At 39.5% G+C, this 118035-nt stretch overlaps 2 protein-coding genes across 2 annotated transcripts; both read left to right on the forward strand.

Moving 5' to 3' along the window:
• The first annotated feature begins 6180 nt into the window (after positions 1-6180).
• LOC115042108 (glypican-1-like) lies at positions 6181-40348 on the forward strand. Its single transcript, XM_029500145.1, has 10 exons — positions 6181-6869; positions 31514-31672; positions 33487-33704; positions 34125-34298; positions 35354-35519; positions 36099-36229; positions 37002-37145; positions 37640-37770; positions 39527-39702; positions 39976-40348. The coding sequence occupies exons 1-10, from the start codon at positions 6719-6721 to the stop codon at positions 40155-40157; spliced, it is 1632 nt and encodes a 543-aa protein (XP_029356005.1). The 5' UTR covers positions 6181-6718; the 3' UTR covers positions 40158-40348.
• Positions 40349-44937: 4589 nt separating this feature from the next.
• On the forward strand, positions 44938-117557 carry LOC115042140 (ephrin type-B receptor 1-like). The gene is made up of 20 exons (XM_029500190.1): positions 44938-45031; positions 69723-69841; positions 70526-70816; positions 71505-71723; positions 71843-72023; positions 79077-79232; positions 84373-84635; positions 86736-86811; positions 88143-88267; positions 98167-98332; positions 98696-98801; positions 99942-100003; positions 100113-100310; positions 104547-104794; positions 108038-108105; positions 108586-108733; positions 110908-111057; positions 115697-115893; positions 116011-116169; positions 117446-117557. Exons 1-20 carry the CDS (start codon positions 44938-44940, stop codon positions 117555-117557), a joined length of 3138 nt encoding a protein of 1045 aa, XP_029356050.1.
• The last annotated feature ends 478 nt before the right edge of the window (positions 117558-118035 follow it).

Below are 118035 nucleotides of genomic sequence, written 5' to 3' on the forward strand. Positions count from 1 at the left end.
GGTGAGATCCCATCACTGCCTGATCACCGAGCACTGCCCTGCCTGTACATTCTCCGTCAGCTTCATCCAGCTTTTGATTGACACTACAGGATGTTTGCACTGGTGGCTTTACTTAACACAGGGCACTTCCTGTCATTCAATCAGATTTAAATATTTTAATACTTTTTATCCACAAAATTTCAATTCATACTTGGTGCCTGTGGAAACTTTATCTTAAAAACATGTTTCTCTTTCTCACTTTACTTATCTGGCAGTGAAGCCACCACATCAGGATGTCGGAACCATCAGAGCTTAATGCACTGTATATATTATATGGGAACGCAGCCGCAGCTCTTTGGCCTCTGGCTCTAGTGAGAGATTACTGTGATTGGATTGGCATGGCCAGGAAGTTGGCACAGATTGCATGGTTGGCACGGGAAACTGCCAGGGGGATGATGGGAAATAAAGACATCATTGAATGCAAATTACCACAGAGGGAGGGAGAGACAGCACAAAGGAGGAGCGTTCCCACCCCTCATCCTGATGTTGCCACTATCAGAATCCATCCATACGCTCTGCTCCCAACAGGCAAATGTTGCATCTTGTAGCGCACAAAGGGATGTTAAATTGCGCAGAAAAATAAGAAAGCGGGAGGCAGGAATGGTGAGAGGTTAAAGAAGCTGCACTACTGTTCATAACTAAGAGAAAGAGCAAGAGAAGCTGGTTAGATTTCCTGCCAGCACTGATGAAATCAGAGCTCTGATTATTTAAACGCTGTCTGAGTGTTATGATTGATGTTTGTGCTGTTTAAATCACGTTTGTGTTCTGATCCTCACCAGTATTTGCAACCTTCAGGACAGATATTATGTCAATTTACTGACGCCACATGATTTTATAGCTGTTTGGGCTGTAGAAATATGAACAGAGGCTTTCCGGATATTTAGAGCAGAGCTTCCACCCAGAGGCACATCTGCCTAACTTAGAGACACAAACCACACAACTGGATTGAAAATTGAATGGCTACGTCATTCAACTGAGAAACCGAGATCAACCGAGAAATGCATGGACAGTTCATTTTTTGTTTTTTGTTTTTTTTGTTTTTTTTTATCCAAGCACGTCTAGTGCTTCACCTATACCAAAGAACAGCAACCGAAGAGTGAAAAACAAGCTCCTCTCCTACACATCAAAATGTGTATCTTTTACCTCTGTCGTCCTTCAGTTGTTTCATCTGCTAATGTGAAGAAAAGTCCAGAATCTCACAGCTCCTTAACCGCTGATGGAAATCTGTACAGCAGTAGCGTGGCACTATTCTAAATTTGGCTCGGGTGTTTGGGAGTCATTTGTCCCTGAAAGCTGATCAACTTCACGGTGGCTGGCAGCCTCCTTATATCTAAAGTCTATAATGCCAAGATAGAGCAGCTCTTCTCTGAAACAATTAGGGATTAAGTATCTCGCTGAAGGGCACTTTAACATCAGTTTCTGTGTGAAAGAAGCGGGCTGAGAGATCTAACTCACCTTCACAAATTCATATTATCGTTCCCAACCATGCCTATATTATTAAGCCACTAGCTGTTCCCTGTATTATTATGTTATCAGCTCTGTGAGGACATATATGGGCAGACATGTTTATAAAAGTCTAATATTCACAATGTTAATATAGCATCAAATATTAGTGTGATAATTAGCACAAAATACATTTTAGGCTGATGGGACCCAGTCTTGTATTTTCCTGTTATCAGAAATCATCTTCATGCCTGGCTTCATGCATATCAACAACACACAGACATCAGAATACTCAATACAATTATGATTTATTTTCAAACTGTTGCATTCAATTCACTTCAAAGGTCTGTAATCCCCTTTAATCTACAATCTGTAATTGGACACAAAAAAGTCACAGGATTTGCCACCTTTGTGTTGAAACTTTTTCCCGTGAGCCTGAAATACCACTTGTCCTTATCTCCGTCAGAAGCAAACTTTACCCTGATCCCAAACGCTGCTCAGCCAAATTATTACTGGAATCGGGTCCTAACCTCAACCAAAGACATTATCATAATGAGGACACGCTATCTGGGGATGAAACATTTCCAACACAGAATCATCTTGACTGCCATTCAACAAGTGTGATGCAGACTACACGATTAGCACCCTGGGTATAGCCACCTAATCCCAAACCTTAGATGCTAATGCCACCCATTAACATTAAAAAGTTCAGTTTTTCTTCTTTTGTGGCCTTTTTGTTCTTTAAATAAGCTTTTAATTGGCACTGTGAACCACAAGCGCTCTGCTAAAAGCTGATGATTCATTCATTGACAAAGGTAATTTCAAATCAGCAGTTCACCTGGAAGGTGGCGTGTTTGAGATTTGTCCGTACATGTAGTCGTGAGGGATGAGTCACGACCAAAGATGGACAAGCAGACAAGACTGCTGACTTCGCCCTTCATCATGAACTATTCCCTGTTTTCAAGTTGACTATTTGATTTGGATGCCGTCCAGTCATTCACTCCCATGCAATTATGTCAATGTTTATTGGGTAGAGCTGTATAATCTTATCTTGGTTGACAGCTAGCTTCGAAGAAATGTGTCGGGTAAGCTATTAAAGGTTTACCATCTGCATGATTTACTGTCAGCAGATCACTAATTAATGGAGGTTTTTTTTTTTTCCTTCTTTTTTCTAATTTCTTGGTTAAGTTGTGTTAACACTGTAAATACCATTACCAAGAGTGACTGACGTGGAAGTCAAGAGTGTCATTGGCTTCAAATGTGCTGAGATGGAAATAAGTGTCATTCTCATTGACACACATGAAAGGAGGCAGAGTAGCACCAAAAAATACTTCACTGCAGCTCAGACTCTCTCGCTACACACACACACACACGTTGCTAAATGCAGGTCGTAGCAGGCTAAGCTGCTTTGTCTTTCATTATTTTTCTCTCTGACATCTTCATGCTCTGGCGCACTACAGGCATGAACTTGGAAATACAGAGTGCTATGAAGTATGATATATATATATAATAGGAGGCTTCATGTGTGAGAGTAAGGTGTAAAGGACGGCAAATAGGGAATAGATACAAAAATGTCTTCAAACTTTCTTCCCAAGAGTGTGTGAGTTTACTTAAGGGCAGATACAAGAGGTGTGGAAGTTCAGATGGGGAGAAAAATGAAGAAGAAATTGAATTTAAATCAGTTCAGGACTGAAACAGGTTTGGTCTTGTGGTTAATTCCAATGTATCTATTTGACCTGGCTTGACAGGCCTCATATCAGCCAGTCAGAGGGCTTTTGGAGAAAATGTTCTTGATTGTCTGAGTAACACAAGAATGGTCTACGGTTTTAAACAGACTGAATAGTTTTTTTGTTAAACCTAAATGAGAACATTTAGACATCACTGCCGCAGTGACCTGAGCCAACACTGAAATCTGGTACAAAGGTGGTGCCAAAAGGAAAGCAGAGATGACACTTGCACTCATCCAGAGACAGTACCGACATTGTTGCATTGTTGGATTGCTGCGTGGACGACCTAATTATTTGTATGATATCAGTTTAAACCTGTTTTCTATGTTGGTTCAATCTGACATCTGATATATTGTTTCACACAGAACATGGACACCTGACTCAGCGCTAGATGGCTCTACATACGTCGTACTTTTATACTACCATTTTTCCAGGTTTTCAACAAATTCTCATCTTCTGGACCTGAGGACAGATACAGTAATGAGAACTGGATAAAAAAAAAAAAAAGAAAGACATTTTACGTATTACCCATAACTCAGTTTTTATTTATTGGTACAAATGACACCTTTCTCCCGAGAGCGAAAATAGCTGTTACGAGACAGTATCTTTCACCACATTATTCCTAACGTCAGTTATCTTGCCAAGTTAATAAATCACCAGCTGGGTTAACACTTACGCTGATGTTACACAAGGCTTATGCAGAACTGAGCATGTGTATTTGGGATTAGGCCTGTGCAGAGTTGTGTGGTGGGCTGTTTCCTTTGAATGAGGTGGCCTATAGGGGTATATCAGATAGAAGCTGAGGCCAAACCTGTGCTTTGCTCTCAAACAAGACAGACCTTCCCAGAAGAATTAATGTTTCCGTCATCAACAAAGCAAAACACATCAGTCAATTATTTTGCAATATCCAGCTTTATTGTAAAAGAGGGTATTGTGATGTTTACCTTGATAGACAAGGTTAGCGATGAGCAGTGTCACATTTTTCTCCATTTGTTTCTCAGCAAGGATCTGCCCTTCAAAATGGGTATAATTCATACCAACGACTTATAGGACGTCGCCTGAATCAAACACAACGTATGTACATGTCCACATATACAGTTCCTAATTTGACAAGATGATTACGATCAACTGAGTGCACAGGAGATTTTGTAAGAAAAGCATTGGTCTAAATAATGAGGTTATGGTTGAATTTCATCTGGCTGCTTCAGTTTCTGGGACCTGGTACTCTCTGGCTTGCTGCCACATTCTCATGACTGACTGCCACCCTTGAATCTAATATGAAACACTAATATTAATAACACCTATGCTTTTCCCAGAGTCACCAGAGGACTGCCGTGCCCTCAAGAGGAAACATTTCTTCCTTTTTTTTTTTTGGTTTTACTTCTAAGTCAACAATAATCAGACAACAGGAAATAAAGAGAGAAAAGATGAGAACAGATACGCAGACCGCTAAGATCCAGCCAGAGGTGGCTAAACACCTAATCCCCAGGCTCTTTGCACACCTTATAAAAGACCTATGTGTAATTTGCTGAACATCTATTGTGACTCTAAAACCATGGGTGATAAAATTCTCTGCTCCAATTCAGCCACAAGGGCATTATTGAGGTCTCGGAGATATTCCAATTCATCTTAGATGTCTGATGTGGTTTTGTTGAGGACACTGGGAGAAAGCAGTTAAGCGATTTTGCGGCAAAATTGTACAACTATTTCATTTTGATAGAAGCAGCATTTTGCGATTGGGCATTGTGATGGTGAAAGAGGAAAAAATGTCCGTAATAGGAACCATGGCCAAACTAAAGGAGTAGTGCACTGTTGTAAAGTATAAGAACTGGGGGAGACTCTGCTTTTAATATTTTTAGAATCTAATTTATAATGTATGCCATGCATTATATTAATTAACCTGCACCAAGTCGGTCCCACTTGTGTGGTGTTAACATCTCTCACTCAATAACACGTATTTCCCCTTTACAGTCCTCTGACAAATCAATTGCTCGAGCAATTAGAGCAGATATAAATCCCTTGTGTTTGTGTCAATTTCACCTCAAGATTACTTTTAATTTTAGCTCTGCCTCTGAGGTGAGGGTCTGCCAGTGACCTTTCCTGGCCAGACAGTGGACTCATTGGGCCTGACTGTTTCTGGAGAGGATGCGGGGTGTGAAGACAGCTCATCAGTCACGTCCGCCAGCCCTGCCACACTGAGCCTGCACCTTCTCTGCAGGGAGGCCAGCACCATTTCATGAGTCACCATTGTGTGCATAAGTTCTTCTAATTTGCATCAAGCACTTTGTTTCGTGCATTTGCTCAGAGAGGAAAATCTATCTTTGAACTTAAAATCCCGACCTGAGCATCAATTTTTAAGTGGTTGTGCTGGGAGAGTGGACTGATGTTTCAGCGCTAGGATATTTCCATCAGGGCCTTTCAGCTTTGAACTCTCAGTATCAGAAGATTCACTTCGATCTTTTGAGTGATTTCTCTAAATTTATTTTATAAACAACACTCTTTTATTACCCCACGTGAGTATTCAGGACAGAACAATTACACACTTGCTTGTTCTTACAATTATTCAAGTGGCCAATTAGGTCGGCTGAGTGTTTGCCGTACTGAGGGCATCCCCATTTGAAGGCAATTTTATGCGATTTTTTTAATGCATGTTTAATTTTTAATTTGTCGTTTTTATTATGATTTATCTTATTGGGGCCTGAGTAGGTTTTATGAATCCAGTGCACTCGCTCAATGTCCACGCTGTTATTTTTCATTAATGAGAATAAATACTGTACTGTAGCCTGTACCTTGTTGGAGTGGGATCCTTGCAAGATCCGCTCCTCCCCATGTTAGTGGGGCCTCCAGGGGTCGCTGTTTGGCCCCTGGCTCCTTGCAGCAGATATCATACAGTCATTCACATTGCCGGAGAGGGACTGTTTAAGAGAGAGAGAGAGAGAGAGAGCAGCAGCTCTGCATCGCACACTCCCACCATCACACATTTCATTGTCCCAAAGCCGCGGGAAGAGGAGAGTCACCGGACACTTCTTCTCCTTCCTGAAACATCGTTTCAAATGACGGATCTTCTTCTCTTGTTGCCTTTAAAATTGATTTCCATAAGCACTGCCCGGTAGACTGAACCCGGATCCGCACCGGCTTTAACTGAGGGACACCTGCCAACACACACACACACACACACACACACACACACACTCTCCCCGTCCCCTTTGGCTCTCTATTGTCTGAGGCATCTCTGCAGCTCAGCCAGCAGGGCCGAGGAGGAGGAGGAGGAGCGGGCTGTACCTGACACCCTCAGCCGCCACTCGCCGCCGGTGCAGCGGGCTCTGTGTGCGCTTTCAGAGGGGCACTGTGCTCCTGCTGACCGGCTCTAAACTCTGAAACATCACCAGCACTGACGACGAGGGAGCCTCTCCGGAAGGTCCGGTCTCCAGAGCTTCGGGGTTTTGTTTTGTTTTGTTTCTCACTGTTTGAAAAAGAGAAAACAACAACAAAGGACTACAGCTGAGAAGATGCGTCTCCCGCTGCTCCTGTGTGTGTCCGTGTGTCTGTGCGCGGCCCCGGGATCTGGGGCCGGGGCGGATCAGAGCTGCACCGACCTGCGGCAGTTCTACACCGGGAAGGGCTTCACTCTGGCTGGGGTACCTCAGAGCGAGATCTCCGGTGAGTTGTATGGGGAATTTGCATATGCAGAAAAAAAAAAAAATAAATAAATGCATGCACCTCTCAGAACTAATGGAGTCAGTTCTGATAACTATAAACGGAAACATGAATTAATTTGCTTGTATTGTTTCTTCTCCTCTATAATGCATTACTCATTCTCAAGGAATGACTCTAATAGGCCAGTGCAGGGTATCTGCTTTGCATGTTGGTACCATTCATGTGAGTGAAACCCACACCTAAATCTTGTGTAGCCAAGTTTGCATGAAGTTCTTTAATCGTGCTAATGCCAGGCTGTTTCTCAGTTCACTTATCCCACTGTGCAGTTGTGCTGCCTCTGCACTCTCCCATTTGTCTAAGCAATGCAGCGATGTTAACTGAAGTGTTTCCCAGCACTGTCCTGCACACCTCTATTATTGTCCCTTTCTGGGGCATTTTCATTGTCTGCTGAAGGCAGAGTTGCAGGTGGGTGTAAGCCATGTGTCTTGTGGAGCTATTATGTTCTATTCAGGGCATTTTCAATTGTTTGCTGGTGTTTGCACTGCAGGTGAAAATATAGATTTGGTGTCCATTGTCGTTCACTAATATGTTTTTTTTTTTTTTGGACATTGTTCATTGTCTGTTCTGAATTGCAGGTGTGGCTTGGTTTGTGTGATGGTGTGTTGGTGTGTGTGTGTCACTGTATCTCAGTAGATGCTGAAGTGTCCTGTTGTTCCATTTGCATAAACTAATAATTTAGGCTAGCCTGGGGCAATATTCAATAACAACTAAAGCTCAGCATGCTCACAGCCAAAATTGCTGTAAAAAAAGTGCAGCTTAACACGAGAACGGATCTGAGACGGTTTATATTTATTCATATTTATGTTCTCGTTTCATCCTAGTACCCTTTCACATCACACAATCAGCCATCCAACCCACTGGTTGAATCAATCAGTCAATTACTCATCCAGTCAAATAGTCAATCAGCCGGTGATTGACACGTTAGCCAGCCAGAAATCGCACATCAAAATCTCTGTATCTCATCTCTCTGCTCACTACTCTTCACAAATGCTGATTTAAGTGTGTTGGCCTTGAGAAATATGCAGATGGGAATTGTAAAATTGAGTTGTTTTCCTCTTATAGGCAATCACTGTCACTCTTTGCCTCCTCTTTTAAAGATGGCCAGAAAGCTGCAAAGGTTTAGAAGAAAGAGAGGCGAGCTTGAAGTGTGTGGATAGTGTATGATTTGAAGGTCATCCAATGAAGTGTCACTTCAAGAAACTGCCTCGTATGGCCGGATGAGTTATTAATATTGGATTGTGTGTATGTTTGTGGGTACGTTACTGACATTGAGACGAACAAACAGATAAGAGTTAGGGAATGGAAGGTGGAGATAGAAACACGCAGAAAAAAAAGACAAATCACATACAGAGAGGCAGGTTAGAGACAGTGACAGTGACTCATTATGGACAACCGTGAAAGAGATCCAACGCAACACTTTCCCTCCCTTTCCATTACAAACTCATCTTTTATTGACGGATGAAAAATACTGTGCTTCAGTCACTTGGACCCTGATCTGCTGTAGTTATTTGAGCAAGACTTCTCCCTTCCCAGAACTCATTAAAACTGACAAACAGATAGGAACAGAAATATGGCGACAGACAGCACAATTCCCCAGAACAGGGTCTCTTCAATCTTTTCCATCTGAGGGACGAGTGGTAGGTAAATTTAGCTTTTCTGCTCAGGAAGGGACAGACTCCTGTGGATTCCTGTCTCAGACTCACTCAGGAAGGTCGACCTTGGTGAGAGTCTTGATAAAAACGAAAGTGTGTACCCGATTTTACATTTGGAGACCTGAAGACCTGAACGACGCTGATGTTTCATTCAGTAATTAATATTTCTTTCTGATGACCTTTCGGAGAAGTCATCATGTCATCCAAAAATTGTTTGGATGACATGATGATAGAATAATATTGCAATGTGTATGTCTTTTGTATGTAACCAAGATTTGGATCCTGACGTATTAAAAGTTAACACATTTCCCACAGTTGACTGGAGAGAAATTTGTGGCAAACCAGCAAAACCTCCTCTTTAGAAAAAAAGACGTTCCAAACTATATCCAGGCTTGCTTGAATCTATTATCATTCAATGTAGTAAACACAGCACAGATGTTTCAGCCCTGTGGCCTTCCTGTGCACGCAGATACACATTTAGAGAAATAAACATTATCTTAATGATTCGGGCCAAGACCCAGTTGTTACCAGTCATGACCAGTTTGGGATTTGTATTATCTGCAGAGCACATCAGTGTTAGAAAAGGTTATATCAGTTTACTCAGTGACAAATCTCTCAGTATAAAGGATATTTATTTATTCTTTAAATCAATAAATTCTTGGATATTCAGTTAATTTATTTTAAGCTTTGATTGGAACACACAAACACCAACACGTGTCAGCAGCTTAGTTGGAAACTTTGGATAAAAACATGCAGAAGACTAACATGTTTCATCAATCTGCAAAATCGAATCTACAGTAAAGGACAAGCCGGAAAATCTGAAGACTAAAGGCATGTTGTTGACAAGACTAAACAGGGGGTCAGACTTGTATTTGTTAGCCGACATGATTAATATATTAATGCCAGAGTTAACAGTGTTGAATATAACAATCAGATACTCCGAATTCCTTCTGACTGTTAAAAAAAACCCCATTCTTCTCAATTCCTGCTCGCATCTTTTGTCCCATAGGTCTAACACCATGTGAATGGAAGTTGTCTCTCTCTTGTCTGCCAGTCAGTCTTTGTGCCTGTGAGCGTTTTTACACACCCACACACTATAGGTCGAGCTGGTCTTTAACTATTGACCAGGTAAAGGGTACAATGCATGTATGCGTGTGTGTGTGTGTGTGTGTGTGTGTGTGTGTGTGTGTGTGTGTGTGCATGTAAAAGTCTCGTGCTTTGAAAAGTCAGTGAAAGCCAACACCTTCTTCAGGGAAGACACTTAGTTTCATTCACATGAGCATTGTCTGTGCAGAGCAGCACACACCCATGTGATCGTGTAACACAGACAGGAGGTGACCACATAACCTGCACACTTCATACTCTGCGTTGGAGTTTCTCTCTGCCTGTGTGTGTTTGCTGGTGTGTCACGTAGGCTGCATTATTGAAACACTGTGTTTTAGATCAGATTACCTGCAGATGAGGATAAATTACATCTTTGGTTACGAGTCAATAATTCTTTAAAAAGCCTGAGCCAACTCGGGAGCCTCCGTTAATTAGCTTTCATGATTTAAATACCCGCTCTATAAATGTAGGAATAATCCAGCATCATCATTCATCAATCAAGCTTCAAGTCATATTTAGGACTAACCGTACCAGATTTTCAGAAAATGTGCAACAGATAATGTGTATTAGGTTCTTTTGAGCGACAGCCCCTATGAGTCAGTGGAACTGGTTCACAGAGATAAACAGCTGGTGGCGCTAATAAGCATAAGCATTTTCCTAAAAGGTGTCCATTAGAAAAGGGACTGCTACAACTGGAAAACAAGCAAGGTCACTTATTACTCGTGGCGTTGGGAATTTTAATGCATGAAGGCTTTATGCTCATAAAATATTCCCAGAGAGGAGAAAAATTATTTTTATCTGCATAAAATTTTTAAAGTCTACCGACTGAAAAGGAGCATGGAGTGCAGCCGGTGGGAGAAACCATAATGCACATGTGCAACAGGGAGCAAATTGCAGGCGTTAGAGAACTTTTTTGTTTGTTTGTTTGTTTTGGCCTATGCACTTGCCATTTACAATTTTCATTCATTGAAGCGGATGCTGTCTATGAGTGCTGTGTCCAGTCCCTCTCATGCATGGAGGACAATGCGGACAACAGAAGAAGCGAAGATTGTATTTATTTAAAGAATCGTTACAGTCTCCTCATCTCTTCACATAGATCTGATCTGATGTTTTCATCTCTCCAGCACAGCGGAAACTGTGCCGCACGCTTCAAAGGAAAATCTCTGCAGTATGTTTTTTAAATGTGACTGATGAAGCTGCATTTGCAAGCTGAAATATGTACCTCCAAAGAGTAATAAAAAGCCAAAAACAGTGGAACTATTGTCACTCTGATCAGCTTCTCAACCAAATGCCTGCTGAGGTGTAACATCTGTCCCTGCTCTGCCTAAGAACACTGAACTATGACATTTCTTTCAATACTTGATACAACCGCAGTACCTCCAAAATAAAAAAATATGTTTCCTACAGTGAGCATCAATATTTAACAGTGTACTTTCCAGTTATAATGCGCACAGTATTTATGAAATTGTTGTGTGTGTGTGTGTGCGCGTGAGTTCTTACATATATGTGTGAGAGAGGAAATTGATACTGTCCGTCATCCGTCACACATCACACGATCACTCAGGCGCTCACAACACATGCCACCAAGTAAAACGCTGGATAGGCAGTCCACACACACACACACACACGCACACACACGCACACATAGCTAAATGGTCTGTGGATATTCTTCGGTAACGTTTGGACTCCTCCCTCATCCTTTCCCTTGTTGGCTGTCTTTTTCCTGTCACTGTCCCTGCATTGTTTTTCTAGACATGGCTTAGATCTATGAGTGCAGGATTGCCTGTGTGTGTGAGAGAGAGAGGGGTTGGAGGGAGATCTGTTAAAAGCAGAGCTGTGAATCTTTCATGATGTCTGATGCAGTGACATGGGAGACAGAGAGAGATAGAGGTGAGGCCGAGGAGAGAAGTCGGGAGGAGGTTTTGTTGTTGTTGCCTTTCCTTATCTCCTCCCCATCCTCCCTTCATAGACGGGGGATGAGTACTGCTACGAGCTTTGATACTGTTATTGGCTTATTTCCTGATGCCCTGTTTATTGAATGCTTACTGAGTCGAATAAATACCACTTGAAGTGTTATTTTCTAATCAGGTATATGTTGAGGTTTGGAGTTCTTCATGGCGAGCTGGTTTTGAAGGTAGTGGGTTTCTTTTTTCCTACACAGTGCCTTTTGGTTCTATCTGCGAGAACATCACCTACTGACTGTATATAAAGATGGATATAGTGTCTGATTTCATCTATGGGTTTCTGAAAAGCAGGCTGGTTGATGACTATCTGTGGCTGATCAAAAAACGGGCAGAGGTAGGACATGTGTTCACCTGAGCCGAACTGTGGGAACCCTTCTACTCCTTTTAGCATCTAGCTGGAGGTCCAACATGAAGTTCAACCCAGAGCTAATTTATTTTCTGCCAAATTGGCTAAGTAATATGCTCAGCTAACATGACAGCATGGACACAGTACTTGCTAACCAGCCAACACTCATTTTCATTAGTACTTCATTTGATCAGCTAATTCTCTTGCGATGTTAAAAATGAAAGAGTTGGCAAGCCAACAGTGTCTTGTTAGAGTGCAATAACAATTTCATCTTCAATTTGATGTTGTTGCGGTAGCACGGTGGCATAACTGTCAGTGCTGTTGCCCCACAACAAGGTACCTGGGCCTGGGGACTTTCTCTGCAGAGTTTCCATGTTCTCCCCATGTCTGCGTGGGTTTCCTCCCACCGTCCAAAGACATCATGTTTGGGTTAACTGGTGACTCTAAACTGTCCGTAGGTCTGAGTGTGAGTGGTTGTTGGTCTCTGTCTGTCTCTGTGTGTTGGCCCTGTGATGGACTGGCGACCTGCCCAGGGTGTACCCCACCCTCACCCAGTGTGAGCTGGGATTGGCAGTAGTTTGATATCATTGCTCCCAGTTTTTTTTTAATTTCTGTGCTCTACTGTGGCCATCAGCTTTGGTCTCAGCCCTTGCGCACAATATCAACAGGAAAAAAAAAATCTGGTCAGAGCTTTCACTTTTATAAGGGGCATGGATGGTTTTACATTGAAACTGCAGAAATAAATGCAATTTTATGGCTGTTTCATCAATATGGCTACATCTATGCAATTGACATCCCTTTAGAGCTCCAGTTTGGGCATCAGTGGTACTACTGGACGAACAGACTGATAGCTGTGTAGGGAAAAAGTGTTATGATGTTCTGCCCATAATTTTTTTAGAAATTGGGGGGAGGGATGTGATTCTGTTTTCATGTGTGATTTGATCCATCATCTCCAAAGGCATGAATTTTTCCCCGTTTATCCGGGCTCATCTTTCATATTATCAGGCATTATATCTAATATGTGCTGTATTCATGCAAGTGAAAGCAACAGATATAATAACCAGAATGAGTCTATTGCAGGCTAGCAGTATTACAACACTGAATTTTTTGTTTCATACAAACGTTGTGCGTTTAATTTTAACCCCTGCTGCCAGCTGATGGTTATTTTTCTTTACTATCAGAGCTTTCTTTGAATATAGCCTTATTTAGCATTATGACTGCAAGCTGCAGTTTCAAACCGGAATATGTAAAAACAGGAAAGCATGTTCTTCAGAGCTGTGAGTCACATTCAAATTCAGCAGTAAAAAGTAATTTCTTCAGTTTCCAACAGGCGTCTTCTGCCCCAGTGCTGTTGTTACATCTTTGGCTTTTAATAGATGGAAATCCACTTAAAGTAGACTGAAAACTCCCAGTTGTTACCTAAAATTGCTTTTAGTTCTTTCTGTTTCAAAACAAAGACCATCTGTTTGAAGAATTAATCAGGATTTTGAGTGGTATCTGGCATTTTAAATCACTTATGTGCTGTGCAATTAGCATATTTCTTTTTTTGGTAAAATAGCTAAAAATATAAGTTTGCATCACGGGAATCTTCCTTTTTCGTGTTAAGCCTTGATGATATCCAGTATGTAATGCAGCCATTTACATTCTACATTTGAAACCTTAGGTATCATCCAGAGGCAGTGAGAAGGTAAAGGCACAGGAAGATTAAATGCATTCCTCCATTGCCAGCATATAATGCAAACAAGTGAAACTGATGAATGCAAAGGTCAGAGCAAAACAACCCCCCCCACACCCCCTACATCCCAGTGATCAATGATCATCGTGCATCGTAGGAGTGGTGCGTGGAGGGAAAAAAAAGAGCCGAGGAGCAAAAGCGCAAACCGTTCGATGCCTTAACATCAATCTTTGCACTTAAAATCAATGCAGTACAAAACCTGTAGCGTTTCTTAATAACCCATCTTCCTCTATGTTTTTCCCAGCCTCCCCCAGTTCACACCTCCTCTTCTTGTTCTCTCCCCTCCCTTCAATGTTTGTTTCCTCTATCTTATCACACGCTATTTTTACTTTCTCCTCCTCCTCCCAGCCTCCCTCTCATCTTCCCCACCTCTCTGGAAGTCAAGCGTCCATCTGTTTTCCAGATGAAAAGATGAGTTGCTTGTCTGATGTGGCGGACTTGGTAGATGCTCGGCTGCTTTGAGTCAACACTCATACATGCTGTATGCTTCATGGAGCCCTACACTGTGTCTGTGACTGAAGGGATGGCGACTTATTGGTATTTGTGTCACTTTGATAACAAGCATTTCCATAAAGTGAACTGCTGGACAGCTGGTTGCAGTTTCTGAGCAGATTCTCCTCTTCTGCTTTGAGATATAAGTCGGCAACACAGTTTTATTAGTTGAAATTGATGAATCATTTCTAAAGCTGAGGACTGCAATTAGTTATTTTCATTCTTAATTAATCAGAGTATTATTCTCTAAGATATATTCTCTAAGAATCATTGTCTATAAAAGAAAATGATCCATCTCATATCATCCTCTATCTGTCCAAATCATAAAGCTTAATGTTGAGTTTTTTATAAAGTGGAACCAAGAAGCAGCGTGTAACTAACACTGGAATCGGTAATTCATTCATCACTATTAAATTACATCCACTAATTCCTTTGGTGAGCAATTGCTGCTGCTTTAAAACTGATCTGAACAAAATAAGCTGTTTGAATACGTCAATCTCTTTCTAGGTTTAAGGAATTTAACACTTTTTGCAGTTCCAGGTTTTATTGACTACTTGCAGAGAAAATTGCTGGCGCATTGATTGATAATGAAAAGAATCTTTCTCCAACCCCTCATTACTGATGCACATGTTCAGCATAGATTGGACACCAGATTTTATTTCATTTCCTCATGTAATAAAATACAACACGTAAAGTAACTTACCATGAGTTTACAGCCCTCACGCTACGTTTCAACAGAAGCATTAAGGCAGTTTGAAGAACTTCTCATGATAGTGAAACAGTGAATAGAGACGACAGCAGTGGATAGTGTAGCAGGTTCGCCCTGCATTTTAGCTTGCAGCTCTGTATAGTAACTGTCATGCATTTTGGTTTGTAATTTCAGGGAAGGACGCGCACAGGCTCACTGGCTTATCTTACAGACAGACATGCTGGAGAATGTATAGCGAGGCTTTACCCTGCTTTCCATTTCTCTAGCCTTTAGCAGTCCAACACACCAGCGTAGATCTGCTTCCTCTGAAGACCTTGTGCCTATTATTTGGTTATTATAAGGATTAATTGTTGCAATTCAAGTCCTTTCTGCAAAATATGGTACAACTAAACAAGCCTCATTACGTCCGTGATTTCTCATAGACTACCAAGTACTTTTCTCTTTTGAAAAGGCTCTACAGAATTCAAGAAAATGCTTAACTAGGTTTACAAGATAACATATAATGATTAAGACTGTCCAATGAGGTAGAAAACATAAGTTTACAAATCCACAGAGACCAACAGAAACCAACAGGAACAATTTGTTACTTTAAATGTGTTCTTGCTGATGGATGTCAAAGGATTTTAGACAGCAAAAGGATCAATTTAATAACATATCATTGATGGGTCAAGCTCCAGAGATAGATATGATGTGTTTAGTTTGTGGTAGCATCAAAAAGTGAAGAGGCAAGAGAGGGAAAATGCTGCCGTATGGAAAAACAGGGAATGACTGTCGTCATCAGGGGAGACATTGCAATATTACTGCTAAAATTGTGAGTATTTTTTTCAGACCTCAGCAGGAACTTCATTGGACTTTAAAGCTTGAATGCTGAATGAATATGAAGTCCATCAGTGCTTTTGTATGTTTTGTATGTTACTGTTGTTGATCTTAGTGTCCTAACTGAGAGGTCACAACCATACACACCACATGCACACCTTAAGCACTGATTGGATCACGGATGAAAGTATTATGAAAGGCTGATCTCTTTAGTCAACGGGGTTTCCACAACAGGTGGATTTGCCTCTACATGTGAAAACAAGCAAACTTGGGTCCTATTTTCAAAAGCTACTGAGGGTGGTCATCATCTTTGATGCATTACATGTTGGAGGAGTGAAAGGTGATTGATTTTATATCCGAGGAGCTGATATGAAAGGTCAAAGCAATGGGCTCAGCCTGCAGCTCTTCAGAAATGTTTCATGGAAAGAGCAAGTTGGTGACTTGTCAAAGTGTCAACACGCAGTATGTAGCACAGTCACAACTGCTTGTCAGCCCTGTAGAATATATAAAGTGAATTGTGGTTGGTTAACAGAGAACCTGATACCAACCTGAGAACCTGTCAGCGCGTGTGTATGTGAGCATTCAAGTATTTCTTTGAAAGCGAGAATCAGTTAGACGTCTATAATTAGATATGTTGCTATGAAAACCCAAACTCAAATCCACACCTGTTATGTTTGTGTTTCTATGAGCCTTACTTTGCTCCAAAACGGCTACTCCCCTTTTTAACCTCCTGTGTGTTAGCTCAAAGGCTATTTCGTGTTGCTTTTATTGTTATATTTATGGCTTTTCCGCTTTATTAGATAGTGTGCAATTGGGAGAGACAGAGAAGTTTATTTGATAGGGGTGGCGAACTGCATAAAAGTGGCTCCTTGGCTCATAACATTTTGAAGACACTGTGTGCGTCATGTCCTGACAATACACCAGGGTACCCATACATATTTTTTTTTTTTCTGCAGCAGCTTCAGAACAGTACTTATGGGGCCTTTCCCAAAAGCAACATGGCTGAGGTAATAATGAATTTAAAAATAGCTAAAATAGCTGCTTTGCCTTTCTCTCACTTTTTCTCTCCTCATTTTGATCTTGTCAAGCATAGTCTTGTTGTGTGTGCAGAAGGTGTGCTAATGCCATCACCTGCTGAATATTTTTATTCTTCCCTGGCGCTGAAAAACAAGCGCTTTGAGTTTTTGGTTTACTCCTCAGTCAAACAGACTTCATTACCTTAGCAATGTCATCATTCATAAGTGACTGATTTGGAGTATTGCTGGCTCTCTACTTTGGCATAAACACCACATTTACGAGCATAAATGGGATTCAGTTGGACTCAGGATCGGCTTGGATATTGTGATGTTACTGCTTAGTATTTCCTGTAATTGTATCAGACAAACATTCAATCAGTGATCAATCATGAAAAAAAATTGGGAGAATGATGAGGAAAGAAATTGACAATTTCAGGTTCACTTTGATATTTTTCTTAACTCAGAAACTGTTCATAATCAGAAGACCGAGGCAGTTTGAATGTATGTGAAAAACTCTTTGATGTGGTCGGTGATTCGGGGGTCTGGAACCAGAGTAAAGAAAACCAGTTACATGCTGTAACGACTTTAATCATTTTAATGCTTTGGTAGAAGACCATGAAAGTGCAGAAAGCTTTGGTGAAACTTACAGCTTGCAGCCCGTAAGACCACATATGGCTGTTCTCCCAGCAGCTCTGATAGGATGGTCTTTTGACACATTCATTCAATTTCTCCACAATTCTGACCTGGAAATGCCCGACCTCAAACTCTGACCCACTGTTCCTGCAACCACAGAGCTTTGATGCCTCCCACTGAGAAAGTGCTCTGATGGAGGACCCGCCCCTGTAACACCCCCACCTTCCAATCCCCTTCCAAAACACGCACACACCCATTCATATATCCCCACCTCTCATTCACCACCATCCTATCACCACCGCAACTGGGCTGTTGGATTAGGGATTGATGTCTAATCTCCTGCTAATCCTGGCCTGTTAATCTATGTGTTAGCAGTTTTTAGCACGCAGCATGACAGCTACTGTAATGCACTGACCTTGCCATAGATGGAACAGCAAACTCTCATTTTCGTTTATTTTTTTTTTTCTTACTCTTGTCCCCTATCAACATGTCTTTAATTAAAGAGACTGTCATTATTTTCAGCTTGATCCGTCAGAAGGCAAAAGAATCTTCTGTTTACAGACAACTGTAAATAAGGTCTAATCCCAGCAGTCAAAGATAGCTGATGTGACCTTTGCCTCCATCAGAATGATCCACGTACTTGCACAGGCGTGACCGCTCAGACGCTGACTCTCCCCCCGCGTGGCACACACACCAGCTGGCACGTGTTGCAACTTTCTATTTTTTTTTTTTTTTTTTTCACAGAGTGAGGGAAGGGGAGTAAAAGTAGTAGTTAGTTTAAGAGCCTTTAACTACTCCCAGAAATGACATAGAATTATGGTATTATACGGTGAAGCTGGTGCCATGTGAACTCACACACACACACACACATTCACTGGGCAGCAGACAGGGCTGGACTGTAGGGTGGTGGGGTATTTTTAGTACAATAACAGTATAAAATAAGGAAGGGTTCCCCCTAAACACTGTGTGACTACACACACGTCCTTTTTTTTTTTTTTTTTTTTTTTTTTTAATCGAGTCGGTTTTATCTCACATTCTCTCAATTTTTATTTTCTTCTTATCTGATCCTAAAATAACAGTTATCACCTTAGGTTATATGATGTGAGGTTGTGTGAGGTAGCCTATATAGTATAGTCCCTAGATTACCTACAGTAGATTTGAAGAAGGGGCAGCAGGAGCACCGGCATAGGAGCTCTAAAAATAATGTAGCACTGATGCACAACCCTGCACCAAATAACCTGAACTATCACTTTAAGTGCCTCGCATCAGCATTTAGATTTGTCATTCTTCAGTGTTGTCTGCTTGCTTTTGCCCGATAAATCTAGGATACACGATTGGTTGAGCAAGAGGTGACTCTAATGCTGTGTCTCAGTTTGTGTATTTCAACATTCACACTAGTAATTTTCAGTGCAACGGTTTCTTTACATCTAAAAGTCTGGCAGTACGCTCATCATGCAAAGCTGAATGGTGCACCCATTGAGGGTGGGTGACCAAAAAAGGGACAACTGATGAACAGGCCAGAGGAGATGTCAGTGGCTTCCATGGGGCCCTGGTGAGAGATAAGCATGGTCAGCCAGTGAACTTGTCATTTCTGATTAGTGCAGCGTTTGATTTATAAATGTGTTGCGTATTGTAACTGCATGCTGACTGAGACACTGCATCAGTCTTGTTAAATGTGCAGCTGATGATTATGATTATGATTGATTCATCTGACAGATGATTTCTTGATGAACTGATAAATTGTTTAGCCTATAAAGATGAAAAATGATCACCATGTTTTCATCAGACAGCAATTCATTCCTTATTTGGATAGCACTCTTCATGCGGCCCCACAAACACACTCAGAAACACACAGATAGACTCCAATTATGCACCAAGTAAAAAAAAAAACAAAACAAAACAGGAGGTTATTATCATGAAGTTTCTCAGAAGTGTACCCAACCTGTGCAACACTGAGCAGGACCTAAGCAACACACCACCACCAGATTCTATTAGCATCTGCATGTGATATATGGAGCCTTTGTGTTTAGTCGTGGGTAAACCATTATTTTAGTAGTGTTCAGCAGCCCAGCTTAAAATCATTGGAGTGAAAAAAATATAGACATATAATGCCATGTCAGGCATCATTTATGTGTGTAGTGCAGTGAAGGTGAGGTACGGCGTGGCCTGTGTAGAAGCAAATCTGCTCCATGAAGCATCTCCGGAGTAGGTAAATCCTCAGATGGCATTTTCATAAAAAGACATCAATAATGTTAATTAGGTATGCAAACATTTCCAGGAATGTGTAAATAAACCAGAAATCCTCTAAATCACAGAATCATATGGAAACAGCACAGATTAATTAGACACTGAGAGACAGATTGCAGTTTTTTAATTGACTCCCCATTTCCCCATTTTCCCCCATTTGTTTTCTCCTTGCTTCCGTTCCCTCCCTCCAACCTCACCCCCCCCCCTTTTTCCTTTTTCATTTTACTGCCTTCCATCTCTCTGTCGCTTCTCTTTCATCAGGTCTGTGGCTCTCTCCCCCCTTTCCTTGCCGCGGTATTTCAGTGGATAGTAAAAAGGTAAAAGTGTACTTTGGTAGGAAGGCCATGTGGAATGTTAAATCACACACAGGTGCCCTTAAATGCTGAAGAGAGTGTGAGATGGAAAGGCACACACAAACACACACACACATGCGCACATGCATGCACAGAGACGCACCATCAGTCCCTCATTTAGGGAGCAGTAATTTGCCGCAGTAAGTGACAGGGTTATTGTAAGACGCTCATTAAGAAAGGGAAGCAGCGAATAAACAACTGACTGAAGGGAATAAATTCAAACCACTGCGCCACTTTTACTGCCCAGCAATAAGCTGCTTTGATGTGGTGTGTGATGGCAGAGCCAGGGCATTCTCCGGGCATGTGAATTTGCGTGTGTGTCTTATTACACTTGAATTACATTGTATTGGTAATGTGATCACAGTGTAATTTTTGTCTTAACTTAATCATTTCTGTTCTGCACATCACGCATATGTGCACCGTACCGTGCCGCGTGTAAGTGCCCGTCCTTATGACTCCTTGGGTCAAAGGTTGGATCTGTTACAATGAGACAGACTGTTACTGCAATAGCACGGAGCAAGGTCACTTCCTATGAGAAGCTTTCATCTCAGCAGGAGAGGAGGAAGGAAAAGGAGAAGGAGGGATGGATGGGTGAGAGGAATGAGGGAGTGGTGGATGATAATGCTGCGCATGGCAGCCCATTTATTCAAAACTGCAGAAAAGTGTATTCAGTAGATATTCCAGCGCACGCAGGGAAAGATCGTCTTCAGATCATTTATAAATAGTTGTACGTGGTTTCATGGGGGCTTCCTCAGGCTCCCTGACTACATGATCCATAGCAGGTGTGTCATCTGAAAATCCCATGACACACATATACACCTTTCAGACTGTTTCTGGCAATGGCACAGTCTGTGTTTCCATTTATCACTTCCTCTATGGGTTAGTTCTGTTCTTAGTTCATGGTCACATTTTGTTTGGCCTACATATAAAAGCCCACATGGGCATTTAAACACTGAGACTTAGACAAGACGAGCCTTTAGTGTTACCACAGCCTTAATTATGAGGTAGATCGTGCTCATAAAAGATACAGAGGATCCAAATGGGAGGAAATATAAGAAAGGAAAAAGTACTGAGGATTGCAGGTAGTAGAGTTATTTACTGAAGGGCTGACTGAGGCAAGATTATATAGATGAAGAAATGAGACCTGGCAGAGAATAAAATGATGGGTAGTGCAAAAGTGCCTTGGTGATGGGGGAGTTGAAATCTGTTATATGGGATATGGTGAATGACACTGATCTTGAATGACAGAGGACTCATTCCATCACACAAGCCAATATTATCTCACCGTTTTTCTAAGGAGTATGTCAATTGATCCCCTGCATTGGTCCACACTGAAATGTGTTAGCAGCTTTTAGACTACCATGGCATTCAAAACATGAAACTTTTATTAATAATCAGGGCCAATATAATTTTACATAAAGTGTTTATGACATGAGATTTTTTTATGTTTATTTTATGGCTTTGGTTGTATCTTGGTGCTTTGGTCATCATTTCTGCTGGTTATGAGAAAATAGGCCCAAAATAGAACCGCAATCATTTCCGAGATTTGAGACCAACATGGCAAGAAAGTGGTTGTAAACAAGCCAGAACAACCAGATATTCTATAATAATCCCTCCCATTATTGTGCATATTGTTGGCCCAGGGTGAACCAGGAAGTTGTTCCACAAAGTGTGGTGGATACAGATAGTTGGGTGAATGCTCTCTTGGTTGGTCTGTGTTTCACAACGTTTTCACTTAAATGAACTCAATGGTCACATTGTTAAGATTCCTTTTCAAAATGATTGGCCATCATCATCAAGTCCTGATATTTCAATAAACATAAATTATCATTTGAATTTCAAGGAGGTGATTATAAAGTGCCTTAACAGCAAAAAATAACAGGCTACTTTCAGCGAGACTGTTTCATTCCTTTAAATTAACAACTGTGATGCTCCACCACATAGGAGAGCTGTTTGTCAAACTCCAATTTTCTTCCTTTGTCAGCAGCTAAAACAAGTTGAGCAATGGTTTAACACCTGGAAACTAGTCATTTGAGAGCCTTAAGTTGTCCTTTACAGTGTGCTGATTCAGCTTCAGCAGTTACTGCCTGACCTGTGAGAAAGATTAGTCTGCAGTGTTGGTGCAGGTTAGATGTGTGATGGGGCACTTCTACTGTGGCTGAGAGTGTAATTGGATTTACACGACTCATTTCACTCACTAGATGCCTCAATAATCTCAGATATTGGAAACATAACTGGAGTTCCTCAAGTAAAAGTAAATTGAGCTTGTATTTTCCTTGTACATATATTGCCTTCAATTACTTCCAATCAAACAAAACAACTTTCCGTAAGGTCAGCACAGTTCAGCCATTTAAAGACTTAATTATCACAAAAGTTGTAATTATAGATTTCCGCCATTTTGGACTTTGTGTCTTTTTTTCTCATGTGGGGTGTGTGTTTTTAAACTGCAATTTTGCACACTTATTCAAAAACTGAGCTGCCACTGCATGTTTCATGTATTATGTCATTGCAACTAGAGTAACACTGGCATACGTGCGGTTAGGAAGACATGAGATTAGCCTGTGTGTTCTTTCCATTTGGCATAACATATAGCCTTGGGGTGTGATGTCCATTTAACTAACATGAAATGTCTACCTTGGTCTGCAGTATGAGTGTTGAGTGTGTGTGTTATTTCAGTGTGTAGTGTGTAAATGGATAAGAGCCTATAATGGTGCTCATTCTGGTGCTTATAACTGGCATGTGTATTGTGAAATGCAATGAGCTGATCTCCTTAGTTGTTTGTCTGGTGACCCCGATCCCCCAATCAAGGTCAAAAGTGTGTGTGTGTGTGTGGAATAGAAAATGTGCTCTCTCAATTAAGAGATATTAATCTGACTATGTAGATTATACTCTATTGTTACATATAGTGGTTTATGAATCAATTATGAAATGACCTGGCGTCACTCAACCACTGTCAGATATTGACAGCAAAACCTAAATGGCATTGAATTAATTGGAAAACGCGTGTCCCGATGTAAAAAAAAAAAGAAAAAAGTCTTAAATCATTTTATGTAGCAGAAATGAACAGCCATGCATTTTACCTGAAGGGAAATACTGATTATCTATCTGTAGCCAGAAGCCAAACTGAGAAATATATTCCATAATATACAAGCCACATAAACACACACACACACACACACACAGGCACTAAAACCAATCAGAAGAAATTGGTGAATGCTGCTGTTGAGTGTTGAAATAAATCGCTGTATAAACAGTGTCCTGTCTTTGATTAAATCTGGGTGTTGACACAAGCAGAATATTGGGCTTCGCTCCATGAGTGTTTGGTTTTATGAGAGTTTAATTAGAGCCTCAGTTCAGCTCTATTGCAGTTAAGGGTAGCAGCATATAGCTTCAGAGCCGACAGCAGGCAGCAAAGCTCGTCATCTGTGAAGTGTCTGACACACCACACTTTCTGTCCCTGAGTGGTTCTGATGCAATGTGGCGCTGCTCTGCCTGGTGGCTTCCTGACGACCTCCAGAACAGGTTACCTGTTCGGCTGCTTGGCACACTGAGGTTTGTGCTGAGGTTTTCTCACTTGTTGAGACGGGCTCAGGTATGTCGGGACTGCCACAAGGAATGTAGGAGAAGAAAGAGAACAGGAGGGTGTGACAGAGAGAAAAAAGTGGGAACCAGATGCTTTTAATGGGAAAAGGAACTGAATGGCTAAACAGGGTTGTCTTGTAATGGTCTCCTTGGCAACCATCATAAGCAGTTATACATTTGCAAAACCAAAAACAAGTTCAAGGAATAATATGCAGCATTAAATGAATTTTTCCCCATAAATGTATATCAGATGATTCCACATAATCTATACTTGTGAATTCAGCTCATTGCGATTTATGCCAGACTTATAACTCTTCATATCACAAAAACCAGGCTGTGGCCCTAAAGTTGTGGAGAAAGTGAGTAAGTCCTGGCCAGAAATGAGGGTTGTGATTAAACTAAGGAGCACTCAGGGCTGTGATGGTGATTGAAGTAGGATACAACTGGAGTGATGATGGAGATTTTAGTTGCATACATCAATGAGCAATGTTTATACAAAAGGTTTAGTCCTTTATGCTTTATGAGCGCATTGTAGTCAATAGTTAAATTTATGTCAGTGAAGGTGGAGATATTATGCTTTCAAACTGCTGTCAGTGTCAGCTTGAAAATCCAGCCTCATTCAGGCTGTTTTCCTGTTGATTAGATCTCCTGTAAAACTCTTTCCACCGAGGCTGCAGATGTTAAACTCTTTATATTCAGAAACTGATATTCCTTCTTTTCCATCTATGACTTTTGATGCTGACATTTAAGGGTGATGTGCATATTTAATGAAATGGGGGCTCCTCTAAGCTGTTCATCACTTTGAGTGGCTGACAAATACAAGCGGGGGCAGCAGCTGGGTCAAGAACATCACCTTTCTCCCCTTCTGCTCTTCACAACTTCTCACTTGAGATTCCTGAATAAAAACAACAAAACAACATATTTCATAGAAAAGGCCTGTTCTAATGCTCCCAGTTGACAGCTCAGAGAGAATCTATCTTAATTGTTGTTTATCTCAGCCTTTCAGGTCAGAATCAGACTTAGAGTAAACTTTGTGTAGGGAAGCGGAAGAGGTCTGCTACATAACCTTTCCGTCTAAATGGATCCCCACGCAAAGGAGATAGCTAAGTGCAGCTTTCTCACACAGCTTTCTTACGGGCAGTGTTGGGGAGTAACGAGTTACAAGTAACGGGGTTACGTCATTTAATTACCTAAAGCAATGTTTGCTTTTTCGCATGGTTTTCTTCCAGTATCAAACATTTGATACTATCACTGTGGTGACAATGTCAGGTAAAAACACATTCCAGACCCGGAACTATAAAAAAAACCAAAACAAAACATTATGTGCAGGTGTCAAATAAGGGCGCCAATACAGTTGTGCTATATTGTGTAACAAATGTTTGCCCGCTGTCAAGATGCTGTCGACCTCAAGACACACCTGAAGGTACGTAACAGCTAGCTCACAGTAACTGCAAGCGGTCACTTAAGACAACGACGGGAATATTAATGTGCTTACTTTCTAAATAAAAGCACATCATACTTCTAAAGTGTATCGATGATGTAATTTAGTATTTTGATTCGTGGGTATGCAGGAGTTGTTTAGGCTTAATTAGCTTAGCAATGCTAGCTAGCTGGCTAGCTAGTAAGCAATAGACGCTCTGCTTTCGTCTAGCTAGCAAAACCACACTTCTAACTCATGAAGCCTTTGACGGAAATGTGCAATTTACTTACAAGGCTGCCTGTCAGAGGAGGCTTAGGGTAGGCTACTATGTGGAGTCTGACATTAGCAGTCCCTATTTGCAATGTCACACATTATTGAAATTTTACTTGCTAAGACTTGGGCAATGCAAGTCGAATAGAAACATCCAAGGATTCTGTTGGTGCAAGACGAATCACATCTCATGAGAAGGAGGAAACCCATGCAGGCACAGGGAAAGCATGCACAATAATACAAAGGAAGTACTTGCTGGACACTCAAACTGCACTTGAAACTTAGATTGGGGTTTTATAAACTTCTAAAACCAAAAATATAGACAAGGTACAGTTAGCCATATCGTGTCAAATATGGCTAATTGCTCTTTGCTCCAAAGATAATGTCAAATCAGACAGATTTTTCATCAAGACTACTGTCTATGTGTATTTTGTTCATAAAACTACTTCTCCCAACAGCTACAACAACAGAAATTCCTGATCGGAGAAATAATCCAAACATTTTCTCATTATTGTAGTATTGTTGATTTGACGCTCTTGGTTTTATGTATGATGCCTTTGAGAATGGCAATTAAGAACGGCCATAAACGCTCACCTTCACATGTAATTAGTTGGCACTTGGTTCAAACTAGTTAATTTCAAGGCAAGGCAAGTTTTTTTATAGAGCACAATTCATACACCAGGTAATTCAAAGTGCTTTACAGATACAAAAAATTACAAGGCAGATAAAATCATTACATAGAAAATGAAGTAATCATTGAATAAATTAAAAGCAAAAAAAGCACAGACAGAATACTTCCAGTTGTCATATGTATACCTAAATAGCCTGGATTTAAACATCCTCAGAGATGAGGCCTGTCTCACATCTTCTGAAAGACCGTTCCAGATTTTAGCAGTATAATGTTGAGTCCTGACTCTGGGTACCACCAGGAGACCACTCCCTGAGGTTTCTCAGAGCCCCACAGGGTTCATGTCAGAGATGTACGTTGGTGCTAGACCATGAGACTTCTACACAAGCAGAGATGTTTTAAAGTCTATTACGGGAAGCCAGCGCGGAGAGCTGAGCTCTGGACTAATATGGTCGTATTTCCTGGTTCTAGTCAGGACTCGAGCAGCAGCAGTCTGGATGCACTGCAGCTGTCTTACAGCTCGTTTAGAGAGTCCCATGAGCAGGCCGTCACAGTAGCCTAACCTGCTGGAGACAAACACATGGATTAGTCTCTACAAGTCTGGGTTGGTATCTGACCACATGGCCAAACATAGTTCCAAACAGCTTTTCTCTTGCAGGTGGTGACAATTTCTTTCGCTCCTGACTCCTATGCGCTCTCTCCCCCATTTGAAATTCTCAGAGCATCTTGGTTTTCTCACATCGGTGAGGTGCGGCAATACAAGGAATGAATTATGTCAATGTGGATACCCACAAGTGTATTACAAAACTTAGTGTTTGCCCTGCAGGATATGGACGGGGCTAAATGTAGGCTGAAGCTAGAGGGTAAAAACACAGTGGCAGAAAGACCTACAGAGACTTATAATTTGATCCAAAGTGCAACTCTCCCCTCCTTCCCTTTCCTTTTCTGTTTACATCTCTTCTCCTGGAAGCACTTAAAAGCTCAGTTTTGCTTCAAGGCCTTACTGAAAAGGACTTTTCTCTGTTTTGATAACCTGCATAACTTTGTGAAGATAATTTCCGAAAAGGCTCCCTATTTCACATCACGAAACCTTGAAACTCTTCTAGGGAGAATGGGCTCTCTATGTTGGACCTTCTGGACTTGTCCCCCTCTGTAATTAATCTCTGCTTGCATGTGTTAACATGTTTGCAAGCTTGCTTTTTGTACACGTGTTGGTGCGTCACCACTCTGCTCATTTCTGTCTTTTAAGTAAATTAAGTTTTTATAGCAGGATGCCAGCTGCCTCCATTACCCAGCAACCCAGGAATGCACCAAAGCATATGTGTCTGTGGTAAACACCCTGTGTCGTCTTGGTTGGTAAGAAAACCAAGAACAAAATGCTAACATTAACTGTAGCACACGAGCACCCAAAGGTGAGGTCGCTATGATAAGCAATATTTATGGCATCGTTTTCTAATGTGTGTATGGATGAAACAATCTTTTTTTTCTCTCTCTTTAGCGGAGTAAAGTGATATTTGCTGAAAAAACAACTAATGTAGGTTTACTGCAATTTTGTCTGCGTCCAGGCAACATACTTATCAGTAAACCACAGTTATTATACTGAAAGATTACTTCAATTAAGTCTCCATGGACAGATGGAAGCATTTATAAGTCAGAGCTGTCACTTTATGACTGATTATAAATCTAATAAAAAACTCTCATGCCTATGAAATGACATTTGGTTTGGTGTCTCATCTTCTTCGCATTTTTTTTTTTGTTTAATTATTATTATAGCAAATGATACACAGCAATAGCTCCTATGACTGATTGATTGCGTTTTGGCGTCACATTTTGTTGGGCGGAGGGAACCACCCAAATGGTAGAATAAGTACTGGAAATTATTACAGACCAACCAAAATCATTTTCACCGACCCAGTGGTAACTCAAAATCATACCCTGTCAGCAATGTTGAAAACCGTAACAAATTCAAAAAAATGATACAACCATAAATCGCTTGAAAAAGCGGTCATATGGCGGAAGGCATAACAGACTTTGGTTGTCACGGTTACAATGATAAGCACACCGACAGTAGTGTACCGGACTTTATCACCAGTGTTACAAAAGCAAACAGCCTTGGCTTTATAAGGTTTACACTGAAGAACCAAACAGTTAGTTTTTAAGGAAGATCTTGGTTTTGGTTAAAAACAGGACTTTCCTAAGATTAGATTAACTTGGTTGTGTTTGTTACAATAATAACAAACAATCACATGGAACACCAGGGATGTGTGATACTCCTGTGTTTTATTGACTATGAGTCTGCTAATGCTCGAGGTCTCTTAAGATGTTTTTTTTTTTTTTTAATTATTATTATTCCTTCCTTGTTGCTCTTGTAGTGTAAAATGTTGCAAAATATTGGGTCTCAATAAAGAGAAGCTTTTGACCTGCTCTATTTGGAAAGCGCATTGAGCCTTGTTGTGAATTGGCATAATACAAACAAAAATGACTTAATTTGACTTGACTTGACCCATTTAGGGCCAACCTCCCATAATCCTATACGTTGTCATTCTGCATGAACAAATTTCTTCCTTCGCTCATCGTAACCTCCCACACAGAAGAACCAATGGCCTTGTTTTTACAGTTCCCGCTGTTGTACTTAACTATAGGATGTGCTGCTTCAAGTTTTCATAAGCAAACGAGAATTTCTTGACTTGAGTAGTTGCAGAGAAACACAGAGAGGTCATGCAGTAGTTATATCTGACAACCACATTGAAGGAACTGTGGGAGTTTTGTGAAAATTCACACCTAAAGTGTGAGGATGCATTTTTAAGCCTTTTACAACTTTGAATGATCGGCATCACAGTCCAGGACAGCAGGTGTGATTAGGGAGGGGGGGATTTTGTTTGATGGGGTTTGGGTTGGCAGGAGCGAGGCATTTCATCTCAGACTGGCTGACCCGCACTTGACGCTTGAGGAAGAGATGAGAATATTAAAAATGTCTTCACTGATTTTTGAGATAAGTGTGTGTATGTGCTGAACTGCAGCGTCTAGATGTGTAATCTGTGTTTATTTGTATTTGTATTGTAAAATAACAATATTTTGAAAAGTAAGGTGGTGCAGGAGGTATTATTTCTTGTAGTGCAGCTGCCAGTCTCCCTCTCTCTCTATCTCTCTCTCTCATATACACACTTTACACTCATACCAGCCTGTCCCAATGAAAGATTCATATATCAGTGATGATGAAGGCGTCTCCTCTTCTGCTCCACTTACCATGGTGGGGAAATGCTGCTCCCAAACCTCACCCATGCACACACAAGCACCTAAATACACACAGCCCCAGACACACACCAATCAAGGACCTGTTAAGGAAGGAAGAGAGCACTGATGCACACAGCTGTGGGGGACTCACTCACCCTTAACCTTTCCAGACGGGGGCATATAGACACATGCACACGTACATGAACACACACTAATCCTGAGGCATCTAGCGCGCCAAGAGACTGATGGTGCAGACTACTTTCTTGGCTGTCTGTCAGGCTGTTTGCACAAGGATGTGTGTGAGAAATATCTTTATTTTTAATTTACCTCACCAACCTGTGTGTCCCCTCAAAGAGCAGAAAAAATGTTGAAGACGAGTCATTTCTAGCATTCTATCTGTATTTTTATTTCTCTATGGGAAAGGGTTTTTTTTTTTTTTTTTCCTATCTCAGATCAAGGCACAGATTCAGACTGAGTGTGTCGTGCTCAGGGTTTAGATACTGGCTACGGGGAAGGAGGAGTCAAAGCCCAAACCTATTGTTTTATGCTCAGCATTCATCCTGCAGAATGTCTGTGTTGTACTTCAGGCCAAGCAGTTTGTCCAGTGAGCTGATACCTAACTACACATTCACAGAATAAAATGGCCGCTTTACCTTCTGGCTGTTGTAAGTTTTTGTTTTATTTTTATTTTTATTTTTATTTTTTTTTATTTTATTTTTTTGGTGGGGGTTTTTTGAGCTATTTTGGTGTATTTTTTATTTTCTATTTTCTCTGTATGTTACTTAATCATTCTAATCCTCTTCTCACCGGAAAATGTTTCATTCTGAATCTCATTTTAAATACACATTAAATTATGAATTTGCATATGTACAAAGTTAGTTTATTTGAAACATTATTATAGAAAAACTTCCTAACAGAAATGAGGCTTTTTTAATCTTATAGCTACCTATATTTGATGGCTCGTATATGCAAAACCCTTGATGGTGCTGTTGCATGAATATGTTTACTTTTGATGGTATAAGTAAAGTTTTCTAACAGTACTTTTACTGATCCACTTTTACTTGTTACTTGTGTTTTATGGTGTGCCTCTGGTAAATATTATTATTTATCTATCCATCTGTATTTCCTCCCACGATGGGGAGGAAGGAAATGGGGGAATGATGAGCACAAGAGATCCCTGGCCGGATCTGAACAGGCTTTAATTGTAGAACGAAAATTAAGTTTATTAATTCAATGGATTTCAATCTGGCCGTCGGTCTCTCTGTGTACCCACAAGCTGTCAGAAAAATAAACATACAACAATAGACACACAAATATACCACAGGAGAGAAGTGGGCGTTGAAAAAAAGAAGAAAAATAATTAAAAGAAAGTGTACCATATGGATGCATGCAGATATGAAGTTCTTTTCTGGCTGAAATCCACATGAAATGATTCCAAGAGAGCAATCAATACTAATGCAATGGTTTAAAGGGAACTTCATTCTGTACTAATGAAAATTTAGCAGGACGATGATGGAGAAAAGACCTCCTGCAGTCAAAATTCTAAATTAAGTGATAGTTAACAAGAATGATCAGTACTATTCACATAAAAGCAAAGAAGAATAAATCTTCTCAATGTTACATTATTGATGTGTTAACATGTCATTCAATGAATCAAAGACGCGGACTTTGACTTTGGGAAATTTGTTGCTTCCATGGCAAGTTAAGAGTTCCACAGTCTCATACATGACAGGGAAATCAGTCTGTATGGTCTTTTTGATAGCTGATGGATAGCTGCAAATTTAAAGAGAGACAGGAGGTATATAAATGCCCCTTGGTCCTAGATTTCCAAAGCAGCTCAAAATGTTTTGGAACTTATACATGTGATCAATAAGCATAATTCGCAGTTTATATGAATAAATGACCACTAAAACAACAGTAACGGTCATACAGTTTTCCGCAGTCGTACGTCACACCTAGCCAACACAAACGTGCCAGTTAGCACTGATACAGTACAAGGTGGCCTGAGGCTAATGACAGTGTCAATAATTTAACTGCTACTTAGTCATAAAACAACATATTTTTTACAATTCATCCTGAGGGGGACGTGAATGTCTTAATGAGATTATATGCAAGTCCTGAAATATAATAATATATTCACTGGTAAACGTGTCACCCACCCAGGTGGTGCTGGCCAAGAAGTCAGGGAAGGATCCTTTTACTAAGAAAAATAAAGCTCTGTGAATAATCCATTTCATAGAGGTTCATATAATTCAGTCTTCATTTCGGTGTGAAGACTGAAATACACACACAAACACACATTTTCAATTACTAATTAATGAAAATCACTTAAATAATGCATGATTAAATGAATTAATGACTGCTTGTCTTTTCGCCACTGTGCCAGGTGAACACCTGAGGATGTGTTCTCAGGGACCAACCTGCTGCACCAGCACCATGGAAGAGAATCTGGCTGGTTTGACCACACGAGAGACAGAGGGACTGATCAGAGAGGCTGGCAGGTCACTGCAAGCTGCCTTCAACGCGCTCCACAGGAGCTTCGACAGTAAGTAGTGTGTGTTTTTGTGTTTGTTGATATGTGTGTTCATTTGCAATACTCATTACTGCCTGAGCTCAATAGCAAAGCTTCAGCAGCAAGCCCAGGGGTGTGTGACATTTGTATATCGTGTGTACGTGTTTGTGATTGGTACAAGATCAGGCTGTGAGGTTCAAAGCTCAGTGCTGCACTACTGAGGTAGTGCTGATGTGTGTGTGTGTGTGTGTGTGTATGTGTGGGTGGATGTGTATATGTCCTGTGTGTCAAGGGGACCCCTGACTGGGTGTTATAATGAGAGCGGAGTCGGCCAGACACAATGAAATGTGATAAGCCGATCCCCTGATGGCAAAGGGGTATACACACACACACACACACACACACACACATGCTTGTATCCGTTCACGCGCATACACACGCAAAGAGAGGGGGTGTCCCCGTGGGGCAGTGGCTGGTTCAGCTAATGAGCAGTTGACCCACTGAGGAGCCAAGTCGCCAGATCAGTGTACATCAGAGAAAGAGAGGGATGGAGGATGGAAGAAAAGAAGCACAGACTGAGAAGTGCCACTGCTAACAATAGGGAGACAGACCAATGCAAGTGAGAAATGTGTCATTAGCAGGGAGAAGAAACAGTGAACCAAAATATTAGATAAATAACAAAGAGAAGCAGAGAACAGCAGGAGGAGGACCAGTAAGTGGAGGAGGAGGAGGTGGAAGACAGTATTATTAGTCTGAAGGCAGCAGGCCACCTCAGTAGCAAAATTCTGGCACTCCATCTGGTTATGGTTAGCGCAGGCTGGCAATGGTCCACAGCCTTTGAAGAAGGAGGGAAAAGCCCAGACCAATATACTGCAGACAGCTTGCTGACTCCCTTACTCTCTCTGTCTGACCTCTCTATCTCTCTTTGAATCCATCTGGCAGCCGAGAAAATTACAAAGAAACCTTAAAAAATATGAATTAATGTCGTGAGTGAACGAGAATCATGACGGAAATAAATCCACCAAAGAGAATCTTTCAGGAATTTAAGTTTATAAAAATAAGCAAAATGTCAATTCCATTTTGTCTGGGCCACAAATAAATTCACAAAGCTTTTTTTAAAAAAGGCTCGCAACAACTCACAACTCAGTTTCAGTCCATCCAGAGCCATTTTCTGTTGACACTATATGGTTGCCCTGAGTAACAGGCTAATTTATTATCCATTCTATATTTACATTATCTATAATACTTGTTTATATTGTTTATACTGTACATTATCTATTGTCTAATTCTATTTCTTCTTTTTTACTGATGCTGCTGTAATACTGTAAATTTCCCCACTGTGGGGTGAATAAAACGATATATACATTTCAAGAAATATTTATCGCCATTTATCAGATAATCTTTCTACAAAATAAAATTACAGTACACTTAGGGCCACATGAGGTGACAGGTAGATTATGAAAGGGGTTGTGCTCTATAGTGATATATGAACGATCACTGTGCAGGTCATTTCAGCTCAGTTTGATCAGTGCCATTTACAGGAATAGCTGTTTTCAGTGAATCACACTGAACAACTACCAAGTAACTGCAGAAAGCAGTGAAAATTTTATAAATTGAAGAGCCAGATCTTTTTCTTACAGGTAGGAGGGGACCAAAACAGAGCTCAAAGTGGAGGGAGTATTGGAGTTAGATTAGTTATATTGCCAGAAACAACACTCTGAGGCGAAACCCAACACAATTTTGATACCACCAACTTCCCCCGGCTCAAATTTTTCTAATTGTCAACACTTCTTGAGCCATCTTTCTTTTGCCATCCTTCTATTTTTTTTTCTCCTCTCCTCCTCCAGCCTACTTCACTGAGCTGCATAGTCAGTCTGAGCGCTCCCTGCAGGACGCGCTGTCTCCTCTCGGCCCTCTGTACTCCCAGAACACCCGTCTCTACGGAGACCTCTATGCCGACCTGCGACAGTACTATCGTGGCTCTGCACTCAACCTGGATGAGACGCTGTCTGAGTTCTGGTCACGCCTTTTGGAGCGCACATTTAAAACCTCCACCCCTGCAGAAGTGAGTACGGACATGTACGCAGAGCAACAGTTGTTGTAGCTGTAGTAAAAAGCTAATCGCATCAACTAGTATGAGTGGGTAGAGGAGGGTTTATGTCACAAAATGATAGCTATAGTCTTTTTTGATTGTTGAATAAAACATTCATAATAGTCCATTTACAGTGAGTCACATCAAATTGCTCAAATCAAAATGACTATGCTTGAAATCTCAATGGATGCCTCCCTGCAGCCCCTGGTTCTCTTCTGACTGATCAAAAATACTTACACAATGTACAAATTGATACATGTTTTATTTTTAGATGCATCACTTGCATGTTTTTGATCTATTTTTAAAGACGCTGATTTGCATTTATTTGAGAGGTATTTTCAAGCAGCATACTTCTCATACATCATGTCTACCACTCTCACCTCTGTCTGGCAGGTCAGCCTATCAGAGGACTACCTTGAATGCGTTGCTAAGCAACAGGAGACGCTACGGCCATTTGGAGACATACCTCGGGACATGAAATCAAAGGTTATCCGGGCTTTTGTCACAGCCCGGTCATTTGTCCAGGGGCTAATAGTCAGTGGAGAGGTGGTCAAGAAGGTTTCTCAGGTAGGCGTGCATGTGTGTGTGTTACTTGGAAAAAATAAGTGGTGTAGTGCGGTAGTGAGACAAAAACAGGGTGTGGCAGTACGAGAGGAACTGAATTTAAGATTCAATGTTTGTGTTTTTGTGTGAGCATCATCTCTGTGTGTGTGTGAAAGAGACTCGGCACACCCTAAATGTCAGGGAAAGTGTCTCCACCCAAAAATTAAAAACAAAGATCATCAAAAATCAAGTGTCAGACTGCGCCCTCAGAACAAAGTTTGTATTTGGAGGGTAGACAATGCTATTGTCAAATTACGGGTGTGATTGTGGTTTTCAGCTCCTGGTGCAATTTTTAACACTTTGTGTATTCTGTGTGACTCTGTGTTTGTTTTCTTCTGCATGACTTGTCAGTCTAAGCTTATGTGGTCTCAACAACACGTTTTCACAGCTAACAGTTTTGCACATAATATTGTGATATTTTCAAATTGTGAATGTAATTTTGCAGTTCCTGGCTTGCATGATCATCCATTCATACCAAGCTATTGAAAAAATAAAGACCACAATCTTAAATTAATAAATCTGCACATTACCAAACAAAAATAACACAAAGGCAACAGACAAAATAATGCAGTTTTGATGTTGACACGGATGGATTGCACATAGGGTGGTACAACAATGTCCTACCTTGAAAACAGTCAACAAATAGTTTTTTAAAAGTTGCACGCTTGGTGTAATGGTCCTTAACTCCTTCCCTACTTCATGCCTTCAGTTTGTCTATCCCTCCATCGATGAGGAATGAGATCTGTGACATCTCTCTTCTGGCTTGAATACATAACCAAAAGCTGAAGGTGGAACAGAAACCTGTAAAAAGAATATGAAGGGGGCCTACTGCTGCCCTCTTGTTCAGGCTGTGTCCTTAATGTTACAATAGCTTAACAGCCACTTTTATAGAACCAACATTGAAAGGATCACACTACATACATATACATCACATATATACATGCATATTATCAGCATTTTCCTTCTTCACTCCTGGTCCTGAGTAATCTGATGCCAGTTCTGTGGTCCACCTACACCAGGTTTCCCTTAGTCTAGAGTGTACGAAGGCCCTAATGAAGCTGATTTACTGCCCTCACTGTCGTGGCATGGCCTCCGTCAAACCCTGTTCCAACTATTGCTCCAATGTCATGAAGGGCTGCCTGGCCAACCAAGCTGACCTGGACCCTGAGTGGCAAAACCTTATAGGTAAGATTTTAAAAAAGAAGCATGTAATTAGAGTCTTCGCGATTCCAGGGGCGAAAGCATAATAGATTCAGAGTACTATAACAACTTCATCATTATTAATTTAAAGTGATCTAACCAAACATAATTCTAAAATAAATATTTTGTTCACCATATAATCTTCATGGCTTGTGAAGTTACTGAGAGTTTATTTAGAGCTTTTGATTTTTATTAGTTGTAGTAGGAGGAAAATTGTTCCACTGCCCTCATGGTCTTTATGCGCACCTAGCAGCACAAGATCCTATCTAATAGCTCCAATATTTCTTAAATTTGGCCGAGACAATTTCAAAGTGTGATAAGTGTGAGAAATATATGTACCAACTTCATCTACTGTGCAGCGCATTCACTTCAACTGATGCTATCAGTTTTGTTTATTATAGTAATTATAAAGACCAGAGATGATTTAGACTGTTCTGTGATCATGTATTGAGCTTTATTCATTTGATTTTGTTGCCAAAATCAAGTTTTGTTCTCAGAAAAATTTGTCAAGTTGGATTCAAGTTAAAGATTCATCTGCTCATCTCCCTTCCTTCCATTGTTTAGACACCATGATCCAGGTGGTGTCTAGTTTCAGCACGGAACCCAGTCTTGATGTGGTTCTCTCCTCCATCCCTGCTCGAATCTATGAGGCTGTTCACTACCAACAGCAAAACACGGACACGTTCACAGCTAAAGTAAGACGCCTCAGTTTGTCTCACTTATTCTGATTGTGTACATACCCCGGAGCAAATTTCACTAGAGGCACTGAATCTCTAGTAAGATGCCAGCTTATGGTTATGTATGCGGTTCTGCATCTGCTGAATTATTTGTCAGGCTAAAAACCTCTCAGCCAGTTTGCTGGCTGAATTTGATTCCAAGGTCAAAGATCAATACGGAGTAAGCAAACTTGTATCTGATGCAGAATTATTATGTTGAAGGAGTGCTTGCCTAGGGGATACCTGAAAAGAGCTCAAGTACATTAAATGTTGATGTCCATTCCTGCACAGGTAGTGAGTGTAGCCATAAACAATCTCAGCCTTGTTTGCTGATAATACACTTTGTAAAGTCTAGGTTATTTTCAATCTCTGTCAATTATACTCAAAATCAAGTTGCAAACAAAATATGAACTTTCCATCCTGAGATGTATGTGTGTGTGAATCAAAGGCACTCTTTAGACTCAAACAAGGAAACATGCAAGATGTATTCCAGCATCCAGTTATTCTGAAACACTTGCCTATGGTGACATCTAGTGTCTACTGGCTGCATTTTACATTGAGAAGTCAGAGGTTGGCCCTGTGATGTATCCCGCCCTCGCCCAATGTGAGCTGGGATTGGCTCCAGCAACACCTGCAACCCAGAAACGGATGATGATGATTGGATGAATGAATGAAGTTTGAGACTTTAAAACCTATGGAAAATGAATTCATAGACACACTGTGTCTGTGCATCTCTTTGCTGTACTTATAGGTGTACCAGATGTGTGGAACTCCTGGAACTGGTGAACCAGGGACAGGAAGCCCTGTCGTTCATGAACAGAGGAGAAAGAGTAGCTCCCTGACTGCCTTGGAATACAAACCCTCCCCAACAGCTGGGCTCCGGCTAGAGATGCAGGTGTGTATGTATGCATCTGCGATTACAATACCTCTGCAAAGGGTTATAAAAAGAGGTAAGTGGGAAAAAGTTCAATGAAATTCATTGAGGATGGACCAGAGAAACATCCCGAGTATAATGACAGAGTCAGGTTTACCAGCTAGGTCTGTCAGGGTTAGTCCCCCTGGGAATTGGATTTTTCCCGTCACCTTAATATAGGTATATACAAATGTACAGGAAGATACACAAAGTACACAACAAACAAGGACATTTAGTCAGTGCATGTGGTACCTGTGAAGGCTATCCATGTCTTCCATTGATATGTTTTGAAAAAGCTACTCATAATTTACTTAGATAAAAAAATTTCTGCAGTTGCTTAAAAAATATTGAATGTCATTAAACACATAAGGCCTTGTTTTTCATTCTAAATGGGATTTCAGATATGATTTGAGACCACCAGTGATTCACCAGTGAATTACAAAACATGGATGTTCCAACTTTTTTATGCTTTCCAGGTATCAGACCTCTCCAGTAAGCTAAGGGAGATGCGGCAATACTGGACCCAGCTTCCGATGGCACTTTGCAGCAAATTGGCTGCAGGAGGTGCCAATCAAGACAAATGCTGGAACGGCATCACCAAAGCCAGGTGAGGAAGACACCAGGACAACAGCCAGACAGCGACTGCACAACAGTGATGTGCCAGTACCTTTAAAAAATGACCTCAAATGTTCACAGCCAGTTGAAACTAAGCCAATTCACCTCGTATTTACCCAGTGTTCAGATATCATCACAGACTTCATCCACAACATTCAAATATTTTTGGTTTTAATTTGCTCTCCCTTATCGGAACGCATATAATTCCTTACACCTAAAGGCTAGTCGCAATGGAGGAAGGGAAAAAGGAGAATATACAATAATCTTCCGATAAAGTTGCCATGAAGCAGGTCAGTTCTCTTCTTGCTGAAGGCTGTTTGCGTCCTTTGTGCCATTACAATGAGTCAACAGGCTGTTTCATCAAAGGCATGCTGAGAATAGAGGTGTAAGGCAAGCAACACAAGCATTCATGGCCACACAAACGCACACGTCTGTGGTTTATAGAACAATCTGATGTCTTGTTGATATATGTACATGTCTGCACTCATGCCTCACATCCTCTCAAGTGTTTGGATTGCAGTGAAGTGAAATATGATCGTCAAAGGGAATGTATATGTATATATGTGTGTATGTATACAAACACACACACACACACACACACACACACACACATGCGTGTGTGGAGAGAAATATGAAAGAGGCTGTAAAATATGGATGAATCCCTGACTGTGTGTGACAGATGAAGGAAATATAAAATCTGAGTGGCAGAAGGTGAATAATTATGGTGATGAACTGTTTGAAAGCCCTACAGCGACATCTACTGGCTCTCAAGAGAGCTCAATAAATGTCACATAAAATTACAACTCCAATAAATTGTTCTTGAGTGGAATATGGAATACACGCTTGGAATATGGACTTTAAATGGGGCTATTTAACATTTTAAATACTTTCAGGAACATAAATTAAATCACACCTCTAAGCAAATAGTTTGTGTTTGTGTGTGTGTGTGTGTGTCTGTGTGTGTCCGTGACCAGTGTCAGTTCTTGTACCTCTGTATTACTGACGACCAAGAGTTTCAAACCCTGGGAGTGCTCACATTTTCAGACATGAATAGGAATTAAAATGTGGTTTTAGGGTTAATGTAGTAGTGGATGAGTTTATAGTTTTTGGTATTCCTTTTCAAGTGCAGCTGCCTGATATGATGACAATATGACGATGTCACGTTTTATTATTATCAATTTTATAAAATTATACTCTGTTGTCAAAATAAATCATTTGAAACTAAATAAAGCACATTGAAGTGTCTTGCTATCTCATCAAACTGTCAGTGAAATAAAACAGGCCAACAAAATAATGGAAACAGATGTCAGCATAAAAGCTGCAGCCTAAAAAATGGCTGAACACATTGAGGCCCCACAGCATAAAACAACTTCACCACAAGATTGTAACTCAGACTGTAATAGGCTGCTACCCAAATGTACAGTGGTGATGGCTCAGGTTAGGTCAGGTTAAATGTTGGACATAGGAGAAGTATTTTGTCCATGAGGTTTCAGAGTAACATTACAATACAGCTGCGTGTGTGTGTGTGTGTGTGTTTGTCTGCCGTATGTGAGGATGCCTGCTCACCATCCGCTGTCAGCACAAAATGCCACATTAGCTTTACGTAACTGGGCGCTGCTGCTCAGATGTACTGACTGAGTTCATGCACATACGTAAATGAATATTTAAATAGAGCCTTGCCTAAAAAGAACTGCTCTCCCATACACCCATGCTGATGCTCTCCTCCATGCCGTCTCTCCTACACACAGATATCTTCCAGAGGTGATGGGCGACGGCTTGGCCAATCAGATCAACAACCCTGAAGTGGAGCTTGACATCACAAAGCCGGACATGACGATTCGGCAGCAAATCATGCAACTCAAAATTATGAGCAACAGACTGAAAAACGCACTGGATGGCAACGATGTGGACTTCCAGGACACGAGTGGGCTATTTTTGATTATTTATGTTTAAAGTGCTTGTGTTAACATCTTATGAATTTGGCACTTTGTTCATCTGCATGATGCTATTTAACGGTCTGACTCTGTTAAACTGGAGTTGGGAACCGAAACAGAAATAATTACCATTTAGAAAGTGAAAAGTGGGAGCCTTTTAGGGGCACTTGAACACAATCTCTTTTTTTTTCTAAGAAGTACATTTTTAAAAATAAAACAAACAAAAATTTCCCTTTTTTTTTTCCATCTCATGATCTCCTCAGGTGATGACATCAGTGGCTCAGGAAGCGGGATGTGTGTAGGTGGACAGTGTAGTCGGAGCAGACCGGGATTGTATGCCTACTCACCAGACAACAACAGAGTCAGAGGAGCAGCCACATCTCAAAGCCACGTCTGTAGCCTCACTTTCCTGTTTCCACTGGTCATCCTGCTGCTTCAGCGATGATGGACCGCCGCTGCCTCCTGTCAGACTCTGAAGTCTGCAGCCGGGCCGAACCATGGGACAGACAAGAAGGATATTCGGTGTGGGGAAGATTGGAAAGGAACTTTGCCAAAAAAAAAAAAAAAAAAAGAAAGAAAAAAGACATTTTGGGGAATAAATGGACAAGATTTTCTTTGACCAAGAGGAGCAAAAAATTGACAGGGACAATACTTATTTTGTTTTGCTCAGTCTTACTTTGTCTTAGTTTGATTCTGTTTGTTTGTGGTGGTTTCAAAGGATTCTTGGGATGAGGATTATAAGAGAAGAATATGAAGAACAAAACAAAGAAGAGAATGAAAACTTTACAGTGATGAAGATAATAATGGGGATATTGATTGATTCATTCGCTGACTTTCTGTCAGGTCCATTTAGCTCCAGTGTCCAGTCATCTGGTAGCACAGCTCAGTGAAAAAATATTCAGTGCCCAAAGATGCGGTGCATTCAACCCTTTTTTATTTTACTTTATTTTTTAACTCGAGATTGTCTACCTTAACAAACATTGTGTACGCTGTAAATGTTTGTGTACATTAGCTAAAAGACTGGCACCATATACAGCCATGAATGTACAGTATAATACAATATTGGCAATGAAACCCCCATAATCTTTGATGTAGTTGTCCAGATGTTTTGGTGTGTGTTGGCATAAAGGGATACACGCAGCACAATTAGTTTGAAATACTATTGCAGATGAATTCCCACACTTCTGAAGCATATGAGATGTTGTGATTGCAAGATATTACCTCACTTTTACTGTATACCTACCCATTTCAAAAGAGAAAGGAAATGACCACTTTTTTTAAACTAAACCCATCACCTTTGTAAAGAAATAAGCCATCTCAACAAAATCCCTATGAACAAGTCCAGCAGTTTCAGTTTCCTTAAAACCTGTAAAAGTACACTGGACATTTGTGACATCATGCCCACCAGCTTTTGTAACTGTGTAATGTTAAAAAAGGCACTATAAAACAAAAAAAAAAACAACAACAACAACAAGGTTTTCACTTTTACAGTACATTTGCAAAATATTGACAATGTGTATGTTAACTTGGTGGATATACTGAATCTCTAAATCAGCATGCCTCCTCCTCAAGCCACACTGCTATACTGTTCAATATGGGACTCCTTCACCAAATTTGCGGATGTCTTGCACACATATTTACGCACACACTTGGGGTTGTATATTAAGCTGATTTGTATTCATGAGTGTATTGAATTTCACATTTCATTCATTAAACTCTGGTTGAGTGTTGCAGTGGATTTTGCTATGGACAGTTTGATTTGATGGCTATTCCTTTTTTGCGTCTATCAAAAGAACCAGTTCCACATACAGCGCCAGTCAAAAGTGAAAAGTGTCTTCACACTTTCGACTGATAGTGCACAGTTGTATTTGCCAAGCGGTACTTAAGACACTCATCTGTTTGCCATACAGTGAGTTAGTGTAGCTTAATATAATAGCTGGAAACAACCACCTTTGTTAAAATGTACCAAATTCCACCCCTGATGCTCAGTAATAAACACATTTTATGTGGAAACAAAAAACTATTTAAACAGATAAAAGCTGATCATGACTTGGCTAGATAAATATCATATTTATCTGATAAATGTGAAGGGTCATCTCAGTCATCTTGTCTGACAGTCAGCAAGAAAGCAAATAAGCATATTTCCCAAATGGTCAAACGATTGCTTTAATAATAGACTATGTCTCCTTTAAAAGCCTTTTTTCTTACTCTCAGCTTGAATTCATCTGATGCACGTACAGGCTGTTATCTATAAAGTACCAACTGTTCTCTTTACAATGTCTGTGATTGATGCTCCTTTGTGACCGGATTTAGTCATGACTCACTCTCTGGCTCCGTTTCCGCTGCAGGACCAAGACTATCCCCCCCGCCGTGACACACCCACTCCCAGCTTTTGCTCCTTTCCAAGTGAGAACATTGAATCTACACTGTGAACATTTTCTCCTGAAAGACTTAACTTGGCAAATGCACAATGAACCATAAATGTGCTTATAGTTTTGTAACAAGCTGTGGAAAAATGAGGCCATACATTGTGTGGGGATGACAATCTGGCACCAGTCAGGGGATCTGAAGTTAATGAATGATTTATTGATGCTGGTGTTTAAAATCGGATACAACAGAATGAAATTGAGTAGGTGCAACACACACACACACACACACACACACACACACAGCCCAGGAGCAGTTCACTCTATTTCTATTTTTTCTGTTTTTGAAAGGTCTTAAGCATTTTGGTGTACAGGGATTGCATTTTATTTATCATCAACTGGCTGTCACCTGAACGCCTGTTTTTCTATGTCTTGTGTCTTTCCTGAATTATATCCCGTTCTGTGAAGGATGTCTGAGTAAACCAAAATCTAAAATTTGAACTGAATTTTATTGATAATAAGGAGGGCACAGTTGAATTTGACTTGTCTCCATTCACACAGTAGGATATGTATTTGTGCATGTTCAAAGTTGCTCATCATTATATTCCTCAAATGAAAGAAGCAATTAAACAACAAACAACACGAAGAAAAAAAACCCTCCATAAATCTTCTTGAACAAACTGAAGAGACTCTCTGGAGACAGTTTAAACATAATTGTTCTGCTTATGTCGCAACCAGCAGGCCTGTAATTGATTTCTGGGTCTCCATCTGTGGTTTATTTTCTTAGAACACTTACATATTTCTGATTGCTTGTTTGAAGATAAGACACTGGCCATTGTGTCCTGATCGGAGTAGCCACTGAATAAAGGTAATTGCACATGATGAAGTGTCATAACGCATTCGACAAGTGCGGTGTCTGCATTGAAAATGCAATGTCAATGTAATGATCTGTAATTTTTGTAGTTGTACAGACAATGTAGGAGACAAAAGCTTCAAGAAAAAAATTGACCTGAGGCCATTTGTGACCAAAACGTACTGAAGGTTCATTTTTCAGCAACAGGGCGATGTCTTCAGTTTTAATGCTGCATTACGTCATCAGCAAAAAAGCTTTTCAGCCATTGTTCCATATTTATTATTGTGCATCTACATTAACCAAGAAAGAGAGAGATTCAACATCACACGTTGTGAACTTCTGACCAAGTGCTGAGGAACAACCGGAACAATGCAGAGCTCTTGCTGCCTGCGAGTAATAGGTGAAAAAATACAAAGAAGATACATCTCTGTATTGATTAAAAATCAGCAGGGTAATTGGTTCAGTGTAGACACTGGATGTACATTTTCTGAAGCGATTTGATTAAAAGTGCTGCACAGCCCATTGCAAGTGTCTGCACTGGGTGGTAAGCCCTCTGCTCAGGTTGAAAATGGGTTGAGCTGAGCTCAAAATTACGCAAGGTCAACCTAATAAGTTGAGACAAGTGAAAAAGTGTTGCTTAAATTGCTGAAGTGTAGCTTCATTGTCATTGTTCAGTGTGGGAAACCGATGTGATCTTAACGGTCTGAACTGTGCATGTGGCTGTGTTCATGTCCCAGATTAAGGAGAACAGGCCCATCACTCACTACCAGGTGACAGACACAGCTCAAGGACAATTTAACCTATTTCTCATCATACTCAGAACTTAGACTGTTTAATACGTACTTGGCACATTTAGGTTTCTAGGCGGCCCCTGTTCTCTGGTCTGAGTTGTGGATTCTGATTTGTGTCTCTGACTTTGAGGAGCCTTTCCTTTAAAACGTCATACAAGGGAGGATTGTGTACTTAAGGCCACTTATTTTCACAGGCCAGTTTGTGTCTTCTTTTCCTTGATAAATTCATATTACAAGACAGAATTGTTTCTCACTATAGAGAGGTAGAAATGACCGTTTACACTGTATATTATATTCAGGAAATGCCACACACCTTATCTGAAAACTTGTCGTGCCTCCTGCCGCTCTCAGAAAAGCCACAGGTTCTTTGTGCCACGGGCTACACAAAACGTTGGAAACTGTCCTTTGACCTTCTGCCCCGTGTTCACTCGACCACGTCACATAATGCAGGCAGATTTGTCAGCTGCGCCTCATCCTGAAGCTGTTACAGACATATTGTGCCATCTGCTCACCTGATATCAAGATGAGCACATCCTTTCCATCAGATGGATGATTTTTGTTTTTCACAGTGTTCTCCGTAATCTCTGGGTGGTGACTCTTTTTGTAATTTCATTATAACTAAGGTAAATCACACAACCTTCCCCCACTTACCATGTGCTGTGGTCTGATCTATGTTTTTTTCTCCTCATGAAAACAGTTTGACGGATTTGGTTAAATTTTTTTTTTGTTTTGTTTTGTTTTATGTCAGGCAGATTGCAAAGACGCAAAACTTAATAGAGCGATGAGAGGAGTGACCTGACGTCTTGAAAATCAGGGGAAAAAATGGGAGCAGCCTATTCCTTCATCAGGATCAGTCCTGACAGGCGGTGCTCCTCTGAGGCCACTGGGTGTCGCTGTCCCGCCACAGAGCCGGGGCGGGTGAGCCCTGACCATTGGGCACAAAGCTCGGGGTCAGGTAGGATAGAACGGGTGATTGGTTTACGAGCCGCCATCCTCTCTCCTGATTGGATAGGAAGGTGTGTGTGTGAGAGAGCTAGAGAGAGAGAGAGAGAGATCCACCGGCAGTCTATCTGCTTCAGTCCCCGCTGACTGTGCCGGTGCAGCAGAAACACACACACACACACACACACACACTCAAACACCCAGAGGACTGAGATGTGACCGACAACCGGAGGAATCCGCGTCTCTGTTGGGATTTTCTCTGTCAGCCGGATAATGGGAGCAGACAGGCGGGGAGTCTCTGTGGCCACGCCGGCCACTTTGGCTGCGGTGCTCCTGTGCGTGATCAGTCCGGTGTATGCGGTGGAAGGTAGGTGGGCTGAGGGAGAGAGGTTTGGGGGTGGGGGGGCAGTTCATACGGTGCAGGGTGAAGCCTTGCTTTCATTCATTCACGCACGAACTGAGGTGCGTCCGAGCTGCTGTTTTGTGGTTGTTGTTGTTGTTTGTTTGCTTAAAGACTCTCAGATAAACTTAGTGCAGAAAACTTAGGGAGTAAACTGTGTGACCTCCCTCGGCTGTCTGTGTTGGAGGGGTCTTTATGAGGGCTGATGCCTTTCAGAGGAATTCACGCTGCTGTGCTGCACTGGAGGTTTAAGGACGCTGTCACTTACAGCTGTGCTCATAAGGAAAAGGCAAACTAATTATATATATATATATATATATATATATATATATATATATATATATATATATATATATATATATATATATAACTTATCAAAATCAACAAAATCAAATGTAATGTTCATTATATTTTAGTAACATTTTTAAATCACAGCCTGAGGCAAGTTGCTCAGCCACAAGCCTAATGTGATTTTGTTATGATTGCACTGTGTAATATTTTGTAAGTATGAATCCTGACTGTGCTTCTCCCTTGGTGCACTGTTGTGGCTCTATTGTGCTCAGCTGGAACAGAAAATGGAATCATAATTAAAGCTCGCAGGTGCTCAGCGGCTCTGTGTAGGTCTTAGCACCTCGTCTGCTGCTGTCCCCTCCTGCTCTCCACAAAGGCATCGCCTTTCCCTGCTCTGCTGCTTTCTGTAAGCATGTCCTCCTCCCACTTCCACCTATCCACACCTCACCTGCTCCTCATGCAAAACCTTTTCCTGCTGCTCCTGGGTGTCCCTTGCTGCTTTTTCTGGCTCTCGCTGCTCCTTCACATGCCTCACCTCACATGTTGCTCATCTTCCTTCTCCTCAAAGCAATACCTGCTGCTCGTGCTGTTACTGCTCCTCAAGCTGCTCCTCTCCCAGCGTCAGAATTTACTCCCGCTGCCCCTTCGTCCTTCATTTGCTCTTATTCCTGCCCTGCTCCATCCAAAGCATGCTCTGTACTGCTATTTGCTTCTCTCCAGGTATCTGTCCTGTTCTTCTCTCAACATCACCCCGTACTTCTTTTTCTGCACCTTCTGTTACACTTTCCCAAGCATGATCTAGTAGCGGTCCTGCTGCCTTCTCACACAGCATGATCCCCTGTTGCTGCTGCTGCCCAAAACAAAAAAAATCACCATTTTCTCCAAGACTTTTTTTTCCCCCTTGTGAGCATCACTTTGTGTTGCTGATGCCACTTCTCCTCCATCACCTCTCCTTCATCCTGTTGCATCTCTAAACATTTCATTCAGCCGCTGCACTTCTCCAAGCATCTAATTCTATCCCCCGCTGCGCTCCCTGAAGGTTCACCTGCTCCTCCGCACTGCATCCTGCTTCTTCTTCCACTACTCTGGGAGTAGTGGAAGAAGAAGAGTAGTAGAGTAGTGGAAGGCCTCTACCTCCTTTTTCCTCCTTCTTCTCCTGCGCTTCCTCAAGATTGCTTCATTCTGTCTCTGTCACATTCCCCACAACTCATGCCACATCTCCTGTCTTCACATTTCTCTGCCTATCCCTCTCGCACCGACTGACACGCCTCCATTTTCCTCTCTTCTCCCATCATCCTCCACGCTGTGTCCTCTGTCGCTTAGCCTCCTCCTGCGGCCGCTACTGTTGTCCCTTATGGAAGAGCTAGATTAGTCCACTGCCGTGTTTTAATGGTGCGTGTAATGACATGCTCTGTAGCGAGTCTCCCCCATTATAAGACATGTAAATGCATTGAATGGCAGGTCTATTTTGATTTGACAGAATGCTGTGCTTTGAAAGGAGAGAGAGAGAAGAAGGTAGACAGCTGAGGTAGAGAGGATAGATAAATAGGTACAGTGTGGGCTGTGGGTTGTTTGGTGGTCATGGTGGCCTTTTCATGCTAAGTAGGTGCTTAATGAACTGATGGATAAGCTGATCTGAGTCTGTTGGTGTAAAATACACTCACTGCTGACACAGCCGCTGTTATCTCTGCTCTGTATACTCTTGTCCTCAACAAAATTTCAGACTGTTTTATAGAGCCCAAACAGATGCATCAGCTGTCCAAAAAAAAAAAAAAAAAAAAAAAAATCTTTTTTTTGTTGGCAAGCTGAATTGTAAAGGAAACTGGTGGAACTATCTGGGAGTCTACAAGACATATTTTTTTGTGTTTTGAACTGACAGTCTGACAAGGCAGAACAGAATATCGAGCTGAAACCTAATTTACTGGGAAAAACTTTTGCTATCTTCTGATTTATAAAAAAAAATGATGAATGGTTGAACGGTTGAATGGTGAGAACGATCAACAGGCTATTTGATACTGATGAGACTCTTAAATTGCAGCTCTTGCAATGTCCCTCTCAGTTATCCCAATCCCAGCTGATATTGTGTGACAGCACTTTAGACATATCGCCAGTCTATCACAGGATTGACATCCAGAGACAAACAACCATTCATGATCCCATTTACTCCTGATGGCAATTTAGAGTTACAAATCCACCTAATTTGCATGTCTTAGGACAGCAGGAGTGCCCGGAGGAAACCTGTATGGACACAAGGAGAATATGTACACGTCACACAGAAAAGGCCTCTGCCTGCCGGGAGGTTAAAACCTTCATCCTTCGTACTGTGAGGGAGCAGTCATTTCACCACCGTGCATGGCCTATTAATCATTATAAATGTGTTCATGTCAATCACAGCATCTGCTTCAAAAATCCGTTGGTCAGGCTGTATTTTTGCCTTTCCCTGTGTTTTTTTCTTCATCTTATTGTTTCTTCTCTTTCACCGCCCTTTATTGTTGTGTATGAAATGCTAGATTTGAAATGACTTTGCCTTGATCATATCTGGTGTCTTCAAAACGTGTCAGATGTAAGTTTTGAAAGTGTGAAGTCATGCAACTTCTGCAGATTTGAAGAGGAGGAGCAGGCATGTAGGAAAAAGGCCAAAATACCTGAGAAGTTTCCCAAAAGTATAGTGGCTACGTCATTCCGGCGATAGCTGTTAGCTGTCTTGGATATCGTCTGAAACATTGCGATTGTTCAGTGACCTTCGCCTTCCTCCAGGATTTGGACCTAGTCAGAGCAGTAATCTTGCATTTGACCCTGCCATTTTGAAAGTCAATTCAAATCCTGACCCAGCGGATATTGTTGAGTGTGAGTGCTACATTTCCCACAAACCAGCCAAAGTCATCTGTGTCTGAAACAAATGCTCAGTCAGCAGCAGGCTGTGTCACTGACATTGCTGATTTGCGACAGTGTTCAGTGTCAACGGGTCGAGGAGTTAATTTATTTCGACTTTCTCCACTGGAGCTGCTAGTTGAAGCCTAGTTTAGCAATCCTGAATGAATTTGTAGCCGGTGTTCCGCAACCGTGGAAGCACATCTCTGCTCCTACATGTAAACTGTTTCAGTCCTTTTTCCGTGGAGTACATACATGCTGTTCCCCATCTGCCATCATGTGGGAATGATAAAGGTTAAACATTGCAAATTCAGTTTTAGATGCCGTTGTGAACGTGACAAGCTGTAATTTGTGACTTTGTTTAGTGTGAGCATGTGTTTGTGTTCAGCAAATGATGAACAAATGATCTCCTTGGGGAAACCTATCATCCATTTATTGCGAAGAGATATGGAGATGACACACATCACGTAGAGCACTGTTGCCACACACACACACACACACACACACACACACACATGCACGCATACATACTGTACCCTTCACCATGCTTAGCCAGCTCATGTTTTAAAGATGTGGTTTCTATATTCATCTGCTGACAGGTTATCAATGTGACTGGCAGATAGTTGAACTGGGAGAAAGTAGGGGCTTGGAAAAAGATCCTTTGCACCAGTCCTGAGGCTTTTACCCCAGTGGATCCCGGTCTATTTTTCCTCAGGGGCTCCCATCAGTATTAAATATTTGTTCCCACGCAGTATTGAGATGGTTTCAGAATAAATTTGGTTTTTCTTATTCTATGAAGTATTTGGAACCTGGGGGAATATTTACCTTTCGCTGTGAGACTCGGAGTCCTGGGTGTTGGTGCTCCATTTCCTGTGGCGTTTTGGGCATCAAGAGACCAGTTCAGATCAGTCAGTCCGTTATTAGACACTATGCTTCTCTCTGCCCAGATGCTGTCAGACTTGACTATCAGTTTCCAGTCGAACAGGAAATAATTCCTGACAAAACACACCCAACGATTATTAAGATGTGATTCATAAGTTATATCAGTGTGAAAATATATCTTTAACTAAGAATCTTCACACCCTGGCTGTGAATTTTCACACAATTCAACAATCCCACTCTCATAATCAAGGAAGAACTTGTTGGTCCACTTTATCAGTCTTAAATGAGTCATGTCAATCGCTGAAGAAAAGGAAAAATATCTGTCTTTAATACATACTTTTGGCAGCATTTGCATGTCAAGCGTTTGGGTCACAATGTTCACCTCATTCTAGTGATTGCAGATGCAGTCTGTACAACATGTTCTGAGACTGTTTAAAGTCTAGACGTGGCTATTGGCACTGTGGTTTTCATGTCGTTTAAGGGAAATTCCAAGCTTCATTAAAAAATTGCAGGTCAGGATCCAAACATCTGAACATTGCCCCTCAAAGTGAAACAGCATTTTTAAATTTTTTCTGTGTTAATTGATGTTTAATATTGAATTTCATTCTCGATCTTGATACTGAGGATAACGACTTGTGACAAAACATTTTCCAGTAATAGGACTGTTAACTGAAAAGCTGTTTGACATTTTCCGGTATTTGGATCTTGTTTTATTGAGATTTTCTTCTTGACAGTTTACTCCAGCTCCTGATAGGTGTCAAGTGTCAAAGTCCACCTTGACGTTATAGGAATCATAGTTGGACTGTATCTCAGGTTTTTGAGTGCAGTACACTGCACAGCTTCTTTTGTCTGAGTGAGAATGGGAAGACATGCAAGCAATGACAATAGCTTGACTCAGAACAGGAAAGTTTCCATCGTTTGCACCAACTAGTCCTGAAACAATCAGTTCATTAATTGATAAATCAACCAATACACTGGATTCAGCTTTTCCAATGTGAAAATATGCTTTTCAGTCCTGTATCATAAATCAAACATGAAGTAAATAGACTGTTAAAATCTATCTGACTCTTTAGGCCAAAGGAATGTGAATCTTACATGAATGTCTGACGTTGCATGGACTGAAATAGATAGATAGATAGATAGATAGATAGATAGATAGATAGATAGATACTTTATTTATCCCATAAAATGTGAACCGTTTAATTATTAAATGAACAAAGAATGTACAAATTTTAATCCCAAAGCTTAATATGGAAAAATGACCAAATCCCTGCGGGTGACGTGCCACTGCCGAGAAAAGTACTGCAAGCTGTAAGCCGTGTTCTGTGAATGAGCATATAAGATGCCCATACCATTTATATCAATAAGAACAGTCAGCATCTAAACCGCCTTCATTACGGACAACATTTAACAACAATCACTTTTTCGCCTCCACAGCTGCCATTGCTAACATGTTTTAAAAAGCATAAATTGGTTTTGCACCAGAGAAAAGCAGAAGGCTTGCACATTAGAAAGCATTTCACCACCCAAACTCCTCGGGATATTTGCATAACAAGCCATTCTAAATAGATTATATTTCCTGATATGAAACCATAATTGATACTGTTAAGAGCACAGAGGAATGGTGGACACAAAGGGAAAGAAGAATCCTTTGTCTTTGCCTAAATTCTCCTTTTCCTTTCACTCGGGTCCTTATACAGTCACTTCAACTAATTTGCAGCTCAAAGAATTACATCAATACGCCGGTATGTTACACAGACAGCAATGACATGCTCTTTGAGTTGCTCTGTCTTCTGTATTGATTATCTTTTTCGACATGCAAGGTAAGCGATAGCATCAATTACCCTTTTGTTTCAGGCAAAGGCAGGATCATTTCAATCCCCTCGCAGTAGACCTCACCAATAAAAAACTCCTTCACTCCTTCCCTCTCTCACTGAGTCCTCAACACACCGACCGAAGAGGAAGAAAAACAGGAAGAATGGGAGATTCTGAAATATGCATTTACTGCTTCAAAATGCAAATGAGGCATCAGGGGGAAGAAGGGACTGCACCAGTGTTAGATCCATATTCTTGACCAACCTCTGCATGCAACATACACAATATTGGCATGACACATATCGTAACAATAGTAACACATACTAAGAAGGACCACTGTGTTGAAGGGGGAATGGGGTTAATGGAAAAGGATGTTTGGTGATTAGATATGGTTAAAATCTCTTTATTTATATATATATATATCAATTGTTTGTTGGAAACTACTGGTAATATTATCTGACTACGACTGATCCAACACTGACTAATATTATGCAAAGTGCTCATTAGAAGACAGTGGTTAGGTCACATGTTTCCGAATCCCAGAAAGACTGAAATTATAGTGATTACAAAATTCCCCCAAAAAACGGAAAAAGAGCAGCAAATAAGTCTTCATAGTAAAGGTAAAGAATAGTCATAGTCAAACTCAGACTGTCAGTTACTAATTAATTGAGAATTCCATTCTCATCCATTCTTACTGCCTTGTGCTGCATACAGTACTGCTGCTGTGAGCTATAGACCTTTATAGTGCAGCATGATTGAACATAATGGCCCATTATTTATTTGCTGGTTGAGAGTGGGCTCTTTGCCAGCCTCTTCAGGGTTCCTGCTGTGGACATATGGTTTTGCAGATAGCCATGCTGGATATTAAGGACTGTGTCATTGTTGGAGCAACAGAAAAGAAGGGATCGGACATTAAAGGTGAGACAATGTATATCACAGAAATATTTATTTTTTTATTCACCTTGAAAACGTTGTAGCGGTAAAAGCACTTCTTAAGTTCAATTTTCAAATTTCAATAAGTTTTTAAAATTAATGTTGCGCTAATTTCAAAAGTGATATAGGATTTATGTGTAAACAACTCAGGGCTTACAATGACTTCTTATTACTGATTGATCTGTCAATTAACTGATTCAATTTAATTTGTAAATCTCTTGCCTATATCAAACATGGGGACTAAATGTCATCAAAGCCCAGGATTTTATCGTATAATGACTTCTTTCATCCACCCAACAGTCAAATATTCAAAGATAATGTAGTAATTTATTTCTTTTATATAAAACCAGAAATATTTCCGATTATTAATCTTGGAAAATAGTAAGAGGCTGTCATGCCAAACGAAGATTATAAAAATTTAAACATATCTGCTTAACGTGCTTAACCTTAATTCCAAAGTCCGGTGACTTGATATGCAGAGCAGCTGATTGCAGAAACTGACAGCAGCAACAAAAATGGCCCAGTGGATTGTTTTCATCATCAGATTTTTGTTGTTTCCATTATCCTGATGGTTTGACAACGTTATATTTATCCAATGTTGAAGTTTTTTTATTGTAAATAACCTTTCTGCCTAAATCTAACAGTCGAGACAATTATTGTAGTAACTATGGTGACAAGTTACCATGGTGAAAATAAAATGATGCTGCTCTCAATACAGAAGATGGCTTCCCATTATAGAAAACATTACGTATATGGTTGTTCTGTTTTGACTGGCTGATGATTAACGTGGCATGTTATTTTCTTGATTACTGTATAGATTTTTTTTTTTTTTTGTTTGTTTTGTTTTGAAAATGGCAGAACATTTACAGAAACAATAAATACATTAAGAATAACTGTTGAAGACTGTTGTAGTCAACCAGCACTTTAAAACTCAAGAATATTGAGCTCGCTATGTTTGAGAAGAAGCATCGAAAATGTCAGAAATAATCAGGCTTTTTGACAAGAGCAAGAAAGGTTTCTCTGTATTAGAGGAACTTGCTTGTTACAGAAATTGTGTTCCTTTGTGGTTATATTTTCCTCCCTTCATAGCTGTACCAAACTTTAAACTCACTTGGATTCATCCACACCTGCCATTTTCAGCCACAGGCTAAAGCTCTGTTGACCGCTAAGCTTCTTTGCTGGAATTGATGATTGTGATTAGAAATTCAGGAGCTCAGTAATAGATGGAAGCTGACCACACAGGAAACAGAGATATTGTTCAGGTTTGACAAGTGTCACCTTTTGTCTGGTTAAAATGTCACACACATGAACTGAGCATGTGTCATGAGCCCACAGATCAGACTTTTTATTTTTTTTTTTTTTTCGTGCTCATATAGTTTCGCATTGTTCTCTTTTACTACATTTCCAACGCAATAGGAGCAAAGCAAAAACAAGGAGAGAGCAGATAAACTGGGATGTGACATGGGCAATTTTACTTTGACAGTTTTACTCTGTGTGACAGTAGTAATGATAGAAAATCTCCTGAGAGGTGGTGTGAACAAAAGAGGGATGGAGAGGGTTAGAAATTGAGTTAAAGCAAGGGGGGGGGCACGAAGAGAGAGACAATGAACCCAGTGGTTAGCCCTCTAGTTTGATATATGAAGCCGTGAGCCAATAAGTGTCAGGTCCCTCCCACCATGAGCCATTTTAACAAGCTCTTACTATTTCAGTGGCTTTTAGTTGACTGGCAATCCAGCTGGGCAGTTTCTGACTGCTGTGGAATTTAAATGATAAATGTGAAGACGTTTGTAGCTCTACACGGGTTAAGATAAAATCGCAAACTCTCCTCCTGAATTTTAATTTGTTCTGTCTCTTGGTTTAACCTCAAAAATAGATACTATTCTTCAAGGTATTGTTTTTAAATCATCTAAAAAAGATAGTGTTCTTTAAACCCATGGTCCACCTGGACACTTTTAAGCAGGAATACTTCTTTCTTTTTTTTTTTTTTTTTTTTACTCAAAATAAGAAAAATGAATTTTTTAATTTGGATATCCAGCCTGAACTCCTATTGTATAGTCTCCGCTGCACACAAACACACACACGTACAGTAAATCCACCACCAACCTCTCTGGCATATTTGACAAGCACATGTGTTTTTGAGCAGAGTGTACCCATTTAGATATTCCTTTTTGGGAACGTGTTTTTATTGTCTTTCTTTTTGAGCCACTTGATGAGCAGCAGAAAAAAAAAAGTTTTGTACATTCATTCATTAACTCATCTTTGACTGTTTATCCATTTCTGGGTCGCGGGGGTATTCTAGACAGTTTTGCACATATTCAATTATATGTTTACCATAATGGGCAATACATAGTATATTGACCAACATTACAGATTTTCCATAGTGTACATGTTTCTTAAAGAGACACTTGGAGAATGTTGAACACCGCATATTAAAGACAGTGTGGGCCACTTTTCATTTGGTGCGTTCCTCTTGATTAGAAATTTCAAGCAGTTCTGCTTTTGTGTTCATTTCATGTTTTCAAGTGTGTGTTTTAGTTCATCAAGAACAATCTTGAGCCATCTCATTTGTCAGTATAACTTCTGACAAGACTTGCAGCAGTGAAACAACTAAGACAAACTTTGTTGGCCATGTCTAAGGCAGAGGAAAAATGGTGCTAATGGTTTTGATTTGTTAAAAACCAAATGGCCATATGGTAAAGACTGGTGACGTGTATCAAAACCGGACTACAGCTGTCAAGGCAAACCTGTGTAATTCCCAATTTGTCAGCGTACTTTGGTTTTTCTAAAGCATTTATAGGACTTGGCTGCATTTATTGAATTGATTTGATGCTCAAGAGTTTAAACACATAAAAACTATTCCAAGTCACTCAGAACGTAAAAGACAGCAGTGAGAGAGGCAGCGGGCTGAGAGGGGTCAAGGGGGGAATTACAGCTGAAAGGTACACTTTGATGTAGCTGCTGTGTTGCAGTCCTCAGGTTCAATCCAGGAGGGAACACGGTCACTCCTCTGTGACAGCAGGTCAAACTCTGTGTGTGTTTGAATGCAGTCGAGCGAAGCAATGCGGTTGACTGGACATCATCACTTGACTTCGAGGGACTTTGCACACCTCACACAAACATAGCATCTTCAAGGCACGGATGCCCATCAAAGTGACAGGCACAACACTGCGGGTAGTTGAACCAAAATCAGAGGGAGGAAGGACGTCAAAATGAACTCTGCATCGTTTCTGAAGCAGCGAGCGAATTAATTTCTCTCTTTTTGTGTCTTTCATTTTAAGTGACCTCAATTTTCACCCCTGAATCTCTCCTTCCTCAACCCCTTCTTCAGCGAAACCTCTTTGAGTTTCTACATAGATGAGCAAAAAGGTCAACAATTTTAAGCCTCCGCTCCCAGGACCAAACATATTCCTCATATAGCCGAAATGGTTTTGGTATGCTTCGTTTACCTGATCTTGCGTGCAGAAGTTATATAATCAACTTCACTGGCTCAGAAAATAGCTGGGGTGGGTCGCGGTACAGATGGCCTTTTGGTGAACTAAGGTGCATTTGTTGCACCTCTCATCTCGATGATCTCCTCACCTCTCCTGCGTTCACGACCTGAGAAATGGGTTTTGAGGAGCTTTTAATGCCTGTTCTGTGCTTGCACTTAATTTTGCAGCACCTCTCCGTAATGCAAAAAAGTGGCCTCTCAGCATGTTGAAGCACTTCACCAGGCAAACACCAAACTCCATTCCACTGTTACAAACACTAATGATCAAATGATTGATTTGATTTATTGTTGATTAAAGTTAAGTTTGAACTTTGCCAAAAGAGTGAAATGCACTGCAATAATGACTTACAGCCAAGGAAAGATCTTAAAAAATATATATTTATACAGTTAGAATTCAAAGCTGATCAGTTTAGTGTGATTATAAAATAGAAAAGATTTGACTGCTTCAAACCAGGGAATTGTATTAAGAATAACCTAAAGTCGATATATGATACTGTGATTGTTCTTAAGTTTCTTATTTTCATTGGAAAGAAATAATAACATTGCCAGCTGCGAAGCTGCTCTGCAAAGGTTTCTTTCCTCTCAGGGGTCATGCCAGCTGCCGCTTCACCGTCACTTTTTCATCCACGCTGTGTTTGGTAATGTGCGTATGGCTCCACACTGCCATGACCAAGCATCATACTGCGTAAGCATTTGTCTCTTAGCTGTGTTGCGCATTCTGAGTTAGCAGAAGGTGTCTCACTGGGCTGGCGGATGTCTTCCAGGCGGGTTTGGGCAGAACATGTGGGGCCAGATTGACCCATTGTACCCAGTGGTAAGACTGAGGGGAAACGCAGCAGAGGCATGGGGGCATGTGGTCAGCTGATATTTTTTTTGTCTTTTTCCAGCTGTCTCCAGGGAGACGAGTGGAGACACACGCTGACATGCAATAAACAGATCTGTGACTAATGGGCTGCATTAATAGAATACAAATTAGATGATTAGGCCACCTCTTTCATGCGGAGCAGGAAACTCTACTTGACAAAATAATGCTTAAAGCTTGTGTCTGCTGGTTTTTAATTATGTCTTTACATATTATATTATGTGTATCTTGTCTGTAAAGTCAGGGGTGGTAAAACATTAAACCGGTAGATCAATAGTCTACTTCATTTGGAGGAAATATTGACTGGCTTGTAAGGTCATGCTTGACCTGCTATTCATTATCTGTTAAGTTAATTATATGCATGTTACCTTGTCAGTTGGTGATACAACATACCAACCCCCAATGTGTGTCTTATTAATTACTGAAAAAAATCCTCAAGGCTAAGGATGGCAATACATTACTTTATATATATGTATATTGCAAATTTTTCTTCAAATAACCGTCATCACAAATGGAGAGGGTTAGCTGACATAATACTCATAGAATTTTTTCTCTAAAAGAAATTTTTTTTTTATCTAAAAATACCTCCAACAAACAGAGATGAGACCGTAGCACCAGCTGAATCACCATGGGTACAAAGGGCTCAAATACCGATTTGATTACATTTTTAAGTCTCATTTATGGAAGCCCAAGGGTGAATTTCTTTCACAGTCTGCAGATCCTGTTCTGCCAGATGACTGTCAAAATATCTAGAAAGATTTTTTTTTTTTTTACTGGAGCCAAAGGTTACATTTCTCTACCTGTCTGAGCCAATGCTGTTTTTTTTTTTTTTCACGGATAAAGTGCTCAGCAAGCTGCTGAAGGGCTCTAGCTTGACATTTCTTGTGTTTAAAAAAAAAAAAAAAAAGTGGAAGTATTTGGATGTTAAATAATGTTACATTGCTGTTTCAATTAGTGATAGCCACAGTAGCAGGGGCTCTGCTGTGAGGCTAACTTTATTCAGTTGTACCTCTTGTTGTGTGCTTAGTGACTGAATTTGTTCGTCTCCGAACACTGTACGGACTGGGAACACAAAGGGAGGAAGGAGAAGTAGCTGACAAAGCATGTCTTTTGGTTTAAGATACTTAGGGTGTAGTACATTTAGTGGCAGTGCCGCTTGGTTCCGGGACCTTAACATTTTTTATTTATCTCATACGAAACAGGCAATGTTGATATAATCAAACAGTGACTCATTCACTGTAGCTCTCAAATGCGTTGTTGCATTATTTGGCCAAATCTGATGTGTAAAAATGATCTTATATATAGAAGTGGGCGAGAAAATGAAAATTTGGGCTGCATGATATTGGATTTTATTTATTTTTTGGACTATATCTAAGATACCTATCCTTTTTATTTAATTGGTTTTTAAAATCAGCGGATATCAGCAAGATGGCCGATGTCCGATATAGTGCAACTAGCAACGATATTGCAAGGAAAGCAGAAAGAAACCTGACACCCTCTTTGCTAATGGTGGAAAAATGCACCAAATGAACTAATCAAACAATTATATGGCAGTGTGTAGCATTTGGTTTCTGAAGAAGAGGGGAACGTTTCTGTGCATGTGTGGCAAAAGAGAGACAGTGATATCAATTGCAGGTTTTGAGATTATTCTAATAATTTGCAAAGCATCTTATTGTGCCACCAGATTTTTTTATTTCATTTACATGCTGGAACCCAGAGGGCTAAATCTGATGTCCACCGGGATGGACATCAAACTTTAAAAAAACAAACAAAAAAAATAAATAAAAAAATAATAATAATAATAATCCTGTGCTCTACAACTTTGAGTTATCTTGTAATTTACTCTAGATATATATTAGTGCAAACTGATGAAGCTACCACTAACATGAAATACTATACATGCATAATATACATAAAATGAAGTACTTAAAAGGTGAAAAGAGTGTTTACTCCTTCTCTTGTCTAAATTGTGAGCCATGGCTGTGTTGTGTGATTCCTGCAAATCTCTCAGGTTAGTTCACAACTGTGTATTTAATTGTGATTGGTTGGTGAGGGACCTATCAATGACCTGGCATTGTTCAAATTGTGAAAGCATATGTTTTTATTGGTTTACAGAGGAAAACCTGTCATGTCCATTCCAGTTGACGCAGCATCTGAAGTGTGATAATGTGATTTTAAAGTTATTTGGCAGCAAGCAGCTTCTGCTGCAAGATAGCTGGTAAGCTCTAGTTAAGAGTTAAGAGTTAAGATCAAATTAGCTGGTGAACAACTCAAATTACACCGCCTTCATTGGGAGAGCATATGGTTGTTCAAATTGTTATATTTTGTTTATAGTGTGATCATTTATATCAGTCACATTTTGCAGTCTATAACGTACCGGTAACGTACAGATAACAATCTGCATCCCAAATGAAAATGGCCTGCTTTGTCATACAAAGATGTATAGTGTAAGCTTGGCTGAAATTTTGGCTTGATGCAGTCTAAAATGTGCAGAGATTAGTGTCTTTGTTTTTCAGAACTTACTTTTTCATCTTCTTTTCAATGCATTTATATGAACTTAAGAAGCTGTGATGCTCCTGTGGGTGTACTCTTTGTAAATAAGATAAGCTTGTCACCATTTGAGATGCATTGTAGTTGTACTTAGCCACAATGCACACTGTGGCCCATTTTCTTCCATATGCATTCTATTCAGCACCAAGGCCTTTCCATTAGGCTTTCTCTGATCACAAGTCACATCTAAACTGATTTCAGTGTGCCACTTGGATTGATTTCCTCTTCTGTGATTTTATTAATCTTTGCCAGTTTATATGTCAAAATGCAAAAGAAATTTAAAATGGACATATATGCATTTAAGATTGATTTGATGAAAAATGTGGCAGGTGAAAGCTTTCATGTTGGAATTTGAAGATAAAATGTCGTCGTTTGGAGCTGTAATGCATCGGTGTGATGCTTGCAGTCTGATTTTGTGCCCCATTTATCTTCCATTTCTGACTGGCAACTCAGAAACGCACACAGTAAAAACATTGGAAATCCCTTGATACCCTTAAAGCCCTACTGGATTTCGCCTAGCAGTTTAGCAAGTCTGTGTTTTACAACAGCTGAAGTTGTTGTCGCATTTACAGGATTGTCAAGGTGTCACATTAAAAGTCAAGTAAATTGCTAGATTGCTCAAACTAATCCAAGTATAAATTCTCTTGAAATGCTTTACAGTATCAGAATCCGATTAAATGCTAAACCTTTCTGAATAATGTCATTGGCAGATAGTTTCCGCTCAGTGTTACTTTCTGAAAGCTTTTAAATATCATACATAGCTTTGGCTTGGAGTCCTCAAATCTGAAACTCAAAGCCAACATTGCTTTAGTTATTTCATGATTCACTATGCATGGCAAGTATATACAATTTATCATTCCTTAATTGACAGCCAAGTTTTAGTCTCTTGTATTATTTAAGTATTTAAGTATAATACAAATTTGCCATACTAAATATTAGAATTACGTTGGATGGCTGAGGTCACAGACAGGTAAGGTTTGTCTTGTGTTTTGTTGTATTTATTGTTTAAATTTGTAGCCACTGTGCATGTTTAATGGTTAATACGTCCTCGACTTTGGAAGGTTGGTTAGTTGAGTGCACATCTGTTTTTTAGTGGAATTATATTTTGTTGATCTCTTTGATGGTCTCTATAACACTTAATATGTTTATCTCCATTTTTTAAATAAACCTCTTTTCTCGAAAAATAAACGCAGTTCAACTTTAAACCTGTGTGTTTGGGGTTTGGTCCACAACATGGATTGAGCTGAATACTGTTGAAAAAGAGGTTGTTTTGAATCCACTGATACCGATTCTTTGTTACAACTTCCTGTGGTTTCTTAGATACAGTCACTACAATATATTAGTTATGTAAACTGACATCTTATTCATATTGAAATTCCTGTAGCAATACTCAATAAAATGTGGCACAATGAAAATACTGGAACAAAAAAAATTATTTTGTTTCCTTTTGAACAAGGTCTAGTCTAAGTTAAGAATGACGATTTCTTTGTTTGTGTGTTTTTTGACGGATATTGCGATTTGATTTGCAATTTCATTTTTTGCTTTTTCAAGTGCTACTGGTATTTTGTTGTATTCCCGCTGATGTGGCTCCCACTTATTACTCTGTCAAATGTCAGACCACTGAGGAATGCGGTTGACTACATTGCAGCACGTCTCATACATAAGGAGGATTTTCTGAAGTGTAATGTGATCTGCCTCCCTGAGACAGCATGGACATCAGGTTTGATGGCATTATGGTCATAAGAGCAGACTGAAGCAAAATGACAACTCACAGACCCATCGGCGGAGGACTGTGCAGCCTGCAGAGACACTCAATTCAAAGTGCACAAAAAAGTGCGGTTCTCTTGGACAAGGAAGTTTGGACAAATCACTAAAATACTTGTCTAAGCTCCAGGGCTGGCTGCGTTAAGTATTTTCTATGCATCCTTTTTCGATTTGGCAGTTGCAATGTTGGAAACTGTGATTTTTATTAAAATCGATTAATCGTTATGCCCAAGTCAGCAAAGCCTCCCCAGCCACGTTATACATGGAAAACTCTGCTAATTTCACAGCAACACGAAAAGAAACTGATAGAGTTGTATTGAAAGGTTTGGAAACAATATTAAGAACTTGGCTGCCCATTTTCTTAGCTCCAACTAACTGTTTTTATTTTACACTTTACTTCTGCTAGCACTCTAAAACTCTTACAGGCATTCTAACTGTTCCTTTGTCTACATTCACCTACAACAAGCAATCGTGCACACTGACAAAGGGTACACTTAAAACCCCATCAAATATTTTCCCTGGATTAACACTTGATTTCTTATATTCCCATTAAATAAAAGAGGACAAACTGTTCCTCATCCCGTTCACCATATGTTCCGCAGTGATGATTACAACATTAACTTTAATTTGGGGCAACAAAAGTCATATCGCCCTCACCCATATGCAGTAACATAGCTCTGCGAATTACCCACCCTATCAACGCACTTAGCATCCACTTCAGTGAATGATCTTGCATTGTAATGATGTGTAATGTGGCATCAACAGGCGTCACTCTCCTCAAAAAGCAGTGCATGTCAGTTAGAAGCCTGTTCCCCTTGTGTTAGTCACAAAGACACAAAGGATTCTGCCACAGTGACAGACTGGATGCTTCACAGGACGCTTGTGTCTCTGAGCGAGCATGTGCATGTGTGTGTCAGCGTGTGCGTGTTCCCTTTTTGTGGTGGTGGCAGTTTCATGTTAACTTTTTATCCAGAGAAAGAGAGCGGCAGAAAGACAGGCTTCATCAGGGCTGAATTCTAAAAATAAAAACCCAATATGTTCTAGTTTTATTGTTGTGCTGTTCCTATTTTCTAAAAGACAATAAGTTATTTATTTATTTTACAGTGACTAGCACACCCTGTTTTCTAAAAACTCAATATGCTGCTGTTATATTTATAGTGACAAGCCTCTGCTGTGACAAGCAATCATAGTCTGTTGAACCACAAAACATCTTCTGCACATTCTTCTTTAAAAATGATTTATTGTGTTGACAAGGCTGCCCTGTTTTACTGTGTTGTATTGAGTTATACAGCATATAATATCTTAGTGGCATAGTCATCAAACTATACTATTGCAAAAAATTCCAACATTATGGGAACTATATAGCAGCAACTCTAAACAACCCCCCTCACCCTACACTAATTATGGAGAAAGCTGCAATAAGTTAAAATGTGCAGGTATCAAGAAGGAATTTAAAAAGCTCTTCACAGTTTCTGAAAAGAAATCTGGGTGCTTCTGTAGGACAGAGATTGTGTATTATTTCTATTTCCAACAGTGACAAACACAACCTCTTTCATCAAATGAAATCATGACGCAACACATTTTCTAGGTCGAGGCTATTAAAGAAGAAACGAGAGGGGAATGAGAGGAGAGGTGACAAATCAGAGTTCAGGTATACAGGAAACAAACCAGGACCAGAAAGACTGAGACTGAATTTGTGCTTGTGTGCTTGTTCAGTAAGAAACTGTGATACAGATAAGTGCTCATGTGTGACAGCTTGGTTGTTCTTTTTTACACAGCAGCCCTGTGCCTCTCCCAGCCTTACATTCACAACAACAGTGACATGTCATTGGAAAAAAACAAGCTGATACTTCAAGGCATCGGTTACACGTCTGATCCTAAAGATAAAGATCCGTTGCTGTGAGACCTCACTGCTGTTTGGGCACATTAGGCCTGAAAATGTCTATCGTGTGTTTCCCTCTGATGGATGAAATCTGAAATTCATTTTGCTCTTCAATTATCTGTTTATCAGTTTATCACTTGTACTTAATGTACTCTTAATGTAATCTTCTGTCCTAACCCGCTGTTACTGCGTTGTTTTTTTTTTTTAAACTCTCTGCATTTAGTGTCGGTCACTTCAGCTGCTCTTTTCAGGATGATCTCAGTGCCATGGTTTGTATGTGAGCTGGGACAACCTCAAGAATTACCTCTCTTGATAAAGTGAGCTTAAAGGTTCATAAATAAGAGTGGAGCTGACAGTTGCAGAGACCAAAAATACTTTAAGAGGCACCCTCCTACTTTAGCTGCTAGGAGCTGGAGAGCAAAAGCCAAAATCCTCAGAGCAATTGAGAACCCCTTAAGTGGAACTTTGACATTGTCATATTTTATTATCAAGATGCATTACCAATACACACACGAACACGCACACAGAAAAAAAAAAAATCAAACCTTTTCTTTAAAGGGAGAAGGAATGAAGGTAAAAAGTTGTGAAAGTCAGTCAGGTAATCAAATATATGAAGAACTTTATCTGGGGGGGAAAAAAAAAAACGTATAGAATGTGAAAAGAATTTCTAATAACTTGGTGTATTTTACATGCATATGACAAATATTGCTAGGCTGTAGGTAGACCTTTCCCAAAATGCATGCATATGATAGCAAACCCAAAATTTGAAGTCCCTACGATGCATGAAAGCAAGTGAGCAGAGTTAAGCTATTAACACAAGACCAAAAATCCCATGTGCTTAATTTATTTTGTGCAGCAAGCAAGATGAGTCAAGTGAGGAGAGAAAATTATTAGCAGTATTAGCAGAAGAAGTTAACAGGGGATGAAGGACTGACAATTCTAGTACTGACTCTGGTTCTTTCAGATGTTTTCAGCAGAATGCAAAATGTTGGATTGGACATGTGCTGCAGTAGAACATCAGGTATAAACTAACATGGCATGAAGATAGAAATTTGATAAGATTTTTACATAACCCTGCAGCTGAACTGGTCTGCCTAATAAAATGGCTGATGAGTGTAGAATAGAATACTTGAGTTACATCCTAGCAGCCACAGTATCACTACTTAACGTAGTATGTCATTTTCAAACTTCTACAAAATTATCAAACTGAGAAATAAACAGTAAATATGTCAAATATACTGTAAAAAAAAATCTAAATAACACCATGAAGATTCATTAGACACATTACACTCCATAACGATGAATGACGAGTATTTCTTGCTCCTGATCCCACAGACATCCAGTCATTGAGTAATTTGAGGGAAATACACTATTCATAGCAGATAAATCTATTACAACATATCATACCTGTGTATCTGTTGCACTCTGGCTTAGTGGATGAAAAAGAAAATGCCTGAAACCCGAATCCTCTCTTTAATTTATGACATAATATTGCATACTATTGGGAAAGAGGAGCAATTTCGTCCACAACATCTGCGACTCCTAGTGTAAACCTACTGCTCTTGAATAGTTATGTATGCTTGTTTTGCTGATACAATGTGTTTTTAAACAGCTGAGCAGACTCTTTTGAGACAACAGGGTCAGCCCATTAGGCAGTACCTCAGACTGATGTTGTCTGAATGGAGTGGAAATTACTGAAAGAGACTTTGCAGGCTGTGGATTTAGTTTATATGCAGCCAAGTAAAGCTGAAGGGGAGAGTGTGCAGATAAGAACAGTTCTGAGTCACAAGAGTATAATACTGAGTCTGCTAGAGCTCCTGTGGGTCTTACTTTTTTGACAGGAGCTAAAACTTGTTACTACTAAAGTACAGTGGTGGAATGGAAGTCTGCATTTACTCAAGCACTGTGCTGTGCAAACTTCATTCGGTGCTTGTTTCTACTTTTCCACCGCATTCCGCAGTTAAATCATGTGTTGGTTACACCGACCTTCATTCTTAACCTTTAAGATTTTAAATGAAATTAAAAACCAACAAACTAAATACAAATGTATTGCTTCTGTGTTATTTCACTCATAATAGCATGACATATGCTAATAAAATGTTCTGTACAAAATGCACTTTTGCTTAAGCTCAATTTTGAATCGCAGGATTACTTAAGATTTACTATTTATGTAGTGCAGTAATTTTAAGGTGTTTAAGGTGGCTAAGCTAAGCGTTTTAAAATGCAAGCATGGTTTGAAAGCAGTCTCTTGATCGAAAACATGAAATTGTGGGGAAATTTTTTTATTTCCTTTCTATCTGATTCAGAAACTGAGAAATGCAGGTTTTGGCGATACTCACCAAAATGTTCTGCCATGCCTCTCAACGACTTTCCCAACCTTAAACTAAACCTGACTTTAAAAATTGTTTTGCAGGCTAAAACCACTGAGAAACTAAATGTAATTATATTATATTTTCCATAATGGATTTTTTAATTGCTGATAGGAATTTCAATATGTGTTGAATTTACATAAATTTATACTGTCACATCTTAAAAATGCAGAAATCACATACCATGTCTGAACACCTCATTCAGTCTTAAAGCGAGAAGCACAGAGACGTCAAAGACTAACTAAACCAAATGAAGAATGTTTTCATTCTTTTCTTCTTATAATTGAGTGTTTAAGATTAATTATATAGTTTCTTGTGGAGAAGTAAATGTTCACTCAGGCTTCATGTTTTTTGGTCCCCCCCCTCAGATTTTCAGAGCAGTTTGCCCTGCCTGATAATTGACTCCATAATTGAGTTTAGGGCCATATGAGGTTGGATTAAAAGAAAAGCCTCTCTGCATGAGTTTTGCAGAGTATATGTATATATCTGCATAGCACAAATTGCTCCATTTGTGCACATCTGCATCTGAATGTCTGTGCTCTCAACTGAGTTGAGTTGTCCTTCCGTGATGCTGTGTCATTCCACTCCAACGCCTGATTGGTCAACAACTGTCTCTACAGGTGGTGTGACATCTCACACCTCAGGAGGGCTTTTAGTGTGTATTTGGCTTGTGTCTATGTGCATGTCTATGTGTTGTGGTGTGCATCCTAACCCATGTCCCATGGCATTCTTTCTTTTGTTTCTCTCACAGATGGAGGCACTATATACCATGCACACACACATTCACAGGCTATATAACAGTGCAATCATCAATGAAATGTTTCATCACTGGTACTTACACATCACACACATTGACATACATCCTCATCAAGAGAGGGAAAACCAGAAGGAGGCACGGAAACGTCTAATTCTACTTCTAATTCAGTGTCTGTGATGGAAATGCATTTATTTCTCCCTTGTGGGCTACAACAAGGCTTTAACTGCCTCTTTGACTGCTACAATATTGCACAGATTTACCTGCTGTTTCCTCAGCCATAAAACAGCTTTGGTTTCATTCAGTGGTGTTCGACTGGTTGAGGGGGTGCACCACTGCGGGGGAGGTGGGCACACTGCGATCACAGCCTCCAATCTGTCAAAAGTAATTAGGCTGATCGGAGAGTATACCCTATTACGCTCAGAGAGGTGTGTGCTGTGTACTGTTAATTAGACTGATGGGTGGATACACACCAACAAACCCAGCGTATAGACCCTTAGCTACATGACAGGTTTTGTTCTGATTTAATTTCTGAGATTATCTATTTTCTGATGTGGTGTGGTTATGTAGTTCTTATTTGAGGACCAGTGATGTGAATAAATATCCAATATAACAATTAGTCAATCAATTTTTGGGTTAATAAAAAAATTAAAAAAATCAACGAATAAATAATAATCTGCATATACTTTGAAAAACAATTCTCGCTTCATTGATTTTTAGCTTGGGCCTATTAATTTTGAGTTCACAATGAACTGATAGTCAAAAAATTACTCTGAATGGCTTAATATTAGTTGCTGCAGTAATAAAGGGAAAAAGATGATTAGACACTTGGTGGAACTCATTTTTAAATCTCTTGATCTTAATTCAATATAACACAAGAAGTCTGATATATTCAGAGAGATTTTTGGCTTCATATTTTTTATGTTTACACAAACATTACTCTCTTGCACTTGTTCATAATTCTCAAGCTGTGTTTGGGATGTAATAACACAAACTGATGAATCGCTGAGGTCTCTAAAGAGTTCCTGGAAATGACAGGGAAATCAATTTTCAGTAAGTAAAAATTACCAACCAAGTTTGTATACTCTATGCTAAAATTGCCTGAGAGTGTGTATTTAACACCCTGTTTTTGAGAAGAAAGACGGTGGTATGGGTTAGTATGACAGCCCGTATCTATTGTTATTTTTTATGCAAAACCCTAAATCCAATCCCTTCTTGCAAGTCTTTGCTGGAAGGTAGCATGAGAAACTACACAAGCTCCAATTCCAACATCTTTTCTGTCAACATGGTGGATTTATTACAATTTTTTTCTCCTTTGCTTCTTTTTTACCCAAACTTCAAAGACTTTTGAACAGGAAAAATATGCATGCTTGAAATAAACTCGGTCTATATTCTGCTGTGATTCGGCTTTTGAAAATCTTTGTTGACAACATGCCACTAAATGCACCAAAGTTACAATTTAGAAAGCGACATTGTCCCTGTTTGAATAAGCTTTGGTCCAAGATTCTGATAGTCAGCTACATTTTTGCATGACAAGCATTTCATTTTCCCAAACGACCTTCATCCCCAAGGGAGAGCTGAAAAACTGGGTTCTGCTGTAATTAGGCTAGCTCGCTGACAAAAAAAGAAGCACCCGAGAGAGGGGATGATAGGGGGGGGATAAAAGACAGAAAGGTAGAGTGAAGGAGAAGATGAAGGTGGGGAGGGTGTGAGGAGGAGAGCAGATAATGAGCGGCAGGGTGACAAAATGAAAGAGTGCAGTAGGAGGAAAGCATGTCAAGAATCAAGGAGGGGGGTTGTTCGCCTGCGGCTGCCTCATGGTGTGATGTCGTTGAACCTTCTCAACATGTTTTATTACAAAAGGCTCTATGTTAAGGTCTGTTGTGTCAGTATGCCGACTGACTTAGCATCTCAGCGCGTCCATTCGCCGCAGTGTGTTCCTGTTAATTTTGCATATAGTAGTGTATAGTTCACCCACAAACAACACCGTAAAACTAAGAAATCTGCTCGAGCAAAACAATGGATGTAAAAAACATGTTAAAGGAGTGCAAGCAATCTTTCATGCCAAAGGATCACACAGGATTTCATGATGGACCCACAAACTTCAAACCAAGCGAAGGATAAATCATATCTTTCTTGCTCTTGGTTTGGATCGAACATTTGGCTCAGATTCTTTCTGACTGTTGCAATAGTGTGCATCTTTTTAGTTTGGAGTATGGTCTTAAATTAGCTCAATTAGCATAACAAGGTGGTGGATAAATATGTTTTGTTTTATAAGCTGTAGTCATCAGGGAACATTCAAGATTTTTATCTGATCCACCGTCTGCTCTACTAGCAATTATGAAAAATAAAGTCGACCATCCAAAAATTTGGATTTCGTGTGGTTTTCCTTTCACTCACGCTCTACCATCAACAGGCTCAACCACATTAATGTAATTAATTTATGTCTCTCATAAAACATAGCTCATTCTCCAATTCCCCAGCTTGTCAAGCTTTGCACCTACCAGAGCGAAAGATTTTGAAAAGTGCTTTTTAACTGAGCTCACGTAGCAATATTTCACCATTTACACAGTAGGAGCTATAACATGAAATGACGTGTTTTACAATGAATGTTGCCATCTGGGCTTTTGTTGTCAAGTAGATTTGTTGTTCTTTCATACCTCTCAGCGTTCACACACCTGTTTTACCATTTTAGAGTATGATGAGCTTTGTGATGCAAGGAAAAGTCTCAACATGTCACCCAGTGACAATGTAATCAAATTCAGGTTAGTTTAAGTAGCAGATACAACTAATAGCGTAGGTGTCAGGTGTAGGCATCAGAATTAGTAGTGACACCTAGATCACCTGAGTGCTGGAGATGCTTATTTTAAATGGGAATTAACCCTTAGGGGTCTGACCCTGAACCTATTTTGACCCTTTTTGAATACTTTTGATTTTGTCTTTATGCGTCACTTAAAAAAAAAAAAAAAATGTTTACCCTGCCCACATTTTTTTTTTTTTTTTTTTTTTTAACAGTACAGCCTGGCCTATAAGAGCTGAAATTTATTTTTCACTTTAACCTACTTTATTAACATATTTCACCTGAAAATAAAAAAATAAATCATAAATTCCGAGTTGATAAAAATTTACAACTTATTTGAACAAAAACCACAAACATGCTCAAAGAACTGTTTTTGGGACATGACATATGTTAACATCTGTTTCAAATATGAACATATATACGCAACATTTAAATGAATACAAACTATATTCATGTTTTATATTCATATATACATAGATGTAGTTTAATACATGTTTTATATTTGTACAATATCAATTTTTTGTCTTATCTCTGCTAACTCTCGCGGTGGACTTCCGGCTCAGAGATATTCGCGTCCCGATCCGTGTAAGATCTCTTTATCACGTAGAGCGGTATCAGCAGATTCGGCCACTTTATCAGTTTTGTGAAATGACCAAAATAAAAAAAAACAAAAAAAAAACGACGTTTATCAATTTGCAACCACAACCACCTCCCCAGACAGGTTAGCACTCGGGTTGTAATGCCTGGCGTTTTTCCTGTTTCCCCCTCTCTGCAGCGGTGAGTGCTCCATTTACACTTAGTTCACTGACTGGAAGGCGCTAACTCTTGCGCACGGATTACTTTTAGTAACTTTTCGTTGCTAAGTTAGCTTTGTGGTTAATTTAAAGCACTCTGTGGCCAACCGATTGTAGTTATGAAGCGCCTTGTCGCTGACTGCTCTTTGTTGCTGTATTGTTCTGCTGCTAACTGCGTTGTGTTGCTAAATGCTTCTTTTACACTTATTTTTGGTGCTAAAGTGCTGTATGGCTAACGGCGTTTTGTTGCTACGCTCTGCTGCTAACTGCTTTGTGTTGTTGTTTTTTTTAAACTATTTATTCATTTACTACATATTTTTACTGCTTAAGTGCTCTCTGGCTAACTGATTGTTGCTAAAAGTTTAATTATAATTAACTAGATTACCTCTTACTTCCAATACTGTGTTAGCACAACCAGAGCTCTGGTTTATTTCTGGGCACTTCTTGCTGCACATCCTGTGATAAAAGATAAATGAAAGGTTGAAGCATTAGAGAGTAGGCGTAAAATGGCATTTTTTTTATGAATATGAATGAAATCCATCATGGTGCAATACAAAAGTTGGCATCTGAGCTGTTAAACTCACCTTTCCTCTTCCAGCAGGTACCTCTTTTCACCTCTCACTCTTGCTCTTTTTTCTCCCTTTTTGTCTGACAGAGACAGTGATGGATACAAGGACGGCGACAGCTGAGCTTGGCTGGATATCGTTCCCTGCCAATGGAGTAAGAACAATGTGCAAAAAAGTGTATTGAATGCGAGTGTGTGTGTGTGTGTGCGTGTGTGCACCCTTGGGAAAGGCGGTTTGAGTAAACTTTACAGTGCCTCGTTAACAGATCTGTCAAAATCCTAATTACAGTAGCAAGGTGACACCAATTAACTGCTATTGATCCAGAATAGAAGGAATTCCAATAGAACAGAACAGAGGCTAGACATATAATAGGAATAAGATAAAATTATATATAATTGAACAAAATAGAATGATGTTTTCTGGACGTGCTCATAGAACTCCTTAGTGTTTTCCAACGTGGCTCTGGCAAATATCCAGTTGGAATGACCTGCTCTGTGTGTGTGTGTGTGTGTGTGTGTGTGTGTGTGTGTGTGTGTGTGTGTGTGCGCGCGTGCGTGTGTGTGTGTGTGTGTGTCTTTCAAATGAGAGGCTCTAATTGTGATGAATAGTTGTCAGTGTGCAGCATAGAAAGAGGTAGAGGAGAAGAACAAAAGTGAAGGAGGGAGGTGAGTGGGAGAGAGAGAGACAAAATAGGAGCAAGGGAAAGAGAAAGTTTAATTTGTGTCAGGTCTTGGTAAATCCATTAATCATTGCTGCGTCCCCTCTCCCCTCTTCCTTTGCTTCCTCCCCTCTCATCCATAATCCACTGCCCTTTCTTCACACGATACACATTTCCTAGTGGGAGGAGGTGAGCGGCTATGATGAGAACCTCAACACCATTAGGACATACCAGGTGTGCAACGTGTTTGAGCCAAGCCAGAACAACTGGCTCCTCACAACCTACATTGACCGCCGGGCAGCACAACGCATCTATGTGGAGATTCGCTTCACTGTACGTGACTGTGCCTCCATCCCAAGTGTGCTGGGCTCTTGCAAAGAGACATTCAACCTCTATTACCTGGAAACTGACAGGACTGTGTCAGAGAGTATTAAAGGGGTGGAGTATTGGGCCAATGCACCTTTTCTTAAGGTAATGGAAACAGACCTTTCAATAGAAGATAAAAGCATGAGGAGCTGAAAACATTGTGTCACTGTCATTAAAATGTATTTGATAATCTCACTGTTACTCAATTTTATACAGAACACAGGCACCAGTAACTGTGGGGCCATGTTATACTTGGGTTAAACATGATTTCTGATTTTCTGGGGGACTTTAGTATGTTAAATAGCAGTCGTCTGTGCTTGTATTCCGTGCATATTCATTATAGCTGTTGCCCGATCCTGACAACTAGTATCTAAAATTAGGTTGACAAAATTTTCTTACTTATCAAGACAAATGTTTTTTTTTTTTTTTTTTTTTTTTTTTTGGTAAAAATAACATTTACCCAGTTGCTGTACATTTAAAGTTTTTGAATTAAGCTTATTTTCCACTGTAGTAGGGAGAAACAATTGAAGTGGTAATCACAAGGCACCTATCATTGCTGCGATTATAGGTGTTCATTTGGGAAATAGTAAATTATGACTTTATTCCATGTAATATAATGAAATTTGCATTTATCCAGTACTTTACACCAGCTACAAACATAACTGTGTGAATCTTAACCTCACATAAAATTTTACATTTTCGACAGAAAGGACAGAAGAACCAAAATGCATTAATTAATTAATTCACTTTCTGTCCTTTCTTACCCTTCTCCCTCTCCCTGTGACTTTGTCAGGTGGACACCATTGCAGCAGATGAAAGTTTCTCCCAGGTTGATTTTGGGGGAAGGCTGATGAAGGTGAACACAGAGGTTCGGAGTTTTGGGCCTCTGTCCAAAGGGAGAGGCTTCCACTTGGCCTTCCAAGACCTGGGTGCTTGCATGTCTCTCCTGGCTGTTAGAGTATTCTACAAGAAATGTCCGAGTATAGTGCAGAACTTTGCCTATTTCCCAGAGGTACTTACCGTAATGAATTAAATACACTGGTACTTCTTTTGGCACACTTTGGCAGACCTGTGAACAAAAATATTTAAACATGTTAACTGACCTTTCATTCTGGTTCCCCTTTTGCACAGACACTGACCGGAGCAGAGTCAACCTCATTAGTCATTGCCAGAGGAAGCTGCATTCCCAACGCTGAGGAAGTGGATGTACCAATAAAGCTCTACTGTAACGGAGATGGAGAGTGGATGGTTCCCATCGGCAGTTGCAGCTGCAAGGCGGGTTATGAACCGGACAATGGGAATGTGTGTCGAGGTAAATCTGTATGTCAGTGAGGCTATGCTAGTTCAAACTTTAATCATAAAAATAGAGTAAGAAAAAAAAGCAGGTCTAAATTCTCAATTTCACATTCACATTCATTCATTCATCCATCCTTTACTGCTTATCTGTTTCCGGGTCATAGGGGGTGTTGGATCCAATCCCAGCTCACATTGGACAAGAGTGGGGTACACCCTGGACAGGTCTCTAATTAACATATTAGAGGTAATTGATTGTAGGCTTTGTTAAATACTTTTTTACTGAAATTTTTGCATGTAAATATTGCGCACAAAACAAAGAATAGCAGGAATAGCAACCAATCTGTCTCCGTAGGCAGTATCTCATCATAGGCACTCATACAAAAGTTAACATGACTATAAACCATGAAAATGCAATTGAACAGTGTATATGCTGCCAAAAAGACCTCATTCCAGAATAAAAGAATTGACTACAAACTAAGATGCCAGTGTGGGTCAAACATGTCATTCTTTTTTATAGTTACCTTGTTATTAGCTATTATAAATCTGCCATAGATAAGTCCTAACTTGTTCTATGAAGCAACATTGTGGCTACAGTCTGTGCTGAGTCTGTTTTTTTTTTTTTTTATAAAATGCAAATTTGTATTGCATCCAGGGGAATAAAGGTTGTCATTTCTGGCAGTCCTTGGTGAATAATCACATGCATTAATATATTTCCAAATGTATTTTTGCCCAAGGCTGCAAACTACAAAGTTCCATATTTTAATATTTGTAGAAGTATAAGTGGGTGAGGGCAGCATGGTGGCATAATGGTTAGTGCTGTTACCCCACAATAAGAAGGTTGCGGGTTCAGTTCCAGTGACGATTCTCTGTGGAGTTTCCGTGTTATCCCCGTGCTTGCCTGTGTTTTCTATGGATACTCTGGTTTACTCCCACCGTCCAAAGACATGCATTGGAGATGCTAAACTGTCTGTAGGTCTGAGTGTGAGTTTGGCTCCAGAACCCCCTGCGACCCGGAAACAGAAAAGCGGTAGAAGATGAATAAATTAATGAATGAAGACTTGGATGAGTGTAGCACTGAAATAGCTCCTCTCCCCTCAATATACTATGTTTGTCTACCTCTTTTCCTTTTATATCTGGCCTCCTTCCCCATTTCCTATCCAAAGTAGTACTCATCATTTCTTACTTTCCCTGGAGAGTCTCATTCATTTTGTGTGTAAATGTGTGTGTGTAAGTGTGTAAGAGTGTGTGTGTGTGTGTGTGTGTGTGTGTGTGTGTGTGTGTGTGTGTGTGTGTGTGTGTGTGTGTGTGTGTGTGTGTGTGTGTGTGTGTGTGTGTGTGTGTGTGTGTGTGTCTTTGATGTATGTACATATGGTGAGATGATAAGTGAGGCCGCTTCATCCCATGTTAATTAGTTTAGCATATTCCAGCCAGATTAGTCTTGGACTGACAGAGATTGTCACAGAGATAATGGAGTATCAGTGAGGGAGGAAGGAAGGAAGGAAGGAAGGAAGGAAAGGAGGAAGGGAGAAAGAAGAGCCCTCTTGAGGGGAGGGCTGGTAAGAAACTAAAAATGAGGACATATCAAGGACGGAAAGGTAAAAAACAAAACAAAACTGAGAGATAAAAAGATAGCAAGCACAGTGTAGACTGATGAAAAGTATTTTTCATGACTCTGGTGAAATACATTAAATGCACTTTGTAAAATGGCAGCTCAGTCTCTGCTGTCAGTGCCCCCTTGCACAGAAAACCTTATGTGAGATCTGAGTGTGTAGAGGTTAACAAGGCAGGATTCATGGGAGATAGCGTTTAAGTCTGACAATATTACAGCAATGCTGATTACCATTGCAGAAGGAATTTAGGTGGAATTTGGAATAATAATTTCCTTTACTCCATGTCTCTAAAATATATTCAACCTTGGTGTTGTTGCCCATGAAAAACTAAATTAGCAATTTTTTTCATAAGTTGGTATTAGTATTTTTAAAATATATGAATAAACAAGTCCTGTTAATCTTAATATCCTCTATTTAAATAAAAGAAAATTGTCACTATCACATCTATGACAAAGCCATCAATTTGGGAAAGCGCATACATGTGTTGCAGGGGTGCTTCACTGAAAGCATTTTTGCTTGCTCCTATGGTTGGGTCTAATTACTAGTAAGACTCTGTCCTTGGACTCTGCGTGTATTATCGAATTGTGATGTTTCAGGAAATTAACCCATATCTTCATAATTCCCATCTTTGCTAACACTGGATTGATTTTTGTCAACAATATGCATGGAGCATCTGTTTCATGTCAGTCTTTGAGCAACGTTGAGTCTGGTTTCAGCATGACTCACCAACCCACAAAAACTATAGCTCTGACTTCTTGTTACCTTGTAAATCTAGATTTATTTATTTTATTTTTTTACATTTAGAATGCTATAAATATTAAGATGTTGCTTTCATCCATGTAACTTCTAAATTCAAAAGTGCATGTGGTATTTATACATGACTCAATCAATGCTGCTGTGACTAGTTCCATTAATAAATGACTGCCAGAAAGATTGTTAGGACCATCATGGTTTCTATCCAATTAATGTTATCGTGTAATGTAACTTACTAACATCATACGGTAGTTTCTACATTTATTATGTTAAATTGTATGGAAAATATCTATGGCAATTACTCAAAAGATTGTAGTGAGTCAGATTCACATGAGAATTTACATCATCAAGCATAACTTATTGGAATAACCCAGGATTGCAAAATATCAGTTTGAAGTATGCAGCCTGAAAACGGCTCTTTCGGCATGGCAGTTTCTGTGGTGTGAGGTCTGCATACACCTGGGTCATGCTTCATTCTTTTGTACCTAAACTGTGATTTGAGATGTCATGGGACAGAGCATGTCCCGTCTGTCTCCACCGAGCTGGCATCTTTTTGGTATGCTCTTCTGCCAATCAGCTGATAACAACTTGGCAGGAAACTGGACTCACTATTAGAACAGATGGTTTCCTGTGAGTGTGTGCGTGTTGGTGCGTGTATGTGTGCGTGTGTCAGGGCAGAAATATGGAGTTTATTTTGCACCAAACCAGCATATTGTGCAAACCATCCGGCAAAACTGGCTCAGCATCAAAGTACTTATGTGTGCCTGTGTGGGTGTATGTGCAGAAAGTAAACAAATATTCAAAAGACCCTTACTTCAAATGCACCACATGACAAATGTAAGCAGTGCCATCAAATACACGCAGACCACCCCTGCTGTGGACCCCAACAACGCTCTAAAAGTTTTTAAAACCTGCAGGCTTTTAACACACGCACATATACACACACTGTTTTTAATAATTGATCAGTGAGCCTGTATGCCAACTTTAGACAATTGTCATCCACATGATCACCACATGACTCCACACAGCTGGCTAAAGTCACAGAGGGAAATAGAGGAATAATCAGTTTTTCTCTGCCTTTGTCTATTTAACTCTGCCTTTCTTTCTATCTGAATCTTTGTTTACATTTTTCCGATCTCCTTCATTTTCCTTTTCTCGTTTTTAGGATATAGCACCTTCCAGTAACTTTTATTCGAAATTCTCACTGAATGTTATACTCAGGATTTAAGCCAAACCATGGCTTATGACTTAAAACAATAATAATAATAAATAGTAAAATCATTGGCAATGCACATGTATGATCAGTTCATACAGTACAATAAGATCTTTCTATTGCCTATCTATTAAATATATGTAAATCTATTCATGTATTATTGGTGTATATCATATGCGATTAAAAATCCCATATGATATACACTAATAGATACAATAATCAATACAGAGGGATAAACAGAAATGACTAATGGAAAGAGGGAGCAAGACTTGTTTCCATGGTGACACGCCCCATGTGTACGAGCAGGGCTGTTGAATAAATGACCTTGACAAGCCAGATGTTTATCTGCCTATTCAAGACACAAACACATATACACACACACATTGACAATCCTGAAGACATGACTTCAAAGAAAGGTGAATCTCTGAATATAGAAAAACCAACCAAGAGCAACAGGGATGCACATAGAAAATGAAAATGTGTCTGGAAAACGTGGGCAAAACTTAATACGAAGACTGTATTTGTGCAAACTCATGATGGATGTTACATTCACGTCCAACTTTACAAAACAACATTGGTGGACTTGTTGCTTACATAGTTGTAAGCAGTAATTCTTCTTAAGCCACTTTGATCCTATTGCTTGTTTTTTGTTTTTTTTGTTTTTTTTTTATATAGTGGGGACATTTTTCAGTGTTAAATGCAGACAGCAGAGGTTTAGGGAGAAATGAGGGTGCTAGACTTGCAACAAATGTTAACTGGAATCAGACCTGGCTTTCTAACAGGTTAGACAATACATTTATTGTATTACCTGCAATACCTTATCTTTAACCAATTCTTAGTTGAGTTTGTAGTGAACTGGACAGAGATACAAATTATTTTGTTGATAAAATGTCAGAAAGTCAGGGACTGGCAATGGCAATTTTCTCAAGTGTCCAAGCTCCTCTTGTTTTCTCCATCTAACAAACCAAAAAGATAATGTTTTAACTATAAGACAGAGAAAATCAGATGATCATCATAATTAAGAAGCTATAATCCTATTATGATATAAAACAATACATCTGTGAATCAATAATCAAAATACATAAAAAATGAATTTGTGATATTCTGGCAGTGAATTAATAAGTTTTCAGCTGATAGATTTATTTTTTTTATTTTTTATTTTTTTTATTGTTGAAGCCAATAATACAATGGTACAACTATGTTGGGAAGGAAAGAAATAAAGAGCATTTTCATAGTATCCCCTTATATGTTTCTTATATCATTCTTTCTGAAGCAACTATATAGGACCTTTAACATTTTATTAAGCGATATTGAGGCTATTCAAGCTCTTTGTGTCATTTTCTTTTTTTCATTCCATTCATGTCCAGTTTGCACTTAACAACTCTTGTGTGATCTTTCTCTGTCCTTGGCCATAAATCTATGTAACATTTGCATTCAAAGCATAAAACAGGGTTTCAAAGATAAAAATTAAACAGTAAAAGATAAGTTAAAGATAAAACAGTAACATTAAAAGAAAACTCATTTGGTTTTCTTCAGTCTTTTGGCAGAGCTTTTGTTTCAGTGTTATTTCTCATTTCACACCTCTCTTCCCTGCTCATCTTTTTTTCTTAACTTATAATCATAATTAATGTGTTTACCCTCACAAAGGCTCTAATGAAATCATATGTGTAAATTTAAACCAGCTTGCTTTCAGGGACACAATGTACTATGACTTCATGTGATCTGTTTTTACCTTGGATGTCTGACCATGTTTTGATGTTACAGTGGATGTGTTGGGTTTTTTTTTTTTTTAAGTCAATCTGCTTTTGACCTTTTTTTTCCCCACTTTATCTAAACTAGATATATGAACTTGTTATAGTTCAGCGCCCGGACTCTTAGTACTTACTGCCAATGTCAGAGCCTGTTGTAGCAGCACTGTATTGCCAACGTTTTTACATAAATTTGAACTTTAAAGGGTTCAGTTGTTGAACAATGTGGGAATATGTCATGGCTAACTTGAGCTACACCTCAGACACCTAATATTTATACCACTAAGAAATAATTGAGAAGTACTTTCACCTGACATATGATAATGGATTATGTCTGTACATAACAGAATGAGCAATTTGTGAGACTTCCTTAGATTTTAAAGTAGGTATTTGTGAGTTTTGCTATTGCTACATTGTCAATACCAGCATTAACAGCTATTGCCAGTCCAGAAGAAACATTGAAAATTCAATATCAATGAGTTTTATCCAGCAGTGGAAGGCAAGAACTCTTCCCTTCTCTTCAGGTAAAGTTAGGATGTTAACCAGCAAACCGCAGCTTGTCTTGTCACTTTCAAATAGCGTTTGCTAAGAGGGTGTCCTATACCCTCTTGACCTATAAATGCACTGATGACTGAAGCTTGTTTCAAGCTACAGTCACCTCTACCAAGTCCTTACAAGAAACCTAGTTTGATGGCAGAGAAAATTAACAATCATCCCAATTCAGATTTGCTAATAAATGATTGCAACCTTAAAACCTAAAAACTACCATTAACTAAGTTACTTTGTTCAAAGAGCCTGTAAAATGCATACATTCCAAAAAGTAAATTCAGTAAAGTAAATTAAAAATAATTTTTTCTGCCATTTTTCTTTTTTTTTTGTTCTTTTCAATTTTTGTTGGATTGGCTGGGAGAAAAGGAATGATGCTACACTGTGTTGCATCGGAAAGCTGAAGTTACACGATTTTTTCCCCCTAACCCTTTACTTCACACTTATCTAGAATGATATTTTTTTTCATTAAAATGTTCTCTGGTGAGTTCCACTGGATGAAATGGGAAACCATGTACAACACTGGCTCATGACAAACAATAGCCTCATGTGAAGAAATGCTTGGAAAATTTGTAGGACCATATTAATGTGTCCATGTGTATGTTTCAGTTGAAGTAATTGAAGTAATTCAAAAGGCTCAGCCAAGTGTTGTTGATTTTAAGAATGGGACCAGCTCTCAAGTACAGCCCAACTGATTCTTGCCTCCAATTTTACTGTCATCTTCTCCTGGTCAGCTTCACTGAGGAAAGCTGAATTACCAGAATGTTTTTTATGTTCTGCACAAACTGTCCCTGGGTGAATAATAGTTTTAAAAAAGAGGGGCATCATGCCTGAGAATTCATATATGTGCTTTATGCCATAAAGGATACTTCAGTTAAAATTTATGAAAGGAAAACATCTCTGACCTAGATAAGGGATGGAGAGAAGTGAAAGCATAATTTACACTGCAGATTATCAGATTTTGTGGACTCACAGTGTTTTTGTGTATCTTGTCAGAACAAGCTCATGAGCTTCTATCCCATAAAATCCCCCTCTGTGCTTTGTCAACTTCATCACACTAATAATAACTCTACTGGTACAATGTCCTTATGAAGCAAACTTCATCAAATGTTTTGCAATCAAGACTAATAAAAGGCGAGCAGACATGACTAGCTATGAAATGTTAACCCAGAGTTTAATTGCTCTCACTCTCTTTTCAGCCTGTCCTCAAGGCACCTTTAAGTCCTCCCAAGGGGCAGGGTTATGCCAGCAATGTCCCCTCAACAGTCGCTCCACCATTGAGGCTGCGACCCTCTGTGGCTGTCGGAATGGCTATTACCGCGGAGACATGGACAAAGCGGAGGATGTGTGCACCAGTAAGTCTTTCCCCCTGTGTCAAACAAATATGTCAGTAAACAATGGAAAACACAGGATGAAGTTATCAATAGCTGACATACTATAGCATATCACTTCTCATCACTGGCAGTCCAATAACTCATCATTAAGTTAAAGGCCAATACCTGCTTTGATTTATTATTCTAAGTCTAATTTTATGCAGCTCATTCAGAGTGAGTTTGCTGCAGTGTTCCCGTCCTTGTTTGGGGATTTGGGGAGCAGTAAGTAATAATGCTGCCACATTCCTTAGGCTTTCCATTGAAGTGAATATGTGTTTCGTGTGTTGAAGAGGAGATATTCCTATGCAAGACGAGGCACAGAGTTTGAAAAACGCTGCTTCTCAGTTCCACTGAGAGATGGTGTAAGTAGGTTGAGACATGAATCATTTTGGACCGTCTAGTGTCTGTGCAGCTAGTTTGTTTCTGCATGTCCTATTGCCCTGGATACAACTACATGTTTTTGCGGGGTTGAAAAACTGGTTCATTTGTTTTCTTGTATTAAAAAAAAAACAAAAAAACAAAACAGCTATGTAAATATGAATGAATAGTTGACCATGACGTTTTCCTGAGCATGTTTACCACTGGTTTTCACTTTGCTAGTCATTGTGCAATTACACAAATCAGTTATTATTTAACATTATGACCACTGACAGAGGCAGTCATGTTTTGGCCAACATTTTTCTGAGAAACCTTGGCTTCCAATGTTCATGTTGATGTACACCCGTCGTGGAAACAGCAGACTAGTGCTCCCTGCCATGCTGCAAAAATGGTTCAGGAATGGTTCAAGGAACACAACAAGACACTCAAGCTGTTGACTCAGCCTCCAAATTCCCCAGATCTCAATCCAGTCCAGTATCTCTGGGATAAGATGGACAAACAAGTCCAATCCACCAAGGCTCCACCTCTCATCTTGCAGTACTTAGAGAATCCAATGCTGTTATCTTAGTTCCAGAGGTTACCTTCAAAGGTCCTAGTCTAGTTGTCCATGCCTTGAGGGGTTTGGGCTACTTTGATAGCCAAAAGTGGAATAAGCAGGTGTTCATGATTTTATGGCTGAGCAGTGTATGTAAGGTTGATCTTCCTGTGTGACTAATGCGACTGATTACCTGTCCAGCAGGGCTCAGTTTAAATCACCTTTACACTTGTTCTTTGGCTCAGTTGGTCAAGACAAAGGAAAAACCGACTGTTTACTTCAACAAAATTCTGAATTGAATGTGAAATTATGTTCAGTTTTTAATTTATGTTTCTTCTTTTCTGTTAATCACAAAGATGAAGTAGTTGTGATGAAGGCACTGAAATCCCAACTGGTCTTCATGTGCCAAAAATGATGAAAGACAAGCGGCAACAGAGGGGCTAAGGGGCATCCTGTACACTAAAATTACTGGGGCATAGTTACTGTAGGCTCACACATATTTCCCCTAAAATACATATGAGTAGAACAGAAGCACAATACACCTTTAAAACATTTTCTCTTGATAGGAGGAGGTAATATCTGCATTAATGTTTGTACACACAGTTACTGTAGCTCAGTCAGGACCACTTAGGTCAAAAAAGCTTTATTACAATTGCAATTACAATTTTAAATTTGGCAGTGTGGCTCTGTTCTGGGGCCTCCCGTTCCTGGTACTTGCAGGGAGAGCATGAGGTGGGGAGCATGAGCCACCATGGAGAGCCTGTGTGAATGTGAAGGGATTGGTCAGCTGGCGAAGGGCTGGACTGACAAATAAGATGATGTTGGCATTCTGTGTTAGGCAGACTTGCTCATGAGCTGGAGCTGGGCATAAGTTGACAACATGACCTCCCTGAACTCATGCTACACTCAATTTATCAAATAATTTGGTTATCTTATATAAGCTCACTGAAGATTGATTACATCTCTCCATTTACTGTTAAATATTTTTGTTAAATATATTATATAACAATGCATATTAAATGTATTTTCCTTGACCAAACTTGAGTCATCTGAATAGATCATCCTGTCTAAACCAAACCAAACAGGCAAGAATTAGTTTGAAGAGATCCAGTCAGGTTTGGTGTGAAGTTGAGAACCACTGAACCGTTGAAAATAGAGCATAGTGGTCATTAAATATATCCATGGAGGAAACAAATAAAGTAATGTGTTGTCAGTGTGCCTAATCGCTGCCACATCTGTAATTGTTCATGTTGCATTTAAATATACATTTAAAAGGAAACCACAAAGTAAAAATAATTAGTTATTCCTCTGTTGTTATGCAACTACTAAAAGGTTTTTCTCTCCCAGACACAATAGTTTTGAAAAATAAGTGTGAAAACTCAGGGAACTGGAGGATAGAACTTCAACATAAGATGAAGCTTCAGTTTATTTATATATGGTGTAAACTCAATCAGATATAAAATCAGATCAGCGAAATGGAAGAGTGAGTGTGCAGCTTCGTATATAGTTGCTTGACAGAAAATCATTCCCCTCAGCATGCCTCATGGGCTGCATAGGTACGGAGGGAGTGTGTTTGAACTGTATGTTTGTGTGTTTTTGAAGTATATAATTGTGTACAGGTCAGATTGATGCTGCGAAAGCCATTTACAAAAAGAAAAAGTGCAGTGTGTGCTTGTAGACTGCAGTGCAGCTTGTGTCTCTAACTCACTGAAGTGAGAGACTGTTTTTTTTTTTTTTTTGTTGTTGTTGTTGTTGTTGTTGTTTTTGAAGCAGCAATGAAAATGGTCAATTAAAAATGACTTTGCCACCCCTTTTCTTTCCAGTTTTTAATTTGAATGTCTATTTGATATGTAACTCTCTGAGTGACTAAGAAAATTTGTATTCGTCTTATTTAGATAAAAAGCTAAATTGAGTGAATATCTATGTCAACACCCTGCGTGTGCATATAATTATGAATGCGCAGCTTTCAACAGCAACCCCACCACCCTTTTTCTCTCAGTAGGACTGTTTATGTGATGGTGCTGCTTAGATTTTCAAACCCCCTACTGAGTGTTCTGAGTGTGTGTGTTTGAGAAATACCCACAAACACGTATTCCATAGGGCCATCTCAGACATTTCTTATGACTATATGGCATTTCACGGCCTGTGAGCTGCATACGGCCTTTTGGTTGACTCTGACCAGCTTACGTAAGGTTAATAGGAAATTACAAAATAAAGACATTTTCTTATTTTACCTCATACATGGACTGAATGTGCATTGGTTTTATTTTGAAGTTGTGTTTTTATTTATGGCACGTACAGGTACATAAGGCAATGCGCATTACTGAATTTACGTTGTCGCAAGCAGGTAACACGACGACTTTAGCCCCCAAAATGGTAGATGCTGAATGCAGGGCTTTCAACAAAGCATTGACTGCCAGGTATTTATTTACTGAAGTCAGAGGTAAAGCACTATGTTTGGTTTGCAGAGAGCAGATAGCTGTGTTTAAGGATTGCAATTTGAGTCAGCATTACAAGACAAAACATGCAGAGAATTCTAAAAAAATACCTGAAAAACACCAAATGAGCTGATTTAACTATAAATGTAGGCAATATTTTTATAATATGAGGTCTTTGGAAAGCTAAGGACCTCTTTCCAGCAATATATGAAACTCAAAATGGATTTTGAAATGATCACTAATATAATGAATCACAAATGGTACAAATGTTTAGGGAAACATTTTGTTTAGGGAAATTTTATTGAGTGAATGTCATTTTTTCCCAAACATAACATATACTCTTACCAGTCTTACCAACATCAAAAAACGCAATTTACAGCTTTTTTTTAAATAAAGAAATACAATTAATATCTTAGTAGAATTTAGTTCAACCTTTTGGTCCAGCGCTCTGTAATATTTTCTGGTTCTCCTGTGGCCCCATGGAAAAAATAATTGCCCACCCCTGCTCTATGGTATGCTGAGGATGAGCATCCATTTTATATCAAGTGTTTTTCTGTCAACATGTGTGTCTGTGCACAGTAGTGTCTGCGATGTGTGCAAACAGTCAATACGAAGTGTGCCCGCCAGGTTTAACCTTGTGAAAAACGCTGGGTGTATGTTGAAGGATCCCACTGACACCCTGAAAAACCAGAGTTTCTTCTCAGATCAAAGACATGAGCTGAAGCGAAAAAGAGAGACAAGCAAGAAAGAGAGGTTGACTGACTGCAAAGAGACAGAAAGACATTGATCGCTGCTCTTCTGGTGAGCTGTCAGGTCACTTTTTGACTGATGATGGCAGACTGAAATTCAGAATCCCTAAAGTTATATGAGAATTATTGGTTGGAAACTACTTGGCAATTTCCTCAATAAGACATTGAGGGACAAAGGCTTCAACTGTAAAACCTCTCATATAATACAATTTGATGTCTGTAAATGAAAAGTAAGGAATCCCATCGTTTTATTCAGAGGTCAGTTAAGCGAAAAGTGCAGAAGAAAAGCTTTTTCATGGAGCTCTAACTTCATCCTTTGATGGGAGTGTGCTCTATACTTTAATCTAGTATAAATGAATGGTTCCACTGATCCCTATGGTCAGGTTAAATAATAGCCAAGTTTAAATGACTCAAACTAGTACATTTTGATAATTTAACTTAAAATAACAACTAAATACTTAAGAAAAGTTATTGCAAAGAGTTTGCAGAGTGAGAGAAATTGTTTTTACTCATCTAAAATCTTCAAGGTAAGGCCTAAGGTAAAGGTAGAAAAGTTAAGAGCAACATTTCTTTGTAAAATGTAGTGATCAAGTATAAAAGATTATCAAACTGAAATAATTTTCTTCGTCTGATATCCCAAATTTAACAGTGTATTTAATGGGTGATCTTTATATGCTAATGTAATATGTGTCAAAATTTTTACACTGTCATTTCTTAGTGATCAGATGAAGATATATTAAGTGAAACACTAGGTCACCACGATGAACCTCATAATCTGCTCGTAACACCTTACTCTGCAATAAACTGCAAGACATGCACGTGTGTGTGCGCATATTATTATTTTTCTTTATCATGATGAAGTTTGATTGAATGCAGGTGCTTTAGGCTGACAGATTGATCTGAATTCACCAGATATCCATATCACCATGGGGAGCAACAGGGTTAATAAAAGGCAGACAGACACTGAAATCACATTATTTTCTATGTCAAGCCTTTTTTATTTTCCTGTCATCTATCCCTAGGTGTCCCTTCAGCACCTCGTAATGTAGTCTCAGTTGTCAACCAGACGTCAGTGCAGCTGGAGTGGCACTCGCCACGTGAAACAGGACACCGTGACGACTTGTCATACAATGTTCTGTGCCGCCGGTGCCACAGCAGTGAACGCCGGGCATGTCAGCCATGTGATGACAGCGTGGCATTTGTTCCAGGCAAGCGAGGGTTAAAGGAGACAAGGGTGGAGATCAGCAAACTGCGAGCCCACACATCATACACCTTCGATATACAGGTTGGTCACCCAGGGAGGGGGATGTCATTTTAAACTTTATTTACTCTGGGCAGTTTTTCATTTACCATGCAGTGCTCACTGCTTGTACCTTTAAAGCTTGAGAAGCCTGTCATCTGCTCCTTTGTTGAGGACAGCAGCTGTTTTCATTCACTGGTTAGTTTACAGGAGATACTATGGAACCCATTGCTGAACCAGTATTACAGTGAAATTCATCCACTGTTGTGCCTTCCTCCACGACAAAGCAAGAAACTGTTTTTTATTATTTCCTACCATTTCTGTAAATGACTTAAAATGCAAAGTTGCAACTCAGAAGAGTATTTATAACTTATGACCCAATTCAAAAACAACCTTGACGCTGTCAACTCTTGTTTTAAATGCAAATAACTGCAAGATATTCTCTATGATGCTCAAGGATACTAAGCCTGTATAAATGCTTACTGACATGCAGACTTTTATGCACAATCTGCAGTTAAATCTTGTTGTCTTAAAGCCCAAGGCCACTCAGAAGTCCATAAAGTTAGCACACTTTGAGTAATGTGCCATTTCCCCAGTTCATCAACAAAGTTGGCTGTCTAAATCAATGTCACATGCTCCGTAATTGTTTAAGGAATTTCTCTGTGTAGCATGTGTAGGTTAATGGAGAAGATTTGTGTGAAGCATGCAGTGCCCTTGAAGAGAAAAAGTAATGTGAATGGTGTGGCCCGAGCGTATGAATTGATCCGTCTTCAAGCATTCTATTGTGGGAACCAATGAATTATGAGGAATGAATGAATTACTCAAATATACATGATGATTGTTATATTATTAGTATTGATTATAATTGAATGCTTCCTGGAGGCATCCAAATTTGAAAGTAAGAGATCAATTTCCATTGCAGAAACAAGAATGAAGTTACTATTTCAAAAAAAATTAATTATGAGCCAGTTAAACACACTGACACCTACCCTAAAAATTCAAAGTCAAGACATTTGTGTGCAAAATAGGTTTTTGGTAATGTCTTTCCAGTTGTGAAATACTTGCTCATGGAACTCTGAAAGCTCTTTGTAATTTTAGTAGCGTGCATATTTTGATGGGCAGAGCTCGAAGCAAGTCGTCATATGAACCTCACTAATTACCTGTTTTTGTTTATTTTATTTGCTGCAAATTAAGGCATTGTTTTAATGGTCAATGAGCTCATGACAAACAATATATGGCAGCTAATGAGGTACTTCCTAAAAAACACTCAGAACCTGATAATTGTGTCTTTGTGTTGTTGAGACTAGTAGGACGCTGATATCTTTCAGTCGGATACTGGCAGTGCTTGTATTAAAACCCATGTCATTGGTGCTGATTATGGACTGCTCATTATAGAGCGCAAACAGTAAATCTCCAATCATAGTTTCACAACTCGACACACAGCAGGTCTGTCAAGCTTTTTCCACAGGTTTTTATGGAACTTTACTTTTTTCGTTGGCCTTTCAAAACCCTATGATGCAACAAAGAAAATGTAAGGGATAGATTAAGTATATTATTTTTGATTCTCTTGTAATTTTTTTTTATTGGCTACTGTGTCTTGAATGCTTCTAAATTAGTTTGCAGGGTAACTTTGACAGATTTGTCTTGCTCGTTATTACATTTACATTTTGTGTGTATACTAAAAGATGTTTACACTATTTCTGTGTGACTCTTGCAATGTTACAAGTATAAATCTAACCTCTCTTTTGTTTGTCCTGATGTGTAAGCAAGGCAGAAAAAGTAGGTGCTCTGAGTGTGATGTAAACATTTTTCATAACTGCAGCAGCACAATTAGTGGAAACTACACAGCAATACACTGTTGAATGGATGAATAACTGGTGAAGTTTCTACTATCAAGCCAAGTGCCTGTTAGATTAAATTTACATAAATAATTTAAGGACCCATTGTTTGAGAGAATACAAAAAATTTGAAGTGGTAAAAATTCCCCCTGTTATCAATGAAACCTGCACACCAGCGGTGCAGATCGCAATGCTTTATAGATGTAGCAGTAGTAACTAAGGGAGAATGAACTTGGTGATTTGTTAAAAGAACTTATTGTTAAAGTCAGTGTAGGAATAACTGACCATTTCACTTTATGTTTTTCAGGCAATCAACGGAGTCTCCAATAAGAGCCCTTACCCCGCCCAGCAACTGTCAATCAACATTACAACCAATCAGGCTGGTGAGGGGGAGTGCAAAAGCTGTGCAATTGTGTGTTAAGCGTTTCTGTGTATGTGTGTAAGCATACCCCAGGGCACGGTGGATTAAGTGAGAGAGGGAAGGCTAGGGGGATAAAGGAAATTGAGCTACAGTCTTTTAATTCATAAAACATGTCATAAGCTTGTCATCTCTCTCCCTCTGCCTTCCTTTTGCTCTTTCTTTGCCTTCTGTCTTTCCTGCACATCCACAGCTTTTATTCTGTTTTCCCACTGCCTCTGTCTCAATTCTCTTTTTCTTGCCTTTATCCCCTCTCCCTGCCCTCCTCTCTCTCAATCTCTTGACAGTATAATTCTTAGAGACTATAAAGTGAGCTGAGTTACTGCTCCATCAATACTTTATAGAGACAGACACAAGTGATATTTCCACTGCTACCAAAATTTAGATTTAAAAGCTACTTTTCTCATCACATCATTTACCTGATCTGCAGCAGTTTCTCTCCTAATCGAAACATGGTCCATTGTCACCCCAACGCATTCTGAGCACATTTATTTCTGTTGCCAGATTCAAAAACTCGCTTATCCTTGACATCTTTTAGGACTCAACAAAAACTGATTTATTTTCAGGTTGACTGAACTTCGGGGAAAGTGGGGTGGTTAAATTATGCAATAGGTTTTGGAAATGTTTCATGGGACCTAAGGATATGAAATTTACTCATGCACATGTGGAGAGAATATCATTTGTGGTAATTCTGAAAAAGACTGAAGTCCTCAGGTGATGGCTTGCTCACACTGTCATATCATGACTACACAAGAGTAGTCAGACAGTAGTGTCTGAGAAGTATGCCAATGTCATGATGTGATAGCCAGCCATCATCACTATACTACTGTCACACCTTGCTTGCATTTAAATGCATAAAACCAATGATTAATTAGATTACCAAGAAAACATGACTTTCCTTTAGTTTCCTTTGAGGTGTTTCCTATAAATGGAACTTGCATCAATTTGATGTTTCTTCCACTTATGTTGTAGTCAATTTCCCTGCCCTTCCTCTCTGATGAAAACTATTGCCTAAAAGGATCCCTGAAGCAAAACTATGAAATGCATTACAGCTAACAGCATCTAGTTCCTAGAATTATGAGTAAAAATACATTGCAGACATAACTCTTGTTTCCCCATCAGTGACAAGTGCAGTAATTTGTTTTCATGAGCCTGGATGAGGAAACATTTTTCTCCTTTGGGTGTAAATTATCTTTGGCAATATGTCATTGCATTACACAGTATATTTCTGTATTCATGGCAAATCTGCTAACTGCATAATTGATTGTGTGTACTTGCGTGTGTGTTTTTTAACAGCTCCCTCAGTAGTTCCCATAATGCACCAAGTGAGCTCAACAAGTCGCAGTTTCTCATTGTCATGGCCCCCTCCTGAACAGCCAAACGGCATTATCCTCGACTACGAGATACGATACTTTGACAAGGTAAAGTGGGATGATAAATGTCTGTGTGTCATTACACATTATTGTTGTTCACAACCAAAAATCCATGACTGGTATGTAAATCTGGAAAATCGATATCAGCTAACTAATTTATTATTAAGACTGTTTCTAAGGAGCAGCTGTTACAAGAAGTCACAACAGTTCATTAGTTAAACACAGATGCTGTATAAATGAAATTTATAACGAATCTAATTAGGTCAGTTCATGCTTGGTACACTAAATAAGATGTTTTATTTTTATTTATTTATTTATTTATTTTGTTGTTTTTAAAGCTTGATGAAAAGACTAATACCAATCTCCTGTATGTGATACCAAGCTCAAATATGTTTAAATGGCACTCAGGTTAGCTTAGCACAAAGACTGGACCATTGTGGACCAAGACTATTGTGTTACTTTTGGATGGAATTATAGCGGAAATAAAATACTCTGCTATGCAACCAAACCCCACTTTGAGAAGCACTTTACTTGACCTTGCAATTGTTAAAGAAAAAGCTCTACAGACAAAGGATCATTACTCACAATATTTTCAGCCTTGAAACTATACAATTTTAAAAAGTAAATATAACCAGAGTAGTACAGGAATACAGAAATTGGAAATTCTTTGAAATGAAAGTTTTTGAACTGTCATGGTGCTTCCCACTGAAGCACCCATCAGACAGTCAGTTGTACATCCTTGAAGATGTATTTTCAGTTATTTAACCAATTACCTAAAATAGTAACTCAAATAAAGTGAAGGCCACGTGCAATCATGCACACATATTCTTGTATTTCAAGATTCCTTTTATTGTTAACAATATCATTCTTTTTTTTTTTTTTCCTTTTTTTTAATATTCTTTAATATTCATACTGTCATGGCTACCACTCATTCAAGAGTAAAAAACATTATCACTCATTTAGTGGCCAGAATACGTTGTATGCTGCTGTAGGCAGAAACCTGTAAACATATACCTATTATTTTTAGATGTATTAGTCCATGAATTTACAGTATGTATTTGTATTAAAGCTTTGCATGTTTCTTCCATGAACAACCAGTGACATAGTTTGAGATGTCTGGGCTTCATAAGTGATAATGAAATTAATATATTTGGTCTATACTTTATTTCAGTGATTGAAACATTAGTTCAGTTTGTCATCTAGGTTGAATCATTAAATATTTTAGAAGGATTTTCCAGTGCTACAACTATACTGTATATATTATCGTGTTTTTATGGCCATATCATCATCAACGGTCTCAGTAAATTTTTCAAATTTACCATGACATGCTCTCACAGGTCTGATACAGTTTTTCACTATATTCTCTGGATGGTGATGGCTGCACATTTTCCAAAGTCTGTTGGAAGAAATGTAAGAAATGCAGCCACCAATTTTACAGTAGATTCAAGTGGACTTTAAGGCTCTCTGTGGCCCTCAGTAGGTAACAAAGGTCAGAACACAAACTATTGGTTTTACATCATTATCTACCCTATTTCCTCCAAAAGTTGGCTCTATTCTAATAGACACTGGGTCTCTAATAAATACCTCTGTTGATTGCCTTTACAAAAAGAAAAATGAAGTGGTGGTGTTAAGTGTATTATACCTCATCCTGTTCCAGCAGGGGTCAGTTCTACCACGCACACACACACACACACACACACACACACACACACACACACACACACGCACACACGCACACATACACAGCACGTCTAGAAATGGCACTAATCAGAAGCTGCAAGTTAATAGTGAAGTTCAAAGTGAAAGTCCTCCCGTATGCAGCAGAGAATCCTTTAAATAAAGGCCTCCTGCCTAATATAAGCCTTGCTTCTAATAAAGGCCTGATACCCTCTGCTGTTGAGTAAATATAAGCACCTGGCCATTATTGTAGGAAACACAATATTAAGGGCAGTCTTTCTGTCACAAAATAATAGACTTGCCGTCAGAAACCATTCAGGCATGGATGCTGAGGATCTGTAGATGTACTGGCAGGCAGGCAGGCAAATGGCTTGTGGACAAGTTCCATTATTAACTCCTGTTCACTAATTTTGGTTACATTTTAAAATTCTGTTAAGTGAATGAACACACATCTTAACAAGCATTATGCAATAGGTACTTCCCCGTTTTTTTTTTTATCTAGCCAGGGATGGAGATGTCTTCCCAAGATAGATGAGATGTAGTTGGTCTTCTCTGATTGGATATGTCCAGAAAAAGGGGAGGCACTTAGGGGGCATCCTTATTAGATGCCCAAACCAACCTCAACTAGTTCTTTTCAGTACACCGGAGCAGCCATCCAATTGTAGACAAGGTTTTTGATGCCTATATCTGTGATCTCATTCTTTCAATCACAACTCAAAGCTTAGAAATTCAGGCTCAGCTCACGTTTCACCACAACAAGCTGGTGCATTGGTTCCCCTTCCAAGAATCGCTGCTTAGTTATCATAGAGGTGTTTGTGCATTCCCTGTGCAGACCCCGAATGAAACACCAGCATCACTTCTACGGTACCTCAGGAAGACAAAAGTCTGGAGGCTGACACCATGTGGGCCAGACACCCAACAGAGATAGATGCTGCTGAACTGTAGTTGATCATATTTTGTGTTGATTCTTAACTACTGAAGCATCTTTTCAGAAGAAATATTGAAGACTGGTCCCCCAGCAGCAACAGCATTATCAGCCTTTGCGGAAGTGCCTTTTTTCACTAGTTTATAGTTTTTTTACAAAAGAAAATGTAGGTTGAATATGATGATTTAAAAAAATCACTCTCTTTGCTATGTATGCAAACATCTTGAGAACACAAGAAGATTTTTCTATGATCTTAGCTGGATCTCTGAAAATAGAAAAAAACTAAAGCACCCAGTTATCTGCCAGTGGTTGCTGTTAAATTCAAAGCTCTTCCACCCTGTGTGGCTTTCTGACTGAAACAGTCTAGCCTCCAGCTGATCTGTGGTGGATAAGGTCTTAACCTGTGTGGCCCAGGAGACCAAGGCACAAAACACTTGACTATCAGAGTTCAATGATCAGACCAGGCTGCACACGAAATGAGGGCCCCTGATTTGGGGGTGAAATATCTGAGACCTAAATACTTTCTCCATCAAAGACTGCAGCTCTAGGAAAGGATAAACGCAGCTTGTCGTTTTTGGAATTCAGTCAATGGAAAGCTGTGCCTTTTTGAGACTCAAAGTTAAATTAAAAGCATATCTATCACCCAAAGCTAAACTTAAATCCTCTTTTTCTGAATCAGAGCCATCGGCTGCAAATACAGATAGACTTTCACTGCAGTCAGATTAAAGACAAAGAGCAAAGCACCTACAAGGGATTGTGTGAGATACACCAAAAAGAACAGCATGCCTCCTCATCCACAGCCCACATTTGATTCCTTGCCATCTTATCCTTTTTACAACACTGAAGAAAATAGTTTAGGGCATTTTTTTCTTTTTAATGCATACTGTCAGTGCAACGGTGCTTCCATAACTCACTGAAACTCTCTGCTACAAATAAAACTACAAACTTTAAATGCTCAAGACTCTTGTCAACTCTCATTCGTATCTATTCTGTTTGATGAAAACACTCAGGCACAGTCCTAAAGTCCATGCCTCCAGAGGGCCCGCTCACAGATTCCAATTTTCCAGAACAACACAATATATGGCTATAATTTTTACTGTGCTGCACAAGAGGAAAGGAGTGTTCATGTGTGTCAGTGTTATTGTTGGGGTTATTATTGCTTCTCCAAAACTCCTGGTGACAGCGTTTATTCACATGTTAATTTGATGTCACTTTGTAAATACAGCAGTGACATGACCGTTTATCATTACACAAACAATTAAACCAGTACACCTTCGAACCTGTATGTTGATGGCTTTGATGAATTGCATTTACCTTTTTACCAAATTAATGAATCATTTATGTAAACTGGTATATCCTCTAATTATGCACAGTATAACCTTGGCATCCTGACACAAAATACTTTTAATGAGATTATGTAAAGTCTTCTCCATATTATATTTAAATTCCTTTCCTACTCTCACATTTACAAATGCTACAAAAGACTATCAACACATGCATATCCACTGTCTAATGTTCAATATAATGGAAGCCAGATCATAACTATCCTCATTATAGACTTCATTTCTTGAAATATGATTCAAAGAAATTTTACAAAGCCCATGGAGTGTGATTTCTCTCTAATTAGTGAAGTTAATTAAGTCTCGATAAGAAACGTGGGACTTACATTTCATCAGTTGTTCAAAGAAGAAACCTTTGCGGATTCTGCAGTGCAGAACATGAGATAGTTCAAATTAACTGTTGGTTGTCCTCAGAAGTGTTTTAATTTGCTGAAGTGCCCACAACATTTGGTTTACCTTTGCCAGACAGGTAACCTTTCATGGTCATGCAAATTACCTCTTCTGCTGGTAGCAAAGGTTAATGTGGTTTGGTGGTGCAAAACCTCTTATTCAAAAATAATACTGGGCATACGGAGTCGCTGACTCTCACTGGAAACCACACTTACAGCACTGGTTTCTTTCAACCTTGATTGTTTTATCCAATGTCCGTCATGCAGGTGACATATTAGAGAGTCATTCATTTGTTTTGAAAGGCAGTGAAAGTTAACATATTTGATAAAAGTGATGATTGCTTAGCCAAAAATAGAAGCATAGGGCATTAGACAACCTATTGATACATTAAGTTTAACCCTTTAATGTCCTCCCCAAGGAAAAAAAGCTATATCAAAATTATTTATTTGCATTTTTTATTTCCTTTGGACAATAATAACAAAATTTAAAAAAAAAAAAAAAAGTTTTAAAATATAGGCCTCTACCAAACGATTGAGCAGGACGTTAAAAGGATAGCACATGACAGAACCGTCTACTGGAATCCACACTATCCCATTTTGAAGAATGCATATGACATATTTTGAAAATAAGACCAGAAAATGTTCTTCCGTTCTAATGACAGCCACAAAATTGTCCCCGCTAATGAAAATGGCACTTATTATTTTTATTTATTTATTCATTGATATTGATGCAGCTGTAGAAAACTGTACTTAAAAAGTCTTCTGTTCCTACTGGAGAGGCCACTTGAGTCTCGTCCAGCCTCCCTACCAACAGCTCAGTACAAACAAACTACTATAAGAATTTGTAAGAAACCATCTGGGAAGGTTTCACAGTATTTTATTTTATTTATTTATTTATTTATTATTTTTTTTCTAAAAAGCAAAATGTGACAGATGATAGAGGTGTAACGTCTTACAACAATATGAGTGTCCCTCATGAGGCAAAAAACCACATCTAGGGGTCGGAGGGTTGCTCAGCTCCCATATTTCCCAAGGTTTTGGTAAAATTGAAGTTCCAGGGAGGCAGACAAAGAAATAGAAAGTTGAGAATCTGCCTCAGAGAGAGCAATTAGAGTGAGTCAAGGACAGAATAAGAAAGAGTGAACTCACTGGGAGATGTAGCTGCAGTCTGACAGGCACAGATAAAACCCTTACTTTGTCAAAATCAGGGCAGCGACTTTACTGTAAGTCGGCCTTATTTGCTGCAGCCTTTGCTTTAACATTATTTAACATGGAAACCAATTAATCAACAGCTGACAGTTTTTACTGTTTTTGTTTTGCCTTTGTTCGTTCTTCTTCCTTGATAAACTTCTTTAGAGGAGAGAAATACTGTTTTATATACTAAAGCCAAACACATTAAGTGACTAATTTTAGCTCACAGCTTCAAATGAAGAAAGTCCTCAGGGAGCAGTTTCATAAGCCTGGAGAGAGAGATGACAGGCTTCTCTAACCAGACAGCTGTACTGTATCTCCTTTTCCAGTACTTTGTCATTTTCCCACCTTCCTTCCTTCCATTTTCTTATCCATTCCTCCCTTACCTCCTCCTACCCTCTTAGCTGGTCTGTAGATAATGAGGTTTTAATGTAGTAAATTTGATATGGCACAGGGAGGCAGGATTTTTCCCCATCACTTATCTCTGGCTACCAGACCTTCCCAGATGGGTTGTCCCCTAACCTCCTTGCTGTGGCAAGCACAGAGGCAACCCCCACACACCTCTGTAAGTCCAACCCCAATCCCCAATGCAATCCTCCTGTTTCTTTGGCCAATTCTGAGTATAACTGTTCTCGCCGAACATTTAACACTACTGACTCTACAGTTGTACATATGCCTTGGTTTATTATCACAGTGTCAATGCCATCTGATTTCATATTAACAAGCCAGGTACACAGTGATAAGAATACATAGCACAGGGAATCACATGAAATAAGGGTAGTAATAGTCAGAAGCAGCAACACAAGGATTTAAGGTGGACAAGAGGGTGCATTTATAACGAAGAAAAATAATGGTAATGGTAACAAAGATAAAAGACACTAGAAGCTCCTCATCACCATAATCATCTTTATTCCTCTTCACTGACCCATCCACCCCCTCCACACCTTCCGCCTCCTCCTTCCACACAGCATGGTTCCTTTCCCTTCCTTTCTTGCCATCATTGCACAGGGTCTTTCACCCTCTCTCTTGACCGTTTAAATTTTCTCCACAGAAAATACATTTTCTTTATCTGACTTAAGCAGTTGACAGGAAGCACAGAGAGGGCATAGAAAGATAATGGTGGAAAGTTGTAGCCTGTAGGATATATAACATTGACCTGATAGGTATAATGCCTAATCCATTTTAGGGAGCAACCCCCATGTGTTCAGGCAGACCTGTCTCTGTGGACAACAGCTAATTAACTGTATTGTCACTCATATTCATATTTGTAGGAAAATAGGGAATTAATAGGAGGATGAATATAGAATACAAAACTATGGGGAGGAGAAAAGAAGAGGGATACATGACACTCAGAAAAGAGAAATATGAAGAAGGTGGTGGACAAAATGAACAACTGGATGGTATATGAGGGGAGTCAGATTTAAGGTGAAGCAGTTTGGATGACTGGAAGTCAATCAAATCCAAGAGGGCTTAGTAAAGGGTGAGTTCACTGAAAGTATGCTGACAGCAAAAAAGAACGTTTTTTTTTTTTTTTTTTTTTTTTTTCAAGCCTGTATCTTTCTTGTGGACTGAAGTTTTAAAAAAATACATTTGTAAAATTCAGTGGCGACATTTCAGCGACCCAATAACTCTGGATAATCCACAGAAGTTGTTTTCGAGAAGCATTCATGCAGACTACTGTACTTTGATGTAAAGGACTTTCAATTAAAGAATCAGAAGGAAATGGGGAGTATTTCTGTAAGGGCTGTTCTGCCTCATTAGTTTCTGGAGCCCAAAGCAGACAGACAACAAGGCAGTGAGGGAAAAGTGGTATTCAGCGATTAAGGGAAATGCTTATGGAGATGGCGATATCTGGCATGCTGAGACAGACGACAGGCAGGCAGATGTGAAAGGAAGCTGGGTGGCAAGCTGAAGCAGCAAGGGCAGAAAAGGAGAAGACACTTCAGAGAACATAAAGAATATCTATAGTACAGGCATGAAGAAGGTCAGACAACTACATTGATCTCAGGTGTATAGGTGAAGCAAAAGGCACAAAGAGAGGAGATAAGGAAAACAAACAGTTCTGTGCAGCACACTAAGAACCTCATCTACTACTGTATTAGAGTGGCATCTGAAATTTCAGATTTCTAAAGCAACTTAAAGTCTTTTTTTTTGCAGACCTCTGAACATATCTCCTTTCTGTATTTTCTAGCAGTTACAGGCACAAATGAGCAGTTCTGGGGGCTGAATGGGGTCCAGCGGACTGCTTTTTTATTTTGGTTATATTGTTTGAGTCATCCCAATTAAAGTCAGTTCCTTTTTCCCAGTTTTTTTGTCTTATGTGCCCAAGTTTTGAGATAGAATATGTGCAGTGCAAGGAAGACCAAAAGATTACGATGAAAAAAAAAAAGTAAATTGAATCATTAAAACCTAAAATAAAAAAAAAAACAACTAAAACTAAAGACAAAAACGTAAAAAAAATATGGAAATGAAAATAAAATTAAATAATAATAGTAATAAAATAAAAGTCGAGTAGAGCTTTACTATGAAATCGCCTGTCTGTACAAGTGGCTTTGGCTCATGTAAAAGTAATGGAGCTACAATTGTCCAGTTGTGTAAAAATTGCCAAATCAACAATTAATACCATTAATTTGGATTTCTGCTTAATAATTGTCTTAATAACTACAGCCAAATTACCATATCAACGTGAAAGGAGAGGTTGGCAATATTCTTTCTTGTGCAACATTAAATAGTGCAGTGGTTGTGTTTAAAAACACTTTTTTACAAAGTGCAAAAAACAAACAAAAGTAGGAAACAATATGGCTCCTGGGGCTACATGCCTCCTGTGGTCCTTTGGTTGTTTAAATGCAAGGTTAGTGATGTGCTACTGTAAATTACATGTGAATATATAAGCATCCACTCTTGGTGTTGCCAACCAACAACTTAAACAGATGCAAGGTTGTTTAACCTTGTAAAAACTGCTGGTGTAGTTACATTAAGATGAATGTCATCTGCATGAAAGTTTACATTACAAATAATGTTCATTTGGAATTGTGAGGTATGACAAAACATTCACAACAGTGTGTCTTTCCAAAAAATAATGACATGGTCACTCAGATGATCAACAACAACCAGTTGTTCTGCTGAGGTTTAAGTCGCGTGTCCACAGTTTGTGACTGTGCTTTAGCGCAGGCCCGCTCCTACTCCTCAGTGGTGATGTTGTGTAAGTCCTCTCGATGCCTTAAGCCTATTTACTGATGTTTCTGGGTACTCAACAACCAGTTGATTATATATTTTAGAGATTAAGCTCCTCCCCTGGCAATCCTTCGCCATCATTTTCTTTTTCTTTTTAAATTACAGAGAGGACAGGGAGAGACAATGACAGATTTTTTTGTGCTCTCATGATATTTCTCATTTGTAGACATTTAAGGAACTGGTTGTGGGGTATGTTATATTTGGCAGCAATTTAATCAAATTGCATCAGTTGCACCAGCAGGACTGTAAATCTGTCATATTTTTTGTAGACCCTGTTCAGCCAAGATTTTAAATCCCTACTCTCTTCCTCCCAGGGGCAAAAAATAATTTCTCCCATATCGAACAAAATAGTGCGCGACTGTTGGTTTCTTGAAGGTATTTTCTGACTTGGTGCAACACACTAATCATGTTTCTAGCCATAGGGTGGTTGGTGTTCTTTTTGTAATTTGTTAAAATAAGCCAAGTACATGTAATCGGTAAGGGCATCATATAGCCTTCCATCTCCCTCTACAGTGGAGCATCCTCCTTTGTGCCATAGAACATCAGCATCCTCAAATGTGTAGTACCACAGCAGCCTTAAGACCTTTAAGCCCCAATATATCATGAGGGAAGTACAGCAATGACAGGTGCAACATGGGCAATCTATTATTCCATAAAAACCTGATAAAAAGTGTCTTTCGATGAAAGAACAAATTGCTTAGTGGTAAGTAGTGATACATTTTGAAATAAATACAACTTAAAAAGCATGTTTATCCTGAGAGCAGAAGTGACCCATTAAGGTGTGAAGTCAGTCAGATAAAGACTAACAGCAGATCATTCAAGCATGAGGGGCAAAGAAATAAAGCGTAGTTGAACTGGTTTGAGCAGTGATTTTTTTTTTTTTTTTTTTTTAGAAAAATTGGAAAAATATGGAGAATAGAGATAGAGACTTGTCTGATGTGACAAAGACTGAATCGAAACTCAAGATGTTGCAGTTACTCGGTCCTGCCATTGTGTCCGTGGTGTCACAGTTTGAAGATAATAAATGCCTCAGTTTGGACTAGAAGTTTAAAGGAATTAATCTTGTGTCAGCTTAAAGCCAATACTGAGGACTCAACTTAGCCTCCCTTTTTTCTCTGACTGAAGCAGTGTTATAGTCTGTCTTGGATCACAGTGAAATATATCCATCTTTCGTTCTACTTCCCCCTGCAGTCCCTGTCATCACTCCTGAACAGTTCAGTGGTCCAGAGTGAGGTGCCGAATGTGGTTTTGGAGGGACTAAGGCCAGGGACCGGCTATGTGGTCCAGGTGAGAGCCCGTACTGTAGCCGGCTACGGAGCCTTCAGCAAAGAGATGCTCTTCCAAACACTCACTGATGGTAAGTGGGTGATAGTTGGCTTCGGTTTGTGGAGGTGTGTGTGTGTGGGGTTTTTATGGTGGAGAGGAAAAAGAGTGTAGGAGTGAGAAAGGGAATGTGAGAGGTTGAGCTACAGTGAAAATCTGGCTGTGAGGTAAATAAATTGTGCCCTACTTTGTCTGTTTGTGAGCGTGTGTGTGTGTGTGTATATATTTGCAGTCATGTAAAATGAGCCTTGGAAATGATATTTTATGTGCGTATTAGAGAGAGAAACTGCCAGGTGTATATTTTCCCTTCCAGAAATGCTTGGTTGTGTCTGAGAGCACTTAAGAATGGGAAAATAATATGTCCTTTCACTTTGTGTGTTTCTGTATGTGTGTGCAGATGAGTATAAATCAGAGCTGGGACAACAGCTTTCCCTGATTGCAGGCTCTTTAGTGGGTGGAGTGTGCATTGTCTCACTGGTAGCTATTGCCATCATCTGTTCCAGGTAATGCACACGCTTAAACACAAAACTGGTACACTTGGGCGTCTGTTACAAAAACACCCAAGCGTACCCATCAAATGTCTTTAGGTAAGGCACAAAGCATGGATTGACCTTACAAATTTCAATTTGATTCATTATTTTCCCCTTTTTAATCATCTAATCAATTCACCAGAACTCCTGTTCTATTGCATAGGGATGTGATGATAACTAACAGTTATCATTATGCTATTGAATTGCATAGGGTGCCCCCCCCCCCCCCCCCCCAAAGTATGATCATCTGCTGTCACATGATTGAACTCATCCACTCAGTCGAGTTCAATTTGTTGTGAAAACATTTGTAGACCACATCAAAAAAGTGTCAAACAAAGGGTTTTACAGAGAGATTCAATCATAGAAAAAATGATTCTCATACATCACAGCAGCTCTTTCTGGTTCTGTAGTAATTCAAAGTTAAAGTCAATGCAATGCATCCACATATAAAATCCCAGGAAGAACAATTCAAACTATTTATTTCCAAACTATCTGGGTATTTTTTTGAGAAAAACTGGAAAAAAAAATCTAATAAAATAAACTAAAATAGTTTATAAGTAGTCTGTGAACTACTAAATTTACTTTTGAAACAACCACATAGAGCTGTATATTCTATGTTACCAGGTTTGGAAATGTGATTAGGAATAATAATGACAGAGCTCTGGCACATTTTTGTCATATGATGTGCCAGACAATTTTTTAAGGGGAGTTATAATCCCTGAAGTGTATTAACCCCATGACCTCCCAGAAACAGCAAGTGACAAGCTGTCTCCCTTGTGCAGCATATAGGGTGACTTTTTGAAGATCAGATGACATACTGAAATATTTCAGTGTGTGTTCCTTTGGTTCCATCCTTAGATGAAAGTGGAAACAAGAGCTGACAACATAGAACAGTAACAAGTCACCCAGTACTAATGAATTCCTGACAGACTTTTCCTTTCTCTTCAACTTTTCTGTGACATTTAGGAAGACTATTTATTTTACCTCAACCCAGCTGAGAGGAAGACATCCAATTAGCATTTTATGCTCTCGGCATTTCACACTTTTTTCTAGTATTTCTATCTTCTTGCAACTTTTTCCCCAAAAAATCTCCAGCTTTGTTAATCCCTGCAGGAGAAGACAACTGAAGGAAAGTGTTTATGGTGACAAACTGCCACAGTACAACAACGGAGGAGGTACTTATTGGTCTATTATATAATGTCTACCTTCATACACATATACATCCTGCATACATTTAGACAATATTTATAGTTCAACTTTTACCATTTCCCATTTTCTCTTTAGAGGTAACTCTGAGGCCAGACATTTTTAGTGGTCCCACCCCCACTGTGACCTTTCCCACTCTGTCTGAGGGTCACAATTCACCAGGTGTGAAGATCTACATCGATCCTTTCACCTACGAGGACCCCAATGAGGCTGTACGGGAGTTTGCCAAAGAAATTGACCCCTCCTGTGTCAAAATTGAGGAAGTCATCGGATCAGGTAGAGATTTTTACAGACTTACTAACTGGCTTACCCTTCCTCTGACCTGTTCTTCCCATAACCCTTAGAAAGGAGAATGCAAATGCACCAAAATAAAATCCCTGATTATTTCAATATTAGATTTTATGGGTATTAATTCTGTACTTTAGCTTTAATGAGGAGCAAGAAAAGAAATCACAGGCCTTGTTAACATTTACTGTAAACTCTTTCCAACATTTAAAAGGAAACCTTGGGACCAGCTATCAATTGATGAAGTGGATGTTCTACAGTAAATTACTCAATTTCACAAACTTTTGTGTCAATGAAAAAGTTCTGGAAACATTCAATGCCAATTTATTAATTTTGCTTTATTTTTTCCTTTGAAGTCAGGGGAGATGTTTTATTAATGCTGAGAATTTTCACAGGAATAAATTAAAACTCTCCTCATGCATTCTCTTTGGCTATCTGAGCTCTCACTGTAAAAATGCTGTGTGATGTTTGGCAAATGTTGGATGTGGAATAAAGTCCCTGAGCTCCCTCTGGAAACAGAAACACAAAACTTCATGGTCACGACATTCCTCATTTTATCATAGATTCCTGAGGACTGTGAGTATATTGTCCTGTCTACAAACAATAATAAAGCCCATAAATTAGGTATTGGTATCCAAGCCTGGGATTAAATAGGTCTCAATGCTAAATTATTGAAAACTGTGGTATGACTTACGTAGTCTTTTTGTCTCACCAACTCTGTTTCTGAGTATGACTTTTGTCTATGATGCATTCTTACATTTCCCAAAAGAGCGCTCACTTTGAGGTAGTGTGAACACAGGGTGATGGCAGCTCTCTCTCACAGGCTTCAGCAATGTGCAGCAGACACACACACACAAAGACATGGATATCAGTGACAATTGCATATATCTGAACTCGCCACATATAATAAATTCAAAGTAACATGAACTGTTTTGCCCGTTTTAAACTTTTTGTGGTGAGTGATATATCTCCTTGGCCTCGGCACATATTTGATGGAGGAATGTTTTTCCCGCAGATGTTATATCCCTGATAACACAACTTGTTTTCTTAAAACCAAAACTAATCAATCCCAAATGGCCATAGACCTCAGGGTGAAAAGGGTCATGAACAAGATTCTGAGTTTCACAGCTGCAAGTGTGTGTTCTAGGCTTTGGTCTGTTGAGCCACTCTGAGAGGCTTTTCCTAATCCTTCCGTTTCTCGCTTTATTTCTCTCATGGGAAGGTCTCTCACCTCAGCCAGAGTTGGCATGGGGGGATGAAGACAATTGGCAGGGAAGGGAAAATATGAGCTTGGGTGCTATGTGAGATGTGCCCGAACTTTGAGCTCTTAAACGGTTAAATCTCTCCCATTCTGCTATGACAGAAAGTAAAAAGTCCTTCTGACTTTTTAAATGTATCTGACTAAATCTCCCTTTTTTTTTTTCTTTTTTTTTTTTTGACTTGCTTTGATTACTTCTATCTTGTGTCTTCATCTCACTCCATGATTGGGGCCCTCTGGAGTTTCAGCGTTTGTTTGCATAAAGAGAAATGCTTAAACAAACAACTATGGGGTGGGGTGGAACAGTGGGTGGGGTGGGGGTTGTGGAGGGAAGATAAAAGAAGAAAACACCCTAAGGAGATAATAAAAATATCTCACCTTCCTCCCTCTTCATCTCCCTCTGTGATAACACCTAACGCTTTTCTTCTTTCCTTATTACAATTGCTCCCAGTGTGTGAAATGTCCTTCATGAAAAGTATTTTTTGACTGATAAGTTCTGTACTGTTTGAAGTTACAATAGAAATGAGCACCAATATCCCACACAACAGGCCAGTTCATTTCCGTAATGTTTTACTTCAAGTTTAAGACAAAAGCAATGACTATCTCTTATCAGGCTCCATGCTCTCCTTGACCATCCGTATTTTAGCAAGCCAGGAATTGATATGTGTTCTTGTACTATTTCCATTCTTCACTCTTTTACATCTCTCCTTCCTTCCCACATCCTCTGCTTCTTATTTTGCCCTCTGTCATTCTCTTCCTTCTTCACGTTTACAGCACTGACTGTAGATCGATTTTAATGAGCAGTACAATATGGAGCAGAGATCACAGTATGACAGGATGAGACAGCCTGTCATCCGATTCCCATCACTCATCCATTATTCACACACCGTTTTTTTTTATCTCCAAGATGAGGACTTTTATTTTGAAGTGATATTCAATTTTCATGTCCCTGAGCTGCATATAGCTGCATTTATTTTGACAAAAGGCATATGTGTCTCCATAGAGAGAAGGTTTTTTTTCTTCATTGAGTAGTTTCATTGAGGTTAATTCAGTTCACAGATCGACGCTGTCATCCTAAAAGGAAGAAGTACTGAAGTACTAATAAACTGAGCTGTAATCTGTCTGAGGTTTTTTTTTTTTTTTTTGCAGCCACAAAAGCTTTCATGTACACGTCACCAGAGCCAAAAGCTGATGTGGAAAATAACAGTAATAAAAGTAATCACAGATAGTTTTCTTAAGAGTACTGTTTTCAGCACTTTACTTAAATATGAAAATTTTTTGGCCTATTACACCTCCACACTTGTTACTCTGCCCATTACACATTATTGTTTTATGGAACACCAAAATCATTAAAGATAATACTAAACAAGATCTTATTAAAAAGAGAAATAGAGAAAAAAATGTAAAAACTGCGCCCTACACCAGTTCAGTTTACCCATATGATCTACTACCTGTAAAAAAATATATATATATATCAAAAGAGCCATCATAACTGCTTGTCAATACAAACAGCTACCAAAACCACACATTTCCAATGACAGATTGGTGGGAATCTGTATCCAACATTTCAGTAGCTGAACCTTGACAATTTGACATTAACCTCTTGATGCCGTCATCGGCCCGCTGTGCAGAGGTAAGAGAGGCGCAAGGATTTGTCAAACTTTCCTTTTTCATTCTTGACAATTTTCTTTTACCGTTCATGTGAAAAACCAAGTGGGACACTGTGAATGTGTCTGAGGAGAACATGCAAGATAAAGTACTATGCTGTTCCCGTATTTAAGTGATATCCCTCCCCCACCCCCTCTCTCTCTTTCCACGATGTCAGGAATTTAGGATTTCATAAGAACTGTCTCTGTCTTCTCAGACTCTTACAGGGAGTCTTAGAACATATCCCTGATCATGTTATCAGTGTTATCCTGGTTTTTACCCAAATTGTAGGGCAGGTCATTTTGAGTTTGTGACTAATACTCAGTACAAAAAGTCATGGCCTCTGCTACTTTTTCAAAAAAAAAAAAAAATTTAATTATACAAACTCATTTTAATGAAATCTTATGATTACTTCTAAGGTAAGTAATCAAAGGCTAATTACACTAGTTAGTAAATAAACTGGCCTCCTATGTGACCACAGTGACCTAAGCTCGATGAATTGATTCTCCAAGGCAAATAATAAGAGAAAAAAAAAACTTAACCTGCAAAACAAATGAATCTGTAGGTGAGGGTTGGAGCTATGAACTTGCTGCTTCAGTCTTTTGATCCATAAGGTCACCAGGATGTTTTTAATGCAATAATAATGATGTAAAAAAAAAACAGACAATGGTAACAGGTAAGTTGTGGTGTGCAAAGCCTTTGAAATAATAATTGAACAATTTCTTTTGTTTCCACCTCTGCTACACCGCCCCCGTCACTTCTCACAGGGGTTCTTCAGTAGAGTCAATATCTGTTTTTCTTCCATTCTGTTAAAACCAAAACGTGTACCTGACCAAAACCATTGACCTTAGTGTGCACCTGCAGAGCTGCTGAGAGGCCATTGGTATGAAACTGAGGGCACGGAGGGAAGCTCCCAGGACCAAGACTGTTTATCTGTTTAGCAGACTTTGTCCCTCATTACTCCCCAAATCAGCTTCTGTAAAGAACAATATGCCCTTGTTTGATTGATGGAAGATAGTTAATACTAAATTGTGCCCAAGTGATAGGAACTAGGGCCAATCTGATTTCACAGTTGACCCACTTTACAGAATAAAATTTGTTTAAAAGGTAATTATTTATTAGACCTTTTAGTATGTACTGGTTTATTGATGTGTTGCGAATCAAGTGAGCATTAAATGCACCATCTCCAGCATTCCTCTTGTTCTAACTGCTGAGTTATTTCTTGTTTTCTGACACTGTTCATATGTATACTACAACTTTTAACTTTGCTATTAGAAGGAATGCGCTAATTTTATGCAACTTATGTTTTTGTCTTTCATCAGGTGAGTTTGGGGAGGTCTACGAAGGCCGCCTGAAGCCTGTTGGAAAAAAAGAAATTCCTGTGGCAATAAAAACCTTGAAGGTGGGTTATTCGGAGAGGCAGAGAAGGGATTTCCTGTCTGAGGCGTCAATCATGGGCCAGTTTGACCAACCAAACATCATCAGGCTGGAGGGGGTGGTCACCAAGAGCAGACCCACAATGATCATCACAGAGTTCATGGAGAACGGAGCTCTTGACTCATTTCTCAGGGTAAATGACACATAGTTCTGTCCACACAGATATTTGAAGATTTAGTCATTTTAGAGGGTGCACTGCTGAATGATCATGATCCTCAGCTGATTGAATTTGCTCAGGTGTGATATGTAGATGTTGTTACTTCTTGTTCATGTTAAAATTGAAAAATAGAAATTTTCTGATGATCTCAGCTGCAACTGTTTAAAGCATTTCTCAATGAGATTAAATATTCATGACTAAACAAAGAGAACAAACAAAGAGGGAAACAAAGGTGTAAATAAAATGCACTTTCAAATTTCAACTTCAAACCAGTACGAACATCACACAGGGGTTTGTTAGCTTGTATGATCTCCTCACTTATGCTCTGCTGCTTATTTTGGATTAAACTTTGAACTACATCCTATGTCCTCATCTGAGAATACAACAACTGCGATTCATCAAAATCATCACAAGCTGAGATTGCTTTGGACTTTTAAACTTTTTGGATTTAATGTAATTACACTGGAGACTCGGTAATATAATTTAGCAGGAAGTCAGACAGGTTTTTACATGAAGAATCAAGGAACTGTGGCGCACAAACCAAGTGGCAAGCTTCCATGACATCACTCATTGGTTTGTGAACTGCTCTTTTGAAGCTTTTTTGTCAGGCAAGTCACTGTGTGTAGTACAGTCTTTCAATCACGCAGTAGCCAATGTTGCTTCCCATCAATGTCATTAGACAGAATGCTAATTTAGGTCACTTCCGCACTAGCTTTACTCTTCAGACTTATATAAGACTTAAAAGTCTTATAATTTTCAGTCTGTGGACAGTCTGTGGACCACACTCTCTGTTGTAGAATTCCTTGTTAATCTTGCTTTTTGGCTCTTGCTGTGTATTTGAGGTCATTGTCAAGCCACTGAATGATTGTGGGACTGATCAGGGTTAGAGTTAGATGGTACCACGTGATGGATAGGAAATGAATTGTAGAGATGCAGCTATGTTTGAAGAAAAGTCACATATAGTCTAAGAATAAAATGCACATGCAGTTCAGAGTATAGATGAATGGTTGAAGATTGGGAGTTTTTGGCAGAAGACAGACAGAAACAACCTCCTGCTCTCCCTTTTCTCCTGTCTTTTTCATTCCTGTGCTCCTTCCTCCTCATCCTCGCAGCCTCTCTGCCCGTCAGTCTGTCTGTGTCTTTGATCCTGCCCTCCTTTCGAGGCGCATCTAAAAACAGAAAGAGAAACACTTTGATGTTCGGTTCACACAGCGTGACCCCTTTTGACTCAAATCATCCGCTGACTCATACACGCACACAAACGCAATGATCGATCCCCCTGGTGTTGCTGTCCTAGTGTGACCATCTTGCAGGCACAAGACCCAAAGGATCATTGCTTGTGTGTATTTGTGTGCACCTAAAAGAAGGTTTTGCCTGCAGAGGATTATGCTAGAGGAGCATCAAAGGCACAGTTTGATGCACAAATTGAATTAAAATACACGCAAATACACACACCTTCAACTGCAACTTTGTCAGCGGGGATGTCAGTGATGTTTATAGAAGACCGAGGCAGTCTGGCCCAAAGGTGAAAGAGTTAATTCGCAAAAAAGGGCCAAATGTTTTTTGCTCATTACAGCAACAAACTTCTATAAAACGCAGGAATTTTTTTTGGTTGTACACATGAATGATATACTTGCAAAGATAATTGTATTATTGTACACACACTTGTCATTTAATGCTGATTTATACATGAAAAGGTGTTAGTGTAATTATGTCATATCACATATATCTTTGGGACAGCAAAAGCCCGTCAGCCAACATTATCCAAGACGCTGATGCAGAATCAGTCCTCCTTTAATAACTTCACCTTAAAAATCTCTTTGATTAACTTGGTTATTCTCCAAAGGGAAAAACAAAATAATTACCTCTAACTTCATGTGCCTGATGCAAATACTTCAAGCATCTACAGCAGCCCTGCACGCTCAACAAATGACAGCTCAAGGAAGCATAGCCGAATTGACAAAACACAAACAAATGCAGAAATTCAACAGTTGCACAACACGTTTGGGCTTCAAATGCTCACAATGCAGCCAACTGCATAAATAGGTTGCAAATAGCAAAGCAAAAGACACATTTAACAGGTGTTATTTTATAACGCATCTTGAAAGTGCATCTTAGCCAGGTATGTCAGGTTTTATTTATTTCTTAAAATCCCCAATGCTACACTGAAAGCATACAGGTTGTGTAAGGCTACCTGAGTTCTATTAGATGAACTACAGGGGGCGTCCAGCATAACACTTATTTTGTGTTTGGTGGAAAACTTCCATAGTGCTGTGAGTATTTGCAGCCCATTTGTGTGTTTGGTCATGTTGTCACTATTTGCAGCAAATGCCTCATCAATTTGATGACGTTTTCTACATGTGCTGTTTGTGTTTTGCTGTTGTGTTTTTGCCTGTAATTTCCTAATGTGCAGTCCATTGAACATCGGGGCCACTGTTAAGTACCGCTACTCTGTAGGATACACTAAAGTCCTGCAGCAAGAAGTAATGCTCAAATCAAGCAGTCGGAGAAAAACCTGTGTTCATGCTCTGTATGATAGGAGATGCACCATCAGGAGAGAGAAGCCAGGCAAATGCTTCGGGCCCCTGACAGCACAAACTGCCAATATGAGACAACCCACTTAAGTCAGCTGAACGTTTGTTTGTATTGCATCATTTCATTTGAGTTATCGCTCTATAATATTTACAGAGAAAAATTCCCACTAAGAATAAGCAAGTTAGTGACAGTTACAAAAGTGAAGTTCTTTTGAAGGGGTAGGAATCTTGTGCAGAACCAGACCCAGGGTGGGTCAGATGGGTTATGGTGGGTTCTCCATAAAGACGCTGTACGGTGCTCTGCTACCTCACAAGTGGAATTTGCAAAAATAATTTAATTTCATGTTGTCTTCTCATTGGTTAAACTGTAGATATGGAAGCAATCACACTGTGAGAACTTGAGCCAAACTCTTTTTTTTTTTCTTTTTTTTTTTTTCCTTGATCGCCAAAACTTTTAATTCAAGAGCTAGAGTTGTATTTTTCACAACAGATGTGCGTGTACTTGGATATTGTTCTCGTTTACCCTGTTCACTTCAAAGTCACATTTGGAGCATGAAGTCTCAAAAAAACATTATTGTGACAGTATCTGTCACTATCAAACAATATTTTTCACCTCTGACTGTAAATAACTAGAATCTCATAACGTAAAGTAACAATAATCCTGTCACGGTTCATGGTTTTGCAGCAGAATGACGGGCAGTTCCCAGTGATCCAGCTGGTTGGTATGCTGCGGGGCATCGCATCTGGAATGAGGTAGACACATACACACACATTTTGATTGTTAGTGGAAGTTAAATTTGTTTGAAATGGTATCAATTTTTTCATACTTAGATGATACGTCCTTCAAAATCTCTTTCCCTCTCACACATGCATCGTGAAAAAAAAACAGACAATTAATAAAACTCTTAAAAAAATATGTTTTAAGCCAAAAAATTGTATTAGTTAATAAAAACACAGTTTGTAGTCTTGCAGCTTGACACTTCTCATACAGACAAATTCGAGATCGTACTTGCACAGATACACTGGTATCTGACTGTGATAACATGCAAACATGTCCAATGTACGCAAACACTGAATCCCGTTCTTACATTATCTAAGGTAGCCAGCAGTGATATCACACACATATGCACCCACACGCACACACACCAAATCCCATTACCTTTTTATAGTAGGTTAGGTAGCTGGCAGCAGATAACACACACATTCACAGAATAAATCCTGCTGATGTCCCAGGTACCTGGCAGAGATGAGTTATGTTCACCGCGACCTGGCAGCTCGGAACATCTTGGTTAACAGTAACCTGGTGTGTAAGGTGTCTGACTTTGGCTTGTCACGATATCTGGAGGAGGACACCTCTGACCCCACCTACACCAGCTCACTGGTAAGGACACAGACATGACAGGCAAGCACTAATATATATATATACACACACACACACACACACACAATTACCACTGTCCAAGTATGGGCAACACTGGGGGACAAAGCCTGCTACCAGTCATCACAGTTATTTTGAGAACCAGGAGATTGCACTAACTTTAAAACTTAAAAAAAAAAAGTCCATGGCCGTGCAGCAGCTATGTGAAGCTTTAATGCCCACTACTCATGCTAAATGTTAAACCATCTGTTATAAAGGTGTCTTTCAATAGACACTGCTCTGGTTGTTTGATGCAGTTTTCATGATGTGCTTCAACAACCACTATACTTCAGCTCATATATTCGTTGAGCTGAATGCCGATGTTAGGCACGTTAACGTGCACAGCTGGGAACATTAATCTTCATACAGCTGATGAAGCTCCCCCCTGGAAGCAGACAAATCTTGCAACATCACTCCCAGTTTATCCGTGTGTGTGTGTGTGTGTGCGTGTGTGTGCGTGTGTCTCAATTCTCAAAAGCTGACAAACACTTGTTTGCATGTCTACTCCTGGTGGAATGGGAGCTAGGCGAAAGGCAGTATCCATCTTTTTATCCCGCCCTCTTTTCATGATACTCCACATTATCAGGAGAGATAATCCCATAATGTGCTTTAGACCATTTATTCTAACTCAGTCATTAGTTTTAGAGATAGGCTTCCATGATTGTGGTATGTTACTGTACCATGAAAAAATAAGACAACCATCGTAGTAAATAAAGGGCCACTATACTGCATCCTACCAGTTTGATGGATGGTTGAATAGCTCTGTGAATCTCCCTCCTCCCCACTTTTCTGGTATTGCACTGGAGGCGGTCTGCGTCCTACCAACTCTGTTATTCTTCTCTAACAATCCACCATTCATACTGGTATACAATATTGAAAACTGGAAGAGACATTCATCAGAGGAGTCATCCTCTGAGGACAATGAATGGCTAGATGGAAACAACAAGATGGAATCTGGTAGTGTTTCTAGTTGCTGTTTCATATAGTTTTTTCACACTAATCTTTTACGCTTTTATAGTTTACAACTGAATCCCACTTCAAGGTCAATACCTTTGTAGACGATATCCTCTGAAGGTTGAGCTGAAATGAAAAGGTCTAGGTAGTAGGATTTCCACTTTGTGTCATCAGCTTAGCAGGCCAATGACATATTAATGGCACCTCTCAACACCTGTCACCCAGCAACCATGACAAATTTTAAAGTCTTTTTCACAAAAACAGTTTTTTTTGCCCATTGGTTTTAACAGTCCTACCAAACTGTTGCACTGAGCTTAAACCCAGTGCTTAGATTTAAGTGTAATCCTTGGGCTTTCTGTCAGCGGTCTGTGCTTTCCAGCGCACAATGAAGCTCAAACCACAAAGGATTGACACATTGGACCCATTGTTGCACAGAAAAAGAAGGTCACATTTCTCAGCCATGTTTGAAGCACCCTTTGAGGCCTGGTTCCCCAGCTATGAGGCAATCAGTCTTCAAATGCAGCCTCCAAAGGATGTGGACAAAGGATGTGCTGCGACACAGTTAATGTATTCCTGTAGGAATGAGCCCCTGCCCAACATGCAGCAATAAATCCATTACATATATCTATATCTATACCCCACAATGGGCGAGCAACCATCAGCAGCTGATATAAGAAAGATTTGGTTTAGACACTGCTCTCACTTTATTAGAGAGGACAATATAAAGCAAATAAACAGTATGTGTGGTCACCAGATCTATAGTATCCCTCTTACTACACTATCAAACATGACTTGTTGTTTTGTTTTTCTTTTTGGGGGGAGGGGGTTCTTTTTGTGTGCGTGTGTGTGATTCTCTCTGTAAGTGCATGTTTTGCAGTGTGAAAGCTGCAGCTAAATCATTGACAGCAACAGCTATGTATGTATTGTATGAAATAAATCACACATTTCTCATCACTCTTTGTCAGGATTGTGATGACCATTTCATTAAGCCACTCATGTACCATTAGTACCATTACCTTGGTACCTTGGTTCTATGGCAGATATTGCCTGTCCACAGCCTCCAATTAGCACTTTGTGATGTATGTGTAAGTATGCACCTCAAAAGGGAGACTGAAGCAAAAAAGAGAAAAAACATGCTGTTTTTTTCTCCCCTTCTTTTCCTTATTTCTCTTTCTTTCTCTCAGGGTGGTAAAATCCCAGTCCGGTGGACGGCTCCTGAGGCAATCGCCTACAGGAAGTTCACGTCAGCCTCAGATGTCTGGAGTTATGGGATTGTCACCTGGGAGGTGATGTCATATGGAGAGAGACCTTATTGGGACATGAGTAACCAAGATGTAAGTCACCACCTGCTTATGCCTTTGCCTGTGCCTATGCGTGTGTGTGCGTGTGTGTGTGTATGGGAGAGCAAGAGAGAGAATGAAAAAGAGAGAAACGGAGAGAAGTAGAGAAAGAATGGGAGTCTTTCTTTCGTGTTTTCATTGATGCCTGTGACTGTAGATTGGAGATTGTGTATTTTCACCAATTTTTTTTCAGTGCCACTTGGGAGTGTTAGTGTGAGAGTAAGAGACAGATAAAGGGCAAGAACCTGTCAGTTGTTGTCTTCTTTTCTCATTGATGTCTGTGACTGTGTAAAATTGTGTACGTTCACCTATTTTTTTTTATTTTATTTTATTATTTTTTTTACTTGCACACAGTTTTTCAAAGTGTGTATGCATCTGGGTCGGGGGGGCGCGATTATTTGTTTCCTTTGCCTCCTCTCACAGCAGGGTGTCTGCATGCTGAGAAAACACAAGGAAAATGAGGACATCAATTTAGGTGTCACGGAAATGTTTGTTCCCTGAAACATCACACTAAGAGGCGTCAGAATTTTGTTTTCCAGCTGATCTTTTCTTCAGGGAATCTTATATTGTCTTGACAACTTTATTCCAATTACTTTCACAGTTTGATCGGTTTACTGCGGCTTTTCTATAACTCTTTTACGCAGAAATCACATTTATTTTAGTAACTGGTTTGAAATTATATTTATTCTTCTGTTTTGTGGGATAGAGAAAAAAAGAAATGATCGACATTTCATTCCTTGAAACAGTAGCGTACAATTCTCTGCTGCTCTAGTGTTAACATGACAAAAAAAACAGTCCCTCATTCTTTCTTTAGACTGAATATTCAATTTTTACTGTTTAAACCTAAAGGGGATCATGAAAACTACATGAAGGAGGAGGTTCTAGAAGATTGGATTGCTGACATTTTTATTTTTAGGCTTCTATTTCCGAGAAGAAATGTGATACACAGATTATAGTTGGTTTTTTGCACTAAACCCCACTTCAAAGCAGAGAGGCTCTAAATCCCAATTCTTGCTTCCTGAAACTATTTATCTAATGGCTCTGACGTAGAGTAGCCTAGGAATTTTACAAGCTCAGAGTTTGAATTGAATTTAAAGTTTAAAATAAATTGCGTTGCTGCAGAAAAATTTGCCAACGCACCACTGGGTGACTTCAATTGAGTTTATTACCTGAAAAATTTGCTTTCAGCAAAAGCTCTTGTAAAAAAATATTGAGTGCTGCTGTCATGTTTTTCCCAGTAAGACCAAATTTTTCAACCACAGCTTCCACTCCAGCAATGTTTAACCTGCTTTAGACCTCATTACCTTATATATGAAATTTCCTCTATCAGCTTAGTTTTCCCACTGATGAGGAATTTATCAGTGATGAGATCCACTTCCAGTTGTGAGGCAGAAACACTTCATTTACACCTCATCAACGTAAATCCTCATTTCCGTCTGCAAGAAACCATTTCCATGTCCAGCATTTAGATCAACTTGACCGTATCGTTCCCCTTATTTCACACTTTCCCCTTTCCCTCTCCCCTGATGTCTCTGCTCAACCCCTCCCTGGCAGCCTCACCCCTCATTCCCTCATGGTTACTCAGAAGAAATAGAAGCAACCTATGCAGCAGTAATGACAGAAATTCAGTATAATGGCAGAGACAGTTTTATAATGGCACAGATAGTGTATAATGATGGAGAAAGCGTCTGTTACTGCTATAGCTAACGAGGGTCTATTGGGGCATTAACTATGCATGAACCTCACACCCTAAACTCACACACACTGCACAGGCACGTAAACCACACAGATGCAGGCACACACACACAATTTCAAAGAACATGGAATGGTGAAATTGTCAGCAGAGCCGCCACAGGTGCTGTGTTCAACATGAATTAATCATGAAAGAGACCTGTGATGTTTCACTATACTCACTGCTATTGTGATTGACAGGGGTGCTTAGAGGGAATTTATATGGCACAAAGCCTGAGAAGTGTGTCGGGGTCAAGTAGAGTTCAGCCGGCGAGCAGACAAATCCCCGGCACTGCATTTACAGCATGGAGCGCGTCAACTCCCTCAGTTTATATAGGCTTACACATACACTGACTTGGTCTTGTAAGTTTAAATGTACGAAAAGAGGTGGGGAAAAAAAAGTTGACCATTTTATTTATTTTTGTATATTTTTAGAACCTTGCACAGCTTGTCTTTAAAATGGGGACAAAAGCAAAGCAGCAACACAAAAAACTAAAGATGCTTAACATTGGGACCCTGGAAGCTTGGATATTTGACAGAAATACAAGGTCAGCGATCAAAGTGACAAGACACATACAAGTGCAGGGGGCTGAAAACAGACAGGCGAAAGTCCAGCAAAGGCAAAGGTCAAATAACTAAGGCAGGAAAACACAACAAAAGGCTGGAATGCTTTGACAGGAAGGCATCATGGAAAACCTCGTAGCACTGACACTAAAGGTGTGAGCCTGAGCTGAGGATGAGGGAGCGAGGAGCAGGTGTGCAGGTGAATGTGGAGGTCAGGTAACTGGGGATGGTGGCGTCTCAAATGGCAGTTGATACAAACAAAAAATACAGTATCTACCAAACAGTGGCACATGATAGACCACGGTGTAGTATAAATTACTTCATTAAAGATCATTTGGATTTTTGTTTATGTGATTGTAACAATAACTGGCTTACAATAAAATTGCAACCATCACTCAATTGAATCAAAAAGATTTGAGAGACTGAAAAAATATAAATTATCTTTATATACATTTTCAAAAATAGATTAACAATTCAAGTCATTTTTGTTGTTCTCAAATTAAAGTTTCCCTTTCCTTTATAATTGGAAATTGGGCTGCTTTTGGTTGCCAACAACATGCCCGCGTTCATAGTTTTCCTAATTTACAAGTTTGAGAATACATTGTTGATCCCCATGTTTCTGCTACATAGTTAAGATGGCGACTGTAGCATTAAGTAAAGTAAGTAATTAAAGAAGTGTCTTTTTTGAATGCACCATGAGGTTGCAACATGAATGTGCTCAGTATAGTTGAGGTATGGAAGTGCCCAAATTGCTCTTTTCTACTAGAATTGCTTAAAACTTCCACAGAATTCTTATCTTCATCATCTGTCGACATAATCTGCATAGCCAAACTTTGTTATTGCATTGGTAAGTGAATATGTGACATGTCGAAAAAGCTGATGGAAGATATCAGTTGAAACATATTAGACACTGCAGTTTGTGTCACCAGGCTTCCCCTTAATGTGAAATGTGTTCATTAAACCCATCAATATTAGGGCTGAGTAGGTATAGAAAAAAGAGGGCAGAGTAATTGGAGACAGTAATAGGCAGCTAGTTATTCTTTCAGACGGAACAGGGTTTGAAGTTTGTGATCAGGATAATTGCATTCAGCACCCAAAGGTATGCTGGTGTGTTTCGCATTCCCTACCCAAGAGTTTTCTCAGAAAAACCTTGAGAGATCATCATCCTCAGTAGTTGCAATGGTATAATAGAATCTGAAGCATCTCTGTGTAAAACTACCTGCCCTGACATCAGAGTCTGCAGCAGGCGTCCCTGCTGATTAGTGATGAGTATCAGGATAATGCCAAACGACTGCACGCTGTGCCAGGATGAAGCCCTCAAATGGAAACTGAATCCTCATTGCTAATCCAAATTCTTATTTTTGCTGTAGTTTCAAATAAAGCTAAATGAGGCGGGATACGTCTACAAAAATATACATGTCCTATCTGCTAAAAATCTCAAAGTATGTCTACCGAAGAAGAGGATTCTTTCCCTGCTGAGGTTTCTTCTGCCTGGAAGACGTGACAAATCAAAATCTAAAGTGTCCCCTAAAGAGCAGCAACAGATCTGGACTTTATTTTCCCCTTATTTCAACCCTTTGATACCCTGAGCGTCACAGACCGGCACCATGCTGTGTGCAGTTTACTGATGTCATATCACAAGATCAAATTCCTTTCAAATATGTTCCACCCTCAGTCATTTATATCTCTTATTCCCCTTAGAAGGGATTGGGCTGATTTAAAAACACACAGACGAACAACTCTTTCCTCTATCTCCGCCTATCTGTCAAGTATATGTCAAAAACAAGCATTTTTGTGAATTTATCTCCCCAAATCCCCGTCTTATCTCCTCCGGTGTAACATGAGACTATTTTTATATAACTTCTGCAGTCAGGGAAATAAACATAAACCTTAACTAATCAAATCTGATTTTGGGAAACTAAACTTCAAACCTTGCATTACAAAAGCATCCGCTGCTTCATTTTGTTTTTCTCTGCTGCTTGATCCAACGACCTGGGTGACAGGTGTGGGTGGAGGCAAACAGCCCTTTACACTTGAATAGAGCTGTTGCATTCATCTGCTGTTCCCCAAAGACCTGCTCACTCATTTAAAAATGTCTGCCTCAAAGCAATCAAATCCTTCATCATCTGACGAAATCCCTCTAAACATTACGCCCATCCTGCATATTTCAAATCAGTTAATGGTATCTCATATGATAGAATCAAAACATGATATTTCACTTTGTCGACAGAAGCAGCTTTAATATAAATAGATCATTGATTTGTCAGCGTTCTAACTGTTTGTGTCTGCTTGGGTTTTGCTTTTGTTTTGTTTGTTTTTTTCTGCCAATGTGTCCCAGGTGATAAATGCCATAGAGCAGGATTTCAGGCTGCCAGCGCCAATGGACTGTCCAGTGGTGTTGCACCAGCTGATGCTTGACTGCTGGCAGAAAGACAGGAATGCTCGGCCAAAGTTTCCCGATATTGTCAGCATGTTGGACAAAATGATACGCAACCCTGCATCTCTCAAAGCTGGTTCCAATAATGTGGCCCCTGGGTGAGGAGAGATACAAACTTATTTACATAAACAAACACACTCTTGATCCCATGATTCAGTGTTTTGTTTTGTCCCCCCCCCCCCCCCCCCCCGACCGCTCATCTCTATTTTCTGCAGTCCGTCCCATCATCCCCTGTTAGATCGCGGAGGGCCAGACCTGAGCAGGTTGAGCTCAGTGGAAGACTGGCTGGCTGCTTTGAAAATGACTCAATATCGAGACTCCTTCCTAGGCTCTGGTTTCACCTCCTTGCCACTTGTCACACAAATCACAGCAGAGTAAGTCCAAGCATTAAACTACCTTTCTCCGTCTGCTTCTTTCTTCCTGCGCCTCACACCTGCCAAGCCAGTGTCTTGTTAGCGGGATGAGTGGCAGCTGGTTGGCTGGCTGTTGGTCCTTTTGCATGCCTGTCTGTCTCTCTGAACAATTTCCGCATCTTGCTACTTCCATCCTTTTTTCTCTTTACATCGTAGGCTAAAATGTTATGAGCACCATCTCTGAGGATTAATACATCAAATGAATAGTGACTCCCTTTAAACAAATATAGCCACTGCGATATCAGCAGACCTGGTGCTTCTCAAAGTTTGGACCACATTTTTGCAGCCTCGACCTTTCATGTGCCTTTTGCCGTACCTATTGTTTCTGCTTGTGATTTGTTCTCATTTTCACTGTTTCACTAGTAAAAACTATCTTGTTCGAAGTCACAGTTGTCTATAATGTGTAATTTGCAATTCCATCTGTCAGCGTGAAAATGTTTCTGCTTTATTTACTTAATAATGAAGGCATTACAGGCTTTCATTTTGTCAATGACTTGATTGCTCTGTTTCCTGCCTAAACAAGTCTAGAAAGGAGGCAAATATTTTTCTAGACTGTTGTTTCATTTGATTGAGCAGCTGCTGTATTTGAAACATTGCTTTAGCCGTAACCTCAAAACGCCTCGGCCAGTGAAGAATTCTCCAGAGGTTCCCATCCTTACCTTCGTGCACATCCCTAGCATCAGACATTGAGCTGATCCCAATGTTCCACACTTTGATTGCCCACTGCTCCAAAACAGTTAGAATGAGTCAGACATAGAGGATTAATTCCCCCACAGGGATTAATTAAGTTTATGTTAACACTGTACCAATGTGGAGACAGCAGATAAGAGGGAGATGCATCAGTGAAACTTTTTTTTTTTTTTTTTTTTTCTAAACAGTTCCCATGTTACTTTGGTAAAGATAGATGGGAAAATTAGGTTTCCTGGGTTTTTTTAATTGTTCCCTTTAAAGATAAATTAATTGTGGTATGTTTGTACAGCACTAAAAACTACGTACGTGACCATACATGTTATAATGAGCTTAAAAACAAATTGACAAATCGTGGTAACAAATTGCCACATCAGGTCTGAAAATAAAATCCAAAAATACAGGTTTGCACGTACATCATTCAAATAATTTTTAAAAGCTATTCTGTTGAATGACAAATAAATGGCTCTGAATGTGATTCTGCTTTGTGTCATTTAAATTTATTATGATGATTATGTAGGCTAATATCATTATCTGTGTCCTTCCCCAGAGATCTTCAAAAGATTGGCGTGTCCCTCGCCGGCCATCAGAAGAAAATCCTGACCAGTGTTCAGTCAATGAGACACCATGCTGATGACCAGTCTCCGACTGAATCCGTGTAGCCACACAGAGGGGTGATACAGTATGAAATATTTTGACAATGCAATCTGTGAAGCAGCAGGTTGTCACCCTTACACTTCTATTGTACCCTTGTACACATCCATTTGCTGCTCATGGAGATTTCAACCATTTTTCATGTTTCTAAACAATAGCCAAACTGTGGCCATTTGTGTGTCTGCGTGGCCACATTTCTCCTCCTCTCAACGCACAGACTTCTCTCATGCCATTTGGCCTTCCATATCTAGTGAAATTCAACGAGCAATGCAACAGCCGAGTGAAAACGAGAAAAAAAGAACAAAAAAAAATCTGGACTTTTCTGTCTTGGGGTCTCTTAAGTGGCAACAGTCACAGGCACACTGTCACGCAACATCTGCAAGAGTTCAATGAACCAACTTTTTCTACCAACTTGACTTTTGATCCAAGGACCACGTGGTATGGTTTTTTGTAAAGCTAAATCACACAAAGATGCTCTCTGTGAAG

Source organism: Echeneis naucrates, chromosome 4 (assembly GCF_900963305.1).
Source record: "Echeneis naucrates chromosome 4, fEcheNa1.1, whole genome shotgun sequence".
NCBI classification, from domain to species: domain Eukaryota; kingdom Metazoa; phylum Chordata; class Actinopteri; order Carangiformes; family Echeneidae; genus Echeneis; species Echeneis naucrates.

Coding starts and splice junctions, on each gene's coding strand:
- LOC115042108 (XM_029500145.1), top strand. CDS start 6,719: ATGCGTCTCCCGCTGCTCCTGTGTGTGTCCGTGTGTCTGTGCGCGGCC. Junction 37,771..39,526: donor AACGGCATCACCAAAGCCAG/GTGAGGAAGACA, acceptor TCCTACACACAG/ATATCTTCCAGAGGTGATGG. Junction 39,703..39,975: donor TGTGGACTTCCAGGACACGA/GTGGGCTATTTT, acceptor TGATCTCCTCAG/GTGATGACATCAGTGGCTCA.
- LOC115042140 (XM_029500190.1), top strand. CDS start 44,938: ATGGGAGCAGACAGGCGGGGAGTCTCTGTGGCCACGCCGGCCACTTTG. Junction 86,812..88,142: donor CATTACAACCAATCAGGCTG/GTGAGGGGGAGT, acceptor GTTTTTTAACAG/CTCCCTCAGTAGTTCCCATA. Junction 108,734..110,907: donor CCACCTACACCAGCTCACTG/GTAAGGACACAG, acceptor TCTTTCTCTCAG/GGTGGTAAAATCCCAGTCCG.